Here is a 144,179-nt window from a genome sequence, read left to right as displayed (position 1 = left end):
TTTAAAACAGGACATCATTGGTATTTTGCAATCAGGGGCTCATCTTTTAAATAACTTGTTTAAGTATACTTCTACAGAATTGCATTCATGTAATGATGCTTTTGTGCCTTTTAACAGTTTACTTTTGCTTTTCTTGCTTCTATATGTTCTGCCTTGTGCCGACCTTACCTTACAAAACAACTTTTCAAGCGATTCCCCAATATCGTAATAACAATCATGAGAGTCCTGCTAGAGTTGGAGTGCGCTCCCGTCATCTCGATCATTCGGTGTAAGGTGGTGTTAAACTCAGTCGGAGCTGTCGTTAGTCTTTTCTTTACCATTGTGACGTTCTGACAATATTGATATTATCCTGAGCTTCAAGTCTTGGTAGTAAAATCTTATAGTCTGTGACTAAAAACCCAGACATTATGATAGATTGTCTTTAAATGTGAGATGGTGTCAGAATTTAGTCATTTTAAAGTCTTTTCAGAGTCTTCTATTGTATGATAGGCACTATGTGTCAGCTTTACAGTATATCCAATCCATTCTCACTCCCATCACGTAAAATATGGACGCTTGGGCATGTGCCTTTGGCGTCGTTATTGACGCTAAAAGTCTCCTTTAGAGTCATATCTAAACGGGTTTAATCTAAACGTGCTTGGTCGGGACAATTGGCATCACTTTTGATGCTCTGGGTGGGGACGTACGTTTAAGTGACATGCGGCACTAGAATGGGACAGTAAGGTTATGAAAATATCATGGATGGACTTATAATAAAGGTACGTTTCTGTGACACGCAGGACGAGAACGGGACAAAAACCCAGTCTCCTGGGTGAAAGTCCTGTGTTGTTTGACCCCTCCACCTGTGCAAATTTTCAGTCTTTCATACTTCTCGCTACCGTTTTAATACTACGTCATCTTACAGCACCGTGGTCGAGCTGCTGCTCTGCCCGGTGCATTCCATACACACGCTGAAGGCTGCTTTTTGCAGCGTATCTGACCCTGAGAGCAACTGACGTCCGTATTTTACGAGTTCGGAGTGAGAACAGGTTGGTAAATCTTATATCTCCTTTGTAAAGTACTTTACACTTGTTCTTTGGAAACGTATCATATAGCACTATTGTTACCGTTATCATTTAAATCAGGAGAGACTTCCTTTCAGATATGAAATTATTTATTTGTAAGTTACATAAGCAAAATATGGAATGTACAAAGTCTTTGGATATTAGACTCCATCGTAACGAATATGAATACAAGGGGTAGAGAAACCCATACATATCCCCCTGATGGAGTCTAGACACTGATGGTGACGAAGGAGTACAAGAGACCAATCGAAAGTTCGAAAGGGGCGGTCAGCTGGACGAAGACCCAGGGTATCATGGGTGAGAAGACCGGTGGTTGAAGGGGAGGAGGCGGGTCGCACTCTATTCCTGAAATGACAACTGACAACAGCAGAGGAGAGAACAGATTTAAAGCAGGGATGTCATGCTGTGATTGGCTTGTGAAATACATGGCTGAATCTGATTGGTTTACTGAAAAGTAAATGCCTAGAAACAGCTGAACAATTAGGAGAGGTGTGAAAAACGTTATTGAAGTCTTACAGAAAGAACTTACGCTGAGCTTCATTATTATTCTGAAAAAATGATTGTTAGTTCTGAGTGATGTCTTCCTGTTCCCATCTGCCTCTGCTCCAGTGGACGGTGTCAGTCAAGGAACACCCATGCATTGACTGTCACCCGTATTGTTGAATATTGGATAAAGACTAATTATATGTGTCTGTGGCTGTCATGTTGGGGGAGGTTAGTCGTGCTGACATCACCCCCTGTGATGCGTACTCGGGAGCAGTTGCTTCAGCTCTGTAAAGCAGGCCCAACGTTTCGCGCAACAGGTTCCGAGTCAGACCCCCATGGGTTTTAAATTGCCACAATAACGGATGCACAGCCGAGAGGTAAATGTTGTCTAAGCAGCACTCATGCATTTCAATCCATATTGTTGTCATTTTGGAAACAATGGCGCCATGATTGGCATACCTCTTTAGCTTTGGAGAGGACGGTGTATGATTGGCGCCACAGCTCGTCAGTGGAAGCAGACAATTAAATTGTTTACAAATGCTCCATTAAGGTGTCTGTAATTTGTGGCTAAAATTCTATTTTTGCCTCCGTTTCTAAAAAGCAATCAATTCATTTTAGGAATTAGGAAACAAGAAGCAAGGCCTCTGGTGATTGGGAGTGTCTTTAAGTTGTTTCCGAAGACACTCACAATGTTGTTGACATTGTAAAGCTCCTCGTGCAGAGTCTGACAAATTGACACAACATTTTATCCTCCTCTCCAGTCGGAAATGAAGGAAGCACGCAAGCACATATTCTGAGTGTACTTCCTTAACTATACTAGATAATTAGAAGGTCCAACATGTTTGTCCAAGGCTTTCAGGGTTGCAATCATTCCCACAAAAACCCCATGTTCTCATAAACATTTCAATTTTAGAATATATTTGGGTGATTAAAAGATGATTAAAGTCAACCCAATTATATGAAATACTTAACTATGTCAAACTAGTAAGTTTTATTTGAGAGGTGCGGTTTGTATGCTTAGTTGAGATGCTCGGATTAAAAGCAGTTCAAAGCATGCACGTCTTGATGCCACATGCTTTTATATTAAATACTACATGGTACAAGAGTCTGGAAGAACCAAAATTCAAACCTTTATAATAATTACTCTGCAACAAAAGTGAGTGCACATGCTTCCCTGCAATATAAATAACCTGAGACTTCTTCTAAAAATGCATCTAAAACTCCTGAAATTCTACAGGGAGCGGCAGTGAGAAGGAAACCTCTGTGATCTATATTAGGATTGTTTAACAAAGCCTGCACCGGCCTACTCTGTGATGTCCGAAGCAGTCAGACCCCAGTGTATGTTCAGAGGCGGTTTGATGCTGGGTTTGATGGAGTATGTCAGTCCAATCAGCCCAGCTTCCAGAGTCTGATTGGTTCTGCCAGCCAGAGAGGCAGCCCTGATATTAGCTCTACAGCCAGCTGACAGCCGGCATAGACAGCAGCTCATACGACACACAACAACAGAGCCGGCACATTGAAGGGGCCACACTTTGTCTGGGTGAGTGTAAAAGATAGTAGTAGAAATGTAAAAGAAGAGAAAGTGGTTTTCAAGTGCCAAATGGAGCTAGAGTAACCACAGAGAAACACTTAACTCTGTTCACCCCTCTCTGCTGTATTCTTTTCTATGTTACCAACCCAGATTTACAGTTAATCATCATAGCAAAACACATAGTAAAGCTATTTGTTATATGATTGTCAATAACCAAGTTTATTACGTGCTGGGATCATACACATTGATCAGTAGTGCAGATTTATTGTACTTTTTTTCTGAATGCGCTAAACCAGAACCTGTATGCTTTAACCCTTGTGTTTTGCTGTGACTACTTCCTATTGTTGTTGCTGTATGTGTATACATTTTTAAATCAATCTTATAAAATGTCTTTTCTCATTATCTTACAGTACTAAAACCCAACATGTAGAAATATGACAAAACACTGAAATTACATACGGAATTGTTATTGGACCAAGTGTTACCATTCCGTGTGTGTGTGTGTGTGTGTGTGTATATATATATATATATATATATATATATATATATATATATATATATATATATATATATATATATATATATATATATACGCTTGTGTTTTGGGGTCAACTTCCTATTAGACTTCTCAAATTGCTATAAAACTCCAATAACAGATATCAAAATAGACTGATATGGGATTCGGAAGTAATAGTGCTGCAAAAATTACTGTACTTTAAACTACATTATTTCTAATGGCCAGCAGGGGGCGACTCCACTGGTTGCAAAAAGGACTCCGATTGTATAAAAGTCTAGAAGGAAATGATCCTACTTCTCAGTTGCTTTATTACCTCATTAAACATTTTCATAATGCGTTTATGGTCTTAATCGCTATAGTTTAAAGTCTTCTTCAAGACAGCATGATGTTCATTTTGTAAATGATGGTCCAATTAAAGTAAAATAGATGATAAAACAGGGTATGCTTAAGAGAATCGCTACCTTGTGATTGACAACTCACTACTACGGCGTTCTCCTCGGGTTCTCAGTCAGATCCACCCCGTCCCTCCCCAACTCCACCGTCTCTTCCAAATATGGTCACTTCTGGCGCTAAAGAACCAAGATAGTGACAAAATGCCAAACTCAAACCAGTTGTCCACCATCCAGTGGCTGCCAACCCGGTGGCAATGCCCTCTTCTTTTTACAGTCTGTAAACATCCATTGCACCATATTTTAAAGCCTGAATCCCACACTGTTATCCCAAATTAGTTGACTTTACTAGAAATTTGTGTGGAAACCCGTTGCCTTAAACAGTCAATTTTTTAACACAAGGTGGAACTTAACAGGTCAAGTTGTATTAACACATAGAGGCAAGTTGATGCAGTGGAAAAATCAAGTTTACATTAGTAGTCATTGCTATAAATCATTAGTAAACATAAATTATTTTTTCCTGGAGTCATGTTGTCTGAAATAAGCATGTTAAGTTAAAGCTTTAGTGCGTAACTTTTTGATATTAACGAACGTCCGTTACATTCAAGCCATTGCCAAATTAGTTGACACAAAGCTAATTAAGACTATCAGCTCCACACAACTCTCTGGATTTGTCAGAATGGCTATGATCAGAAGATTGTGTCGTCCGGCGACTTTCGCGCGCAGAAACTCGAGTGAAATTAATTACCTCTTCTGAAGAGTCCATCATGTTTTTTTAATCCTCCGTGTCCTCCTTGGCTACTAGCAACTGTGTGGAGGAGGGGTGGGGCTGGTGCGTGAACATGCATGGCTTGTATCATGTGGATACACAGACAGTTTTGTTTTCATTACTTAGAATTCTTCACGGGGGAGACAGAAACTACGCACTATAGCTTTAAACATGCAAGGAAACAACAAATATAAAACATTGGGCCGTTATCACTACTAAAGAAACAATTTGTTCATATTAATGTAGATCATTTTCCTTTATGACAGTATGATTTTAAGAACACCACATTCAATAAATTTGTTCCAATACAACAGAAAGGAAAATGATACACATTAAACATTGTAATTTCCTATGTATTTTACTGTATGGAAAGCTTCACTCAGGAAACAGATCTGCATATGTGCCAGTGAACATCTACTCACTGCCCAGGCGCCATCAGTCCCCACCCGGGTCTCGGTCATGGTACAACAATAAATGCAGAACACTAAATCAACCATACAAAACTAAAAGCCAGATAACATAAATGCACACCCAAAACATTATTAAAACACACTTTAACTAGGACAGAAACCGTTCAGAACATATATTTACGATTTTCAAATTTTTTTATAGCTTTTAGACATTTTTCACTTTAATTTTCACTTTTTCCCTACACATTTTGTCACGATTTTACCAACATTTTGAAAACGGGTCAAATTCCATCCGAGGACAACATGAGGTTTAAAAACTGTGTTTTTATGGTGCTGTACCCTGCCTTGTCCCACTTTAATAAATAGAAAACTGAACGTTGTCGGTACTGGTTACTAACAGACTCAAATTAGTAGTAGATCGCCCTCAGTGTTCTAATCAGTCAAAATAATAGACAGACTTCAATATATTTCACTGAATCTTTTTTAACAATGACGGAAAATATTCGGTTAACGTAATCTCTGGTCTGAGGTCTCCAGAGGACCGTACACAACATTTGGGACCAATTCTCAGCAGCGCGTTGTATGCATTCACAAGAGTTGGACATGATATATCAGGGATTTTGGCACGGGCGAAGTGGGTGATGGGCTGAAACAATTAGCTAAGTTTGGTTTGTGTAAAGAATCTCTTGCAGGCATGTGGGAGACTTAAAGGCTTCGCAAAAGTTCTGGGGGAAATTTTCTCCAAGGTTTATGAGCCATAGCAGATGAGTAGATGACCCAAGTTAATTATTATTGAATTTGTTTTCCCTGCTCCACTGATACTTACCTCTATCCTGATGCAACAATGACAGTGGGTACTCTCATTAAAGCGAAGGATGTGGCTTGTCGGAGAAAATGGTCTACTTTTTTTTTACGTGAAAATTTCACCAGTAGTCTAAACGTGTAAAGCTTTTAGAATTTGTTGTGGCTAGTGCTCAATTGCTATGCATCCTCATTTCAGAACAATATTGTACACAGTATAAAGTAAAGAAATAAAAAATAAAAAAAAAACAGGAAAATAGCATTGCTGAGTGTTTCCATGGCAAAACATTTATGTTTTTCTTCCTTCAGACTATTTTTAAGTGCCTGTAAATAAGTGAGCTGACAGAGCTGACATGACAGCAGAGCAGGATATGAAGAATGAGTGAAAGTTGAGACAAATTACTCTAATCAAATGCATAATCTTGAAATTAGATGGTCAGGCATGTAATACAATATAAGAAAATTGCTGAAAGGTTAAGGGGCAGGCTTGCCTTCTGTTCAGTATTACAAAGAGACATGACATAAATCGTCAAGATATAAAGATAAGCCCTCTTTCTGTCATTGAATAGAAAACAGATGAAACAGAAGCCTGTCACGCTGGAGTTCACCAACTTAACTGAAGCAATTGTTGTGTGCTCAGATGTGAGTTTTATGAATTAGCATGCCTTAAATATCACTCTAATGATTTTATACTATCAAGCAGTCTAATTAAGAAAAGTCTGAAATCTGCATGCTCACTGCAGGGTTACGTGAATATAGTTATTTGTTATGTTTTTTCAGCTTAACTATCCATTGAATTACTGTTGGCTTTACAGAATGACATAATTTTGACCAAAATAAACCAAACCTGTTCAACATGCTTAGGCATTGTAGGCCCATGTGTGCTGACAATGGACATATGTGAACATTAAAGTGATGGTTCAGAGTAATTTACCCTAGGGTCCTTTGCACCATGACCTCGAGCCAAACACCCCCCCAGAAGCTTTTTTCACCTGGGTCTAACACTGGGCGAGTTAGCATAGAGTAGCGTTAGCCGCTGAGTAGCTGAGCGGGCTAATGGTTAGACTCCATCGCTTGTATTCTTAAATGACCCCCACTAATGCTCTCGAAATGATACCAAAGGTCTACACTAGTATATATAGGTTATGCTCTCATAAAACGATGGATTGGAAAGTTTGTAAGTATACCAGAAGTTTATGAACACTTGCCTGCCCTTTTCTGCTCTCTGTTGCTGTTGCTGCTGCTGCTGCTACCTGCAGTTAGACGAGTGCTTAGGGCCGTCTATAAATTACTACACCGAAAAGAGATACAACAAAAATATGTATTAGTTTAATGATTAAATAAGGTAATGTCTCCAAACTTACCTCAATTTTTACTTGTCTCCTGCTAGTTATATTACAGCACTTACTTAAAAAAATAAGTTAAATTAAAAAATATTTTTGTTGCATCTCTTTTCGGTGTTGTAATTTGTAGATGTCCCTAAGCACTCGTCTCACAGCAGCAACAACAACAGCAGAGAGCAGAAGCCAGCAGGCAAGTGTTGTTTACATAAACTTCTGGTGTACTTACAAACTTTCCAATCCATCGTTTTATGAGTGCATAACCTATATATACACACTAGTGTAGACCTTTGGTATCATTTCGGGCATTATTAGTGGGGTCATTTAAGAGATACAAACGTGGGTCCATTAGCCCCGCGCTAAGCTATTCAGCGGCTAACGCTACTCTACGCTAACTCGCCCAATGTTAGACCCAGGTGAAAAAAACTTCTGGGGGGGGTGTTTGGCTCGAGGTCATGGTGCAAAGGACCTTAGGGTGAATTACTCCGAACCATCACTTTAATGTGAATGCATGGTGATGATCAAAATATGTTTTTGAGATGTCATTCATGAACTAATGATCTGTAAAAGGCTATAGCTTTTGGGTAATTGCTTGGGGAATTCTTAATTTACTTGATGGTACGCGACAATGACGTCGGAGTAACAACACAGTAAGATGCACAATCTCACACATACAAATACTAATATGTATGCACATAATACAGACGTTTGATTGCTTAGGTTATTTGTGATGTAGCACCTGATTCAGAGAAACAAGTCAATAGACCTTTTTTTTCACAACAGGACAAAGGTCAGTTCAATTTAGGTGTGCAAGTAATAGTTGTCGGAGAGGTAAAAGACGCTGATCATGTACTTACAAACGGACCAACCACGAAAATAACATCCCCAGGTTGAGTCCGACCAGTGACTTGCATGCCATCTTCCGCAACCCCCACCACCACCATCACCACCGTAATGAAGATGGCATCATGCACATTATCAAATATACAGTATGAATAGAATGTAGGCATGATGAAAGTTATTAACTAATTACACCTGTGTTTGACAAGTCAAAATGTCCACCGTGATCATGGTCTTTTTATCCACTATGTGCAGAATGTGAAACTTTCTGACTTGGAGCCCCCTAATTTTAATAGACGACACTGTGCTGTTTATTTGATGCTGGCCTCAAACGTGTCCACATCATCAGAAGGATGACTTTGGAAAGAGGACACCATTTTTCTACTTGGGAAGACCAACCACAAAGACAGGCCAACTATCCAAGCAGTGGACTTTGCTGTCATTGAATCCCAATGGGGGGAAAAAAAACAAACATTGCCAAACTCAGCTAGGAATTGAGTTGGCAACATCAGTGGCACCCATGTTTTTATCCTGCCCTCGACAGGAGTTGAAGGATGGCCTGATATCATAGTTTCAATCTGGGCTTACCCTCACTTCCTATTGGTGAGAGGGGCCGCAGGAAGAGCAAAGCCACAAAGCGTAAGCCAATCTTCCAACTTGGGCTAAACACAAAGGGAGAGGCAAATGAATACATTTTTAAATCAATCTTAGGTGAAAATTTAAAAACAGCAGCTGTGTCCAATCATTAACGCTGACTACACCTGGGAAAATACCAAAACTGACATTTCGCTGCTTTAACATGACAATAGGTAATGTCCCTGCTGTGTGAAGGCGAAAAAAAAAAACGAGACACAGGGCCACCCAGAAAGAAAAGGACGACAGACCTGTGTCCTGTTCACTGAGCAGCACTGAATTACTGTCATTCTCAAGAGGTTTAATGTAAGCACAAAAGAGTTAGCCTCGGAAGTGCTCAGACTTCACCCTCACTGTCATCATAGTGAAGCTAACGAGATAACTAACAAAAAAGCCAAACCCAACCAACACACCTAGTCTGGCGAGTTTAGGACACTTGTAACATGCAACATGCTTAAAGCCAAGGCACATAAACCACTGCCGGTGTGGGTCAACCATGATGACCAAGTGGGAGCAGGAAAGGCAGAGGTGTGCACGGTTTTCTCATGAAGCCAGAGAAAGTTATGTTCTGCTAAAGAAAAATGGTTATAGAATGGTTTGGAAACTTCCGTTTTGTGGGTTCAGCTAGTATAATTGAATCAACTCTGACTGGCTAAAGGTGTACACAGAACAGACAATATGATAATGTAAAAAAATTTGATAGCAACATAAATTAACAAGTTTTGGTCAGTTTTGGTCAGTCTAACTGCTGAGCTCCAAACATTGTTTTATCCGCACTCCGTCTTTGCTCTGGGACAATGTGTTGGAGCGTTTGTCATTGGTTATCAGGGGGATGATATATAGTCTAGCCTGCAGAGAAACATGTGTTGTGCTTTAATCTAGAGTGCATAGGCCAGTATTCATGGCCAGCAGCTGGAGAAAATCACTGGAGACAAAGAGTCCACCGTGGAGAAAGGAAACATACTGCCTGCCTGCCTGGCAGATGCTGGTTCTTGTTATCAGCCCTCTCTCCACCTTATTTATGTGGTGACTTACATCCCGACACCCTCGCACACTGTTTCTTTGCCCACACAGACATTTTCATATGAATAAATATAGGTTTTGTTGCTTTCGTTGCTGTTAGATGTGAGGCTGCACAGGCACAGGCACAACATGTTCACAATGAAAATGTTTAGCAGGTCATATTTACCGTGGTCGCCATCTTAGTTTAGCTTGTCAGCATGCTGACATTTGCTAATCAAATATCATGGTATTTGGTCAAGACGTCATCATAAGTAAACGTAAGAATAGGTTGTTTGCCAATGACTTCCAAAACTACATACATTAACGTTGGAGAGTACCAGCGACAGGTGCACATTGTTAATGGTGAATGTTCGTAGTTTTACACACGTGGTTAATATTGTGAATTGAAACAAAACTGTGTGTAGGCACTAAAACTTAGTTTGGGTTAAAATAAGTTTGTAGTTTTTTGCGTATTTTAAGTAACATATGTGAGTTAAGTAGGCTACGTTACGTAGAATGACGTTAGTCATTAACTTCGGTACACAAGTTAATTTACGTACGTAAGTTAGAGTAAGTCAACATTGACTTTTGGTTTCACACGGTCCCTTGTTCGTTTGACCCGTCCATCAACTCGACATCCTCCCAACTACATCACCTAATTACAATGGCCCAAAGAGGTTGCCCCCTAACAATAAACATAAATATGGATGGTAATAAACTGCTTGCACAGACATTGAATGCTTTTTTTTTGGTGAAGATGATCTGGATTTGGTCATGGAACATCACCGAAATGACAAAGACGATGCCTGTCAGGACTCACTGGAAATAGGTTTTGCAAAAAATGTTTCAGAGGTTAGTTGGATTTGTATAGAAAAAACAGCATGCAGGTGTTTAGGAGCATTCCCTGCTTATACAGCTGCAGGGAGACTTGTAGGTACGTGGTACAATTACAATATCTTTAACAGTCCCTACAGTCTCAGAAGCCGGAAAACATCCGCCAAGATTTTCATTTACTCTCTGCCACAAATCCATATATTAGTTTCTCTTTTACGCCCAGGTTTCACACTGCTGCTCTCTTATTGACAAGCCCCTACTGTGATATTTATGTCACATATTTAATATGGACATGGGAATGATTATCAAATCCATAGTTGCCAAGAGAGTCCGATCAGCCTTAAATAATGGATGAGCAAGGATGCGACTCAATTTGTGAGGCCGCACAGAAAGACAGGGCAAGTGCAGCCATCGACCCCTCCGCCCATCCCCATTTCTCCCCTCTCCGGAACGTCATTATTCTGGTCGATCCTTTCTCCCCTCGCTTGACATCATTCAATGTAATCATCCTTCAATAAAAAACCTGCTTGTAATAAAAGGAACAACCCGGGTCAATACACAGAATATGGAGAAGGATGACCGCGTGGTAGGAGACAGCGTATAAATGGGGCCTCTTTATCAAAGCGGATAGGCGCCTGGTGCCTTAACAGGAATTCGACCGTGGCCGGAGTTATCATTACTGTTACCTTTTGTATCATCAGTGTTTGTGCTCAGTGAATATGAGGAAGAATGATGGCTACATTAATGAATCAATGGGCTAATGAAGCAGCCATTGTGTTGGGTTATTGAAATACACTGAGGAAAATTGAAGACTTCTGCGGCCGTTCAGCGCTCAGTGTTCTGCTGTCATATTACTGGATTGCCACAATCATCCATAGCAAAAGGAAGAAAAGATAAACATTTTCTAAAACATAGTGATTGGCATCTGTAATGTGACAGCTGCACACAAAAGTGCATTGTGTGCAAGAAAAGAAGTGCTGGAGAAAAGAAAAGAGCAAAAAAGAAACAAAGGTCACACTATTGTCACATGCTGTTCTTCAGCTGCACGCAAGCCAGTCTGGACTGAGGATGGTTCGAGGGTCAAATTAGCTGACGGGGTAATTTTGTCAGGACGACATGCAGAGCTGCTGATTATCCCTGAGCTGGCATCATTTTTGTTTATCAAAAAATGTTAATTGCCTGTTTTTACGAGTAGGAAAAGATTAAAAGTTAATAGGAGAGACTAAATAAACACAATGCAATTGCATGAGGCTGTAGAAGATGGTAATTAATTTGTGGCCACCCCTGAGCTAATTAGCTAATATAAAGCAGGAAAAAAGAAGTTAATGAGGCTTAATGTAACTGATACACTGAAAAAAGTTCAGACTAATGAATTTATGAATGCGTGAGGGAATCAACTTCATGCTCGCTCCGACTTTCACGTTGCGAGGCACCTCCTGGAGATCACTAAGCTGTTGCAACTTGATCACCTTTGATGTGCCATGAAAGAGTTTAGCGCTATAAAAAATTTCATAGCTCTGTTTGAGTCTGTGTGTGAAAGCAGAATCAGAAGTACCGCCTCCATGCCGAGCGAGAGATGGTGGACCATAGGAGGGCCCGTACCGGCCCAGCGCTTAGTTTGTTTTGTGAATCCTCAAGGTGTAGCTGGTCTGAGGATACATGGGAGGTCTGGGGTGGTTAGTTTGGCTGTGGAAAAAGAGAGTTGGGAAATAATAATCTTCAGATAGCTTCCTGTGGGGCTCATGGTGAAGATGGTCTAGAGCAGGGGTCTTCAGTGTTTTTTAAGCCCCTTAACTGAGAGAGACGGATCACGGACCCCCTATTAAATTTATTGTATAAAATTAAATTGCATATTAAACTGGGCCTACAAATAACGTGTGGGCTCCCTTAAGCCTTTACACGTCCCTTTTTATTGCATAAAATAATAAGCTCTTAAAATAATAATTGTTAGCATGTTTTTATAAATCATGTTAATGTTAAACATTGAATTGAAAGCACAGCTAATCCTTAGGATTAACAGTGTCTGTGGATGGCTATTTTAGTGGCTACCTTACCTATAGGCCAGTAAGCCTATCATCAATGTGTTTTTTTTTCACAGATAGGCTGATATATATTTGGTAATAATATGTTGGATTCATTGTAAGTTGTAAACTTTATAATATGGTGGCCCTCCTGCAGTAACTCTGGAGGACCCCATATGGGTCCCGGAACCCCTGTTGGAGATCTCTGGTCTAGAAGGCTAAGGGCCCTATCTTGCACTCAGCGCAACTGCCTTTGTACACCGACGCATGTATCATTCCTATTTTGCACCCGACGCACAGCGGACTTTTCCCTCCACAGACGCACGTCGGTAAATTAGGGAATGTGTATTTGCGCTCCCGGGGACGGTTCAGCGAAAAGAGGAGGCGTGTTCCGGCGCAAACGTTACTTTGTGCTATTCTGCAGTTTCAGAAAACAATTCCGCCACTGACCAGGAAAAACCTAGTCTAAAGTCAGTGGTACTAGTCTAAAGTCAGTAGCGCGTTATTCAGATGCTATTTTAAGGGCGCATGCTTGGCCATAATGTAGCGTGTGCACAACGCGCATACACTTCTCTCATCTACAGCAGTTCCCATTTTTGAAAACCATACATAATTACAAAGAGGTAAATATTACTGAAAATGCGCTTCATGTGTTTGGATAGATCAGGAGGCATTTTACAGTACAGTCCTCAAAAAGTCGCAGCATTCTTTGTGGCATGTTGTGTTTTACACATTTCCATGAATCATGGATGTGTTGATGACATAAATAAGGAAATATTAGAGGACTTAAGGAGACGTGATGTTGAACTACGGTGGGATTGGACACTCCGGCGGAATCTGGTCCGGGAGTAATGCGCGATGCGCTCCTGGTGGAGCGGGTGGATGGAGATGGAGTGGGGGGAGGAGGAAGGGGCACAACAGGGGCAGGTGGTGCGTTTGGAGGCCCACGCTCCATGGCTGCAGCAATCCTCTCCAGACTTGAGGTGATGCGCCCGAGTGGCCGCAGCAACATCGCCACCCGGCCAAGACGGGCATTTATTAGGCTACTTTGCCGCATCCCGGACAGCTGCCGGCGTATGTCAGCGCAAATCCGCCCGTCATAATAGCAATCCGGCCATGGAACAAGCGCCCTGCTCTTAAAGGGAATGTGAGATGACGCTCTGATTGGTTTATTGCACGTTACGCCCAAACCACACCTAGCTACTTCAGACCAACCCATTTTAGATTTGCGTCGGGCGCAAGAGTCATTTATCCCGCCGGTAAAATAGCAATAGCGGCCGAGATCCGCCCACAAAGCTACTTGCGTTTTGCGTTTCATACTTGCGTTTCAGATCGTTAAAATAGGGCCCTATGTCACAATGTCAGCTACTACATGCCAATCTCAGCATCCAAACTACACCTTTCATATCCTCCAGCGGGTCCTGATTGATTGGGATGTCACCTCTTAGCATGTTCATACCTCTAATATCTGTCTCGCTCTATTCACCGCTGATTAAGAAACAGCTTATTATTTCACTTATTACTGTGCCGACCGCGGATGACATTACTTACACTCAATAGGGTCACAATGGCATTTAGTGTTGACACTATGGACTAAGGTTCATGGGTAATTTGAATGAAATTATAGGGCCGTGATGAATCCTGCTAGTGAGTGGGAGCCAGAGCAGCGAGGTAATCAGGTAATTGCTGCTTTCATAAATGTAATTTATCACAAAGGCAAAGGCCAGCAGCTATGACAAGCTATAGCGTGCTTACCATCTCTTCAGACTGACCTGCAAAGCCGTCACGTGGTGACATATGTCTTTATGAGCTGTGGGGAAGCATAATGGGTGATAAGGCAGAAATACCCCCCATCAAAGCAACGCTGTCATATTACATAAATCAGCACTCTAAATGGACATCTTCCCACACGGTTTGCTTTCTCGTTCATCCTTTACAGCGGGTAATTTGTCAATCACACTTTGATAGAGTGGCACAGATGCTATTAATAACATTCATATATTGGATTTACAAGTGTCAAAGACTATATTGCAGTGTCACAAATGGGAATCGGATGGATGAGCTGGCGTGTCATGTAATCTGTATAAGACATAGTCAGCACAAGCAGGGGGAATATTGTACTTTTTAGTTGCTGTTGCAGAGACAGTAAGTGGCATCAGTGAAAATGTAGCAAAAGTGTCATTTTCAGCGCTGTTGCACTGGGCAGTTGTCGGTTTTCTCCTGAGTTTCCCCTCCCTCTTGTGTGTCTGTGGCTGGCCCCTTTGTTCTGGGCTTCTGGCAGACGGACACACCTGACGATCATTGCCAATCAACACACCTGACACACCTTATCCAATCAGTATTGTGATGTTCCCCTGCCAGATTATTCCTATCAAGTGGTGTAGTACTGCGGCCAACTAACGCTCCGTTCACACGTGGCCGGCTATTTTCATAAATGGACATTTCAACCTCTCCGTTTTCAAAAATAACATTGTGCACAGCTGTCAGTTTTCAGAAAAGTGTTCGTTCGTTCGTTCGTGTGTGTGTGTGTGTGTGTGTGTGTGTGTGTGTGTGTGTGTGTGTGTGTGTGTGTGTGTGTGTGTGTGTGTGTGTGTGTGTGTGTGTGTGTGTGTGTGTGTGTGTGTGTGTGTGTATATATATATGCCGTCAATGCAGTCAAGAGCATGCCAAACCTGTAGGTGGCAGTGTAACAAGAAGCTCAAGCCCACGTTAGCCAATCAGAATCCCGAAAATAGCAACAACAGCAACGAATCACTGCCTAAACCTCCGTTTGTCTCAGTTTACATGCAAATGTGCAAATGAAGATTTCAAAAATCTCCACTCTGGCTGGAGTTTTTAGAAAGACTCTGTTTCAGAGGCGAATTCTCCGTTTGCGTGTAAGCGAAGGGAAATGTCTCCGTTTGTAAAAATAACCGTGTACGTGTAAACCGGGTCTAAAAAACTAACCGTCTTGCAGAATCAAGTTTATAGTCTTTCTTTCAAGTTACAGCCTGTTTGTCTTTTCCGTGTCACAGATCTCCACGCACACCATCTGTAACCTGGATCTCAACACCAGCTCACTAGCTCACCTGCCTGCCGCTCCTTTTTTTTCTGCTTGCCCCTCCTGTTCTACAGTTCTGGACTAAACTTCACCTTTGTAAATAAAACACTCACCTTTAATCATATGTCAGTTGTTATCTGACAAAAAGATGACCTCATTTTGTGAAGCGAGCATGAACAGAGACTATGGACCTTTTTACTTGTCATAGTAGGAAAAGCACAGCTGAAATTGATAACCTTAATGATGGCTCCATTCCATCAAGTGTCCCAGTTCCCATTAATGGTTTTGAATACACCTGTGCTTTTCCTACTATGACATGTCAACATGTCTGCCGTGAAAAAGGTCTACACTGCCTGTTATTGATATCACAGTACTGTGAGTCTAGTGTTGTTATTAGTGGATGTTATTAGTGGATTCCCTGAGCCACTGACACAAATTGTGGTTTTATAGCAACTGGGCACAGTCTTACAGTAACTGGACACAGTAACTTCCTGGAGTCTCAGCAGTAATTACGGTCCGAAGGTCATTTTTTTAACCTTCTGACCGAGCCAAGCTAGTTGTTTACCCATAATCCAATCTTTTTGCTAAGCTAAGGATTTCTGACTGGCTGCTAGCTGTAGACTCACATGTAGCACACAGACATGAGAGTAGCATCAATCTTCTCACATAACTGTCGGCAGGAAAGTGAATACATGTGTTATCGTAAATGTCAAACTAATGCTTAACCAGTTTGGCAAGGGTTATGGTTTTGGTTTTGAGGTTTTCATTACATGATGTACATGTAATAAAAATTTGAAGTCAAAAATGTATATCCTACCATCCAGCATGTTGGTTCAATGTCACACTAACATGTTTCTAGTCTGTCCTATTTTAGTTAATACATCATAGTGATACATCATGTTTATTGTATTTTCTGTTCACAGAGAAGCTCCAAGGTTCTTTGTTTTTGTTGTTGCTAATGTAAAACCAGTACAGTACATCTATTTCAAATGATGAAATTGGGCATTCAGCTGGTATCCTCATATTATTTATTCTATTGGAGAACTGCGATGGCAATCTCAAACAGAGTGCTCTTGGATGAACAAACATCGCCGTCGACTTGGTTCGGCTCAGATCTATATGAAACGCTGATATCCAACCTGTTGAGAGGCATGTCGAAAGCTCACTCCCAGCAATTTGTCCCTTAATTCGAAACTCTACAGACACATTCAAGGCTGATTCCCACATAGCCAGACTGGCAAGCAGGTACGCGTCATCAAGACAAAAAAGGAGGGAAAAAAAACCCAAGCGAATTTAAGCTGTGTGTGTTGGCGCAATGACCCTTGCTTTATCCTCTGTAATAGCCTTTGGTGTACGGTCATGGTAAACACAGGAGGGAGATGACAAAGGCTTTGTTTATGGGTCAAATACTCATTTCATAAAAGCCTCCCGCACAAAACTGAAACATGATAGGTCAAACACAGGTCTAAATGCCTTTTCCAGTTTTCCCATTTTCCCATTTCAACATATCCATCTGGTGTCCGTGCTCTCTCGCCTCTGTAATGAAAAAACTATTGCAGAAGCATTTCTCCGTCAGCCCGGGGTCAAGAGGTCATCGCTGATGTCACTCTCAAAGTAACCAGTGGCAAATAGGTCCTGACATGTGCTCTCCAATGAGAGAATGAGACTGGACAGCTCCTCTGGCTTTCCGACTGATAAGCCATAGAAGAGAGTATGTGAGGCTTGGAGGACACTGCTCGCGCCTTTTTGAGAGACTAATACCAGCTGCTGCATTAAGGCACAAATAACAACAGCGTGATCTGAGGGAGAGGCATGTTTTTTTCTGCTTTTTTTGCCCTCCCACAATGCAGTTTGACAAATTCCGAATGTGGCTGTTGGCAGTGGTGGAATGTAACTAAGTACATTTACTCAAATACTGTACTTGTCTTTTCATGCCATTTTCTACTTCTACTCCATTACATCTCAAAGAGAAATATTTTACGTTTTTACTCCACTACATCAATCTGACAGCTTTAGTTACTTTATAGAGTAAGATTTTTGCACACAAAACACACGTGGTTTATAGAATACAATTTTTTTATTATAAACTAAACTACCCAACAATATACATACAAGTCCAGCTGAAATGATTAGCTAATTGAACACTTAGTTAGATCGTTTTCACTTTCTAAAATGTGAGGATCTTTCCGCATTGAGTACTTTTACTTTTACTTAAGTAACATTTTTAATGCAGGACTTTTACTTGTAACAGATTATTATTACAGTCTGGTATTAGTACTTTTACTTAGGGAAAGGATCTGAATACTCTTTCCGTCACTAGCTGTAAGACCTTTCTCTGTATTTTGTATTTTAACTCAACTTCGGCGTACATTTAAACGCCAAAAGACATCTGTTATCATCACGAAAGATGTCATTTCACCTCTCAGATTTGACTACATATAAGTGACGCTCTTTCTCTTTCCTCCTCCTTCCATCCCCTTCCCGTCTTTGAGCGCAGCAAATTCCTCTTGTTCACTGTCAGATGCGTGTCGTGTAGCGTGTGATTTGCTACGCACATCCCGGCCTAGTACAGATTTCTACGCCTGTTTGTTTTATACAGGCGTGCGGCGCGTCGCCATGCAGCGTGACCGCCCACTCTCTGCCCTGGCTCCCCCGTCTTCAATCTCATCTGTTGTCCTGTCAGTGCAGGATATACTCTGGCGAATGACATACATTACAGAAAGGAAACAATGGCAAGAGTCAAAATATCAAAGCTAATATATACCTGATATTTTAATGAGGGTTTTGGTTTCTTTATTGCATCACTCCTCTCCTTTCCCCATCTCTATCTGGACGCTCCTCTGTCAGATTCTCCACTCCACCAGTCAGAAAAAGGATGACTGAATGAGCAGGAGACTGGCATTTTCTGATAGAGTTTACACCCCACAAATGGAGTCAATCAAGGGCCGTTTGAAGAAAAAAAAAGAAAAATCATTTTCTGACAGATGTGTCAGCAAGATTATCAGGCTTCCATGACAACAAATCCATAGCACTAAAAAGAAGAAGGAAAAAAAAAAACTTGGGGGGTAGGTGGTAGGAAGAGAAGAAAAAGAGCGGGGGAGTTAAGGAGTAACCGAGAGCCCTGACAAAGTGTAAAACAGGAATCCTTGGAGTGGATTCCCAGTCAATCAGAGCACTTACCTTTCAGCTGTCCATAACGCTATTTCATAGCAATTATTACCCCCAGTGAGCAGGTGACAGGCTTGTGTGGCGATGGCAGCGCCACGCAAACTCCCGGTAATCCTGAAATGACGGATTGGGAGGGAAGCCTTGCAGTGATTTGTGACAAAGTAACTGAACATAGACTTCTGTACTTAGAAACGTGAGAGCAGTTTGTCTTCATGCTTATGGTAACACTCTCCACTTTGATTTGATGCGTGGGTTTTAGTCCGCCTCACCAATATACGCTCTCGGCTTACGGAGGTGGGGTGGGGGCATCACCATTCAAGTTCAAAATTGAAAAAATTGTTGTAGGGTGTCCGTTTGGTGTTTACAGTTCTATTAATCGATAAAAGGGATTTTTTTTTTTTTTTATGTGAAATGTCCTTTTTTTTTTAATCATCATAATTGACAGTAGCCATCGTTGATTTTTACTTTGTGGCTTCTTTTCATTCTTTCTTTTCGTTTTGTTGCACTTTTATTTGAACGCAACACCGTTCCCCTGCATTGTTTCTGCAGAGCTGAAGCAGGCATATTCACAGACAGACCATAAAGATGGTCGCTTTGTTTCACTGTTACCCATAACCCCCGTCCCCCCCCCCCTCCCAAACCCCTGTTGCTTGTAATTTTTTTTTTTTTCTTCTTCTGCCAAGCCCTTAAGTCTTAAAGCTTCCCGCCTGTTATATTTCCTCCACATCAATATGTCACCTAGTTCCGCTACAGCAGGATGTCAACTTAATGCAACTCTGGGGTTAAGAAAACACCATCTTTGCCTGCTGACTGATAGCCTGTCACCGCTCACACAAAAAAGTTTAGAAATTTGATCCACCTGTCATCTCGCCTGTGATTATGAATCTCTTCCTCCAGCACCTCCGAGGCCCATTCAGACGCAGTCTAGCTTGGCCCCGCTCAAGCGTTGGTTACATGGATGAGAGAGCAAACTTCCAATCACCCCAAGTGAGTTAGAGAGAAAGAATCCAGCTCATCTTAGCGTAAACAATTGGGCCCAGTGGCGAGCCCACCAAAATAGACACCACTGTGGGGAAGATTTTCTTTTTTAAGAAAATCTTGTAATCTGATTGTACTTATAGGAGTCATACAGCATCAAATTGAAGCGTCTGGATGATTGTTAAAACAATCTCTACATGTCCTTACAATAAAAGACACGTTTAACAAATCTTGACATCTTTCTCGCCTCCTCCTACCTTTGTGCTATTTTTTTCTTCTTCTTCATCCCCAGAAGATGAGAGCAAACACAAAGAGAGAATATCTGTTTCTTTATCTCTAACCTCACGGTGAACTGCAGATGACCTTCTGAGTCAACTGCATTAGCTTTGTGGTGGTCAGACTAAAGAGTGTGTGTGTGTGTGTGTGTGTGCGCGCGCGTGCGCTTGGTGGGTGCGAGAAGAGAGAGGCAAAGAAAAGGGGATTTTTCATGTTCTCCATTACAGTTGTTTAGGTTAGAGGGGTTAACTCAATGAGGCTAAGTAAGTTTGAACTGTGAATCACATCAGCAGACTTGTGCATTCACTTATGCACAATTGCAAATGCACAATCCAGAGGTAATCCCATTACCTCAGCTTGGCCTTTAAATAAATTGTAGGTCTGAGGCATGGTAAACGGCTATAGTTATTAAGAGGTCCTCAATTTGTAATGCTGTTTCTTAAATAAAAAAAATTAAAACTTTATTATAAACAGTTATTGTATATATTGAACGGAACCATTACAGTAGGTTTTCCCTCATTCATTCCACCCACCTACAATCTCAAAGCCATTTGTCTAACCCGCTTTCTTCAAACTGCTAAAGAAAATGCATTGTTTTCAGTTTTCAAACAGCAATTTCCTTGACTGAGCCCTTTTTTTTATTTTTTTTTCCCAGATAGAGCCTGAGACTGATTTATTATAGATGTTCTGTGTTTTGATTGTTTTGCTGAGAAACAGGACGGGAAGATGGGACTTCCAGCTGCTCTGGATGCTTGGGAGTCCTGGGAGTCCTGGCCCGGCTGCCCTCCCGACTGGCCCAGCCAAGTGGGCATGCGCTGTAGTGGGCCGCGGCGGGGGGTTGATGGGGCTGCAGAGGCTGGGCCAGAGAGGCCACAGATGCCTTAAATGACTTGGCATGATGGGATAGCGAAGGGTTAGTTGCACGACTCGCAAGTAAATCAAAACAGTTTTTCAGTGATATGTGAGCAGGTGTTGTAAGAGTCTAAAAAAAAAAAAAAAAGAAAAAATAGAGAGAGTCTGAGAGATTCACACCTGTGAGTCCCTGCCCCTTCACACCTGCATTATATGCTTTAGAAACTGTGCACCTTAACATTTAAACTCTGTAATTTTAATTGATAGGCAAATGGATTTTGTTTTGTATCCAATACTGTCTAAGATGTCAATTTGTGGTATGTCCAATTAAACTGGTGTTGAAAGGACATATTTATTCTTCTCCCCCCGCCCCCCCCCTACACACCTCTGAACCTGGATGATCCCAGTTAGTCTTGGCTGACTGTCTCAAACAAAGACGCCCCAGGAAGATCTTGAATCAAGCACCCATGGTACCAGACCACCAGAAGGCCCCCCATTAGATAGTAATTCACGTGGAAGCTGTGGGAACACAATATCATTATCAAAGCAACAGACTTGCCAGCCTTTTTGTCGTGCCACAGTCTGGCGTGATGCGCATTATTTGGCTTTGAGGGAAACAAATGTGTATTTTTCATGTTGGGAATGGACTTTATCGGCCTTTTTTTCCAAAGGACGTTTTGCGTTTAAGATCCAAGCAGCAGATCATATTCGAGTAATTGTTTTAAGAGTAATTGATCTCCCTGATCCTTTACATCCTGGCTTTTTTTTTTTTTTTTTGATCTGCAACACTGGTCCATCAAGTTTTGTGGTAATCATTTTAAACCACAATCAATCCCACTTGCTCCCATTTACGTAGCCCATGCAGCAGCTTACACATGTGGTATTAATACATGCATTTTTTTTTTTTTTATAAACAGTGGCTTTGTATCAGTCCGCACAAGTGAATTGACTCGACAAAGACCTGCTACATCAGTTTTATTTATTTATAAGCGCATACACTTTAATAGAACATAGTAACACCTGTGAATGATTCACATTCACATACATTCACGAACAAAAAGTAGGAAAATTAAACAGTTCATCAGTGTACACCAGCACAGAATAACACACAGATATACACCATGTTTTTGAGTTTCTGCATGCTCCTTCAATTACTAACACTCTCCTGTGACAGCGCTCAAGCACACCGGCTCACGCTGTGAAATGCAGGAAAAATGTAGGTGATCAGGTGGGAAAGAGAGAGATGGGGAGAGAGAGAGAGTGAGAGAGAGAGAGAGAGAGAGAGAGAGAGAGAGAGAGAAAAAGAAGCCAAACTAGTCCCTTTTAACTTTTTAAAGACTTTTCAGCATTTGTTCTGCACACTTACCTACGCAAACTCCAAGGGGCCACAGTGACTAGGGTCCCATTTCAGGCCCAGCGTGGAGCCGGAGAGCTCCTCAGCTGTAAAATGAGAGCGCCGGAGCGCAGTGTGAAAATGGATTAGCCTCGCTGAGATAAGGGGAGCCCTCAGCGAGCCATGCACGCCTTCAATGGGGAAAAAGAACTGCTGTACAAATTGTTTTTGGTACATTAAGTACCTGTTACTTTATTTCACAGATGGAAAACAATAACACAGGCTCCGGGGTTGGAACCACCGCTGCACTGAGGAATGTGAGAGGTTTGGCCCACCTTGCGCCTTCAGGGTCTGCCCCATTTTTTTTCTTAATATGCAGAGTGATTTTCGTAAGGACTTCTGACTGAAAGAATTCAACAGATTGACAAACATATGATGATAAATGAGAAAGTGCCAGCTTGGCAGCCAGGTTACTGAGGGAAATCATACAGAATATCCATGTTAATAAAAAATAAAATAAAAAAATAAAAAAGGCTGAATGTTCCAACTCAGCAAACAGGGCAGGGATTTTTCATTAATAGGCCCGCTGCTGCACCCGGGCCCCCCAAATTAAATGAGTGTGTCAGATCCTGGATGATTTATACATTTGGACTGATCTAACAGCTCTGTGGAACGGCTATGACACCCTGACAAGCCAACAATGGATATGAAAAATGAGCCAATACCACAGCACTAAATCTGAGACTTTCAAAGCTTAAAACGCACGCATACAATCCAAACCTCTAACATACTCACACGTATAATGAAAATAAAGTGGGGAGAAAAAAAATCCCTGTAAGATTCTCTGCACAATTTTTACTAAATCATTCAGTGTTTACATATGACTATATATGACTGGAGTGATGGAGACAAATTGGACCGAGTGGAGAGTGGCAGTACTTTGCCTTTCTGATGTCTTTTTGTGGCTGCGTGGAGAGCACATCACTTTACAGCTAAATGACATATCAGGCCTATTGCCGGGCTTTGACTCGATAGGAAAATGTCAAATCAAGTTAACGCTAAGGTGCTTTTTCAAAACACCTCAATTCTCCTTCTGCTTCTATCAAATTTAAGCATGCAATCAATTCACTGTGCGTTTCTTTCCCTTTTCTTTCAGCTAGCTTTATTTAAAGAAAATGTTGCATGCCGCTCAGCAGCAGCAGCAGCAGAAAGCAGCCTCAACCTTTCCCCAGTGAACTAACGGTGGCAAAAGCTGTGTTTATAATTACGTTGTGTGGAAGGCTAGTGGCCTTACTCACTTGTTAGATGAAGTGATAAAAACCAACATGATGGACTAAAGCATTTTTGCTTTTCTTACTATTGTCCTTTTACCCTCTCATTCTCTGTCTGATGAAAAACTGCACTTGGTGTTCCTCAGAGCTCAGCAGATTTAGAGGAAACAATTACCAGTCCGTTGATCTCTGCTGCTCCAGTCCCGCCGATAAACACCCTAGCGCCCTGAGGTATGGTCCGAAAATGATACAGTTTTAAGCGGGTTAAATTTCATTGTTTCCTCCACCCCACCCCTCTCATTTTCCCCCTCCCCCCGTTCTCTCCCTCTGAGGTTTTTATTTCACAAAAGTGTGAACACATTTTTTTGTCGATGGGGGCAAAAAAAAAAAGAAAAGGAGAGAAACAATAAAGAATATGAAAGGCCCATCTTCACAGAACATTAGACATCGCAAAACAACCCAAAGCGATGATCGGATATATCAAAACTGACAAGTAAAAGTTGATTGCTGAGCGTCTATTGATTGAGCTATATTTCACTGGGAGAGCTCAGCCTCATAGTTGTCTTCACAGTGCACCAAACCCTGCTGCAGAGCCACACTTAATGGAGATGCCCCGCGTTAATACACAGCCATAATCAGCAGGCTACAGCTGGTAACTTTGATCATTATATACACATATAACAAGAAATGTCAGGTAGATGTTTTACCGCTCAAAATGATCATACAATACATCACACATGCATTTCTTTTAGCATAGGTGAACCTATGCTGGCAGTTCTATGCAGAACTAAACGCTGCAAATGTGTTTATGTATTTCCACATGTGTATCTATTTGTGCAGTATGCAAAAGTATCTGACCAAAACATTTTCTACACCAAAAAAGAAAGAGGCTCCAAAAGAGATTTTTGTGTGTGACAAGTGTCTGAAATAGCAAAGTGTAGGATGTATGTACACCTACCTATGTCTGGCAATAAATCCTTCATGAAGGTTGTAATTTTCAGTTATTTTTGTTGTTCTAAAAGTTGTTTTAGATGTTGATTCGACTGTACGATCATTTTGGAGGCTGCAGTTTGTGCTGCTGTTGAATTGTATTGCATTATACTATCGTCTTGTCCATAACACTTACATCAACGTTGCTAGCTGTAGATCGTTTAGTTTCAGTCTCAAACTGTGTTTTTGCAGCAAACCTGGTAGCTGCATCTGCATGCTGATTTTGGATTTCCCCAAGCAAATAAAAATAAATCGGCCTATGCCAGCACCCGTAAAGCTGACTCATTAACACGCTATATCTTGTTTGCTTAATTTAGACAAAAACAGGAATGTAAAAAGACAAATTGGGCCTGTGCCGTTAGTTTCATATCCACACATACAGACATGACAGTGGTATCAACCTTTTCACATAATAAATTATCTAGAGTTAGGGTTAGGGCTAGGGCTAGGGTTCATGTGTCACGACTGTGTCACAACAGTGTCATGTGTTCATGACAGTGTCTTGTCACTCTTATGTCGATACCTTCGAGTAAAGCGTTACCGATATTTCTAATAGTTTATATCTAGTGATATTCAGATCCAAAGGGAGGACACAGATAATGAAGCACAGATTGAAGCTACTGTGGTGGTGAAGGGTTAAAAGGTAAAGCAAGTGATTTATGGGTGCATGGTAAAAGTAGAGCTAGGTCATGAGAAAGGTGAGAGACTTGGATGGTGAGAGCAGGCAGCGATGCACCTCTCCATGTGTTTTCCAGATTCTTTTCGACCATGTTAGTTATGACGAGCACGCAGTTCTGTGATCATCTGTAATGCGTGTCTTTATCCCCCCCCCTGCAAGTAAAAGGGAGAGGCAGGGGAAAGAAGGGGATGAAAAATAGGAGAGATGCTGACAGGGAGCGAGGCACTTGAGCTGTAGAGAAGGCCGAGTGTACCGAGCACAGCACAGCCCGGGAGTGATTGAATGATCCCATTCTGGGCTCTTTGTTAGACACTAGGCAGCGATGTATGAAGATTGATACACAAGTGCTCGACTCGGTTTGCTGGATCATCAAACGGATTGATATTATACTCCAGCCAAGGATGAAGACAAAGTAAGTGTTATCATACTCAATACTGGGGCTTGTCAGAGGCGGGAAATCATCCGGTGTCACCGGTTATGGGAGCATCTCGCAGACTGTCATGAGAATTTATCTGGCAGATGTGTGGCGCTCTATGGCAGTCTGCAGCTGACGGTGGAGGCTCCGGCTCTACCGTAAAGATCGTAGCTAAAGATTGAATTACAGCGTCGTGCTTTGGACTACATTTATTTCACTACTATCATGTGTTCCCCGCCTCAATGGACGCGGTAACATCCCGGTCTTCTTATCAAGCGGCCATTTATTGTCGTTCAAATAACATTATTCATGGCAATATCATTATTTAGATAACATACGCATTACAGCAAATTATTTGTTTATCTGTTGTACAACATGGGCTTCTTACATTACCCCTGAGGGGCCGTGGGATCGGTCAGTACAAAGGGAACGTAGATATATTTGTTAGGTGGTTCCATTGAGGGTGGTACACGTAGCTTTTTAACAACATTAAATGATTGCTTCGTTAAATGTGAAATAATGTATTCATTGTAGTTGCCGTTTGTACAACACAATGGCCTCTGCCCTGGATTTTATACACGAACATTTGGATTTGGTTTGGAGTCGACTGAATTTCTTTACGCAGAGCATTTTACCTCACGAGCGACATTGCTAGCTTTTCTGAGATTCTGACTGTGTTGGATGTAAAAACATAACTTAAAACATGTTCCTTTTTCTAATAAACCAAAGAGAAAGCAGCTTTGAGCAGAAAAACAAAAGGAAGCGAATGCAGTTTCAATTTGAGATCCTTCAAAGTGTGACATTAGTTTTGTAGCCATAGGTACTCATCATAATGATCATAATCATAATCATATGTCACTCCATCCCTTTTGCTAATCAGATAAATGTGTAGTCTCCACATGTCTCTTGTAAGTAGAGATTCTTTAGATGTAGAAACTTGCCACATTAAGCTGGACATTAGGTCCTGCGTTTAAAAAACGTTAACTGCATTTCATTTTATTTAGCTGACGCTTTTATCCAAAGCAACTTCAATAAGTGCATTCAACCATGAAGGTACAAACTAGGAACAGCAAGAAGCACATAGAAGAAGTGCATTAGCTTCAACTAGGCCAAACTACAAAGTGCCACATGTAAGTGCATCATGTAAGTGCAATTTGTTTGTTTTTATAACATCATCTTCGGGAGCGTGTCTATGTTCCCTCATCCCTGTGTTCCCTCAGCCCTTAACCCCTAACCCTAACAGGGGAGAGGGGAGTGGGGTAAATTTAAGAGTAATAAGGGAACATATGGGCTGAGGGAACATAGGGATGACCCCTCATCTTCTCAGCCAAGGTGCAGTCAGAAGAGATGTGAACTAAAAGTAAAGAAGTATAGCAAAAATCAACATAATGTACTCAGGGGCGTCGGACTGGGGGGAAAAGGGGGACTGAGTACCCAGAAGATGCTAGAGGGGCCCAAAGAAAATGCCTTTCTACAGGGCCCAGACATTTTGTGCTACGCCCCTGAATGTACTTTAAAGAGGCTGTACTCCACACTCAGAAAATAAAAGTGGTCTGGGATTGCCTCCACACACGACTCAGGCACTCAGGCACCGTTTCCCAACTCGTCACTCATGGCCCTTGGCGTCAGATACCGACACGCAAGGCACTCATATCCACTACCATGGCCAGACTGGCTATCATAACAAAGAACAGAGAAGCTTAGACTACAACACCAACCTGTTCTCACTCCCAACTCGTCAAATACGGACGCTTGGCCATGATGTCTCTCTCTCATGGGTGGGCCAAATTCTCTGGGCGGGCAAAGCAGAGAAAGGGGAGGTAACCTTGCTCCTTATGACCTCATAAGGAGAAGATTCCAGATCGGCCCATCTGAGCTTTCATTTTCTCAAAGGCAGAGCAGGATACCCAGGGCTCGGTTTACACCTATCACCATTTCTAGCCACTGGGGGAACATAGGCAGGCTGGGGGAACTCATATTAATGTTAAAAAACCTCATAAAGTGAAATTTTCATGCCATGGGACCTTTTAACCCTTATGTTGTCCTTCGGGTCCCAGTGACCCAAAGGACAAAACAAGGGTTATGTATTTTGTTTACTTTGTTGAGAATTGCTCTCTAAACCCTGTCTCTTGTAAAGTAAGTAAGTAAAGTTTATTTCTAGAGCACATTTAAACACAGTTTAAACTGACCAAAATGCTGTACAAACAAACACTAAGGTGCTGTATTAACCCTTGTGTTGTCCTTTGGGTCACCAAGACCCAAAGGACCACACAAGGGTTAAGAGCGACAACAGTAGCGAGTAGTATGAAAGGAGGTTGGTTGGGGTGGTGGATGGATCAAACAACACAGGACTTTCACCCACTGGGGTTCGTGTCCCGTTCTTGTCCCACGTGTCACTGAAACGTACATTTTTTACATCTTTTCCTAAACCCAACTGACCCGTTCTTGTGCCGCATGTCAATTAAACGTACGTCTTGACCCAGAGCGTCAAAAAGTGAGGCCAAGAGTCCCGACTAAGCGTGTTTAGATATGTCTCTAAAGGAGACTTTTTGCGTCAATAACAAACGGCAAAAGCACATGACCAAGCGTCCGTATTTGACGCGATGAGAGACACACAAGGGAGTGTGTGACTTCTGCTCAGGATGCCATTACTCCACTATATCTTTACATATTACATGTATGCTTCATTAATGTTCTGAATATTTAGTACAGCCCCTTTAAGTATCAAAATTAGAATTACTCATTATGTAGCGAAATAGTACCTGTCAGTGTTATGTTATCATACAATAATGGATTATTATTATTATTACTGCTAAATGAATGTGTAAATAGCATGTTAATGGTGCACCTGGCTGTGATGCAACATTTTTCATACTGTTGGATGGCTTAATCTGTAACAATGTATCATATTTTATAAGATGATGATATGGGTTCTGTGTAAAATGTGAATTTGTAAAGCAACTGCTAACTTTGAATTATTTGATCATTGATTATATCTGCCTATGCTAATACCACCAGAAGCTTCCTGATGCTGTTTTCTTAAGACTTGGAAACACGGGGCAATATAAGTTCTCTCTATGGAGTGGTTTTATGCACACTGTAAAGCTGTCAGTTACAGGTATGTACATACAGTGGCCTCGTCATGTCGCCTGGCTCTGTAAAAGCCATGTATGGGAAACACTGCAGGCCATGGCACTTATGGATATTTCACTTTACATTCATCCTTTTTTTTTTTTTTTTTTACATGTGCTCACTGGAAGCCGAGGGGCTGTCACAAAGACTTACTGCTTTTCATCTTCATATTGAAATACCACAGGAGGTAGTCATCCTGCTGCTTGTATTATATCATTTATTTTGTTATGGTGTAAAGGTATCCCATCCAAGCACAAAGGGGGACACACACACACACATACACACACTCACACACACCAAGTGGGATGCTTGAGCCAAGAGGTGCTTGCTATGATTTGGCCTTGTTAAGCTGTTGACCCTGAAGAGAGAGAACTACCTCTGTTGGGAAGCAGGTGGTGCGCGCGCGTGTGTGTGTTGTGTGTGTGTGTGTGTGTCTGTACCATATACGAATGTCTGGTGGTGATGGGAGCCAGAGAGGGGGGTTCACTAGCTTTGAGTTAAGGGCTCTATCAAGGGACAAACTTCTCCGGCACCACAAAGCCACATGATCCATCTCCCTTTTTAGCTGGTGTCAGGACCATTTTATGTGATGATGATTTGATGCCTGGGCACTGGGCCTACCCCCCCCCCCCCTTCTCAGCTGAGCTATGATAGTCAGAGCTGGGATCGCTGGGATCACTGAGCTGCTGGGCTCCAGCCATCACAAAACAGTAATGTGTCCGTGAGCTGTGGGAGCCTACTGACAAACCCCCCTCCTATTGAATTTGCATATCCTACTTGGCTTCACAACTTCACACCCAACGATTCTTATCTTTAAAAGTGACATAACTACAATTTATTAATCAACAGCTGAAGTGAATACCCTTTAACCCTTAGCTCGTCGGCGGCTGTGGGAGGTCCTTGTTTCAATGATCCTGTTTAAATCCATCTAAAATATAAAATAAAAACATAACAGTAGGCATCCATTCTTTTTACAGCAGAAAGCTAAGGCTTCTGTCTCTCACGCCATTATGTTGTATGCTCATGATGACACGATCACGTGTCGTGAAATTGCGTGCCACCATTCTATTGCAGATGAAGCTATCAAAACGCATACAGCATACAGCATCTCAAAAATAACAAATGTATGTGGCCGGGTTGGCTCGGTTGGTGGAGCAGGCGCACACATATAGAGGTGTATGCCTCGACGCAGAAGGTCCAGGGTTCGAGTCCGACCTGGATGATTTTCCTGCATGTCTTCCCCCCTCTCTCTCCCCTTTCATGTCTGACTGTCCTTTGCATTAAAGGCTGAAATGCCCAAAACAATCTTAAAAAAAAACAACAAAAAAAACGTTCGGAGTGTTAAGAACTATTTGGTTCATGTTTTAGATCAATATGTTTTGTGTTTATTTAGTAACATTTGATCTAATTATTTCATTTATCACACGATTTCAATAATTGTATTCGTTATTATGGTTCATTGACTAACACAACCTTTTAGCTTAGGTTGTACAAATTTTAGGAATATGAAGCATTTGAAGATACGCCAGGAAATGGCATCCCAATTAGCAAAAATACCAATGTGGGCACTGGCCGACCGTTTCTATGCAGAGTTCAAGGGCTAATCGGCCTGTTCTGGGCCTTTAACCCTTGAACTCTGCATAGAAACGGTCGGCCAGTGCCCACATTGGTATTTCAAGGGTTAAAGGCCCAGAACAGGCCGATTAGCCCTCTAATCAGGTGTAAGTTTGGGTGGAGCTATGCTGTGATTTACATGACGTCACTAAACTGTATGGCTGTGTCCAAAATCACTCCCAGTTTACTACCTTGCACACTTTATTAAACCTGCTCCATTTTATTTTTAGTCTCCGTTTTTGGAATGGGAAAAGTCCCCATGATGGAACAAAAAAAGTAGAGTCCATGGAATGTACAGTGACCGACTTTCTGCTAACAGTCCCAAAATGCATCACACTATTCACACTTGAAAATTGCAATTTTGAAATCAGTTATAATGTATAAATCAGTATAATGCGTGAAAATTGCAATTTTGACATCAGTTTTAAGGTATATTTCAGTATAATGCATTTTTTTATTTGGGTGAACTGACCATTTAAGTACTGTACCCCCCCCCTCCACCCCAAAAATCCACATCCCTAGCTGTGCCACCTAAGCTTTAAGTGCTGGTAATAAACAAAATCCTTTAACACATTGCTATTATCATCATAAATGTTGTAAATCGACAGTACTGTCCAATTACATGCAGCTTTTAAACAGTGTCAGTGTGTTGTGTTTGTGATAGGCTGCGTAATAGTGTAATAACTCTGTCCCCTGTAAGACGGCCAGGGAGGCTGTGTTTAAATGAGACGGTTCTGCTACATTAGCTTCATAACACCATAATCCTTTCTCCATAAACCATTACATGCGCCGCAACATTTCTGATTTATGGGGGGTAGAGAATCAATGGGAAAAAATTAATGCTCGCAAAACGTCCCAGGGACAATATTGAGCAGATTTTAATTGTGATTTCGTTCAAGTGGCTGTTAGCCAGATGATGAATGGGAGCTAACCTTCCACTGGAGAGCACTGGAGAGAGTCTTTAATATGACAATTAAGTGTCTGTCCTTCAGATTTTATTGTATCTTCCTCTCTCTATCTTGTGGGCTTCTCTGTCCTCCCTCCTCCTTTTCCTCTTTCTATCTCTCTCTCTCTTCACATCACTTCATCTGTACAGTGCAGCTTTTGCGCAGATTAAATTGGGACTCCAGTTTTCTCCATCTCAGAGCACTTACTTATGTTTTATGACACGCACTAAGTCAATTTTATGTCGTTATTGATTTTTTTTTTCTCCTCGTATTACCCTCTTGCTTAAATCGACACGGACCATTTTGCCTTTTGCTCCCTGATCTTCCCACTCTTGTCTTGTGTTTGCGTGCTTTCTTCAGAGAAAAATCACTGTAGAGACTAATGTCAAATGAAGAGGTATGGCAGGTTAAACTCGGAAGGGCCACGGAAAACTTCACCTGCATTTAAGGATTCAAATCTGTGATTGAAGAGATTGAGTTACCTTATCCTAATTCTAATAAAGTTTTTCCAACAAGTCCTCCAAACCATACGACGAAATAGGTTGTTTCTTCCTACCCTCTGATACAGGGGTCTTCAATGCTTTTTAAGCCAAGGACCCCTTAACTTCTGATCAAGAGACTGATCAAGGACGCCCTACTACATATTATTATTATTATTATTATTATTATTATTATTATTATTATTATTATTATTATAACATTTAATTGCATATTTACCTGGGCCTACAATAACATGTGGGGAGGCCTAAAGCCTTTATACATTTTGCATAGAATACTAAGCTAGTTAAATAGCCTAATAATTGTTGGCATGATTTTATAAATCATGTTTTAATGTTAAACATACATGTGGCACAGTGAATCCTTAGGATGAACTGTATTTCTGGATGGTCTTAGTGACTACCTTACCTATTAGGCCAGTTAGCCTATCATCAGTGGTGATTTATATTTCTTAATAATATTCTGGATTCATCTAAGGACTATATCATTTTTGAAAAAATTAACAATTTGGAGGCCCCCCTGCATTGACTCTGAGGAGCCCCTGGGGGTCCTGGACCCACTTTTGAAGATCCCTGCTCTAATGCGACCCACAGGAGTGTTTCATAAGTTAGCGCTCCTAGCGGTGGCAGGAAATATGACCCTCATATCTAAACCAAAGAATGTAACGGCTGCAGTTTTACATTAACACGTTGTTAATGTTGTAGTTCATTTAGGTTTAGCCACAAAAACTACTTGGTTAAGTTAGAAAAAGATTGTGGTTTGGGTAAAAATCGGACATTACTTAAAGTGATGGTTCGGAGTAATTCACCCTAGGGTCCTTTGCACCATGACCTCGAGCCAAACACCCCCCCCAGAAGCTTTTTTCACCTGGGTCGAACATTGGGAGAGTTAGCTAGAGTAGCGTTATCAGCTGAATAGCTTAGCGCAGGGGCTAATGGACCCACGTTTGTATCTTGTAAGTTACCCCACTAACAATGCCCGAAATGATACCAAATGTCTACAATTAGTACAAATAGGTTATGCTCTCATAAAACGATGGATTGGAAAGTTTGTAAGTACACCAGAAGTTTATGAACACTTGCCTGCTCTCTTCAGCTCTCTGTTTCTGCTGCTGCACCGCATACTTTGTGACCTTACTTTCTGCTTTGCTCCCGACATAATTACTACGGCCGCTACAGGGCACCTCCATTATACAGTACCTCCAGAACAGTCCCCTCTTGATTATGCGACCGCATAATTCAATGCATAATCAGCCAAAGTCCGCAACTTTATGTGGGGGCCGCACTTTTTGAAATATGCCGCACTTTCGCCGCATAAATTGCCGATTTCCGCGCAAAATATGCAGGGTTTGCATGATTTCATAATCCCCACATTTTGTTGCAAAAAAAGTCACAGATATCTTAGCAGAAAGTTGAAAAATGTTGCGTTTACTTCACACAAGAGCAGCCATTTCCCCCTGTTACCATGGGAACGTTATGAAGTGACGTAATTATGCGATGTTAATTCGAACCGCAGGTTTTGCAAGTTCCATCGCATCTTTTAAGAAAACGTACCGCATAATCAAGGATTTTTGCCCGCAACAATCACAAAAAAACTCTGCATTTTTCTGGAAGGACTGAAATATGACTCATAATTGCTGCTTGAACAAACAATTTACAGTATGTGGGCCTTTCGCAGGGGAGGACAGTCTCAGGTTTTCAGATATTTTAGTGAAGGTGAATAACCTACCAGCCCGATGTGTGGCCCCTCAGAGGGAACATAAACCTTTCCCTTCACTCGTAAAGCTCACACAGGGTTGGCGCCATGTACTTTCATAGAAAATAATTGATTTCACGAGTTGTTTTCATTAAGTTGTTCGAGTGAAAGAAAGAAACGTGGTTTGGAGGGATTTTGTTTTAATTTCACCTTCATCATTAAGAGTGACAATGCCTCTGGCACAGTGCAACCAGTCTTGTGTATTTATTCACAAGTGTCTCTGCAAACTGAGCCAGCAAGACTGAAGGCCAAAATTTCCAATGATTGTGTGGAGCATTACAGAATGTAACGCAATAGACATTGACATAATGGAGCAAACACAGTCAGTAAACAATTATAAAACTCAATTCAATAATGACAAAAAAAGTATGAAAAGTAAATCATTTTATTATAACAGTACACCTCTATTTACACATTGCTTGAAGCAGAACGGGGGGTTGGGGGTTAAATGCAATAAGAGCTGGCTTGATCTCAATCAATTTGTCCCTGTCTGTTGGCAGGTACCCAGGCTTTGCTGTGTCCCAGTCCCCAGTGTTGGCTCCATCAGGACTCCCAGCAAAGAGCTAAGAAGCAGCATCAATGTGCCCATTTAGAGTGGGATCTGTGCAGATGCAGTAGGAAGGTCAGGCCATTGTGCGGTCCTCCTCCCTCTCGCCTTTCACTTCACCCTCTAGGACGCCGTCCACATCAAAGTTGTTATTGAGGCCCCCTCAATCGGAAATCCTGGTTTGGCAGGGAAGCGAGGTCTTTAAGAAAAGAATGAGGGCCTTGACCCAACATGGGCGACTAAATCAGCCTGCCGACAGCCCAGAGAAGTATTAATACTCATAGGCCCTGTTTACACCTGGCGTTAACCAGGATCGCATATCTGGACTGAGTCTAGATTGTGTTTACACCTGACGTCAAAATGCATGCATTTTTTTATTTTTTTATTACAAATCACAAACTGCCACAAATGTCACATTCTCTTGTAAGATTCGACACCTGTCTTTTTTTTCTCATCCATGAATTCAATTCAACAGCCTGTTATCAATTTCCCTGAAACCTCTTTGAGGTGTGTTACATGATCAGTATATGATTATTATTTTTTTTTTTACAGCAATCATTTTTATTCACAATATTTTTTTTTGGTTACCCTAGTGGGCCCCCTTGAACAGCTCAAACAAACCTACTTAACATTGTTTATTTATCCTTGATACTTCATGACTTTTCCCAATTTCATGAGAATTGCTTAGAAACTGAATTTTTGAACTGATGGCATTTTTATCTGTTTGCACTATTAAAAGCAGCTGCATGCTGCCACAAGATGCCTGGACAACCCTGTTCAAATAAAAACATGTCATATTTTCTTCTTTTTTTATGTAGTTACGAAGCTTTATGGTCATTTCTGTTTTGTTCATCGAATGTGGGAGCACAGTTTGTGTCAAAGAAAAGGGTTACCACTGTATTACTGTTTTAGATACAGTATTATAAAAAGCTCAGAAGAAGGAAAAAAATAAAAAAAAATGGTGGATTTTGCAATTATCATGATAATTTTGAGACATACAGAAGTGGGGCCTTCGGGACTCTAAACAATGAGGAAGTTAGACCTATGTCAGCTAAACGTAAGGGGTTAAAACTTGAAAAAGCAGAAAAATACCAGAATGGTGTGGCACCCTGCTAGTGAAAAACAAAACACTTAAAGCCGCAGACCTAAGTAAGGGTGATGACATGTTCCTAAATTACAAATATGTCTGAACACATCCATGCAGTATGTGCTTTCGGTGATTACATTTTTAAAGTGTCTTGTGTTTTTTTTTTCAACTAGATTTGAAGCACTTTCTCTTCATCTGATTATAGTCCCATCAGCAAAGACAAGTTCAAGGATGCCACGGTTTTCTAGTTCACCATCTGAAAGGGAAGAGGAAACCACATCATCTCTAACCACAACAGCGAGGTAGAAAGCAGGAGGAAGGAAAGAGTGAGAAGGAGGGACGGGAAGGAGGTGGAGGCAGATTGAGGAGAAGGTGGCAGATAGCGGGACGTGTATGAGTTCTTTCTTCTCTCGGATCATGTGGAAAAAGCTTTTCAAATTATGATGTGGATTGACGTGCAGCAGCTGTCCCCTCTCCTGGGTCCTGTCCGTCACCTCGCCGGTCACCGCTGACAGCGCTATGATGGATTAGGAATTGTCATCCAGGACGCTTGTCACTTGTTTACAAGTTGGCCATCCCTCATCTCTCTCACCACAGGCCTTATAATCTGGCCGACACTCCTCCAACCCCCCCCAACACCCCGCTGCCAGACACGCTATACAAGACAACACCATACATTACAACTGCTTTTTTTTTTCTATTTCTTTCTTGCTTTCCCCTAACCTCTCTCTCTCCCTTCTACATCCCTGGGCTGAACACAGTCAACACATTTAATGCATTAATATATGTGTTGTGTTCGCCAATCTCCCAGGGACGGGGGCGATGTCTTCTCCTGTCAACCTCTACCCCCTGAGAACTGACTGGGTTTTATACAAACATCCCAGTGGGAGAGGGCGGGGTGGGGGGCTCAGATCTAACCTGCATTCTGTTATTTGAAGAATGGAGCTTTGATTGAGCTGATGGTTTACATTCTCTATCACTGGAAGCTCTACTTTAGTGCTGCGATGGTAAACTCAAATCTGTGTGATCCATCAACTCTGGTTTGTAAAAATCAGGTAATAACATATGCACAATCACAATTCAATCTTGATTTCCCCTCTTACAATACGATTCTGGTGTTCTAAGGTCGATTTACCTGTATCTCCTACTACCAAAACACTGCTAAAACTCTTAGTAGTTACTTGATTTATTGATTATTATTGTCGTTTGAACTTATTTATCAAGTGAAAGAAAAGAAAAAAGCTATTTCCACCTTCTCATATGTAAAGTTCAGCTTGGGCTCTGGCAACTTGTGATGGGCACTTTAAATTTATTCATGACATTCTGCAGACCATAATTGTTGAATTCAAAAACAAAAAAAACAAAAAATAAGACAAATTAATTGATTAAAAACAAGTTGTAAGACTTTGGAAATGTATGTATTTCGTGGACGAATTCAGACCCTTCTTTAATCATTTAACGGTTTGTTTTGTACATTGATTTGAACAGGTTTTCACAGCGTGAAGCGAAAACAGACTACAACTATTTTCCAAAAGCTTTTCAGACCCAATGATGTTGAGCCTGCTCCTTAGAAATATGGAGGAAAGAAGCCCCGCAGAGCGGCCTCTGATCTCTCTCTACAGCATCTCCCAGTCTGTGGCCTGCTGTGGAGTGTATGCTCCCTCTGCAGGCATAGTCCAAACTGGAAGACGAGCTAACCAGCCTGCCTGTCTGGCTGGGACTCAGCCCTGCCAGCTGTGATCCTGCAGAGAGGATGAGTGGATGCCATGTACCCTGCACTGCTGAGGCCCTCCCTGTGCTCCCAGTGTGGCCCTTGAGAGAGGCCATAATCTTCTCCTATCTGCCTTAATGGTTCCCTCTGTGGATGCTGAGATGGCAGGCCCTGGAGTGGGGGCTGCACGCTGAAACATACCACGAGCATATTGTCGTTAAATTAAAAATTTCTGAACACTCCCTTGCTCGTGGCATAACCGCCGCCGTGAGAGCAATCATAATTGGCTCTGAAAACATGCATAATTGCCTTCAGCTGGCGTTCTTTTACAGTTGACATTGTTGAGGCGACTGCGGGGCGATTGGCGAATTGGATATGCCGCTTGCTTCACAATAGCAGCCGTAATTGAAATATGGTACGTGTGAGTGGAAGATTACATTAAAGCTCCTAGATAATCACCTGACAGGGGAGTCATTGAATCGACAATCTGCCGTGGAGTTTCGGGGAGCGGGGCCAGAGCGAACAGGCCGAGAGAGGAAGGGGGGTGGGGGCTGCGAGTAAAGGAAGGCATCAGGCAGAATTAGAAGAAAGAAAGAAAAAAAAAAAAACTCTTGGCTGGCTCACTTATTCAGAGCAGTCCTGGATTGCCAGCCTGGCATTCCAGGGCTCTTTCTATCACCACATTTATACCCCGCTCCCTCCCACCCGCCCTATTCTCTCTTAGATGCTCACCCCTCCGCTGCTTTGAGTAGACCACTTCCCCTTTAAGAGCTAACAGATGGCTATCCATTGCTGTTACATTTTATCCTCATTTTCATTCATATTTTCATTGCTTTTTTTTTTATTGTGGCAAAAGGGCACCTTTCCAGTCCACACTGGCACACAAGGCTGCCTACAATCGGCTGAAACAGAGCTCAGATTAATTTAGATTGTGTAATGTTGGTGATTTTTACTTCACCTGTGAGGCATCCTTTTATAAAAAAAATAAAAAAAAGGAAGTATGTGATGGTAACCTCGTATGATTCAACTTGCAGATTAATGTTTTGATTTCTCTGAAACTTCCTCACACCATTCTTTGTGAAATTCCTTTCACTTCCTCACCCTAATAGACAGCAGGAAGGGAAGTGTTATTTCACAACACACACACACACACACACACACACACACACACACACACACACACATAGCACATTACTGGAAAACTGATAGAGAATGCACTAAAGATGCTCCCATTCATCCTCTCCTCCATGCACACTGCAGACTACGAGTGCTGTTGTTGTTCGCAGAGGTAAAAAAAACTTGCAGATGCCTCCTCTCTTTTATCTACTTCTCCTCTCACCATTATCTTATATTTGGGTATAAACACACAGACTGTGCAACCCGATAATATGCAATTAAAAACAAAGATCATTAAAAAGTTATTGGTGTCTGCCTAATTACTATAACTTTACCCCCCTTATAATGTATAATGAGCGTGCATGGGTATTGATTCGAAGCAAATCTCCCTTTCCTCCTGGAAAAAAGCAGGTAGTTACTTTGTGTTAAATCATTAATATAGTAATGATTTTTCCAGAACACTCTCAATTAAGACCAGAGCAGAAAATGACCCAGGGGAGTTGAAGCTCACGCTCTCAAAAGTGTGATGTTCCAAATTTACCCTGGCTTCTCTCACCAGAGAATATGGATAGGGCCGAGCCGTGTCTCTGAATCATTTAAAGTGGAGCCTGTTGATTAGGATGTGTGTGTATATGTGTTTCTGTGTTAAAGGTCTGCACCTTTAATGTAATACAGTATGTACTAATACACTGCACTGCATACGCAAGTAAAAACAAGCAATAGAAAGTCATGCAGTGATGCGGTTTGACCTCCAGTAGGTGATAAAGAAAAGTCGGCCAGGATGAAAAATTCATGAAAAACATTAATTTTAATAAGGAAAATAATTCCACTAATGTAGGTAATAAATTAACCAAAGCGAATAAAAAGAGTGTACCCTACAGACCCATCTGAAGGTTTAACAATCATTAATGTACCCATAGCTACAGAAAAAGCATAGGATTTAAAATGTTCTCACTAAAGCCTGTAGTAGGTAGTGGCCAGTTTTGTAGTACTCGAGATCGTTCTTTTTGAAGGTTTCTGTTCTGTCTGAATTGATTGCATTTTTACTCAGCCTTGTCTCTGCCTCAGTTAAAGAGGAATCAGGGTTTTATTTCAAGACCACACCTGCCTTTTAATTATTTCATCAAGGCATTTCTTATGATACACTTATGGCAATAAAGAGGTGAATGAAGAGAATCTTAATTTGTTTTCTGTGTCTTTTTCTTTACGGGAATGTGGATCTTTCAGATCAATTGGATGAGTGCCTATGGTTAGCATTTTCCATATTTCATTGTGTCATGCAGTGTTAGACTCGCACTGTTCTGGTCTTGGCCTTGACTTGGTCTCGCCTACCTTGGTTTTGATCTTGACTTGACTTCAAAGTCTCGGTCTTGCCTTGGTCCCGATACACTCTGGTCTTGGTGATGACTTGGTCTCGGTTTAGGTGGTTTTGACTACAACACTGGCATTGGGTCTGGGTCTTGGCAGAGTTGGGGTTATGCAGTGACCTCGGTAGCACATTCACAATACAGTGGAAGAGTGACTGTCCATTTTTGTAAACATGTAAAAATTCCTGCTAGTAAGCCTGTTACCAGTACTATTTTGGCCATGTCTGCCATTGCAAGAAATGTCAACTCATTTGTGATGCATCAGAAAGGAGAAAACGGTGCACACTCTGACGTTACAAGACAAAGACTCCGTTCCCTTTTTACACGACAACATACAAACAGCGTTTCTAAATTGTACTTTAGTACAATACTCGAGTAAATGTACTTAGTTATATTCCACCACTGCTGTAAGCTAGTTTAGCATCGATTTGCACCACCCCGGGTTCATACTACCACTTATAAAATGTGCTTTGTCTGAACACAGTCTATAGCCATAGCAGCTCTGTGATGCTGTATACTTATGTTTATAGCTGCGGTTTTTGGTAAATGCTAATGTTAGCATGCTCACAATGGCAATACTAACATACTGTTAATCTGGTAACGTTAACCATGTTAATCATCTTATTTTATTGTGTTATGCTAACATTTGCTAACTAGCACTAAACACAAACTACAGATGAGGCTGATGGGAATGCCATCAATCTAGCAGGTATTTGGTCATAAACCAAAGTATTGGACAAAGTGAAATGTTGAACTGATGAAAGGACTCATCACCAAAGGCTGTCCAATTCATCGGAAGGGAAACACGAATGTGTGCATCAAATTTCATGGCAATCCATGTTGAGACATTTCAATTATGCTAACCTCATTGTCATTCAAAGAAATGTCAGGTGATCAGGAAAGTCATCAGGATAAATTGTCATGGAACCATAATTGTCTGTACAAAATGTGCCACTTCAGTGAGTAGACGTTGAAATATTTCATATTGTCATTCAAGTGAAAAATGTTGACCTTCCATTGGCGGTAGAAGAAAAGACAGTTAGCTGAGCTTATTTCTAGGTCTCAGTGTAAATCGGATGGTATGGTAAGAGTCCACAAATTGAAAAAAATGAAAGACTTGTGTCTGTCATGGTTTGCAGGTTTGCATACATCAACTTGCTTGCCTTTGTAATTCAAATCCTGCTACTCTGTGATCTCTGACCCATCTTAGCCCCTCCCCCACTCGACGCTTCCAAAATGCTCCAACAATTAGACCATTTGTCCGTCTATTATCTCAACACCTGCAAGAAAATCTGTCTCAATTTTCCCCTCTGCTTCTGATCTGGTCTCCCTCCCGTCTTCTTCTGTGGCCCCACTGAGACGATAGTTTGGCCCCAAGCAGCTTCTGTGTCTGTCAGGAGGCTCCTGTGCGCTGCCATCCCACCATGCATCGTGCCCATGCCAAGAGTCTGTGCCAGTTCACACCCCTTTAGCACAGAATTCTTGTCGTGACCAGGCCTTTTCTTTTCTTTGCACTCTTTTGAGGCCCATGTGCCAAACACACACAGGGCTCAAGTAGCGACACACACAAACATCTCTCTCTCCCTCCTTTCACTCAGACCCATAATATTCACTAAGTGAGGACCAGGAGGGGTTGGAACAAAGAGACCTTTGGGGTTGGGCAGTGATTCGTTATAGTCTCCATAACCACAGTTTACAGCAACTTTCTTTTGAGATGCGTGACATTTGACTTCCTGTTCCTTAGATTTGGTCGTCTGGTACAGTGTGTCATCTTTGTTTGATTTTATCACACGTCAAGAGCCATTTTCACTCAGTTTAATGTCATCGCCTAGGTAACCAGAAGGTTTTTGGCAACCACGCAGTAACGGCCAATTTGTCAATGGAATGTGTGACGTGTCAATATAAATCTGCCTAACCCCTCTGGGCCCCATTAGTGAGATCATTTTTCATATGCATATGAGAATGTTTGGTCTATTACTGTACTTTCTCACACTTTTTTTTTAACAGCCACTGAGCGATTAGACAACGGCGGAGGAGACGGTGCAGAAAGCTGGTTTTGTGGGAGAAAGCAGTCGGGTTAGAGATGAATGAAGATGTTTGTCTGTTCTTACAGTAGGCATTTAAAGCCTCTTGGGGTGTGTTAGGATTTAGTGGTGGTAAGAACAAATGTGAGAATTCAACCCGTTCTCACTCTGAACTCTTAAAATAAGGACGTTTGGACAGTGGCTGTCAGCGTCTGAAGCCACGGAAATGGCGACCTTCAGCGTGTCTGTATAACATACCGGGGAGAGCAGGCAGCTAAACGGGGTTTAGCAAGTAATATGTAAGGCCGAAATTCCGCGTAAGGAGGTTGGATGGGGTGGTGGATGGGTCAAACATAGGACTTTCACCCAGGAGACTGGGGTTCATGTCCCGCTTGTCACGTTTCCTAAAGTTGCATTGTTCTTTAACTGTCCCGTTATTCCCACGTGTCACGGAAGCGTAAGCCCACCCATGACCTTAATTTTTATTAAGGTCATGGTCATTTCTTTGGAGTAGTTTGGTCGGGAGTTTCGGGAAACAGTGTGGTTTGGGTTGAAATAGTCCCTGCTCTGCCAGACCCTGCTCCACAGCGCTGCGAAGGAAGGTCTGGCTAGTCCAAATTGAATTCCAGGATGTGAAAAAACGTGGTCTGGTTTATTGGCATTTCTTTAAACCAATCACAATCGTCTTGGGTGGTGCTAAACACCGGGCAGAGCAATGGTGCCACAGCAAAATAGCCTCGGGAAGGAACTTGTTTTGGTGGAACATGTGTACGTTCAAAAGTTGTTTTAGTCGTGCAACAGAAAACTCAGATTGGACAGATAGTCTAGCTAGCTGTCTGGATTTACCCTGCAGAGATCTGAGGAGCAGTTAACCATAGTCCTCAGAATTCTATCAGAGTTTAAAATTACAACACAAAGAAAAGCGGAAGGTAACGGACATCCGGCCAAAATGAGTGAAATCCGACAATCCGGCAATCCCGGAAATGGAACGTCGTGGATATAGACTAGGGTTGAAACTACTACTTCTGGTTAAAATGAGGAATGTTAAACAAACACAGGATTTTCACTCAGGAGACTGGGATTTGTGTCCCATGCAAAACCAAAAGTCAACTGTCGTTAAGGAATTAACTGAATTTTATGGACAACGACGTCCATAACGTCACATCATCATTTGAGTAGTTTTAGGTCACTCATTTTAAGCCAGTCCCTGATGTATTACTAAGCCTAACCCTAAACCCCTAACGATGTACTTTTGTTGCCTTAACTTAACTAGTTCCACTTAACAGCATTTTCTCCATGGTCACATTGATATGGCCACATGATTAAACCGCCACTATGCAGCACTACATAGAAAAGTTGTATGTGTTGTTTTGGGAGTGTTTGAAATAGACCTGTAATGTTGTTTAGGTACGAGGATGTGTTGTTTCCGTCATATGGCAACTTGAGAGCTTTGTCACTCAAGCATTATTATCAACATTGACATCCTTGTGGGGCACTTGCTGAAACAACTGATGCTGTCGTTCTTTTTTTGGGGACAGTCTCCTATTTAAACTCATTGAATTGCTATTGCAGACAAAATGCAAAACAATAAATAATATAAAAACCTGGTTTGAGTTCATTGAAATGTTTAGGATTTCAACTTTAAAGAGTGAAAACAAACTGAGTTGAGGACAGAGCGCAGGCAGTAAAAATCCTAACTATACCAACAACATGGGATAAAGTCAAATGGGGGTCCTTGACCTGTAATGATTTTTAACTTGAGGGTCCGTGACATGAAAATGTTTGAGCTCCGCTGCTGTACATACTTATGATAGCTGAACAACAGTGTGTCACAGCATGGCATTTATGTTCATGTGACATTATCAAAATGCTCATATGACAGCACACCAATTATGAATCCTGACGAGGCGACACCAGAAAACATTTTGCACTTTCACGCTCGCTGACATGACCTTTTACTCTGATCTTGCGTTCCTCGTCACCTCCTGTGCTGTCCCCCCCACCCCTCTCTCTCTCTCTCTCTCTCTCTCTCTCTCTCTCTCTCTTTTCTATTCATAGCTCCATCTTTTCTGCTTCCATCCCAAGGTAAATCCCATTGGATGAATGCTTTGTTGTGGAGGCTTGTGAATGTTTCCGCTGCTGTTATTTATTGGCCATTGACAGGGCCATGAATTCTGGGCCAAAGTGAAACTCATATTGTTATCAAAAGCATAAAATTCCTATCACTTTAGGTGTCAGAGCAGAGACAAGAAAATGAAACAGGTACTCATAAAGGTAGCGGGTATCATAAATCAGTCCGAGGAGGGTGGACGCTTGATTAAATAAGGGGAATTAGGTATTTTTGCAAAAGCGGGAAATAACATTGATCTATGCCCCTGTCAGTGGCGGGGCTTCACACTATTGTGTATTGTTTTTTTGCATGCATCTTTATAGTATATCAATCTCCCTCTGACTGAATGATATGAGTGAGAGTAAACACATCTTCCTTTTGCATGCCCCGGGGCTCTGTAGCTGAAAAAACTAGGGACAGACTTATGCAGGATCTGAGTTTGCCATCTCCGTTTTCCTCAGCTTTGTTTACCAGGACATATGTGAAATGAGCCAATAGGACTACTGTTTTTCCTACAGCGCCGTGGGCATCGAGAGGCAATTTAAGGTCAGTCAGGGGTGAGACACTGCACTAGTTTATACCAGGGTGCAATCAAATTTCATTGTGTTTTACGGAAAATCACTTTTGGGAAATCATTTCTATTTTTCTAGTTTCTAGTGTCGGTTATCTATTTTAAAAGAAGCCTTGTCGTTAGGAAAATTCAGTAAATCTTCACACTTCACAGTTCACACTACTAGAAAATTCTAACACACTAAGCAATCCTTTACTTGTGCAGACTGTTTCATTGCCACTTTGTATGATCTCTACAGAATCTGGACCAAGAGAAAGTTAAATAACACAAGATTTAGTATGTACTTCAGAAACCATGCAAATAATTTAAAGGGGAACTCCACCAATATTACACATCAAAATCTGTTGATTGGTCTTGGGGAGTACTGCATTTGTGAAATAATTTGTATAAAGCCTTTTGTAGGTTTGATAAAGTGATGTCGAGTGACATCATGTTTGAAAAAGAAAAAAATGTGGAGGGATGTGGAGTTAGAAAGAGTTGAGCTTACCAGACCTCTGTAGCCCGCTCCACAATCCTGCTTTAGGCCAGCGGCTCAATGCTACATTAGCAGCCACTAGCATAACACACACCTGAACCTCCGACCAAAGTATTGACAGCCAAGTTGAATTGTGGGTAATTTAGGCGGCCGGTTTTTAGCAAGGAATAGGAATGAGTGGAATAAATGACACAATGTCTCTGGTTCTGCTGCACCAATTTTGATATATATATATATATATATATACAAAAAAGTGATTCTGAAAACGTTATAGGAGTGCAATGCCTAATATGTGGATTATGCTTTTAAACACATATATAAACGGTCAAAAAAAGAGCTTACTCATGACTCCAAAACCTCCCTCCTGCATGGTTTCCTTGGAAAATCACATCAGAAATGGTTGACAGCTGATGAAATTCAGAAGTATGACTTATTGTCGATGACACATCTCTCTCAAAACTAATTCTGCAAAGCAACACATCTGTGTTCCAGGTTGCTCTTCCTAAATGTATAATTTCAGTAACGTCCCCCACTATGATTTGGAGGTGTCTGCATGGCTGATAGGATCGGTGAACTCTGGAGAGTGGGGTGACGACCTTCCACCTCATCCATCACCCGCTGATGGACATGGGAAGCCGGTCCCTGACAGGTTGGGGAGGGGGGGTAGGAGGGGGAGGAGGGTACAAATGGGGTTAAGGATAGGCTGGAGAGGGATCTCGGTTTACCGCAGCATGGTGGCTGAACGAACAGGGTGGGGGGGCAGGATTGAGGTCAGGGATGTGATTGAGGTATTAGATGGACCACAGCTAGCCTGGTTGAATGTTTGTGTGGGACGAAGATGGATTATCTGACTGTTTTTTGCATGTCTTACGTGTGACAAATAAACCAAAGTGCATTACGTCATTTGCCGTCATTACGTTTTGTTTTTTTAACAGTACAGGACATGACAAATTTTGGTACAGTTCTCCAGCTGATATTTGTGAAAGAGCCACCCAGACCTATACAAATGATGAATCTGGTAATCAGGAGCAGTGTCACTCTATTGTCCAAATCTTGCAGAGATGTAATGAGTCTCTGAGGGCCACTTGTTTCTTATACACCCACTGAAACCAGGACCAACGTCATCAATCTTCAGAGTGGCTGAAGTGAAGTTGACTTCTGTCTGAAGGTTGCTCCCCTCTGTTGATTTCTTCTCAGGAGCTCAGTGTGAAGCCCACGTTCCCGTCACACGCCGAGAGAGCGTGCACACGAGAGAGAGAGAGAGAGAGAGAGAGAGAGAGAGAGAGAGAGAGAGAGAGAGAGAGAGAGAGAGAGAGAGAGAGAGAGTGGGCAGGGTGTGGTTGCACGCTGTGCGGGCAATGACCGCCAAACCTCCAACTGACACGGCCAGTATTGAGTGAAACCACGGTGTGAAGCAGGGATGCAGTACACACACACACACACACACACACACACACACACACACACACACACACACACACACACACACACACACACACAACACACATGTCAGCGTGGAATGGGTTCAGTGACTTTTGACCCCGCAGTCCAAACGCCTGTCAACACTATATACTACCATCGTTTTGTGCATGACTGTGTGATCATATGTTTTCCTCCGTCTGACCTAAATGCAGTCATGTCTAGACACTTCTTTCTTTCTGCTGCTGCATTGGTTATATGTTGCACTTTATGTCAAAAGTTTGCTTTTTTCAGGAAGTTAAACAAGACTCCTTCCTCTCTCCTGTCAGACAGCAGCTTCATGCTTGGCATAGTGAAACCAGGAACAGGCTGCCCAGTTCACTCTCACTCATAAACCTGAGGTTTCACTGTTTATCCTTTCTACGTTGGTTTTGATTTCATTTTCAAGTGCAGTATTTTGTTGTTTTTCTATATGTGCTGTTTTGCCGAAGCTGATGTCTTTGCATACCATGACGCAAATAAGGAGGCTATAATGTCTTAATGCCTAGATCTGACTAAATCTTATTCTGTGAATAAGGATAAGCTTTTGTTATAACCTAAAAAACAACAGGGATTGACACAGATACTGTATATTATAATCGTCTGGAAGATTTTCTCTGATTGATCCTGTTGTTTCTTACTTATTCTTCTCTACATCAAAATCTTTACTGCATATGGCTTTATAATGTATGGGGGTGTGTGATCTGTTGCTACCATTTGATGTTATGGTGTGGATCGGGTGGAACAACAAGCTGCCCTTGCTTGTCTTCTGCTGGCCAGGGCCTCAGTGGGATGGGCAGTTTGTGAAATGACAGGACATGCCAACAAATTGCATCACTTCTGCCTCTGTGGCCGAGGACAATGGGCCACCATATGCCGAAGTGGGGAAATGAATGGAGCTCATTTGTGCTGGCACCCTGAGCCCCCGCTCCCCCCGACCCTGCTGGGGCCTCCGTGGCACCGGGGCCGACACAGACAGACGAGCCCACCCTCTGCCACGCAGCCGTGCTGCTGTCCGCCACACCATCCCATAAGCATTGTATGCATTGTTGGAGTTGTTATGTGGTGTATAGAAAAATAATATAAAAAAAAAAGGAGAAATCACTTGAGTTATTTTGGTACCATTTTTTAACACACTTACTGCAGAATTATTGCTATTGTACTTTTTAGAAGTTTGTCTGATTATTTTGGAAGAAAAATTATATTAATATGGAGCATCACTTCCGCTTCATGTAAAATATTTCTTTCATGGATGAATATACAGGACGTTTCTGTTTGTAAAAGTAGCCCGCGTGCCAGTTTGTGTTTATCAGTGTGTGTGTGTGTGTAGGCCTGGGATGATAGCAGATGATTAAGGAGTGGCTGCTCTGTTGACATGAGATACTAATGAGGATGAAATGAGAAGGTCAGGGCTCGTCTCCAGGAGGGGGACACCCCCCCCCCTCCTCTTCCCATCACTCCCCCCACCTCTATCCCCGTACCCCCCTGGTTGCCTCCCTCCTCAGGATGGCTGGACGGCTAATCCTCCTCTTAATCGGCACAGACCAGTATACACACTTATATACACAGACGCACACACACAGAGACAGACACAAACACACAAACACACACACACACACACACACACGTATACACTGAGGCGCCTCTGATCAGTCACTGAGCATCTTCATAATGGAGGTAATTAGCAGCTCAACAAGCCTACCTCAGCATTATGATTAGCGCCTCTTTTTTTGAGCACACTCCAAACCTGACCAGCCTGGCCTCTGCTGTCAATCCATTCTGCTCTACACTGCCAATAAAGCAGACATCAAAACACTTATTATAGAGTAGGATGTATTCAATAGTTGTCTCATAACATTCTTCTTTATGAAAAAGAAAAAGTTTTATTTTAGTCATTTTTTTTATGAAGATTAAAGATCTTAAAGTCCCATTAGGAGGCTGTGTTGGAGGCTGTGCTGCTTTTTGATCCCAAACTGACTTAAGTGGTTTAACCCAAGTGAGCAACTGATGTTGACAGCCCGAAAAAACTTAAAACATCCCCTTTTAAAAGCCCAACACAAAGCCACATGCAATAATGAGTAATGCTCACATGTGTTACTTTTATTCAAAACTCATGAGCATGTTGAAAATATAGGTTTTTTTTTTTTGGGAGGGGGGGGAATAGTGTTTGATTTGTAAGATTCTTTGACATAGGGTGGTTTTCACGGGGGTTTAACCATATTGACATAAGGTCAGGGATTCAATGTTCAACGTCAGCCGGCTGGCTAAAATACCAAAAATGAAAAACAGCAGCTGTCAGTCATCGGCAAAATAATCACTGGCTCATGCAGCGACGGAGGAATGTAATGATAGGAAATCCAGACAAAAGGTAGGAGTGATGAGCGTCCAGCGATGCAGCGAAGCGACCTGTGTGAGTGCAGGGGGACTCTTATTAATGAAGGTGTGAGGGTCTCCATCAGCATAGTGAACTGCTGACCCCGACAAGGGGAAGGAAGTACTCGGCCAGCTGCATGCCATTTTTCATCTCTCTGATAGAAGTCAAAAAGAGAGGCAAGGGGGGGGTGGGGGGGGGGTGGGACAGAAGGGGGACAGAGGAGAGAGAAAGGGGGCGGGTCCGATATTAAAAAGAAGTTGGCCCTGTGAAGTGTGGCGACGTGTTGGATGGAGGCCTCCTAAGCCGTGACCCCATGTGATTTGAAAGAGTGTCTAGCTCACCTCGTTAATCAAAGGCTGATGCGTATCACAGCGACCCCCCCCCCCCCACACAACACACACACACACACACACACACACACACACACCACCCAAAAGCCCACCTCAGACAGGTCCTTGTTGCACTTTGTCATTTTCCACAGGAGGTGCATGGGAAGATAACAATCGTCAGGTTGCCACATAGTTCAAGACAGGAAATAGTGGGGAAGGCTGGTGTGTGTGTGTGTGTGTGTGTGTGTGTGTGTGTGTGTGTGTGTGTGTGTGTGTGTGTGTGTGTGTGTGTGTGTGTGTGTGTATGTTCACGTTGATGAAAGGGGAAAACTGGGGTCAAGATTGTGGTCCATGTTTAGTTTAGTTTATTTAGCAGGACAATGTGCAGTTACATTAAAAAGATGGCTGCACCAGATTTAGCATTATGCTACTTTCCATCTGTAGTCCTCCACGATAAAGATGATGTTTCCAAATACTTTTATTTGACACATTTGCTTAATGATGCATTATATGAACACTCATGAAAGAGCAACCTGATTTCACACATTAACGTCTGTAACGCGGGTCACCACCGCACATGTGTGTCATTTGAGTCAGAGTCGGTTGGGCCTGAAGAATAAAAAGTTTGAAAATGAAGAAACAAATCTGGGGTGAAGTTAGAAAGAAAAAGAGAAACTCTGTAATTATATCTCTTGTGTCACTCTGCCATGTTTTTAATTTGTAATACACAAAAAAATCCCGTGTAAATTACCTACCACACTTTGCTGAAACAGACGTTCTAATAATAGAACTCACGTGCAAATTGGAATTCAAGGAGTAATGTGTTTTTTGGCACGCGATTTCCCGTCCTCCCGGGCATCTGATTATCCTCTTCCTCCTGCAACGAGACAGTGGTGGAATTTATGGAGGAAGGTTTCGAAAGCATTTTCAGTGCAATCAACAAGATTTGCTTCGTTTAATCAAGGATGTGACAAATTGTTGAATCTTCTGCAAAAAAAGGTTGGGTTGTAATGATTTTTATTTTTTTTTTTACATGTATTCCACACGGGGAAAAAAAAAGGATTCTCAAGTTTGTATGCTCCTCTTTACTGCAAATGGTACAAAATAGCTTCGTAAACATGCGGTGTATTAAGTCTTGCTCCAGTCCAGTGTGATTGCTCCAGCTTGCACTGTTTGATCAGGGGAGAGAGAGAGAGAGAGAGAGAGAGAGAGAGAGAGAGAGAGAGAGGAAAAATGAGCCTGCCAGTGGTTAATTGAGCATACAGATTCCTAATGTGTCAGGCGGTGGCCTCGCAGATGAGGGATGGCACTTTTTTACGATGCATCTTCCTTTGTTTCCTCTTTAAGGCTAATGAAGTCGGCCTTCCAGTCGCCACCTGGGCCAGACACTCAGACACCAGAGACACTCTCACATCCCATTCACAAAGTCCAACAGCGAGTCATCATCCTCCACCCTCCCCCCCCCCCCACCACACACACACACACACACAGACACCCTCAGCCTGCCCAAAGACAAATACACACACATCCAATGACACGCACTCAAACGCAGGCATGCTCGTACACATAACTGTACATGAGTATGCACACGCGTACACACAATATAGCGGGGCTATTAGCTGGACGTTGTGATAAACTCACACTCTGGGACTGATGTTTACAGCATATTCATTATCAAAGCCGCAGACCTGTTTATTTTTACGGTCTCAAAACAGCAAGCATCCATTATCCAAAGATGTTTGTTATTTTTTTTTTTTTTTGTCTTTCTCACTTGTCTTTTTTTTTTTTTTCCTCCTACATGCCTTTAGGTCACCCACTAATGAGCTTAACACTGAGGAAAACGTGGAAGCGATTAGACGAGACTCCGCTGTTTGAACAACGGGGTGATCATATTGTACCTTATGATTACACACATTTATATCAACAGAAACAAGGGAGGAGGCAGCCTACGAGGATCACAGAGATATCTAGTTGGGTGACTTCACATGGGCTTTCCTGTGTGCGTGCGACCAGTGAATGATGTCCACTGTTGTTGGCATGCCTCGTACTCCCTTCCTTATCCTTGTTCTGCTTTAGCAAGGTGAGCCTTTAAAACCTCCTTCGGCGCCTCTCGTCTCTTCCGCTGTGGCAACTCGGGCCAAGTAGTTCTGGTCACCCAAACATGTTCAAGGTGCTCCGTGACCATATGTTTGCTCATTGGGGAGCGGAGCGGGGAAGGGCTGGACTCTCTGACCTTCACCCAGGTTGAGCAATGAATACTCCAGGCTCCGCTCGCTTGGGTTCATGCCAGGCGAACACAGTAGTCGGGCGACGCAGACACGCCAGCGGAGCCCAGCAAGCATCCGACGGCCGCAGACACACAGGAGGTGGCGAATTGTGAAGTTTATAGGAGAAAACCTAGATAGATTTCTGCTTGAGTTTGTCCAAACTAGTGTTTAATGCATGGTAGAATTCTCTAAACCTGTACTCAATTTTAGTCACAGTGTTTAAACCATAACAGAAGTTATCTCGGGACACTTCACAGGTAGAGTAGGTCTAGACCACACTTTATGATTTACAGAGACCCAACAGTTCTCCCCAAGAGCAAGCATTTAGTGGCCAGGGAAACCTTATTTTTAACAGGCAGAAACATCGGACAGAACCTGACTCGCCATCTAACACTGCAGATTGGGACGACGACACACATATATACAATAGGATTCATAGTAATTACATCCGTTGGCATTATGAGCAGTGGCAGTAACAATACAAATATATTTAGTCATCAGATAGTCATTTACTTGATGTTAGAAAAGGTTGGAATGACAAGGTTTTCTTACACACAGCAGCACAACAGCAACATGCTCATAATACATGGGTTGGAGCGCTGTAAGTGGCTCAATTAGAGCAGACATTTTAGACTGATTCTATGCATAACAGCAACAACAGAAAGGTAGATGTTTTGGTGCCATATATATGTACTCACATTTTCTACACACCACTAATATTTATTGTACAGCTGAACTCTTTCTCACTAGTTGAAATGATATGCCGTGCATGGCACATGCTGTGCTGTACATTTCCTTTACTGTAAATCAAAATCCAACTTCCATTTTCAGTTGCTTCATTTTATGATATCGATTCCTTATTTTGTGATATTCACCTATGGCAATTTCCATATGCCTCAAACAATAGCAACAGTTCCCTGTTTTAGTTCTCTTGGGTTGTAGGCAAAAGTGTTGCGGTTTAACAAGCACTCTGCCAGGATAAAAATAATTAGCATTGACTTTTAGTTTCCGTTTTAGCACTTTCACGGGCAGATTCAGGGCCAAAAGTAAGAACATATAAATGTTTAAAATTGCAATAATCTATATTTTCTCATTCAAAGTTGTTTAATATTTTAGATAGCAACTAGGAACTGAGGAAAAATGCCACATTTTATAGATAATGCATCCAATTTATTTCTCTTTACATTTACCTGAAGAAAAATCCAAACATAATTCAGTATTACATTTTTTTTTTATATTTTTATATACATTGTACATTAAATGTACATAGTTTTTATATACTTATTTTTTATTTTCGTTTCCTCAGAAGCTTCAAAACCACTTTAGTTACATTCCATTGTTCCCCATTGGACTTCTCTTACATTATTTCAATTAATTGTTTAGTTTGAACCTATTTTAACACACACACTGCCTGTTGAATTATACCATCTGCATGGGTGCAAAATAAGCAACAGATTAAACCTGCGCTGATAACTCAAAATGTCTGCTTAGTCGAGTCAACACGGGATCTTTATGGGGAGGGAAAGGGCTGAAGGAAAATGCCATTACTCTCTCGATAATTTAAACATGTGTTGGCATTTATCTTGGTGGTCCATGTCCGAACACTAATGACAGACTCTTGTTATTAGTGGACTGAATCAATGCCAAAGGCATGCCCACCCAAAAACTTTAATCCGTTAATGTTCCCCGCTCTCTAATTTGGTATTACGGAAAAATACACTAGATGCATAGGTGCAGTAGTTCTTCAAAGTAGTATAAATACAGAATAACACAACACATATCTGACATGGTTAGTTTTTTTTTTAGATCTCTCTCTCTGTACCAGTCTTCTAACATCAAACTTCATTTTCGTGGGAAGATTAAATATTTCTGCTCGAGAACACCCTTTAAACTATGAAATGACTGGTGTCACACACAGACACCCCATGTACACACACACACACACACACACACACACAGACACACACACACAGACACACACACACACACCACGCTTCCCCGATTTTGGATGGATAGATGGTTGGGAAGAGGAGGAAGGGAGGTGGGTGGGGGGGGGGCTGAAATATATAATCTCCTGAAAAGAATGAGGCCCTCTGGGATTTTCTCAAAGTGGCCCCTCTTTGCACTGGGGCTGGGGGAGAGTGGGTGAGTGTTGGTGGTGTGGGTGAGGGGGAAGGGGTGGGGGACAAAAACATGGCCACTCCACACTGTAACCTGAGCCAGAAGGGGGCCAATCTGTCAAATAATTAGCTGTTGCCCAGCACAAAGGTTTTATTTGCAGGAATTTCATCGAGGCAGGATTGAATAATATGTCTGTGTATTGTGCGGGGTCATGGGAACATCATCTCTTACTGGTGGGCCATAAAAGACGGCTAAATGATAATGAGAAAAGGCTCTGGTAATTCAATTCCTCAAGCGTTGGTTTCCATCCCCCCCCCCCCCCCCCCTCCTCCTCTCGCTCAGTCTTTCTGTCCTTTCTCTCTGCTCAGCTAATTGCGGAACTTTGTGTTGATGTTGAAGTGGCTTTATTCAGAGTGCAGGGAAAACACACGCTGGTGTACGATTTGAACTGCGCAAAAAGAAAATGTTTACACATAATCACATCTTTTGTCCTAGTTTTTGTTATTTGGTATAAAATGCATAAATGAACAGCAAAAACACTTGCCTTTCCAAGGTCTGATGTTTTACTGTGCAATGTGGCAAAATAATTAAATAAATAAAGCAGGTATAAATGGGTACATAGGCAGGCACATAAATAAAAATAAATTATTTTTTAACAGATCATTTTGAAGTTTTATTTAAATACCTTAATATAAATGAATAGATAATCAGTGGTTTTTGCTTCTTTCTCCCAAACCCATATGGCTCAGTTGTCTTTTTGTACATTGACCCCTGACCTCTGAGAGCAGCCAACCAGGAAGTGGATAGTGTTAAAAGGGATTGATTGGCTTGTGGTCTATAGATGATTGTTTATATCATTCCATACTGCAGGTTTGACCTGCGATGACCCCTCTTCGGACCAATCCGCTGAGAGCCATGACCTGCGTCCATTTGCAACAGCGCTAATTAGCTTTGACGGGCCTGGGTTTGCGTCGGGGGGGGAAAATGAAGCCCTGCAGTGCCCTGATTGAAGAAAGACGCGGCGAGGCCACTCCACTTCGTGCCTTTTCCACATCCTCCCGCCTGAATGTCAAACACATTAAACTTAATGTACCAGCAAATCTTACTCAATTATTTGTATGTTGTTGAGGTGCATGCACGTGTGTGTGTTTATGTGCGTGTCTGGTGGCCCGCTAAATAGTGTTCATATGTCAGTGTATGTTCAGCTGTCTGAGCACACTCAAGCATGCTGGTGTTTACATGTTAGAGGGAGAGAGAAGTGGGAGAGACAGAGTTTGCCGTTGCACTGGTATGTCTGTCCATGTGGGATGAGGTTAAGCATCCTGCAAGCCATTGCACTGGGATGAGGAAAACTTGCTTTTAAGTAAAATAATTGGATTATTGCATCCTGTGATCGCGCTAATTATAATGAAAGCAAGCTTACAATTTTCCAATTATTATTCTATGCTGATTCTGTTCCTCTCTAATAAAGAGGAGCACTGATGCAAAACAAAATGCCAGGACTCCATTTCCTGCCTGTGCCTTACAGCTATTCGGAGATGAGGGACGTACACACACATCCAAATATATCGCCCCCAACACGCCACATAAAACATCTGACTACAGAACGTACACAGCTCCCAAAATTACACGTAATTGTATGCAAATTGTTGCCATGTACAGTACTCTTCCTTTGAATCAAATGCACATAGGCATTGAAAAAAATAAGAAAAGCATTGATCTGCTTTTAAAATACAGAGATCCAACTAAATCAAACTTAAGATTCATATGTTTGAAAATGTACAAACCGCAATGTGTAAACTAAAAAGGACAGTACAGTATAGTTGTATATTCTCCACTGTGTCCTTGGTTACCACCGACATGAGTCACTCACTCTGAATCTGACAAATCATTGTATTAAATCTCCTCCCCTCACAGTATCTCCCATTCTCTCCCCGCTCCTCCTCCTCCTCCTCCTCCTCCTCCTCCTCCTCCTCCACCACATGTCCGAGAACACACACACACACACGCACACACACACACTCTCAGTATAAGTCACTCAAACGTCTCTCTGCCATGCCTGTCAGTCTCCCACCAAATTCCCTGGATCCCACTACATCTGACAGTATTTCATCTTGGATTTGAGGATAAGTGAGAGGATTTCAGTTCAAGCTCGGAGCTTAGCATGAAAACGCTGCTCAGTGTGAAAAGCTAAGGGTTTACACGATGTGGGATCCCCCCCCCCAACTCTCTCTCTCTCTCTCTCTCTCTCTCTCTCTCTCTCTCTCTCTCTCTCTCTTTGCGGGGTTTTGTTGATTTAGCTGTGAGTGGCTGCCTGACACAACATTGGCTAACTCCTCAAGGAGCTAACCCCATTGCATAGTTATTCTATCACTGGACTCCGAGGGGAACACAAAAAGGATGTGTTTTAATTAAGCAAAACCCAGGGGCTTCAGTATTACTATAACCACATGAAGGTGGAAACAGTGAGATGAGGATGGAGAGAAATTGTAATGTTTGAAGTAACACCTAGTTTATGTGAGGTGATTGGAAAATAATGCATATTCTTGTATTGGCTACTATGATTTGACACATAGAATTTTGATGATCACAGGGATAGGGGATATTTTGTGCATATATTATATTTAGTGCTGTCAGTTTAACGCGTTATTAACGGCGTTAACGCAAACCCATTTTAACGGCGTACGTTTTTTTATCGCAAGATTAACGTTCTTTTTGGCCCAGCAGACTTTGTAGTTTTTTTCACATGCTGTTGCAACAACTAGTAACGTTAGAAAAACTACAACACCACACCGGATCTAGCTAGACCGGAAACAAAACAACATGCACGCTGCGCACACTTGTTTGCACTTGCTTGCGAGCCGGCCAAAGAGTAGTACATACCTGCAAACTAGTCGCTTTTCGACGAAAATCGCCGTTTTGAATGGGGTCCGAGACCCGGTGCTAATACGGCACCGGTGCCTTAACAACCGTTATCTACCGGACTGAATAGCAACGCAGATTTCGGTGCCTTATTTAGGTGCCACTTAAATGCCTGCGCTTCTCTCTGATGCTCCGAAAACGGACGTTAGAGGGAACTGAAACATTTCCGCACAGGAGGCCAGTCAACACTACACTTAGCAGCAGGTAACGTTAGCCTACCGTTAGCTAGCAGCTGGATTAAACGCGGTTAAAATGTTGACAGCTAAACGGTGTAAAGTGTGTCTGTATTTCACTGGAGAGGACTCCAACACCGGACTGTAGCTGCCATTGTCTGAAAAACACAGTCATGATGTCATGTTGCTCGCCTCGCCAGCCTCGTGGTGCATTCACTGTAATTGTAAAATACCCTTTTCCCATCCAGTGGTTGTTTTCACCGTTTTGTGCTCCTTTTTTTTAGATCAACTTTTTATTGTTTTATATTTTTGAACATACAGAACAGACAAATACAATTGAACAAGTTGCTCCTTTTTTAAATATATATTTCGGTTCAGGCACCGTTTTAAAAGTATCGTATCATGTTGATAAGAGCATTAAAATTAGAAAAAATGACACTATGACATTAATGCGATTAATCGCGATTAAATATTTTAATTGTTTGACAGCACTAGTTATATTGTAATTATGTCTGGATTCTATTGAAAAAAAAAACAAGGGATAGTTATATTTTGAAGTAGGGTTGTATGGGGTACTTATCCATATTCAATAAATGGCGGTTAGTGCGGCACCAGTTTGGAGAAGCAGGATGGAGTACCGACACAGAAGCTAAGCAATGTACCCCTGTGAATGCAGCAGCCAAACGTACCTAAAAAAAAAATAAAACACTACCTAATTAAAAATCGATTTAAGTGTACGCTATATTTAGAATATTTTCACTGCTTTATTTTGCGGTCAGACAGCCCTTTCCGATGACAAACCGAAGCCGTCATGTACATCTATGCTCTCCTCAAAGCCACCAGACTCCTTTGATAAAAACAGTAATTACCTCACAGAACATGGGAGTTGCTGGTCTACCGCTGCCTCCATCGGTTAGTTTCTTTGTGTTATTGTGTGACTTTGGTGAATTAAAACTAAAACCCTTTAAAATACTAACGTCAACTATCCTTGTTGGAGTCATAGTAAAGTCTCTATAGAGCATTTGGACTTCTACTGTATGTTACATTACAGCAATGCTGAAAAACACCAACTGGCCAAAATCTTATGTAAAAGGTAAATCAATTAAGCCAAAATGTATCAATGCAAATGTAATTTGAAACAACTCCAAAGGGACTTCATCTGAGCCAATGCAAAATCAGTGCTGCACAGAGGTCAGCGTGTATGCAATGTTTGCAGTGTTAGAATTTAGAATGCGTGCTGTCAATCTGACAATGGTGATTTCCATTGGATCAGAGTACTGCCATGGAACCAGCACTGGAATTTTTTTTTTTTTTTTTTAAAGTGCCAGCTATTTTAGTCCCTGACAAATAATTGTATCTTTAAGTTACATTTGCTACAATCTACAGTGCAAAGCTGTTAGGAAATAATTTACCATTAAACAAACTACAAAGGACAACAATAAACTATATATGTTTAACCTCTTCTTCTCCCCGTTTACATCTTCAGTAGGAATGGGGCTGAGTGCCACCGGACATGACTTTGTATGTTTTGGTCTTATTCAGTGTGATATGTTGGGACTATGACCGTAAACAGAAAAAGATAAATGTGTTAACGCCTCCATAACTTTCCACGATTATTTAAAGCTGAAAGGACGTCTCCCTCTTTGTGATTTGTGCCTGAAAGCAGAATTTTTTCATGTCTGCTTGCTCAAATCAAGGAATATTCTAAATTTAAATATACCGGTATATTCAAATTGTAAAAGAACATGGCTATCTGCCTTGCATGTTCTTCGTACTCTAAACCAGGGGTCTTCAATGTTTGTAAGCCAAGGACCCCTTAACTGAGAGACATGGAGCAGGGACCCCCTACTACGTATATAGTGTAAAATTAAGTTGCATATTAAGCTGGGCCTACAATAACGTGTAGGGCGGCCTAAAGCCTTTATACATTTTTAGTGCAAAACATACTGAGCTATAAATACAATAATTGTTGCATGATTTCATAAATCATGTGTTAATGTTAAACATACATGTGGCACAGTGAATCCTTAGGATTAACTGCATCTGTGGATGACTATCTTACCTATAGACCAGTAAGCCTATCATTCATTTTGTTTTTTTTCCCCACAAATAGGCTGATTTAAATTTACTAATAATATGTTGGATTTATGTTAAGAGATTTGAATTTTTGGAAAAACTTTCAAAAAATTAACAATAATTTGGTGCCCCCTGCAGTAACTCTGAGGACCCCCTAGGCGTCCCGGACTTCTTGTTGAAGATTTCTGCTCGAAACGATGTTATGTCAGATTGAGCTCAGCCGGTCGTTGAACGGTGAATTCACAGCGAGGGAGTAGCCGTGTAGATGATGTTTCAACCATGCGGCTGGCACAAAGCCAGAAGAAAACAAACATCCGAGGGGAAAAAGAAGTGTAATTTACACAAAGACACTGACGAAAATGTATAACTGGAGAGACCACAAGATTCGGGAACTTCTTTAGGTAAAGGCCAATGCCGAAATCGTGAAATCGTCAGACAAATTCAAGGAATAACAAGAGACTTGTTTGTTTATTACCAAATTAAGAACAGGCTCTTTGACCTCGAGGTAATCTGCGTCACGTCCTGCCTCCTGCACGCTCTGAGGGAGAGATGCCCACAGCCTATAAATTAAGTTTTACGAGATAGGACATTATTTTATTTGTTTATTTTGTGTGTAGGCATCAAGATCTTTTAAAATACAAGATTAAGTTGAAATAAATAAACCTTTGCCCTCTTATGGACATAATGTGCAAAATCTAAATACTCAAATAGTTCCAATCTATGCATTTTTTGATTAAAAAGCAGCTTTTGGCCTTTCAATTTTGGGCCTTGTCAGCAAAAACAATCCAGCAGATTTCCTGTGAAAACCAACCAGGCAACACACACAGGGTGAGACACAAGGCAATGGCTGACATAAAGCACCAGTCTTCTTGGTTATAATCTCGTTTAGTCCTACATATAATTACAGTAATTATACTAATACCTTCAGAGTGCTGTGATATGATTTACTTTGTGTGGGTGGACTGATAGTGAATTGACCCGAGTGTCTTCTTGTGGATGTAGCGCATTCTGCTGCTGCATACATGTCTAACAGACTCTAATAACAGGTGAAGGGTTAGAGTGGACCCTCCACCCCAACACACACAAATATCTAGCAGCATAAGTTAACCCTGGAAATAAAGAAATAAAGGCATTACATGGAGAACCTGAGAAGAATCTTGAATGCCAGTTGCCGGTAGGAAAGATGGATTGCCTGAATTGTCCACCAATCACCAAACAACACATTGGCTGCAGCATTGATTGATGAAGTATTTAAGTCGTCAATCTCACATCACCTGCTTTCCCAGCCACTCCCTCCACGCCCCAACATGACTGCAGAAAAGCTATGCTGTGTCTGCAGATCGGATGAACCCTGACCGATGGAGAGCTTTGCAGTACTTTCAGCTTTTGAGATCAACATTTGGTTGGTTATGAGATTGACTGTGGTCATATAAATAAGACAAAAATAACATACAATTGTTCAATGCTTGTGAGCAGATTGCACTGTACATTTGGTCACCACAGAGAGGTAAGGTGGCGGCCTTTCTTGGGACACGGCGCTTGGTTCAAACAGAGGTCTGGCATTAAGTCCCTGCTTGTGTTTCGGAGACAGAGCCTTCAGTGTTGCAGCCCCATCCCTCTGAAACACCCTCCCTGCAGATATCCGAAACTCTACATCCCTGGACATATTTAAAAAAACTCCTGAAACACCACCTGTTTACCACAGCCTACAACCTCCTTTAGCAAACTGTGGCGTTATTCCGCCACCGCCGCCCTCGGCACGCACTACTTTGCAATAGGCCCGAGTGTATATAACTCAGCCCAATATTATTGATTACAAATCATGATTAACAATAATTCTATTGCTAAAAATGGAACATTAGCCCTCACCTCTGACCTTATTTGCAGACCTCTTTGTACTCCATGATGTATTCAATATCATAATCATGCTTGAGTACTCTTGGTTTGAAAAAGAGGGGTTGGAAAATCAATGGGACTGCAGCCATAAGCAGAGAGAAAACATCACACCTGCAGATATTGTGTTGACAGTGCATCGGAGAGCAAACACAGAGCCGCTGTCGTCTTGGAGTTATGCTGAAGAGGCCATTGATCCGCCCGTTAACCTATTCTCCTGCATCAGTCCATGCAGCAAACCCTCAGAGGAAAAGCGACCTCCCCCCACCCTGGCCATTGTTTCCCTCCACTAATATGATACCCCCCGAAGGTTCTCCACAGACCTCATTTCTAATCAATGCGTGTGGTTGGTGGGATCATCCTGTCTGTGCAAATTAATGACTTCACTTTTTTCTGTGGTTTCATTCCATCGATTTGTTTTATTAGCCCATTGATCTCCATGCACCCCCTCCCCTCAACCTACCCTCTACCTCACCCAGCCCCAACCCTCTGCTTCCTCTTTGCTTATCAATATCAGAGTTGATGGCATCAATTCTGCCCCCACAAAAAGTGCGTCCTTCATCGAAGAATCACTTCGGGGATAGTCTACGCATATCCACGATGTTCCACTTCCGGGATTGCTCCGGGGCTGCCAGAAATTCCGCCGGATGTCACCTTTTTCGGCCAGATGTCCGTTATCTTCCGCTTTCTTTGTGTTGACTCCGGTGGATTTCTGAGGACTATGGTTAACTGCTCCTCAGATCTCTGGAGGGTAAATCCAGACAGCTAGCTAGACTATCTGTCCAATCGGAGTTTTCTGTTGCACGACTAAAACAACCTTTGAACACACACGTTCCACCAAAACAAGTTCCTTCCCGAGGCTATTTTGCAGCATCACCATGGCTCGGTCCGGCGCTTAGCACCGCCCAAGACGGTTGCAATTGGTTTAAAGAAATGGCAAAAAACCAGAGCACGTTTTTCTGCCATCCCAGAATGCTGTGTGGCTTAACCAGACCCTCCTACGCAGCGCTGTGGAGGAAGTTCTGGCAATAACAAAACAAAAACATACGTAGGAGTAGGGAGGGGTGCATCCTGATAGGACGAGACTAACTCTTGTTATCAAATACACAGAGATTTGGGCGATTTTGTGAGCAGAAAAATTATTTTAACAAGCTTTTTTTTCAAGTGAACTCAACGGTTGAACCAAACATACAGACGCTTACAAAACAAAGGCTTATACTTTTATTGTTCTCTGTAGGTCCAAAATATGAATATCCAGTTAGAAGTAATCTGGTTTTATTAGTTTAATACAACTGTCATGGTCTAAATCACAGAGACGCTCATCTGGTCAGGGCTCGGTGGTCTTATTAACAGCCATATCTAACTCTCTCCCCTATAATTCCCTTTGAGATCCGAACAAAAGGATAGGAAGTGCTTTACTCCGACAAGTCAGACTTCACTTCACAGGAGGAATTACAGCTTTTCATTTTCTGTCACTGGAGCGTTTTAGTGAGGTGCCCCACTAGCATAACGATGTTCTTTCTCTCTTGTTTTATGACTTGAACCATGCACAAAGAGTTGATTCACAGTAATTACATGTGAAAACACAAATGCCGACGCGTATATGTGAACTCGCTGAGAGACAGCCGCAAAAGTACACACACCAGATATTCTAATGCTGAAAGAAATATATGGTCAGGGCCAGACACACTTACAGACTAAAACCCTGCAGTGAAACTAAAAACACACAGGGAATCCCTAGAGGAAACCAAATTCAAATGTGTGGTTGTTTAGGTTAGCCTCATGTCCATCAATGCTTCTGTCTGAATCCATTATGTTAAACACAGTTTGTATTCTCTGGACGGCCGCAGTTAAACATTGTTCTCTCATAGCCACTTCTGTATTATTTCTGTCCTTCCTGAGCCATCAAATAGTGGCACATGTTGCTTAAGAAAACACGCTAAAGTAATACTGGAGCCTGTAAAATTACTGGCCCCACCCAGTGTTCGAACTATACCATGGCCTTCGGAGGGGGTGGTTGTGCGCTTGTGACTTACTGAATGACTTCCAAAGATACATAACCGCTACAAGTGTATGCACTATATAGGATTCACCCTATTCTAATTTATCAACAGGAATAGATAGGTCAAACAGCCAGCCACAAATAGTCTATAAACAAAGTATCAGGTTGTCTTTGAGATTTCATATGAACAACGATTAAAAGTTACTCAGTCTACCGAAGAATACCATAACTCCTCCGTTCAATGAAGCGATGCACCCCAAGCTTCCATCCTTAACAAACAGCCATATATATCGGGTCTTCCAGTCTCTCCACTGCTTGCTGTTCCAATTTAACGGGAAAGATCAGCAAGAGGGGTTAGGATTGTGACCGGCCTCTGACGAGCTGTTGCCACCACCATCTTCCGCCAGAGAGGACATTATTTCTTCAGCTTCTTCTTGCGTTGCCCCCCCCCACGGCGGTAGGTGTGCCAACAGGGCTTGCAGCAGGTGAATCGGTTGTGCTTTAACGTCATCGCTACGCTGTTTCTTAGTAAAAACCTAAATTAATTAAACTGCCTTGTTTTCTTTTTGTAATGGCTATATGATGCTTACTGCAGAATGGATTTCAAGGACTCTTTGAGTTAACTTACTAATGTACTAAACATGAGTTGAATTTGCACCGCAGCGCCACCACGCCTTGATGCTCATGACACGAATAGCATGTTTACTTCTCTTTATTGAAGTGAATTAGGTTTAAATCGCACATCACAGATTCCTCCATCCTCTACCATGGTTATCTTGCTATCCAAGAGAAATCGCTCCTTAGCCTTTGAACACAAAAGGATAAAACATAGTTAGATCAAAATGAATCTGAGGAATCAACACTTCAGTTTTTTTACCTACAATTTGACAGAAATCATGAAAAATAAATCCCCAGAGATGTCCAAGTGGCAACAATTTTGATTTAGAAATTTAAATGACATGCAGCTTGAAGAGGCAATACTAGAGGTGAGGGACTGGAGTCACACAGACTCGAGTCACAATTTAGGACTTTAAACTTCCTTGACTTACACTGATAAACAACTCGACTTTGACTTGGTATTCAGTCTTGAGACTTGACTTAGACTTGAGACAGATGTAATACGAAGTAATATTTTTACTTTTTTCAAGATATTGAGAAGTTACGTTTTTGTTTTTGTAACATGATTGTGCAATTTTTTGTGAAATGTCCGCCAACACAGATTAGAAAGCAAACGTTAATTTTTAACCTACTTCAGATTGTATGATTTGACTTGTGACTTTCTTGACTTATAGCAGGGTGTTATGATATTAATATTGGTCTTTCAGGTAGTGGGCAGGATCAGACTGACGTGACATGAGGGGGGGAGTGGTTGTGTGCTGATTCAACCTGGATAGTAACAGGTGTGTGGGATTATTGCTATTTTGGAGAGCTCAGTGGAAAAAGCACAAAGGAACACGGTGGAGCACATGTCGCTAAACGAAGAACACTACAGAAGACAGAGGACCGAAATACTTTGTTTTCCCTACAAACTTTTGTATATCGGAACTGAGACAACAAAGGAGGAGCGGGGCTGGCCCGGCATGGACAACGACGGAACAGAGCCGCTTAAGCACCGGAGTGGTCCCAGAGGCAGTCGTCGTCTCCTGAACGCTAAACTATGCAGTGTCTAAAGTGAGTCAGTGACACCACGCAAACCCCTCCAGAAGTAGGAAAGCATTGCACTCACCCAGGTTGGTTAGTCACACACTCCCGTTGAATGCAACACGTAGGGAAAAGGAGGCAGACGGATTTGTTTTTGTTACCAGCTAGGCTAACCTGTAACAGCGGTGGTCGTTGTGGTTTTAACGAGGCTGGTTAGTGTAGCATGTTCGTAACGCAGGGACTCGACTTGCAGCCCGGTCTCATGGCAGTTCGTGATATGTTCACGTTATTGAATCCATTAAGTCGTGGACAGGACACGTAAATGTTATTTTTTTCGTGTGGCGATTACGAATTTTAAAGCAATGTATTTCAATGGGAAGCATATTTCGTGATCACAGAATGATGACAGTAGTGAGTAGTATTGATAAGGCGAAAGTCCGCGCAGGGAAGTTGGTCGGGGTGGTGGACGGGTCAAAAAACACAGGACTTTCACCCCGGAGACTGGGGATCGCGTCCCGCAGTTCCTTTCCTCGTTATTCTCTTCCTAACCACAACCGTCCCTCTGTTGTCGGCGTGTCCCGCGTGACGGTTCCTTTCCCCCGTCCTTCTCTTCCTAACCACAACCGTCCCGTTGTTGTGACGTTTCATTTCCCCGTTGTTGTGTGCCCCCGCGCCCAGGGATCGCGTCCCATGAGTGGCGGCCCGTCCCGTTTTTGTGGCCGGCGTGTGGCGCCTCATTTCCCCGTTGTTGCGTCCCCCAGAGCAGGTTCGAAAATCGTGACCTGTACACGTTCAAAATGCGTGCGTACGAAATAAAAAACGCCAATAAATCGGGACCGAAATAAATGGTCACAAATTAAAATCAAAATATCAAATTCCTTTGAATGTGGATGCAATCTTGTTTGAAAATTAACATCCAAGTCCTGACAATGTCCATGTTCAAAAAAAAAAAAGGCCCAACCACCCCTTTTTTCCCCCCCTCTGATGTTTATCCAGCTTGTGGGAATTCCTGTTCCTCAGGATGGATCTGGAGTCGTCATGACTGGTGATGTTCCCGTCCCACCCTGCCGGGCTCTTCCATGGAAATCACACCCCACGCAGAAAGACGATTACTCACTTTCCCTCGACTTAGACCTAACACTGCTGACCTGACAGTGTGTTTATATTTATAAATACCAGTAAGGTGAATCGTCATAAAATCCTGCACAAGGAAACAGTACATAGATGGAATTTATATTTTAGCCACTTGGTTATCTGACAGAGCGGATTACAACGCTTGCCCACACACAATTTAAAGATTTCATTTTAAAAAGGGGCACCCCATTGATTTTACACCTACAGTTCAGTTTACTCTTCATGAGTAGTAGCCTGTAGAAATATTTGAATAATGTATTATGTAGCCCTGGAAGGGGCTTTCCAAAGTTTGAAAAAATAACCAATGATGTCTTTATCTCAGCGTGGGCTCAAGAATTTAAATTTTCAACAGCAAGATTTTGTTACAAACTGGAGATGTAGGGTTTGAAAGAAGTGGGCATTTAGTAGGGAGGGGGTGTCTAAAGAAAGACACAGTTGAGTTGCATTGTGGGAAATGTAGGATCAACTGTTTGTGTAGCTTGACCCATGCTACAAACTAAAATTTGTTTTTCTCAGCCTCCAGAGAAGCTCCACGCATGATAAAAACTCCAGGATACAACTTGTTCTCTCTCCATCTATATAAAGCAAAAAAAAACAAAAAAAAACACATTATATATATATATATATATATATATATATATATATATATATATATATATATATATATATAAAAGCAAAGCAAAAATATTTACATAGATCTAAATGGTAAGATATTTACAATACTTCCTACAAGCATTTCCACAAACAGACCTCTAACCTCCATCATCTTGATACTATTATGTATGATTTAAATCTGGGATTCATGTCATAAAGATTTATCTCTGGGATTAAATGTGGTAGAACATTCAGCACATAAACAGGCAGGTATCTTAAGTTTAGGTGGGTTTAGCTACATCCCTACATCTCTGTCCTGTCTTTACATCAATCCTTTCAGTGCTTCTGGCAGCAGTTTCCTGCTCTTTCATCTGGCTCCCTTGTGGTAGGACTATTAGCCCAGCCTGTATACCTGCAAATGTTTGGGAGGCAGCTGGCTTTGGACGCTCAGTGCCTGCACTGGCCCAGGGGCTGCTGGGACCTGGGAACGCTGGCACCAAATACCGATGGGTAATTAGACCTTCATTCAAGAGCAAATGTGGCAAGCATTAGACACACGGCTCTTTCCGGTTCAATTCATATCTCCATCCTGCCTTCCTTGCCCTTCTAACAATCACATCTTCACTTTTTCCACTTTTTCTCTTGTTTATGTTTTTCCAGTCTTGGACAATTTCATCTCAGGCCAACAGCTTGACCCAACATTGTTTTGTTGTTTGTTTGTTTTAGATGTGGAAATTTGCGGTCTAACAGAGACACAAAAAGCTGCCAATCAGTAAGAAGAAAATTACTCCAATTTCGGTCATTTTGATAATCAAAGCCCGCTCGTTTGAATATAAAATGAAATTCGGGAAATCAGGATCATTCAAAGCAGCAATCCGAAGCCACTCGCCTTTTTAGGTTTAATTTGTCACCCCAAAAATACTTAACACTGGCAAAGCAATGCAATATTATAGATATGACCATATAATCATCTCTGCTCTTTTTGTGTTTAAAATGTAAATAATAGTTTAGCCATAAAAGTAGAATCTTCTCTTTTACTGTAGACAAGCTTATGTGCAGTATAGTAGCCTACTCTCTTTAAAACATTCATTCAAAAATAATGCTGTTTTTTCATAATTTTTAGTTCTCACCAGAGTCTCAGGTACCCGAGTGTCTAGACATGATGTAAACTGAATATTTTTGCACGGTTCTGTTGATGTCACGTTATGTGCCACTTTGTCTTTCTCAGCTGTGAGAAACATGACAGCGGCTGCTTCTCATGTAAGAGGAAAACTATGAGAGGCCCCTTCTAGTTTTGTGGTGAAAGGTGACATAACCCATAATTCCACTGAAACCACAATGTGCTTTTATCAGATGTTCTTCTGATACTGTGAGGGTGGTTCACATGACACTAAGCAGTCACTATGACCAATGACTGAATTGCTGTAAATGCACAAAAGTGTGGAAGGCCAAAGTGTTCAGTATTAAACAAATAAATGAGACACTATGAAATAAATAATAATATGAATTAAAGTGTAATATTGAACTACTACTTTGTGAAATAATTAAAAAGAACATTAAAACTCTGCTTTGTTTTTCTCTCTCTAGCTCCTGTTGGCTAGAGAAACTTCTAACTATGTTGGCAACCAACTAGCTAAACTGGTTTGTGAGCTCAAATTACTAAACAAACATTAGTAGTAAAGAGTTATTATATCTGCAGCACTTTAATGGTTTCTTTTGATATTATTCAACAGTGTTGTGATTTTAAAGAGGTTACTTAAAGAAAGGCATTTTGTCTATTCTCTCTGGTTTTTCTTGCCAACAACAGCTAGCCAGTTTAGCTGGCAGTCGGTGAGTCTGCTTGGCAACAGATGGCATGTGATTGGCTAAAAGCTGAGAGGGCGGAGATTGCTCCAAAAGTCATGAAAAAGTAATATTGTGACAAAATGTCACAAAAAATGAAAGTGGCATTGGAAAAAGTGGCATTTAAACAGTCTCCCGATAAAGGGAATTTCAAAATGAAATTTCTGAAATGAAATCCTGTATGAAAATGGGCTGAGCTTTAATAATATCTGAAATGATATCACAATCTGTTCTATTATTATTATTATTATTATTATTATTATTATTATTATTATTATTACTACTACTACTACTACTACTACTACTATTACTATTATTATTATTATTATTATTATTAATTTTATTTCATTTATCCATGTGATTATTTAATGTGTTTTTATTTATTTAATTAATGTTGCACATGTTGGGGTTCCATAGAGAAGGGCATAAACATGGATATAAAATAGCTAAATTCTACGGATCATAATGCGAAATATGCAATTGCCTCCTTAAATCCTTGTAGATATGTGAGGCTTGAACAGGCTGGCGCTCTGCTCTTTGCTGTGCAGTGAATTGAATCGGAAGCTGCTTTTAGCGGTCAGGGAAAAACACTGGGTCCAAATTAGCATAAACAGGAACACAAAAGAAAAAAGGGGAAAGGAACGAAACAGAAAATAGCATTGTCAACAGGACCCCCCGGTGAGGAATTTCAATTTCATATATCTAATTATCCCTGTCAGATGGAAAGAAGTGACAAAAAGCTGTCTTTGTTCTCTCTCTTTATCTCCCGCATCTCTCTCAATTAATTTCAGCATACGAATATGACTAATTGTCTCTCTACCGCTCTGCAGCCACATAAATAATAATTTCGGTCCATGTTTGGTGGGGGGGGTGGGATGTTCACGCATCAATTTATGATATTTGAACACAATGGATTATGCATAATTCAGGTGATCGCGTTAGCAGGCCGATGCAACCTCTCTGTAGGCATCACCCTCTGCCCCGCAGTCTTGTAGCCTGCATAATACCTCTATATTTTCCCTCTTTTGTGAACGAGAGCGTTATGTCTCGCATTTCTGTCACTGGGATTTTTTCTTTGTTTAGAATGATGATATTAGCATCATAATCAAACAGAAAGAAAGAGGCAGCAGTGATGAGTGATTTATGCATGGTTTGTGTGGAGAGACCAAAAAAAAAAAACAGTCACCATCTACTGCGCATTTTAATCACATATGCGCATGTTAAAGTTTATTGTTTTATTAATTCATGTGCTAACTAACTTGAAAAATCAAGTTTCCCGAGTACACAGTGCTAAGCAATAAAACTTTCTCGATAGATTAGTTTACTTTCAGAGTTAGAATCCACAATACAGGGCATTTACATTTGACAACAGAGACGTCCCATTGGCTTGAGGTTTTAAGTACTGTTGTCAAATTGCCCACCTCATGCCAAGGCCGATGAGGTGGTGGCGCATTTTGAGGAAGCTGGACAGGAAGGTTGTGGACTGCAAAAACTGGTGTGTTTAATATAAAAAAAATTATTAAATAAAACCATACTCAAACAGCAGGCACAAACTGAAGCCAGGCAGATACAAAAAAAAATTAAAAAGGAGGCAAAATAACATCAAACAAATAAAATGGCAAGCGCTCAGCAAGCTGCCCAATCTTTCATCCCTCTCCCCTTCTCCGCTCTTTAAAAGGCACTGCACACCCACACAGTTGTTTTGAGTTTATGGTTGATTAGACCTCTTCCCGGACTGTGTGGGTATGGTTATCTTTCTGAGTCTCCTGTTAGCGTTGTTGCACCTGTTAGGGCAGGAAAAATGACAGCTTTATCATCCTTATTGGTAGATTCAGATTTGTGACCTAATATATTGGTGTCAATGGTCTGGCCCACTTAACCTGAGCATGGGTCTAATCATATAACTGAAATCACCTGTGTGGGTGTTCAGAGGCTTTAACTCAGCCTCACCTAATTGGCAGCTACCACCTGTACCGGTAAGCATAGGGTGAGCCAAACTGAAAGAAAAAAAATAACACTTGGATCTGGAAAACACCATGACCTGTAAATAAATTAGATATTGCTGACATTTTTATATAGTACAACAGTACAATTATCCAAATGTGCCTAAACAATTGGAATTGCAGAATTGTGTTTTGACAGTTGCAGGATACTATAGACCTCCTTCTGCACCAAAGGATACTTTTTCCTCATTATCTGATTGTTTGTCATCTATAAAATATACCAAAATGGCTTTAATGGGTGACTTAAATTGGGATTGGCTAACTCCTGCATCTGATTTAATTAAAAGTTTTTGTGACTCAGCGAATTTGACCCAAATTATAGACTCGCCTACTAGGCCAAACCCTAAACATCCTGAAAAGTCTACGCTCCTTGATTTGTTTTTAACCAATGTGCCACAGAAATAAAAAGCTACTGCTGTTTTTGCAAATGATATGATAATTGATCTTAATCCTTGTGACTGGACCAGGGTAAATTTGATCCTGGAGCCTGAGATAGCGTTGCAATATTTTAACCCTTGTGTTATCTTCCCCATCGACCATGCAACTTTTAGTTTTTCTGGGTCAAAATGTAAAAAGAATTCAAACGTTTTGGTTGTCTTTTTTGACACTTGTCACTTTTTTCGAAGTTTCTGTCTATATTTTTCTGCGCTTTGACATTTTTTAAACTTTTCCCATGTTTTTTGTCACTTTTTCCTGACATTTCTTTTTTTTACTTTTTTCGATGTTTTTGTCAAGTTTTTCAACATTCTATTATCAATTTTTCTTTACATGCTATATAATTGAATAAAACACCCAAAGTCTATGAAAGTATCGAACTGATCATGTATTTAACTTGTGAAGAGCGTTGTAGGGAACCATCCACGTTATTTTGTTTTAAAATTTGGTTGAAAGAAACCTGCATTTCTGATATAGAAACTTTTTGAAAATGGGTCAAATTTGACCCAAGGACAAGGAGGGTTAAATCACTATTTTTGGACATTATGAACAAGCATGCTCTTCTTAGGAAATATAAGATTAAAAGGCGTGATAATTCGTGGTTTTCAGAGCAATTGTCTGATCTAATTCATGAGCATGATCTTGCTTGGTCAACGGTAAAGAAATCCAAAAATACCTCAGACTGGAAACATTTTAGGCACCTCAGAAACAAATGTGTCTCTCAAATACGCAAAGCGAAATAGAATTTTATGTAAATGAAATATGTGAAAGTTCAGCTAACCCCTCTAAATTTTGGAAAGGGATACTGTGCTGCCAAATGCATTAAAGTTGAATGATAAAAATTATTACATACAAGAAAAGTATGTGATTCCCTAAACCAGCACTTTAAATCTTCTGGGTTGTTGTTTGAGCATGCAACACAACACAACAACAGATGAGACAAGAGGATTACTCTTTGTCTAGCCCTTGTGTTGACTTCGGGTCACATTGACCCGTTTTCAATTTTTGTGTTATATCAGAAAATATGGGACGTAGAAATCAGCGCTGAAAATGTGTAGAAGAAAAATGTAACAATTTAAAACATTAGAAAAAGCAAAAATGAACTGTAAAAAAAGGTGTCAAAAATGTCAGAAAAAAGTGTTTTTTTCAAGGTTGATAGGAAGACAACACAAGGGCTAGGGAAAATGTACAGTTCGATTTTGATCTTGTTCCTATTGCAACGTAAGAGGTATATGATGCTCTTATAAGGTTAAATGCCAAGAAATCCTCTGGTCCTGATGGGTTGGAGCCATACTTTTTAAATATTGCTGTGGAACATATTGCAGAACCTTTGACACACGTTTTCAACCTGACTATTGAAACGGAATTAATACCTAGTGTATTGAAGTCAGCATATGTCACTCCTTTAATAAAGGGTGGTGACCGATCAAATCCAAACAATTATAGGCCAATATCTAAGGCCTTGTTTTAGCCAAGGACTTATAAGTGACCAGTTGAAAGACTATTTACCAACAAATAACATTTTAAATGATTTGCAGTCTGGTTTTCGTAAAAAACACAGCACTGACACTGCCACTATGAAAGTATTAAATGATTTCATAAGTGCTATTGATTCTAAAGAATATTGTGCTGCACTGTTCTTAGATCTTTCAAAGGCGTTTGACACAGTTGACCACTCTGTCCTGTCGCAGAGATTAATGGATATTGGAATGTCTTCAAAACCTGTCAAATGGTTTGGCAACTACTTGAGTGGCCAAACACAAAGTGTTCAGGTTGATGGTGTGTCCTCAAACTCAGGGGTCCATTTTGGGTCCCATTTTATTTATTATTTATTTAAATGACGTGTCAGAATGTAACAAAAGCAAAGTGTCATTTTTATGCGGATGACACAGTTTTGTATTGTTCTGCTTCATCCTTAATACGTGTATCAGAAGACATGCAATCTGCTTTTAACATTATTCAGAAGAATCTCCATAAATTGAGACTTGTACTAAACTCTGACAAAACTAAAATGATGTGCTTCTCTAAATCAAGGAACACAGACGATGCTTGTCACTAGATGACAAAGTAATTGAACAAGTGTCAGTCTACAAATATCTTGGTTTCTTCTTAGAAGAAAGTTTGTCCTTCAAGCAGTATATAAAGTGTTTCTATTATAGAAACAAAGGCGGTTTCTCTTTTAGTGCAAGAAAAACACTTATACAAGCAACATTGTGGTCAATGCTGGATTATGGTGATATTTTATACATGCATGTAAATCAATCTTCTCTGAAAATGCTGGACTCAGTATACCATGCAGCACTAAGATTTGCAACTAATTCTAGTTTCCATACTCATCACTATAGCTTGTATGAGAGTGTTGTTTGGCCTTCTTTGCACAATTGCAGGTTGGAGCATTGGTATATTTTTCTTTTTAGGGCCATATTGTGTAAACTGCCTCCTTACTTATGTTCTCTCCTGACTCCCAAAGTCACCACCAGGAAATGTAATCTTCGATCATATGGGCAAATCATGTATTACATTCCCCAAACACGAACTGTCTTCCGTGAAAGTGCCTTTAAAGTTTTTGCACCCTCATCCTGGTATAAATTGCAGAATCATCTTAAATTAGACTACCTACCAACAATGACACAGTTTAAAATTAGGATAAAGGACTATTTGAGTACTAAATGCACATGTACTGTTACTGAGCGCTGCTGGTGATTAGGTGGAGATGATGTTAAATTGCCAACTTTTTCTGTTTTTTGTTGTTTGTTTTTCACTGTATATTTTAATATGGAACTATTCTACTGCTGTTTTGGCCAGGACTTCCTTGAAAAAGAGATTCTGAATCTCAATGGGATTATTTCCTGGTAAAATAAAGGTTAATAAAAATGTTTAAAAAAATATTTTATATTATGTGGAGCACCCCACATTATATAAAAATGTCAATTGCTGCAAAACTATTTTACCCATGGTGGTACACCTTAGGAGTGCCCAGCCCCTCCCTGCTGAAAGGACATAATCAGGCAAACCTGCAGGCACTCTTCTTAATTGCGCTGGTGAGCAGCTGATCACATCACAGGCAGAACCATAGCAACATACTATGTCCCCATGAACCAAACAGGCATGTCATTTTACACAAGTTAAATGATAAATTATCAAATCAAATAAAACATACTGAAATTAAGAATTAAGTAGACACAAAACATTGTTAATTTTTGGAACGGGGCCTAATGAAAAAGGGAGAAAAGCAGCCTTTTCACAAGTAAGTTAGCGGTCCAATAGAACGCCATAAAATAGAGCTGTTATCTGCGGCAGCAATCAACTCTGCTAAAGGCCATATTCAAAATTAATATTTACCTGACCGACAGTGAGCTAAAACAGGAATAGGGATTAACCTTCTACATCCAAACTATTTCCACTAGATCACAGGCAATTCACTTTTTTATGCATTTTATATTCCTCACAGCAAAGTTCAAACTACATGCAAAGTTTATGGTATGTTCTAATGTTAATGAACATAAATGGCATTTTTTGCCACCAAATATAGACCTACACTCAAGCGGTTGGGTTGGGAACCGATATTGTTGCAGTTAGCGTTGCTTAAAATATGAACGTGTTTTGACTTTAGCTGAAGTTATATCTCAAAAACAGTCGATTTCCAGGGATTCAAGGAAAGTGTGCTTCTGCTCCCGGGACAAAAAATGTCTCATTTTCTGGAAAAATATAAAAATAAAACTACTCAGTATAATTTATCACTTCACTTAAGGGGCGCACAGAAAAAGTAATACAAGTTAAATAATGAGTAATTAATGAGATTTTGTGCCGCTCAGTGGCTGATCTTAAGTTGTCAGTACGCAGTTTTGCATATACAAACCTCAATTCCAATGAAGTTGGGACATTGTGTAAAACGTAAATAAAAACAAATACACTACAACGAGAAATATATTTAATGTTCAACCTGATAAAGTTTTTTTGCAAATATTCACTCATTTTCAATTTGATGCCTGCAACACGTTCCATAAAAGCTGGGACAGGGGCATGTTTACCACTGTGTTACATCACCTTTCCTTTTAATAACACTATTAAAGAATAGGTGGAATTCTTTCCCATTCTTGCTTAATATACGTCTTCAGTTGCTCAACAGTCCAGGGTCTCCGTTGTCGTATTTTGCGCTTCATAATGCGCCACACATTTTCATTTGGAGAGGTCTGGACTGTTGGTGAGCCATTCTAATACCCACACTCTTTCACTACAAAGCCACGCTGTTGTAACACGTGCATTGTGTTGGCATTGTCTTGCTGACATGAGCAGGTAAGTCCCTGAAAAAGACGTTGCTTGGATGGCAGCATATGTTGCTCCAAAACCTGTATGTACTGTTCAGTATTAATGGTGCCTTCACAGATGTGCAAGTTACCCATGCCATGGGCACCAACACACCCCCATACCTTCACAGATGCTGGCTTTGAACTTCTGGATGGTCCTTTTCCTCTTTGTCCTGGAGGACATGACGTCCATGATTTCACAACAAAAACAAAACAACAAATTTGAAATGTGGACTCGTCAGACCACAGCACACTTTTCCACTTTGTTTCAGTCCACCTCAGATGAGCTCGGGCCCAGAGAAGCGGGCGGCGTTTCCGGTTGTTGTTGATATATGGCTTTCGCTTTTCATGGTAGTATAAACTTGCACTTGTAGATGTAGCGACAAATTGTGTTAACTGACAATGGTTTTCCGAAGTGTTCCTCAGCCCCCTTGGTGATATCCTTTACATAACGATCTTGGTTTTTAATGGAGTGAGGGATCAAAGGTCACAGGCATTCAATGTTGGTTTTCGGCATTGTCGTTTACGTGCAGAGATTTATCCAGATTCTCTGAATCTTTTGATGATATTATGGACTTTAAATGCTGAAATCCCTAAATTCCTTGTGTACGTTGAAAAATGTTGTTCTTAAACTGTTGGACTATTTGCGCACGCAGTTGTTCACAAAGTGGTGAACCTCGCCCCATCCTTGCTTGTGAAGGACTGAACCTTTGGGGGATGCTTCTTTTATACCCAATCATGACCAATTAACCTGTTCACCTGTGGAAATTCCTCAACTTTCCCAGTTTCCTTTTGTTGCCCCTGTCCCAGCTTTTTTGGAACGTGTTGCAGGCATCAAATTCAAAATTAGTGAATATTTGCAAAAAAAATAATAAAGTTTATCAGTTTGAACATTAAATATCTTGTCTTTCTAGTGTATTCAATTTAATATAGGTTGAAAAAGCTTTGCAAATCATTGTATTCTGTTTTTATTTACGTATTTATGAACTTATGAACACCGTCTGTTCTCTTGTAACTTGTATTTATCTTCTAGTCCTCAATTCAGAGATAGGACGTTCTGACAATTCATGAATTATCAGGTTGCTCCTGATTCGATCCTCACTTGTTTCATAGTAGCACAAGTTTGTGTACTGTATTGTGAAGTGTTTCCGCTCATTTTACTATTTCAATCTAAATTACGTGGCAAAGAAACACTCAGACTTATAATCAAAACTTATTTCCCCTTTATATAAATTGGTTTATCATGAAAGTATTGCAGTCTGGTTTACATTTAACTGACATCACAAGGGTGACTCTGACAGTGATTGTATAATTAATTGGTGGCCTATTCACTCCAAGGTACCTTGTCTTTTCCTGTGTCTGAAAAAAATAAATAAAACATTAAGTGAGGAGGAAGGCCAAACATAGGCACTCTTGCTGAAAAGATGTTTTATCACTTATTGACACTTGCCAAGTGCTAAAGTGATGACTTCAAATCCTTAAAAAACAATCAGGAAAACCTAATCCTAATGAGCCAAACATCCAAATCTCATCTAAACAAAGCTGAAGTCGAGCCGTAGTACTCCAACCGTAAAACATACTCACACACTCACAGAGAAGGGGGGGGGGGGATTGGTATTTTTACATTTCATTAGACACATTCCTTCTCTGTGGACTCTTCACCAGTTGCCATATCATTTTAGCTGACCACAATTCATACCAACCTCTCTCTCACTCTGTCTCGTTTTATCGTTTTGGCTATGATGACATTACACACACTGTATTTGGATGTTGAATATATGTAATAAAGGAAGCACTCACTATCAACAACGGAACAGGCATACCAAGTCTCACTGTTTATGCTCATAAGTTGTTTTAATTTATAGAGGCACTTATTGGAGTTTTACTAATGTTTCTCTCACTGCACTGTAATTTGCATATTTTCCACGTAGTTATTGCGGTGTGCACCACATTGACCTCTGATGTATGAGAGCGCAAAGCGCTGCATAGGGAACTGTCTGTCTGTCTGTCTGTCTGTCTGTCTGTCTGTCTATCCATCCTACTTTTTTACGTTTGCTAAAATATGTTTTGGAGGATTAGCTAGATAACATAAAGAGGCTAAAGGCCAACGCAATAGGCTAATTGTTTAAATTTGTACTAACCTAACCTAAAAAGTATTAACTACTAGCCTAAAAAACTTCTCACAATACAGTATGTTTGAATTCAAAACTTACAGAAAAAGAACCACAATTCAATGCACCACACTTGCATGCAATTAACCACATTTCTCAGTAAGTAGCTTGATTGCTAAGTGACTATGACTGTGCTCAGACATTCTGGTTCCTGGCTACTGTTGTTGAGCATGTTGTTCAACCCCAAACTCAACAATAATATAATATTGGACAATCTTGTAAAATCCTGGATAGTATTCAGTGATGTTTATTTAATTTAATTTTTCATACATCCAATATTGCTGTATTTCTAAATTCTTGTTTGTACAATATCTGTGCGTGGGAATCTGCAGTGGCTATAGTGGAAGATTGTGGCTATAGTCAATAAAAAGGGTGCCGTTAATTGTGCGTCTGTGACCGGACAGAAATTACTCACCCTTCACAAGCTTACTTTCCACATCTCTGCATGAAGGCCATACAACTTCATGCATGAGCACGGAACATGGCCATTGGATGTAAATCATAAGGTGTGGAATCATCCAATATGAGTGTAATTTGTTGGGATACTGGGCTGTGTTTTCAGTCTAAATGCTCTTAGTGCGCTGACACAGCAAGCATCCCATCTTACTGGTTACTCTGCAGTATAAACTTTCATATATTTGTATGTCCTCTGTGTTGTGTGAACTATCTACTGTATGTCCTCGTAGGAACCATATCATGGGTTCTCGCACTACTACAGGTAGGGTTGTGGCAGGGTAAGGATTATAAAATTGCACGTGATAGTGACCTCAAAATCAGCCAAAACGACCTAAACCAATGTGTGTAAAATGCTCACATTTCCTTTGTTTTATACAGATGAAACAGCTTGGAGTCAAATTGCCCCAAAACAACACCAATGCATACCAAGTGCCTAAAGTATTTATTCTTCTGTACAGCACTTTGGTCATCTTTGGTTGTTTTAAAGCGCTCTATAAATAAAGTTTGATTGATTGATTGATTGATTGATTGAAAATATATCGTAATTTTAATTTTATGATTACCTAATTGTCCCTATTAAATTAGCAAGTCATTCATTAAAAAGCAAAAAAATGATGACTGGCACTTATTTAGAGACCTAGAAAGTCCTGAATTTGTCCTCCCTGTCCCTCCCTTTCACAGACTTTGATATGATACGTCAAAGACAAATGTAATCTGGGAAAAAATTTCTTTCCTTAAAAGCATAATTGAGAATATAGTTTTGTTGTATGGGAACATACTTTTTAGGAGACTGTGCTGGTGAATCTGTATGAACTGGCATTTTACAGGCTTGACATGAAACTTTAGGATATGTCCGATTAAAAAGTTGCAACTAACAATTAAGTTTTGCTTCACTTTAAATTGGCATTGTCTCATTGTCTTCTTGAAGGAGAAAAGGTGTCAATGAAGAAATAGAAAATTAACTTAATGGATGAAATGACTGATTGGCAGAAGAACCCCTTAGCTTGCCTACAGTTAGCCCTCTCTCTTCGTGACTGTGTATACCGGCGGTTCAACATTCTGAATTGCTAAATGGTCACCGCTCCATTCTGAATTGCTAAATGGTCACCCCCTCCTAATGACGTTTAAGTCAACTTATAAGATTCCAGCGTATCTCTACCTGTGAGGAAACTGTGTGGAACTTATCCCCCAGCATGCAAAAAAAAGCAAGGAAGAGGCCACCTGTTGTAGTCAGACCAGAAGATGGTTTTCAGTTGGCCGTGGGGAAACTGGTTCCATCGTATCAACAAACTGCAACCTGTCACTCAAATCCAGCTATATCATTTTGTCACAAAACTTTCCATACACACATTCATTTGCATTTTTCCATCAACCGTCAAGTGTTTGCAAAAACGCTAATAACAAAAGGAGAAACAAAGTTATTTGAATGCGGTGTATAAATAGTTCCAGGACAAGGGCTGTTAAGTTTGAAATTAACATGTAAACAGTTGGAAAGTCTGCGCTGCAACTCCCCCCCCGTCCTCCGTCCCCTTCTCCTTAACCCCCACCTCTGGTTCCCTTTTAGCGCCTTGATAATTATACATAAAGCCCCACACAAAGACCGCCTTGTTCCTTTTAAATGGGCTACTTTTTATTGGAGACATATATTTCCAGGATTATATCAGCATTCAGTTGCAAATTTTGAGTTTTAATACTCCAATTGGGCCAGTCTATGAATAAGAGTATCATTTGAATGCAGGGAACACCTGGTGCTGAGGGCTGGGCTGTGAGGGGGCTTGGAGCTGACCCGGTGTCAGTGCCAAGGCTTTACTTGTTCCCAGCCTTCCCATTCACACTCTCACTACCGCAGCCTTCTCTTCTCTGATACTGTAGACTGCCATGCACATGTAACGTTATGCTCCTGTCTTACAATTGCCAAGGAAGTAACATGATAAAGACAGTTTATAACTTTCAAGTCACACTAGTGCAATATTTTTATGCTATGATATGTGATCGTTTAAGGGTCTGGCATTGTATTTAAACAGCTTAAAGCCTTTGAACTGATATCATAACGACATGTACATCTTGATATACGAAAGAAATTCCAGGCAGCAGCTAAGAAGGACTTTTATTTTTACAGTATTCACACAGATGTTCAGGACTGGTGCATGAGTATCTATTCAACATTACAGTTCCACTGAGAAAGCACTTGTAAACACATTAATGAAGGGAAACTCTCTCATGGTTCTCTAAAATTGTTTTTGGTGCACTTGTTTCCACTGCACTTGGTTTACACTGTCAGGCTAAAATGAAGAGAAGAGCTCAGGATTCACTACTGTAACCATGAAAAACAACAAAACTACAGAGGATTTTTTTTCACATTGCTTTCTTGGCGGCATGACAACTGAGAGGGGATCGTGGGGGAGGTGGAGGGAACGAGCCGGACTATTTGGAGGAGGAGGAGAGGAAGGGGTTCAGGGTCTATTCGTATGCACCCCACATCCATTCAACACACAATCAGGCCTGTATTGCATTTTGCAAATTTATACCCAGGATGTTGGTTTAGAGTGTTTCCCTGAAGAAAAAAAAAAAAAAAAAAGAGAGGATTTTCTTTTTTTCAAGTAAGTGTCTGCTTTCATGAGCAAGAGTGATTGAGGCACACAAACAAACCTTTGTTTCTTAGCTCACAGATGCAAGGCCCGAGCTCTGATTTACACCCACCCTGAGACACATTTCCACTTTTTTTTAATACTTTGAGACACTGTAAGAAATACGGTACTACTTTGAAAAAAAAATAAATATATATATATATATATATATATATATATATATATAGAGTTCTATATATTTACTGCATTGGGATTTAATTGAAAGGCAAATGTTAAGTGGAAAGTATCACCATGAGTGAAATGCATTCTACACTACAAATCCACCAGCCATTTAAACCAGCCTCTCTTTTTTCCTCAAAATATTTGCACAGCCGTGTTTGCAGTAGCTGGAGAGCTGCACTCATGACAAGAAAATCTATAGGCAGACACAAAGAGTCAAAGTCAAAGGCAAGAAACACTGAAGCTAAGGGACGCCGACTTGCCTTTGCCGTGGTTGAGATGGTAGACATTGGCGTGAACATTTATGATTTAGCTTTGACCCTTAAACGCATTCCATGGGTCTTTTATATCCAGAACCATATTCATCCCTATCTAATTACTTCGTACAATTTTTTAAGTCCTTTTTGGGTGTCAAAATGAAATATTCACCAGGCCTTTAGAGATCTGAAGTATGTAGACAGAGTGTCTGTTTTCATGGTACTCAGGTGGCAGGTTATGTTATGGTTTACTTCTCATTCTGTGTCACTAATCCTAGAAATGGATACAGACAAAAGTTTCTTTATGTTAGTTTACTTCCACAGTAACATGATGCCGCCGCAGTGCCATCGTGTCAGGTTCACACCACGATATTGGAGGGGTTTTATGACCGCCACTCTGAAAATGGTAATGGGTCTAAAGCATCTGATGATGAGGATTATCATTTTGTTCCGAGTGATCAATCGGATCATTTAGAATCAGAATAAGAGCATGGTTATGTTAATGATTAGCACAGTTTAGCCTGAGTGCTCCCTATGTCTAGTGTCAGGTCGTCGCCTCTCTCTGTGTAGTCTCTTCCTTGTGGTTTTGCTTTTCTAGTGTCTAGTGTTCCCAGTGTGCTGGATGTTGTGTTTGATCTTTCTGTTACCTGTTGCCAGAAGACCTGCCTGCCTCAGGACACTTTTTTTCGTAAGCCTTAATTTTTCCTTAATAAATCTTCAAGATCTTCCTGCTCCCTCCTTGTCTCACCAGTCTGCATTTTTGAGTCCAAACCTGTGATTTCCAAGTCGTTTCCAAGAAGTTTTGAAAATGGCATTTTTTTTGTCAATAAAAAGTAAGCAAGCTCAATCTGTTTTACCTAACGAACTGGTCTATCTAAAGACCCACATTACAGTATATAGCAAAGTTTGGCAAAACATTGATGCACTCAGACTGTCACTGTATGCCCTCTTATCATCGCTCATCAATATTTTTTTGTAAATAGTGCACCGTAGTTGCTGTTTATATTCCACTGATGCAACTTTTTGCATAAACTCCGTGTGAGGCTGCTTTCCTGCGCTGGATTTGCATCTGACAACGTCTCACATTTTGAAGTCCAAATGATAGGTTTGTAATATGTGCACTACATCGGGTCAATGCCGTTATATTGGCTGAGCTGAGAACACAGTCAAGTTGGCAGGCCGCTGACAACTTGTTTACGCCAGTCCCAATTAATAATTAGTTTAATGATTTGAGCGCTTGACATGTGCCCCGGACAAATGCGGGCAGGAAAATGCACACACAGTGCTGTTTGCATAAATCTGCCATTTCAGCCTGGGTTGAGGGGGAACAGAGGGATAGAGGTGGGGGAATTATAGGACTCAGATGTGTGTGATTGGCGGTTCCCTTGGCTCCCAGGGTTAGAGAGTTCAGAGAAAAGCCGATTACTGCTCTCCCTCAGGTCAGGCCTTCATAAATAAACAAGGGGAGAGCCTGAGGCACGGTGTTTTAGTATGATTAGCATATCATACAGCCTATCGACAAGGCACTTATCATATTACAGCGTGGCCGTCCTCTGAGCACACAGAGGTTACGTGTACAGGGCTGCTGAGCATACATCTTTGTTCATTAGAAGGGTCCTCGGGGGGAGAGAATAAATCATATCAGCACGTGGTTATGGCGGCGTAGCCGTTTGATTCGGTAATACACTGGATGTTAACCAGGGCCTTTAATAATCCGGAGGGGAGCTGACAGTTAGCTTCACACTGAGCAGGAGGAAGGGAGATGAGTGGAAGTGATGGGGAGGTTTTACAGTGGTGGAGGAGTATACTAAGTGTTATGGAAAAAAAACTCCGGAGCAGCACAACTCATTTCACACGCGTGAAGAAGTTTCGGGAGACTGATGAATTACACAGAAGCATTTTAATGAACGCGCAATTGAGGAGAGAATTTAGGCAGGCAGTACAGTTTAACCACGATGTGCTCAACCCGGTCTCACGGCAGTTCGTGTAAATGTCCACGTTATTCTTAATCTATTGATACGTGTTCACGGAGACGTTTTTCTCGTTTTTTTCGTGTAAATGTCACATTATTTTTTACGTGTAAATGTCACATTATTTTCTCGGGGAAAGGACGCCGGGAGGCGGCCGAAAAGGTCGCTCCATAAGTCGGGAGGCGCCCGCGAGGCGGCCCGCTGGGGACGCCCCACAATAACGGGATGGCGGAGGTTGGGTTTAGGAAAAAACTTTTAGGAAAGGGCGCCTTAGTCACTGTTCCATTATTAATGTGACTACTATCGCCACTGTTCATCACACCCCCAACCGGCTCGTCAGACACCGCCTACCAAGAGCCTGGGTCTGTCCGAGGTTTCTTCCCAAGAGGGAGTTTTTCCTCGCCACTGTCGCACTGCTTGCTCTTGAGGGAATTACTGCAACTGTTGGAATTGTTGGGGCTTTGTAAATTATAGAGTGTGGTCAAGACCTACTCTATCTGTAAAGTGTCTCGAGATAACTTATGTTATGATTTGATACTATAAATAAAATTGAATTGAATTGAATTAAACGCGGGGAAGAGGGCCTAAACGCCGGGGAAAAGGCGCTTAAAGGGGCTATAGCGCTCGAGGAAAGGGCTTTATGAACGCAGCGATCGGCCACAGTAACACGCGGGACAAAACGCCACACGCAGGGACGCCATCCCCGGGAAACAAAACGCCACACGCAGGGAGGCCATGCCCGGGAAACAAAACGCCACACGCAGGGACGCCATCCCCGGGAAACAAAACGCCACACGCAGGGACGCCATCCCGGGAAACAAAGCGCCGCAAACGGGACGCGATCCCCGCTCGCCCGGGTGAAAGTCCTGTGTTGTTTGACCCATCCACCACCCCGACCAACCTCCCTACGCGGATTTTCGGCTTTTTATATTACTCCCTACAATTTCGTGCTGTGGCCTCAAAACATGCTTCCCACTGAAATACATTACTTCACATTTCCGTGTTGTCCACCACGTAAAAAACGACAAAAACCTCTCCGTGAACACGTATCAATAGATTCAAATAACGTCACATTTACACGAACTTCCATGAGACCGGGCTGATGTGCTATAGTGTCGTGTCGTCACCAACTCCAAGTCTTCCTGAATTAGTATTTAAACTCATACTGGAGGCGTTAAGGTTAGCTGAACCTTCAATGAAAACAAAGATATTGCGGGCGCCGTAAACACAGATGGCTTAACTAAAGCCTAGTTTTCACCAACCTCCAAAAGGACACAGTCCTGAAAGAAAACATTCCCTTATCGTGCAGCTGCCTAGACTCCCTGAATCTGTAGAGACACAAACATATTTATACATGAAGAGGTTTGGTTATTAGAGACTGGCTGAATGTGTTCGTGCCCTGAACTGTGACCTGTGAGTGACCTGATGTCGTCTAAGCTTTCCCTTTGTCTCAGCATACCAACAACATGGTGTTTCTGGAAATTCCACCACACTAAGGCCGGTTACACACTGGAAGCGTCGCGCGTGCGTGTCAGCCGCGTGGCGTGTCCGTTTATATTTCGGCTCCCATGTTAACAGGTTAGAGCTTACACACTGCCTGCGTGAGACGCGTGCCTGCTAGAAATAGGACCGACGCCTATTTTTCACGCGAGACGCAAGCGTGTTGGAAGCGTTTCCAGGCAAAATAGAATAGGAAAATATGTTTATATGTCATTTAGACACGAATGCATATTAATAAATGACATGTTGATGTTTGAAAGCCTCTAGGTTTTGATATAAATGCAGATATATGAATGTAATAATATTGCACTTGTCAATCCAGCACGAAATATTCTGTAGCCTATTTTGCCGTCAATACTGCCGACGTTGTCTTTGCTGTAATCAAATCAGTATATATTTATGTTTAACATGGTATTTCATTTTATCAGTGGGAAACATACATGTGTCCAGACAGGGCTAGCAGCAGCAGCGCCGCGTCAGACACGTTTCTGGTGTGTAAAGACATAGAAAAATCCACGCAGCTGACACGCAACAGAAACGCCACGCTCACGCCACGCCGGCAGTGTGTAACCGGCCTGAGAGGCAGAACTGTGGTACTTGAGATAAATCTATGGACCCCTTTTCTGACACCTTACACTTAGACGTCTTGGTCTCCTGCGTATTTGGACTCAAACTTGCCTTGGTCTCAGACCCTTTTGAATCCTGACACAGCCAGCTAAATGTCTACCTGGTCCAGTCCTCAACATTACCAGTGATCCTATAATGACCTCAAAGCTTTATGATTTGGGGCGGCAGTACGTCAGTTCGTGGGGACTTGGCTTGGGAACCGGAGGCTTGGACCAAGTTTTGGAGTGCTGACAGGTAGCTGGAGAAAGATGCCAGTTCATCCCCTGAGCTACTACTGATGTGCCTTTGAGCAAGGTATTGGACACCCAACTGCTGAGGGCAGGCCCCTAGCTCTGACATCTCTCCATACATGAATGCATGTGTACAAATCCTGATTGTGAATGTTGTATTTCGGTCCAGTGTGAAATTAATCTCTCCCCTAGAGTGATCAATAATGTATGCTTTCTTCTTCTTCTTCTTCTTCTTAATGGTTAGGTTTGGGTTAAAATGATAAAAATAATCATGGACAGTAGTAAGATAAATTGAAATTGAAAATCATCAGTCAAAGCAAGATGAAATAGTGGTCAAAGTGGGGTCTCAGTTGGGGTCAGGCACTTGTATCTTGTCATGCAACAAAATAAGATAAAAATATTAGGAGAACAGCCAATTCAATTTTAAAATCAGGGGGCAGTTCCCAGAGGCTCTGGCTGGGTTAAGGTTAGGTTAGGGTCAGGGTTAGACACATGGGGTTAGGGTTAAAGGTTAGGGGTTAGACTCATGCTAGATGCTGAAATACAGAGCAAATATAAGTACACTCTCAACTGCCCACTTTGAATGAACTTTGATTTCGGCCTTGACTTTCAGTTTCACCCTTGGACTTGCTGATCGTGGTCCTGGCTACCTGCAACGATGATCCAATGAACAGCGAAATGGAATAAAATAAGAGGAAAGGATGATAGTTTGGTACGGCGAACAGACAAAATAATGTTTCTTTGGATGATGAAATTAGCCCAGAAGGCATTATGACTGTGTCTTAAAACTGCATCCATGATGGAGTGGAAGTCACCCCGACTCTCAGACACGCTACTCAGATTTCAATTTGGGCAAGCCTTTTCTCCTCAGCTACACAAGCTCAACTCACAGACCAGGGGCCACAATTAGCAGCTAGCCACTCTCACCAGGGAGAAAGAGCAAATGACATCCGCACCTAAGCCCTCCTAAGCCAGGGGAGCCGGGGCACGGAGCAGCCTCAGTGCTCTCCACCCTCCATTCAAGCATGGCCTCTTTAGGTGGTCCACACACTGGAGAGGGATGGTATATTTTAACTGTTATCAGCACTGCTTAGCCTCCGTCCAGGAGGCGGGAGTGCCGGGGATGACCCGCTGGGTGGATATACAGTAGGCTATAAGAGGGCACAATGTAAAAAACTGGAATATTGGAAGGGTGTTTTTCATGTCTTGGCTTCACGGTGGTGGCACAAAGCTGGGATCAGTCTGGGTGCCATGTCACCTGGATAATCACATCCACCACTGGCATGGATCTTATGCCAAAGAGAGACGGACAGCAGACATCAGGAGCATTTAGTTTCAAACTTCATGAATAGTAAATAAATAGTCATAGCCTGAAGTGTTTGTTTTTTTGTTTTTGTAAAAACTAATACAATTCAATAAAAGTATTAGTTTGATCCTCCAGGGCTGTTGGGGAATTCCAATCTGTGTACCTGTCTGTCTGTAAACAGCACAGCACAATAATAGCATATTTTCACAAATCATCCCACTTCCTCCATGTGCATGTGTGTGTGTGTGTGTGTATTCACGTTCCTTACTGATGCCATCCCCTCGCGCCCACCCACCAAATCCCCCTGCCCCCCCACCCCCACCCATGCAAATTAGAACTTCACACACGTTGCGGCAAGCTGCCGGGTGCTCTGTGATTTCACACGACCAATTAAGGCCCTCTTGGCAGTTGTGTGAACAGTTTCATTAGAGGAGATAATATTGCAAAGTGAAATGATAAGCAATCATTATGATTAATGCCCAGACATTACATTGCTCGTTAATGAGGTGTAAATGATCTCATTATTTTTTGAAAGAGTACAGATTAGATTAAAGTGGAGTGGACAGCGCTCCTCGGTGTTCAGACAAGTTAGTGTTAATTAGGCCCAATCTCCAGGAGCAAATGAGCCGCAACCCTTTGGTAAACAATTAGGCTTCCATAGCCCCAGGCTGGATGGACAAGGATAGGCAACTGAATGGATAGATCGCTGGAGAGATGGATGTTAAGGGAGCGTTAAAACTCTGATTCCAATTCATTGTTCTACAGCCACGCAGAATTAAGTAAATCATCTTTCTTGTGCTGAACAGTAGAGTTAGGCAAATATTTGAGCTTGATATTGGGCTTTTATTAATCAGCCAGTTAGTATTGATATGCTATGATGCAGTTTCCTTCTTGACTACAGCTACATAACCTATATTTAATATTTAATATTGAGAATATGACATTAAAATGTTCCTTCTACTTCTCTTTTAAGAAATGTTACTATGCAACAGAAAATGTATTACTGAACAGAAGTGGAGCATTCTTAAAGAGATGCTTAGCATACAATTGTAAGTGAACAATAAACAGTGAGGCTGATATTATGACATAATATTAAAAACAGTAGGAATACTTCACCTTTTCATGTGACTCCCCCATGCATAGGTAGACAAATTGATTCCAGCGCAGGAATGGGGGACTCTGCCGCTAACAATTAAAACTAATAGAGAGAGAGGTAATACATTGAATGGCTATTGCTGAACAAATGCCGACTGTACATTTAGTTAAAAACAGGGTTTGATTTTCTTGAAAATCTTAAGGCTTGTAGCTTTAGAGGAATTTATTCGGTCTGGCTTTGGATGGGAGAGTTTAAGTGTTGGTAAGAAACATAAATACAATATATCAGCAGCCTAGTTATAGAAATATTCATATTGGTAAAAGCCCTTTATTCGAAACTGTTCATACAACTATCAACACAATCCATTCAAAGGAAGTGGAAAATGGACCGGTATGAGACTCATGTCTGACTGCTACACAGATTTAAAAGAAGGGATTCCGTGGCCCCAGCCCAGATTCTTAGATATGGAGGCCTTGCAGCTGCTCTCAACGTAACAGAGCGCACACTCTTCAGGTGCTGTGAATGACTTTAAGGAAATAACAGTGAAAAGGAGGGATGCTTTTGAAGTGTTTCTATCAGTATTTCGTGAAAAGAGTTAATGCTATTAAATGTCAAATGCATTTGTTGTGTGTCATTATTGATTCAAACATATACCTTTTTATTTGAATTATTCAGCAATGAAATTCGTTCATTCAACAAGACCCAAATTATTCTTGTGGGATTTACTTTCAAGTTTGAGTATTACAATAATGTTGGTGAACATGAGGGAAAATGTATTGAAGTTGTTGTAAAGTTGTGGTAAGTGTGACGTTTTAAGAGAATAAAGAAGGAAAGAAAAAACATATGTTTTTAACATTGTTAATTAAAATGATTATCCAGGAACAGGAGCACTTTCACAAAGACAGATCTTGATGTCTCAAAGGTTACAACAGTGTCTCTGTATCTCATCTAAAGGCTGACTGGAGCAGCCACAGTGGGAAATGTCTGCCTCTGACAACATTGATTTTGCCATCCTGTCCTTTTGTCTGAAAGATATGCTTAGATTATGACAAGAAAAGCGATGCTGTAATCCCTCTGCCATAGGAGTTATGTTTTAGAGACATCAGGCCCTTATCGGTGATTGATAACGCTTAACTCAAAAACATATAGAAGCATTAGGTACATCAATATTTTGCCAGCGACTGAAGGTGACCCCTGGTTCCTGTGTTTGCAGTGTGTGCGCGGAGGGCTTTGATGGTAAATTTGTAAGGGTGGTTATGTGGGGAGGCTATTATGGATTTGCTATCTTGGCCTGAAGTGTTTGCGGCTGATTATGTGATTAAATCAATAATAATTTCTGTTTGGACTCCTTTGCTCCTCTGCTTCATCTTCTTTTTCCTGTGTAGTTGAGCGGAACGGTGGGTGGGGACTAGTGTACACAAATACAAATGCAGGCACAATCGCACGCACACACACACACACACACACACACACACACACACACACACACACACACACACACACACACACACACACACAGCCACCTACAAACAACTACACACAGCGGAACAACTGTGCAGCAGATGGCATTAAGGGCACATTCCAGGGCCCAAAAAGTTGACATGATGGAATTCATCAATCAGAATAGGACATATCAAATGGCAAAATGCTAAAAATCGAAATGTTTCAACAGCTTGTGAACATTTTTGATTAATAAAGGTATATGAAAGATTTTTTTTAGCACAAGACAAGTACAGTTAAAACACCCAGGACAAATTATTTTCAACCAAATTACACACCTAACTGATTTGGGACCCTCCTCGGTGATGCAACGCTCCAAATAACACTAAATAAGATGCCCGACGCCTCAGCTGTATCTGTTTGAACGTTCCTTCCTCTACACCTCTGGTCCTGGTTTGGTGCCGACTTGTGCCAGCCACTCCTTAGCAACCGCCGTCGCTCCCCTCTCTGGTTCTGCCAGGTTTGTTGTTATGTCTAGACTGCAGGAAATGCAACATTACATTTGTTTACAACCAACAGGAACTAGAACCAGAAGCTGTTACGTGATTAAAGAGTGCTACCCTGAGAGAGAGAGTGTGTGTGTGTGTGGCTCAACCCCCTGGGTTTGGCAACGATCGACCCGATATAGGCATACCAAAATGGAGAACGAGAGCAGAACTGCTGTCCGTACCACTTAGATGAACAGATTGCGTTCAACGCAGCATTCTGGCTAAGATGCCAGGGACTGAAAGTAAGTTAGGAGGAGCCAACTTTGTGTGCTTGTGTCTGTTTTGTACAGTGTGTACTGTATTTCTGTTGGTGTGTGTTTGTGCATGTGACTAAGTATGTATAATATGCATTCAGTGCGTCTGTGGCAGCGTGTGTGCGTGCGTGCGTGCATGTGTGTGTGTGTTTGAGTGTGTTTGTGTGTGGCTGAGTTAACTCACAATCCCTCTGCACCCTCTTAAATCTATACCCAATAAAAATCAGCGCCGTCTCGAAAAACAAAACCCGAGGAAACATCTGTAAAACATCGATTTTGCAGATTGCAAACCAACTGCATGGCTAATGAGAAAAGAAATCATTTTTGATTAATTAACCTAAAAATTGGAGAATCTAAGCTGCCACCAGGGAGATGACAAGTGCTGCAGGCCTGATCACACAGGAGGAGGACATATTGTAGAGCTGCTTCCAGGGGAGAGGTATGGCTAACCCTTTATAATAACCATCACTAATACATGCTACATTAGAAGTTATTTTATTGTCAACAAACATTGAAATGATAATTAATAATGTTCACTCATTTATTAGTAATGCTACAATTTATGTCATTTCAAAGTGTCTTATACATAATATCTATATATAGTGTCTATAATCTTATACATTCAATTAAGCGTTTGTTAATGATTACCAAAGGATTTGTAACCTTTGTTACCACACTGTACATATCTGTCTATATGGTTCATTCAGAATATCCATATTTATTCTGTTTTTTAAATTATATATTTTGCACTAATACATACATACATAATACACTGCATATATCTATATTATTCTTACTACTAGTATAATGTCACTGCTACTACATTGCACATATCAGTACATGTTGTTCATACACTGTTCATATTACATAGCCATATTTATTCTGCTCTTATAACACTGCAATATACTTCTTGTCTATGCACCACCTGTCTATACTTTGTATATCACATTGCTTTTTTTCTGCTTTTTTGCACTTCTGTTTGGACGCAAACTGCATTTTGTTGTCTTTGTACTTGTACTCTGCATAATGAGAATAAAGTTGAATCTAATCTAAATCATTTTAATAAACATTATTTTGATGATATTGTAAAGTTGCAACTGATGATTACAATACCTTTTTAATGGTTTATAAATTATTTGGAAAGCATTGATAAAACACTATTGTCAGTGCACAAATAATCAAAGATTTTATAGATCACCAAAACAGATTTATTGGGGGCCAAATGAATGTTACTTGATGCTTTATAAACCACTTATTAATCACTAACTATTTGTTATAAACATTAGTTGCAACTTTATAATATAATATATATAATTTATCGGTGGTTTACAAAACAAATATAAACCATTGACAAAATACTATCCGCATTTTTAAAATAATTGTTTTATATTAGATTAAACTAAATGATAAACTACCATAAATTATAGCATCACTAATACATTATTAAACATTATAAAATCATCATTTCGTTGTTTGTTAACAGTAAAATAACTATTAACGCAAGTTTAATAACTACCAATTTAACATTTATTATTGATGGTTATTATTTGCTAAATTACTAAATTACTCTGTTCCTCCTGAATATTTTCAACGCTGTGAGCACAATAACTTCAAATTCCATTCAGCTTCATTGTATCGGAGAAAATGAAATCAACATGATCTCCATGGCTACAGTAGGTCCAACTAACAGTCACGCTTAACTCTTTTGACTGGTGACCCTTTAAAATGACAAACTTTCTACTTGCAAGCCATCTTAAATAATAATAATGTATACTTTATTAATCCCACAAGGGGAAATTACAATGTTTTCACTCTGTTGTTATTACACACAGGTCTGAAATGCATACACATGCTCAGTACCAGTATACATGCACTAATGGAGAGATGTCAGAGTGAGGGAGCTGCCGAGGGGGGTTTGGTGTGGTGCCTTGCCCAAGAGCACAGGAGTGCACTGGAGGTGAACTGGCACCTCTCCAGCTATCAGTCCACCACCATACTTTGGTCCGAATTTGAACTTGATTTGGACTTGAACCAGTAACCCTCCAGTTCCCAACCCAACTCCCTACTGACTGAGCTACTAGTTGCATGTGTGTGGCTTATGAGCAAGTTGAGGAAAAAGTACAAGAAATAATTTGTGTCAATTTCAGAAGCCCCGAGAGGCAATAATATTATCTGCTTTCCTATACTGGTAATTGTTTCACGTCGCCTTGCATTTATTGGGTGACCTCTTGGGAACCACTGCGCTACAGGTGCGTGAGAAAATAAGTTATTTTTTTAAGTTTACATAAACTGACCTTTAAAATATGGTTATTTCTTTTTGTAAATATCAGATTAATGTTAATTAGTGTGAAAACAACTAGACGTAAGGACAGCTTCTTTCCTCACTCATTATCACTGTCATGAATATTTAAATCACACAGGTGAGGGCTAAAAGTAACTCTTAAAAATACTTATATTTATATTACAGTGTTATATAAACACTGTAAACACTAATATTATTTCATTGTCACATGCAAGTCTTAGCCAACTCTATATATTGTACATATTCTCTCTTTATACATGCACATCAACCCACTTCTGTAATTTATTATCCATACAGTATCCATAACATTTTCACTTAAAAAATGTTCTTATGCCTCACTAAATATCTCATGTCACCAAAACGGTAGTATATTATTATAGGACATTGTGACTATGTTTCTACATTTAGCCCAGGGAGGGAACAGCTATAACACGTCTGACCTCTCAAGCATGTATCCCAAGACTGCAAACGGCCAGCTGGGAATTATGGGAATTATCAATAGGTTTGAAGTTTGTTTTTAACCAATCAGATGACGTAGCTGCAGCCATTCATTGTACACAGATGCAAAGGCATGCAGTTTGAACAACAACACACACTTGTGCTCAAGAGCTCTATTCTGCTCACACACACACACACACACACCAGAATTGGGTGGGGGGGCAGCCAAGTTCTCTGCACTCACAACACAGCTGGTTCTCCAAGGTCAATAAGAAACTTGGAGGGTTTATTTGTTCATGTGTTTTATTTGCTTTCTAATACAGCCGAGGCTCTGATTTGACAGATCACTTGAAAAGAATCATATCGCTTTAACGTCTAAAGAGCGTGGGAAATTTCCACTCACCAAAGACGTTTTTCTCTCCCCTTCCTCTATTTTATTCTATTAGTTTTTCATAATTCATTACCATCCAGACTATTTCCCCTGGTGTCTTAATTCCCCCCCCCCTCAAGAAAAGCACAATGGATGTACCCTAGCAGCTCACTAGGGTGATGCAGTAACAACCTCCTACCCTCTGATGGCTACACAGTTGGCCATTGTAAAGCTGTTTCGCCATGGATTTATAGCCATAGTCCTGGGTTTCCCAGAATGCAATGTCACTCTGTCCCGCCATCATCAATCTGCTGTCTCTGACCAAAGACGAAGAGGGTCGGGGGGGGGAAATCACAGCTGAAAAGTAGCATAGAGTGATACTTCTTTATGCATGATCTCATTTTTATCAGCTGCCTGTCTGTCATAGGTAAAATGTGTTAACACAAAGAGCTTAATTTACTCAAGACAGTCTGGCTGTAGCCACATCCGACATCGTCTTCTACTTCCAGATTGGACAATTAACAAGGAGCTGGTTGAGTGCCAAATACGGCCATTGTAGCAAATTAATACACCTTTTGATGCCAAAGCTTTTCCAAAACATTTAATCTTCATTAAGCTATCAAATCTGTACCCCCGGAAGCCTCTTTCAAACATTAATATTCACTCATAGCATACACTTTCAATGTAAAGCGATGTAGGCCGAATTCTGCCAATGTCTAATAATCCATGACATTATTGAATTAAATCAAATTATGTTTCCCTGCTTTAGATCAACTCTGCTAACTTGGTATTTTTTCCTAACACACATTCAACAACAACAGGCCGCTGACTGAGACTACACACTCCTATCTCCCGTCGCGTATAAACTGTCACCTTTCCGCGTCACTTCCCATGATCTCAACACGCAGATATTGAACATCATAAATCAGCTTCATAAAGGACGTCTGAGAGATTCTGTCTTTTTGAAGAAAAAAGAAAGAAAGAGAGAAAGAAACCTAAATCCTCATGATTAATGTGCTCTCGAACCCTCTCATAGCCATGGTAACCGGGGCAGTTTGCCATGCCATTTAGAAGATCCAGGCGCTGACATAAGAGTAGCATTTTTTTCCAAGTCTCTCACTGATGCATCTCCTTTGTTAAAAACAGTTGGAGTCTTGAAGAGTTTTCAGTCTCCGCTCTTGTTTCAAGCAGGACACAAAACAAGATTTTGCTGAAGTTGTAACATGATCATTTCATAAACAGCAAACATCTTTACATTGATTCAACTTTTCATACCTACTCTGCTAGACGCAGAACACACTCATCTCTCGCTCCTTGGATACTTTTTAATAATGTTTTCAGAGAGCAATCACAATGAAGGTCTTGTGTCATACTGCAGCCACAAAAGATGAATCCTAAGTTCTTGTAAGAGAAGGACATCGGTATTGGATTTGAAACCGCTAATTCTTCTTAATGATCACATACAGAAACATAAAGACTTAGATTAAGATGTCCTCACAAGGCATTCCTGAGCTGAGGTTTTAGGGGGAAAGACCAAGAAGCTTTTCACTGCAGGGAAATGCTATCGTAAGACGTAGGCAGGTCAAATGTTGACATGCAGAGGGGCAAAATGTCCCAATTTTTTTACCATATTTTTCCATGGGGCTCAATAATGTTTCATTTTTTCTTACAACACTTTTAATCAGCTCTTTTTAATTATGTAGCAGGGAACAACTTGGAGAAATATAGCAAAGACGCACAGTGCCTATATATATATATATAAAAAAAAAATCTATGGATAGTGTTAACTGGTAATAAACTTTCTTGAAAAATACCAATGAATCAATGAAATTCTTTGTGGTGAATTCAAAAACGTAAGAGCAGTATAATTATTTTCTTTTATACACTCAATAAAATTGAATATTTATGCCTAACAAATGCATGCTTTCAGGTAAATAGGAGGACATATACACCCAATAAAGTAGGGCGTACGTATTTTAGACGTACATAAAATAGAATGGAGAATGGAATTACAGAGTGTAGAGGCAGAAGTAAATGACAAGTATGGACGTAAATAGGGGGAAAGGAACTCAGTTGCTGTGGCAGAGCTGCAATCATAAGTCTGCTGTTGATGCCTCGGTTCTGTCAGCTACCTGATGTGTGCCTCCTTTAATTTACTATGTCAATAACAGTACTGTGGAAACCCAACCAGCATGATAGATGGAGACATTTTACATGGACATCCTTCCAAAGTGTCAATTCTTTAAAGTAGAAAAGGGGAACAAAATAAAGTTAATAAAAAGTACCATTTCTAAATCGCCTTACAACTGTTTGTTTTTTTTCATTATTTTGGGAGCTGGTGTTCACTCTGAGCCCTTTTTCTATTTATGAGGCATCAACATTCTCCTCAAGTAATTAGTCACCAGACTCAAGGGTGAATGTAAATGTTTGTTTTGTGCTGTACCTGCATAATTCTGTGGTTTGGGCAAAACACAATCAAATCGAAGATCAATCTTAAAACTTGAGCTTTAAAGTGCTAAAACTACAAGTTTCTTTGCTACTGATAATTTAGGCAGGAACGGGACAAAGGAAAAGCCAGTCATTCATAAGTAAAATCTTGCAGATGCCAACATATCCAGTCACAATTAAATAGACTGAAATTTGCCATGACAGAAAGAAGTTTGAAAAGTTTCATTTACCTCCAATACAGGCAAGGACTTGGCTGTTTTCTTAGACAAAGGGTCTTGACAGGAGGCCACAAAGTTCAATGAAAGGAAGAGTGGAGAGGTGAGCATTGATTTAAAAGACAGTATTTCAAACTGCACCCCAGAGTACAGGGCAGGGCCCTCACACTGATGACACTAATTCTTCAGGGAAATTCATGTTAGTTGGTGTCTAGACATTTTATTAGGCTATTTGGCCAAAGCACCAAGGAACGGCTATCTCCCCATTTCAAAGACTCAGCTGACTACTTAGAGGCATGAAAGTTCTGGCACATTGAAATCTTTCAATCACACCAGCCTTCTTTCTGGATTAGGTCAATTTGTCTTAATTGATAATCAGAGGTATCCATTGATTTATATACTGATAAAATGAAGGCAATGTCCCTAAAAAATGTTTTTACATGCATGATACCAGCACCAGATCTGTTTTTTCGTCTGCTGCTATTTTTCACGTCTCATGTGGAGCGGAAGCTTGCATAACAAATAAGTCATCACATGCTTCATGTACGTCATTATTTATTCTGTTTCCATTGTACTTTGTCCCATTTGGTTCTTACCAATACATCAACTTTTCCACCCATCATCTACTGCACTGGCTCCCAACTTTTTGTGTGTGCAAACTTTCATAATACAAAGCAATGTCTACTTGTGACCCTTTGTCACAGGGTGCATGTCTATGACTTGTGACCAGTTCAATCAAAGTGGGAAAGTTCACAGGCTTCAATGGTCACAGACAAACAGTATTTCAAAAGAAAATGAAAAGATGAAAGAAAAAAAAAAAAGAAAAAATGGCATTTTACTTTTTCCAACAATAATGTAATCACTGCGACATTTTACGAACCAGTGACCTATGGCAACACAAGTCTTTTACAAACTGTTTTCTGAGGCTTTCACTAGGAAATGTATGTTTGTATGTTATATTTAAAAGATTTTCAAAAGGTGTATTACTATATTGGAGATTAGTGCAACTCCTGGACCAACGAACAGCAGTAAAGAGGTCATTAAAGGTCCCATATTGTGAAAAGTGAAATTTCCTTTTTTTGATTATGAAGCAGGTCGTGGTGCTATATGAATACTGTAAAAGTATCGAAACGCTCTAGCCACAGAGAAACGCACACAGGCTGTATTCAGTATTCAGAAACAATGCCTTAAAACGAGCCGTCAGGACTTCTGTATGGTTGTGATGTCACACACACACACATATATATGTGTGTGTGTGTGTGTGTGTGTGTGTGTGTGTGTGTGTGTGTGTGTGTGTGTGTGTGTATATATATATGTAGAAAGTGCCACTACAATAATTCTCTGGCTGCAATGACGGTACAGAGACTCTGAGAGTGCAGACGCGGAAGACCCAGAAACACTGACCAATCAGAGCAGACTGGACTGGACTGTTTAGTTAGGGGGGGTTTAAAGAGACAGCCGCTTAAACATGGCATTACACACAGAGGGTAACGACAGGTCTATTCAGACACACAGTATGAGAAACAAATTAGTTTTTTGAACTTTAAAGCATCTAAACATGTTCTAGTAGAAACCCAAAATACAAGTATGAACCTGAAAATGAGACTGATATGGGACATTTAAGTCCAGAATAAGAACTATACGCATTTATGTATTTTATCAAATTTGCTGTTGTTGCTTCAGAAAACTGTGTTATTAACAGAAAACAAAACACTTCTTAGGGAGTTATCAATATTGTATATCAGTGTTATGTTACAGCTAAGGGCTTGAAAAAAGACAATCATTCAAGAAAAAAGTCAAAATGTTTGCTTTAAACAGAGAAACTGCCCTACTAAATGCATTTGCTATCATTTAATTTGTATATATACAAAGACATAGACTTCCAGACAGAAACACCCACACACACAAACACACAAACACACATGCACAGACACACACACACACTCTCAAGTTGATTAGCAGGGCTCCTGTGAGTGTGTGTCACGTTTTAGTGGAAAATTACAGCTCTTTCAACAATTCCTCAGTCGGAATCCCATTCTAAAGTGGATTTTATCTGCAAATCACAATTATTTTGTTCATGCTCTGTTTTAATGGGCACACCCGCTGGGCTGAAGAAGACACTTCTCTATTCATAAATGTATTACTGCCGGGAAATCATTAACTTATTGTTAGCGGCGTGACTGATGGCTTATTGACATGACAACATTCAACCAACACTTTTGTCTTTGAGCCGTACATCCATATCACTGAAAACAATGTCATCTATTTCCATTTCCACCACTCCCTTGTGTGTTTGAGCTTAGTAGAAGGCTTTTCAGTAACTGGCGGGGGGGGGGGGAAGAAGAAAAAAAAAGTACCCAGCAAGAGATAAGTGAAGGCTGGGTTTCTGGAAAGACTGGAGAGGTTTTCTTAATGACGAGGAATAAGAAAAACAAAAGCACCAAATGCCTCAGTAAATGGGGCGGGAGGGTGTGAGGTGACGTTAGACAGAAATCTCCGTTGGCTGCAAATGACAGACTACTTCTGTTTGCGTCAACTTAGAAGAGCATAGCGATAAAAGCCTAAAGAGTGGCAAAACAGAGCAGAGACGATGAATTGCTATGTGTGTATTATCTGAGAAGTGAAGCGCCGTCTGATATTTATGGCTGGAGATGCAGGAGAGTCATAGAGTCAGACAGTTTGCACAGATGGTGGCCATCCTTGGTCAACATTCAAATAAAAAAAACGAAGTGAGCGTCTCCCTCTGTGTCCAGCTATTTCTCTCTCAGTGAATGCAGACACAGATAAAAGGAGGGGGTGTAAAAGTGTTTAAGTAGGCACGAGTTGTAAAGGAGAAAAAAGCAGAATCGCTATTCACTGCTTGTGCAATCCTTTCTGCCTTGTTGAACTTTATTAAATTCTGTCGTTCTCTCCTTCCCGTCTGGCTCCCTTTGTCAGCTTCTTCTCATGCGTAACTCTTTTTTTTTTTACAGAGGTGTTGTGGAGGTCATTCAGGCTGAAAGAATGTGTCGGTGATAATAATACCACAGTGTACCAATAAGAATCCCACTGAGATGAATCACTGTCAAAAATATAGAGTGGGGAGTTTAAAAGTCAATGGCTTATTTTTGACAAAATGTCTGAGTTAGTGAGGGTTTCTATAGCCTAAAAATGTGCCAAGGGCTGCTGTTCACACTGCAGGACATCATGCTGGAATCTGAATTTCCACTCATATCGGATATTAGAAGCACTTGTTCGTACTGCACCTGACGCCAATATGGATTAACAAAAGTGGCCACAATCCTATTGAAAACAAATGTTCCTCTTCTACTCATTTTCATCCTATTTCAGCTATATGGAGTCACTTTTTGATCGAATTGGGACTTTATCAAAATAAAAACAAAGTCTCTCCGGTCTCTCTTTCTTCATTCTTCAATGTACTGTAGCGAGCGACTGAGAGCGAGCTGTACCTAGCATCCCGTTGGCGGTGTAACAGTTTATAGGGATCCCGTCTAAATACACTACGCAGTGTGTACAGAATGGACAACTAATAAATATGTCCCGCAGATCTAAAGAGCTCACACTCGACTCTGCACTTCCTTGGGTGCTCAGCCATACACTCGCCACGTGTGAAGCCGATCGGGATGAACCGTTGTCGACAAAAAACGAATGACAGACACACACACACAGACAGAGACTCCTTCCATTTTAGTTGGATGACTAACACTAAAAAATATCAAATTGGTGTCCAACACCGTGATGTCATTATACTAATTTCAAAGTGGACTAAAAATACTTAAAGATGTGTAGAAAAAAAGATGTTTTCCCTGAATGCCACAGGTAAGAGTTGAAGAAATGTGATATGAATAAATGCACATCAAGACACTTCCACAACAAAATGTCAAAAAGGTCACATCCTGGCACTGTACAGAGGACAGGGAATCTTAACGATCCTGTCTCCTTTAAAGGTGCTGCACTCAAAATATTTGAAAAGAAAGTGGACTTGGATTGCCTCCACAAGGCTCCACATGCTCTGAATATCGAGTACAGTCCCTAATAAATTTTATTTATATACTTATTCGCAAGAACAATTAAGTTTTGGGAGAAATTTAATTCCCCCTGAATTAGGTTTTGTATCAATATAAGTAGGAAACATGGGTTCAAGGACACTGAGGCACTCAGGAGGGTAACGTTTAAAAAGCCTTTATTAAATTTCTTGCAATGCGTTTCGGCCGTTGAGGCCTTCATCAAGGCAAGTATTAAATGCATTTGAACCGTATCTTATAGCCTATTGGCCAGTAGTCACATGGACAGTAGGAGAAGAGTCACATGATTGTTGTGGACAGGTAGTCACATGACACACCATATTCAGCAGTAAATCAATCAGCAATGGACCTTTTTCACAGCAGACATTTTGACTTGTCATAGTAGGAAAAGCACAGCTGAAAGTGATAACCTTAACGATGGCTCCATTCCATCAAGTGTCCCAGTAAGCTATTTCAGTGAGTCAGCATGCACAATACCAGGGCCTCTCCTAAGTGGAATGCAGCCATTGTTAATGGTTTTGAATACACCTGGGCTTTTCCTACTATGACATGTCAACATGTCTGCCGTGAAAAAGGTATATAGTCAAACAATATAAAGACAAAAATAGCAATAAACAAGAAAAAAAAAAGAGCAAAAAGTACATACCAAACATTTAAACCTCTTTCAACACTTCCTACACAGGCGAGCAGCACTCCATGCAGACTGCATTGTCAATAAGTAGGAAACATTTTTAGTGAACGTGTTGAGTCACAAAAGTCCAAAACTAGTTTGTATTAATGTTTTAGCAGCAAGCTACTGCAAGCGTGAACAACATTTTTTTTTAGACTTATGTTTAAAGGTCCTATGACATGCTGCTCTTTGAATGATTTTATATAGGCCTTAGTGGTCCCCTAATACTGTATCTGAAGTCTCTTTTATATAGACCTTAGTGGTCCCCTAATACTGTATCTGAAGTCTCTTTTATATAGACCAGAATTACAGCCACTAGAGCCAGTCCCACAATGAGCTTTCCTTAGTATGTGCCATTTCTGTGTCTGTAGTTATTGAGGAGGAGAAAGGGAGGGGTGTGGGGCAGGGGGCAAGGTGGAGAGTGGGGGTGTGTCCTTGACCAACTGCCACTTTGCTCGTTTGAAAGCCATGATGTTTCTCTCTCATGGGTGGGCCAAATTCTCTGGGCGGGCAAAGCAGAGAAAGGGGAGGTAACCTTGCTCCTTATGACCTCATAAGGAGAAGATTCCAGATCGGCCCATCTGAGCTTTCATTTTCTCAAAGACAGAGCAGGACACCCAGGGCTCGGTTTACACCTATCGCCATTTCTAGCCACTGGGGGACCATAGACAGGCTGGGGGAACGCATATTAATGTTAAAAAACCTCAAAGTGAAATTTTCATGCCATGGGACCTTTAATCACTGAGGGCACTTAGTTTAAGTTATGAAAAAACCCTGGGTTATTAGATATTTAAAAAAAAAAGTGACTTGAAGTTTGAAACATGTATCTTCTTCATCTTACCAAAGTGCCTAAACCTACACATGTAGGACTTAGGAAGTGAATCCCGCTCCCCAGTGTCACAGCATCTACCCTCACCACCTCTTTGTACATAGGCCTACTGTATGTATATTGCTTGATGCATAAAAACATAGCACTTTCTCCACAGGAAGTAGCTTTTTGAACGTATGGTTCATGAGGAACAGGCTGGAAGAAAAACGTCGGCATTCACTTAAAACTTATCTGAGAAAAAAGAAATTACTAGAATGTAAATTTATAAAGGTAACAACTAACAAGGTTGAATCTCAAACATTTTCACATGATAGCTCCAAAAAAGACACATATTAGAACAAAGATCACCAAGGTTTCGTGTAAAGGCCCAGACACGCTGATCAGACGGCCGACCCTCGGCAGAAAAGGCAGTCGGACTGATCAGTCTTCCCGAGTTGGTCAAAAAAGTGCCTCGGAACACACCAAAGCGACGAGACGTATCTGTATTGTCGCCCAAAAATGAAAACCGGCAGCTGATTGATCGACTGGCTATCGTTCTGATTATTATTCACTGAATCATATCGTGCAGTTGCTGAATCTGTCTTCATTTCAGATCGACAAAGGTCAGTTTAAAAGATTTTCGTCAGATTTTGAGAGACTCTAGTCACGCTAGTTTCCGGGTTAGCACTCTACCAATCAGATGGGTCATTTGAGTCCGACTGCCGGCAGTGCCCGCCCCGCCGATTATACATGTCAAATCGGCCAAAATGAAGGACGATGGCACGGAACACACCGAACAGACTCGAGTCACTGACCTCGCCATGACTGTCCGACGGCCGATTATCGGCTCGGTGTGTCTGGACCTTAAGAATGTATGTTAAGAGACAGTGCAATCATATGTAGTGAATTAACCAAATTGCCCAAAAGTATTACTATCATTTACTTTTAATTCAATTTTATAGTATTATTCTGACTAAACTTTGACAGTCTGTGATTATCTATAAACAACCTCTGATCTTAACTATTAAGTGAAAATAATTAACTAAAATAAATAACTTTCTGGTTTTCTTTAACTCAAAAATTAGACATAATTTCATATAGGCTAAATGAGGTTTACTGACCATACTGTAAATTCCAAAATGAGTGTAAAAAATGGTGGTAATAAGTTGGTGGTAGCGTTCACCAGTGGTAGTGGGAAAAAAGCGTCAAATGTCGGAAAATGCTACAAAACTGTTGAAAAGCGACAAAAACGTTGAAAAGAAATACGTGACAAAATCGTCAAAAGTGTCAATGTTCAATTTTGACATGGGAGGACAACACAAGGGTTAAATGACAATGTCATCCAGGATCTCTGTGTGAATCTGTCTCTTTTCTTTCTTCGTTTTCCGTTTTCCGTTTGGTCTGGAAGTATGTCTTTAGTCTGGCCATTCATTACGGCAGATAGGAAAGCCAGGCTAATGGATATGAAAGTCCAATCAAAGTGGCCAGGAAAGGGAGATTAGGGATGAGTCACCATATTCCTTCTTCTTGACAACCATGTCATGCCTCGAAGCCTCTCCAGAGACATCGCTGATTGATGCCTATCTTTCATCAGTCCAGCTTTAATCTGACATTCCACGTGCTTTATAATCATATCAGCAGAAAATCTATATCACATCAGCCTCTGTTTCCCTGTTCCCCACCTGTGGAGCAGAATATACTTTGAAAGAAAGAAAAAAAGCTGACAGTAGTGAGAGGCACGTCTTTATCTATTGATCACATTCTGAAGAAAGAGAAAAAAAATATATATAAATATATATATATATATATAAAAAGACTGAGAGGAGATGAAGACGGAGGGTAAGGAAAAACAAACAGTGATTGTGAAGTGACATTGTGGGAAGAAGTGGCGGGCTCTCTCCTGGTGCCGGCCAAACAAACAAACAGTGGAGCGAGACAAAGTGCAATCACTGACCTTTGTTCAAAGAAGCCATCTAATCTGTTTCCACTTTACTTAATTAGAAAAAAGCAGAGGGATTTTTAATGTGCACAGTGTTAATGGGAAACAGCTCACAGGTGCTAATTAAAAAGGAAGAAAAAACAAAACTGATCTCTTTGGTAACTTTGAGTCCATTAATTTATATATTCATCCATCACAAACTTAGCAAACTTATCTCTGATTATATGTGCGCTATTTTTAAAGCCAAATAATAACCCAAATGTTATAAAATCTCATGTTTGCCAATATTCGGCTACTCAGTAGGAATAAATGTTATGTAAACACAGTTATTGTGAGCCATGCATTACAGGGTCTGGCCTTTGTCAAACCTGGGAGCTCGGTAATATAAGCTCTTTCTCTCCATGGCTGATGGCGTTTCCCCACTGAAGGCTACAGCTTTGTGAAGACAGACAGTGATTAACCACTGCTTTACAGCTTTTCACAGAGGTACCATGTGTGCCCTTGAGGTGGCTAATACATTCATTTCCTCTTTCACTTTGACTGTTAAAAGAAGCCGGCACTGAGCTGCCAAAACAGCGTTTCATGTCATATAATCCAGCAAGCATTTGATGGACAGCAGGAGGTGGCCGACTTTAATATCGACTAAAAATCATGAAAATGGCACAAAGTTATATAATGCAATGCAAAAAATATCAGGTTAATGTTAGAACATGTTCCTTCTAAAACCGCTTTCTAAACTGTTATCAACTGAAAGTTTTAAAGAAAATGTTTTAATGTGTATGTTCACACACAGAGAGAGACACACACACACACACACACACACACACAATCATTTAAAGTACATCTATAATCTTCTGTTTTAGAGTTAAAAGCTGTAGTCTGTGCTCCACTTTACATTTATCTGACAGATGTAGAACTAGTTACTTTGCAGATAAAGAATTTTAATAGACTACTATATTACTAATAATGTTAGAAAACATAATGCCTTTAAATAGATTCAACTAACCAACAGTCTATAAAATAGTTAGAAAAGCATGTACCTGACCGGCAACAACATTGAAATTCTGCTTACATATTAATGTGTCAGAAATAATAATAATACAATATAATAATGTGCATGGATACTTCTGTGTGTACTTAAAGGCCCTGAACACTTAACTTTCTCAATTAGCTTCATACTATAAGTGATTGGAACAATTATTGATTTTGGTTATTTTACATCACAAATTTTTGTATTGTTGTCACTGGCCTTTGCACTAGTCAGAATTTTGCCGTTCTCTGTTAGAAAAATGTATTATTGTGTACTTCTGTGTACCAATCAGAATTGAACAACTCTTGAATCAGAATCTGACAAAAGTGTTTGATAGTTTGGTCGGCTGTCAATCAAATGTGATCAAACCATGGCCACACAGTCCCTCCCGATAAAGCAGAGAACGTGCTTTTCAGGGTCTTACTGTAATAAATAACACTTGAATATTTTAAAGATAAAACTAGACTTTGATAGTTTCTTATGTATGAATATGGAAGTAAAAATTACACTGCAATATTGTTGCTTATAATATGTGCAGCATCTGAATACGTCTTCTACCACTGTATATTTAAACACGTTTTAAACATCGATGCAAGTTGTCGGAATTTTTTTATTTAATATATCGTAAATATAACTATTTCTTAAAATATGTCAATTTAAAACAACAAACAAACTAAATTATTATGTGGTTCTACTTTCCTTAAAAAAAAGCTCTGATATAATAATGTTCTTTTTGCATAAATGTGTTACAATAGATTTGTTTCCTTAATATTCACAACATTGTTAGCTTCCAACGGGACATAGGACCCGGTAGCTGATGAGCTCAACACCATGCTATGCAACCTTAACCACATTAAAGCCCCCTCTTGCATGGACAGTGTGTGGTCTGCCTCTCGAGGAACAGCAGGGGACGCAGGAAACAAATTAGCTTTCTTGACCTTGGCCCAAGTTTCCCTTCCAGCCCTCACCCCCCCCACCTCCTCGTCCTCCTCCTCCTCCTCCTCCTCCCTGGCCTTCATCTGGCCACTTCAAGGGTCAGCTGGATGACAACACGCCTCTGTTGTCCTCCACAGTGGGGATATATTCAGATGAGAAGAGCTCATACAGGCCTGACATGCATTGTGGGAAACAAGGTTTAGGAGTTCAGTTTATATATGAGGTCAACTGGATGTGGTCAAAATGATTACCGGTCGTACAATGACGTGCTTATGATGCAGAGCATACAAAATAAAAATGGGTATAAAAAGAGATATGTCATGTTTTTTGGGCAGTGGTGGAAAAAGTATTCAGATCCTTTACTTAAAGGTGCGGTAAGCAATGCTGGGCAAAGATTGTTGATATCTGAACTCAACTGCCAAACAAATACAGCCCCTTCAGAAGCTCCGCCCGTTTGGGTGAAATAGGGTTTCGTGGCTCGTGCACTCCTTTCTGTTTGTTTTCCATTTACACAGCCAGGGCTGTGTATTAACACCGGATTTTTTTTTTTTTTTCAATGCACACAGAAAATAGAGAGCTAAGTGGCAGTGAGAAGATATTCGCTGAATTTGACAAAAAGTGTATTGGATTAACATCCCTTACTATGTCTTTGAGGAAAAGTACTAATGCCACACTGTAAAAATACTCCGTTACCAGTAAAGCAGGATTTATGCTTCTGCGGAGGCTACACACGGTAGCCTACTGTGGAGGTGGGCGTGGTCTGCAATCAGCCGCAGTGGAGACAGGTGTGGGGATAGCTCATGAGATTAGTGCCAGGTGAGTTCATTGTCTCAGCTGATTCTTGTTGGACTGATTACTCTCTCCCTTTATTTGCAGTAGCATACTGGATCTTCCGATGACTGACCCACACCACAGAGAAAGGACGCAGGACTGTGAGATATTGTTTTTGTTTGTTCTTTGTTAAAAAGGTTGAGGGCAAAGGGCTGTGCGCCTGACCGTAGCCGGGCAGACAGAGGTGCACGGTTTGTGGTTGTGAAGTCTTGTTAAAAGTGTGTGAGCAGTAAGAATGAATTCTGTTGCTTTTGAATTGTCCGTTTCGGCAGTGGATTTGTGCTGAGGGTAACCCACGATGGCAGCGAGACCTGCTACGCTTACGGAAAAGGCCTGAAGTTTCTACTTGTGCGCGCGTTGGTGTGTGCGCGTCGATCTCTTTAAGAGAACGGCAGGGCCGGCGTGTGCGTGTCCGTGGGGAGTGTGTGGTGGAGTGAGTGAGTGAGTGCAGGGTGCGAACTACGGGGGAGCTAGGGGGAGCTCGGCTCCCCTTAATAAGACATGGGCTCCCCTGAAAACGGGATTCGTGAAATTTTGTGGGGTCTCTAAAAATATTGACAATGTGTCATTTTGACGTGCAATTTCAGTTCTGTGTAACGTGATAATCGTGGATTATTATGTGTAAAACTGCAAAAATATCATTCATTCATGCATGATGGCGATTCAAACCTAATTCACTTCAATAAAGAGAAGTATACATGCTATTCTTGTTATGAGCATCAAGGCGTGGCGGCGCTGCGGTGCAAATTCAACTCATGTTTAGTTACATGTTAACTCAAAGATTCATAGAAAATATATAAACGTTGGAGGCCATTAATCGGCGCGCAAAGTCCTTGAAATCCATTCTGCAGTAAAGCCCCTTTTGCATATAGCCATGGCAAAAAGAAAACAAGGCAGTTTAATTCATTTTGGTTTTACTAAGAAACTGTGTAGCGATGACGTTAATAGCACGACTAATTCACCTGTTGCAAGCCCTGTTGGCACATCTTGGAGCTTGGGGTGCGTCGCTATGGTCCAATTGAACGGAGGAATTATGGTATTCTTCGGTAGCCTGAGTAACTTTAACAGTTGTTCATGTGAAATCTCAAAGATAGCCTGATACTTTGTTTATAGACTATTTGTGGCTGGCTGTTTGACCTATCTATTCCTGTCGATAAAGTAGAATAGGGTAAATCCTGTAGTGCATACGCTTGTAGCTGTTATGTATCTTTGTAAGTCACTGTAGGCCTAAATCGCAGCACACGCACCCGCGGAAAAAAAGTGGGCTCCCCGAAGGCCACGGTATAGTTCGAACACTGAGTGAGAGAGTGACGTCCATTAGCTGCGGAGCGAGTACCGACTCTAGAGGCACAGTGGGAGAAACAAAGTGTCTCCCTTGTGCTTTCTGACCACGGTGGGAAATCTGTAGCAGGAAAAGTTAAAGGTCCTATGACATGCTGCTTTTTGGATGCTTTTATACAGGCCTTAGTGGTCCCCTAATACTGTATCTGAAGTCTCTTTCCCGAAATTCAGCCTTGGTGCAGAATTACAGCCACTAGAGCCAGTCCCACAATGAGCTTTCCTTAAGACGTGCCATTTCTGTGTCTGTAGCTTTAAATGCTATTGAGGAGAGAGGTGGGGCAAGGTGGGGGTGTGGCCTTGACCAACTGCCATGCTTCGCTCATTTGCATGCCATGATGTCTCTCTCTTTCTCATGGGCGGGCCAAATTCTCTGGCCGGGCAAAGCCGAGAAAGGGGAGGTAACCTTTCCCCTTATGATGTCATATAGGGAAGATTCCAGATCGGCCCATCTGAGCTTTCTTTTTCTCAAAGGAGGAGCAGGATACCCAGGGCTCGGTTTACACCGATCGCCATTTCTAGCAACTGGGGGATCATAGGCAGGCTGGGGGAACTCATTAGTGTTAAAAAGCCTCATAAAGTGACATTTTCATGCCATGGGACCTTTTAAGTAAAAGTATGTATCATCACGAAAATGTACTTTAAGTATAAAATTAAATTGCGATTAATTGCATTAATGTCATAGTTAATTCGCAATTAATCGCACATTTTTATCTATTCTAAATGTCCCTTGATTTCTTTTTGTCCCATTATTTATTTTTTTTTCTCATTTTAATGCTCTTATCGACATGGAAAAATGGATCGGCTTGCTTTGTGCAAATGTTTTTTTTTAATTGAAAACAACATTGGCATATACTGTAGAGTTCAATTTCACACTAACATTCTCACTTGGACCCATTTAGCTATGGCTGCAGTAAGTTTGTTCTTCGTTGTGGTAGCCATGTGCTTCTGCCTGAAGTCATCCACAGTCGCCTGGCTTTGACGGGGGGGCGGAGAATTCACATCAGCTGTGTGCTTGGCCATCAATTGGTATTTCAGACTGGACGTGCTGCGATGATAGCTCAGATCACAACGACAAAACACACCGATCACTTTGGTCTCGCCATCCACTCAAAACGTAACGTTAGCCTACTACTCTTTGGCCGGCTCGCAAGCCCAAACAAGTGGGTGCGGCGTGCATGTAGTTTTGTCTCCGGTCTAGCTAGATCCGGTGTGGTGCTGAAGTTTTTCTAACATTACATAAAAAAGTTTGCTAGGCCAAAAAGAACGTTAATCTTGCGATTAAAAAAAAAATGGACGCTGTTAAAATGGGTTTGCTTTAACGCCGTTAATAACGCATTTAACTGACAGCACTAAATAAAACATCTTATTTTATAACTTACATGGTTTGTGTGGAAAAATCTTAATTCGTATGGTAACAAAAGATGTCAGATGAATGTAGTGGAGTAGAAGTAGAAAGTGGCATGAAAAGACAAGTAAAGTACAAGTACCTCAAATTTTTACTTAAGTACAGTACTTGAGTAAACATGTATTGGTTACATTCCACCACTGCTGTTGGGTCTCTACAGTCTGAGCCAAATGAAACAAGCAAGGCTTGATATAAGGCGCTAAATGAAGACCGCTAAACTTCAGCATGGGATGAAACGGGGAAATCCCTTGAAGGAACGTTTCCTGACAACATGAAGCAGACACACTCTTTTCCACCCTCAGTCTGCAAGGTCAAGATTGCTGTCACACCGCCACCGTGCATGAGAAGTAGATTTTTCTAACATGTTAACACGTTTAAAATCTCCAAAAATGAGAGACCTTTGGCTATAAGAGTGAAAAGAATCCTTTCAACGATAAATGTTGGATTGTAACACCAACAGGCAAATCTAATTCTCCCAGTTCACGCGAAAGCACGTCTATGTGCATCAGTGTTCAGCCTGAGAGCGAAAATAACCTGGGGTGTCCGGGGGTAGGGAAGTAGCAGACACTATATTAATGCTCATGCTCTTCATTGATCTATGAGGACTCCTTAATCTTGTCGGCAGCATCCTCCTACATATATTTCATAATGTCATACATTGTGCATCGATAACACCGGTAAGGGCCTATGCTTTTGCATGCTGGCTCACAGCATTTATTGATCCCAGAGTGAAATAAACATGTCTTTAACACATGGGCCTGTCACTCCTCGCAGATATAACAAAATTGTCAAGCCAAGGTCCCCGGTATTACACACTCTGACGATGACGGGAATCGATAGTCAACATGACAAGATATCACCTGCAAACTTAATAACTGTCCGGATGGAAAATGGGGCGGTTAAAAAAGGCACTTGTGTGTAGTTAAAGAAAAGCAAACACATGCTTGAGACGCATGTTTATTGCTCACCTTCCTTAAACTCTCTGCGCTGGGGATTATATTTATTTGCTGTATGATTCAACTGGTGTTCCGGGAATGGATGACAAAAAAATACATACAGTAAAATGACTCAGGGGCATGGCTTTGGCAGTGTATCAAATTGACCATATCCTTATGACTAAACGGTAGCTTAAGCCAGAGCAATTTCCTCTGTATTTTCTGCAGGCAGGCATGTAAAAATGATTATAGGTGTGAGCTTTGAGTAACGTTTAGGCAGTATGGGTTTTCAACAGCCAAAGCTAGTGTATACTGGCTTTTATTTAATTTTATTTAAACTGATGCTGCCAACAGCTTTTTGCTTTTACAATGTTTGAGCTAATATTCACTTTTTTATGACAAAATATGGGATAAGCCCTGGATTGAATATTGTTAGACTTGCCTCTTCTATCCCATTTGAACTTCTCTTGTTGATAAAACATGCTAATTTTTCATTGTTTACTTTAATTAGTATTCTATGGATTTTGACACATTACATATATTTATTCATTACCAATGTGTTTTTAAGGCTTGGCTCTCCTTTTTCGATTAGTTGTTGCAGCCTGTGACTGTAGTGTAAAGATATTGCTGTTTTTACTGTATATTGAGTTTGATGCCTGATGAACGTCCATGACCAAAATAGCGTATCTGTAATAGACTCAGATATTTTTCTTTGACGTGATTTAATTATCCTATATCAACCGGTCTATCAGGTGTGAACTTTAAAACCCCTAGCATGCCAAAGCATGAAAAATATGAAAAACATTCCCCCTTAAGTAAAAGAAAAGGCCTCTTTTAAACCTTCACTGAAACTCTCGACTGGAACTAGGAACAGGAAATTAAACTGTTGAATGAAAATTGTGCAAAAATATCAAATTTAAGGCAGGCTTATATGTGAATGAAATGACTGATATCAGATTATCAGCCCAGTAGGTTTTAAACCTAAGAGTGTAAACTGATCAACTGGCAGTTAAACCGTGTGTGTGTGTGTGTGTGTGTGTGTGTGTGTGTGTGTGTGTGTGTGTGTGTGTGTGTGTGTGTGTGTGTGTGTGTGTGTGTGTGTGTGTGTGTGTGTGTGTGTGTGTGTGTGTGTGTGTGTGTGTGTGTGTGTGGTTTGTGTTTTTTTTTTTGTGTGTGTGTGTGTGTGTGTGTGTGTGTGTGTGTGTGTGTGTGTGTGTGTGTGATCACATGGCAGGCAGTCTCAGTCCAGACAGTAGGAAGTGAAAGTGCATGGTATTCCGCTGTACAGTGCAATCACTCTTCTCGTTTTACTCGCAAAGCAGCAGGAGATATTTGAAGACCAAGGACAGAGGACAAGCCCCGGTTTTAATGATGTAACAAGACGACAAGGAATTAGAAACTGTGAGCATGCACTTTTAGTTTAAGATCCGGCATGTGGAATGACAAGAAGCAAGAGGAGTTTCCTAGAATAACCACCAGTTACAATAAGAGAAGATAGGATATAAATACATGAGCAAATATTCATTATATGAAGAAAAAAAATCTTTTTATTTAACGGTTTAAGCACTTTTTTTTTAGCAATTGGGCATAATTTTAGTGATAAGATGCAGACATGAAAATATGTTTTTCTAAAACAAAATAATGAATGTTTATAATTTTAATTTGAAAGAACACGACCTAAATATAGCCAATGCCAACAAATAAAGTTAAGTTGTTCCTAATTGTTGAAAATGTTTGTTATAAAAATACTAAGAGCATGACACTGTGCTCACTGTTAGAAACCTTATTTTGTTTCTTCTGCAGTTTAATGAGCTGAACCTTGGAAATGTTTTGGAGAGAAAAAAAGGGGACAAACTACCAGTGATTTTTTTATTTATTTATTTATTTTTTTGTCATGGTGTTTGACATCAAGGGAGGGAGAGAAGTGCAAACATGAGGTTTGACGAAGACAGTGGCAGATGTGAAAGTGTGCAAAATAAAACGAAAGGGGGATAGCTATTTGTGTGCAATGAAGAAAGACCTAAAAAACCGCCTCGCACTGAGATAGTGGCTCTAAATGAAATACCTGGAGATTGCATGTTGCTTCGCATTTGCAGGGGTATTCAGTTTTAATTAGGGTTTTGGAGACATCTTTTATCAGACTGTCACTAATCTCTCTCTGTCTCTCTCTCTCCCCCCCCCCCAACCCCCTCTCTCAAACACACACAAACACATGCTCATCCTCTTATCCCAACATTCGGAAATGCAAATACACAGCCACAAGAAATAAAAAAATAAATAAAATAAAGAAATAAAAAGATTTATGGAATAGTACGACAATTCGTCTGATGCGCACATTATCAAAAAGCAATGAATTGGGGGACATAACAGTCGCCCCATTTCATGTTGAAGAAAAAAACCATTACCTCTACTTTTTAATTGCATTTTCTTTGGGGCAAAGGTGATAATTAATTTTGCTCAGGGAGACTCACATGAACCAGTAACAAGAATATACAAAAAATGGTAAATAGTATTCTTGCCTTCAGTCCCAGAATCTAAATTTCAACATGCTAACTATATAAAAGCATATTGTGGGACAGGATGAAAGGAAATAATACATCTCACTCGGCTGCATTGTTCAGGGACAAATAGGGGACCTTTTATTTATTTTTTTTATTTCTGTAGACGTCATGAAAATTGAACACCATAAAAAAGGGAGAGGAAATGCCAAAGTTCTAGTGAATTTATTTGTAAATTAAAAGTTGGAAGAGTAGTTTTACCTCAATCTTCAGAAACACAAACAAAATATACTTTCGAAAACCACAAGGAATTTTCTCATATTTAGTATGATGATTAAATTGACAACTTTATTCAACAGTGGGATTAATGCCTTAATCCATCGATATGGTTAAAAGTATTTACATGCAATGTTATAAAATACAAATAAGTACAAACAGCTCTTAACCCACACTAAAGTGCATACTTTTTCAAAAAAGAAGTGTCAACGTTGCCGTAAAACAAGCTTCTAGCTATAAAATGCCACCACCCCCCTGGCCATTGTTTCTATCTGTGTGTGGTGTGGTGGTTAGCCTGTCTCCCTCTCTTCATTCCTAGCCCTCTTCCATTGTTAGTCACCTTGTTTATTGGCTGGAGCAGCCATGGCGTACTGGACATCATCTGAAACTACAAACGACAGGATGCAATAAGCTGGAGAATAGCAGCAATCTGAGGAAAGTTCTCCATTCACCAGAGCTCCCTAACTCTGTCTTCTTATCCTGGGCAGAAAATAAAAAAATCAATACAGGCTCACAGGGCTTGATAAAAGTGCTGGACAGGGAGAGAAGCAACGCTGGATATAGTAAATTAAAGTGATCAAAATTTTCCAGTCGACTCAGCCCACAGCCTACGTAAACTAACAACCCTGTCTCCACAACTGTCCATCATCCTCCTCCACCCACCATCTTTATTCTCTCCTTTAACTTTATTTCAACCTTTCCATTTCATTGTTTTTCCATGCCATGAATGTTTCTTGTTTTTATTTTTCAATTGTATAAAATTGACATAAACTAAAATGGTTCATTATTTTTTCTAGTTTTCATAGTTGAAATTCATGGGGCAAATGAGAAAATCTGGGTGTTTGTTTGCTTTTTTTGTAGATAACTGCAACAAGAATTTTTCTTCTTGGAGGTGCAATGGGTAGCAAGGCAAGACTAGCTGCTATTCATCATTTATGCTACTACTACACAAGAGTTGTCTGCTTTGCTCACTGACCTGGACACAGGTTTAAGAGCTATAGTGTACGTAACATTTAAAGAATCCTTGCCAAAAACTGTGATACTTAAGTTTAATTGGATTTGTGGCAACTTATGGGAAGCACAAGCTGCACACACATTGACTCGTTATAAAGGTTATATGCCGACAGTGTTAGCAAACACTTGCCTATTTACAAATCCAGTAGACATCGCAACATCAGCATACTTTAGGGATTGTGTTATAATACATTCTTCTCTCACCCTTTAGCTCCGTTTTGGTCTCCACCAACACCTGAGGGAAATACATGTCTCTTTAGCTGCTAAATGCTCCACTACGTTCACCAGCTAGTTGCCAATTTTGTCCATCTGAGGTTCGGTGCTGCAGGTAGGATACGGTGGGTTTGTCCTTGCCTTTTTTGCTGAAAACAACAGCCTGCTACTGCTGGGAACAATGTTGAGAGAAGTGAGACTCAAACACTAATTGTTGTGGTCCAGAAAACCGAAATCAATAGGCTGAAAGAAGCTAAACTAAAACAAGCTAAAGATCTGTAGAAAGGTCTAGGAGAGACTATCACGACTGGCTGGGCATGCCTACTCAGTATGCCTTGCGGAAAGCCCCAACCATACTAAACCTCTGCTTGACGCTAATGTTAGCCTAGCTGCGATGCTAACCAGCACTATGAACTGGTACTGGAACTGGAACTTGAACGACAGGTCCAGGAGGAGAGCCGCTCAGCCACGGCAGCTCACAATTTTGTTCCCTTAGGTCTGAAGATACCGTAGGGCCAAGCAGCAGAGTAACTGCTGCTTTGGTGTATAATTTCAGATATCGGCAGTTTTAAGAAAATAATTGGGGATTGTCTAATATATATTAAGTAATTTGTGAATGTTTTACATGCTGCCCAGACAACACTTCCTCATACCTAAAGAACAGAATAGTTTGATACACAAAGACTGCCAACACGACACATACAACCATTCTATTTACTGCCACACTGTAGTGGTTTAATCATGCGATCGTAATCATGTGACAATTCTATTTAACATTAACGGGCGCATTTTTACTCAACGTAAGTGATGTTGTGAAATGGAAGTACGAAAGTTTAGGCAACAAAATACTTTGGGATTGGCTTAAAGTGAGTCACGTAAAACTACTAACAGGAGGACGCAACATGACAGAGGTCATTGCGTCACAGACTAAGGTCCATTAAACTGGATGACTGTTGACTTTTGGTTTCACATAGGCGTTAAACCCTCTTTGAGTAAAAGTCCTGTGGTTTTCTGACCCACCCACCACCCTAACCTATTCCCTCATCCTGATACTGGCGATCTTATACTTCACCTGACTTCCCAGTTTACCCTGGCAAAAATTACTACAGAGAGGTCGCCGCCTAACAAGGAACGCCATGTCGGTCATTTAGAGCTGCTTGCATAATCAACCCATATGGTCATTTTCTGGGTGAGGACTGGCTGGCCCATAAAACAAGTTGAAAGATTATCCGAGCTAATGCACTGCAATACATGCCTTCACCTGCACTGTCGGACCACAAAAACACTAATTCAATTACAGTAATGCCGGTAGCAGCTGACTCCCTCTGCTAACACACACTCCATGCCAGCCCTGCACCGGGCCCCCCTTGGCACCTTGTCCACATAACAGTAAGAAGGGATTAATAGGGACTGGCCAATCCAGTCCAGTCTCATGGTGTGTGAGCTTTACCACACAGCTAAGATAATATGCCAGCAACAATGATAACTGCAGTTGGATGGCTGTGTGCTGTAGTGAGTGGGGACATGTTCCATCCGTTGTCTTTTCACCTTATTTCACCTCTTATTTTTATATTGAGATTATGATGTTAGTTGAGGGATTTCAGAGGATTTCCACTGCAATTTACTTCTTTAACATAATTACATCTGCACTATATTGTTGGTGGCTGGGGCATCAACTGACTTACCACTAAAACTGTTTTTTTATTTATTTTTTTTATGTGATAACTAATTAGATATATGTCACTGGGGCTAACGCCGTGCAAATACCAACCCCAACTGACAACCAAGCTGCCTCAACTGACCTACCTCCAGTGTGTGTTTTCGTGTCTTCCTGTTCTGTGTGTGTGTGTGTGTGTGTGTGTGTGTGTGTGTCAGAGATTGGCTCAGAAGAAACACCAACCACTCAGGCCAGCACTGGATGTGGCCTTATATCCTGTTGACCCGGTTTTGACAGCCTTGGGACACTTAAATCCAGCCGTAACCCTGAGTAACACACACATGTCCTTTTAGCTCACATCACAGCTTAACTGTTTTAGTGACCAGGAACCCTCTGTGGCCTTCAGCCAAAAGCCTGCACAGTCCACTCATTCTCCTCTTCAAATTGTGCGTATGGTGCAACATAATACTAATGTAGAAAAGCAAAAGTACAGGTTGAGGTTTCCTGAGATGCAAAAATAACGGGAAAGTGACTCAATTTAGGGGGCTCTACTTCAGGTTGTGTATACTTACTTACACTATGGTTACTTACAAGTTAACATACCTTGTGGTCAAACTTTTGACTGGACAACCCTGTCTCCTAAAAGTTACGTTCCCATACCATAAAACCGCATTCTCAATCATGTTTGAAGAAGACGTATTTTGTCCCAGATATGGTTAGTCTTTGTACTGTGTCACAAGTATGTTTCTAATCAAAGGCCGCGAAAGTCTGCATAAGGAGGAGGTCGAGGGGGGGGATGGATGAGTCAAACAAACACAGGACGTTCGTGTGTGTGTTGACTTGTTTATGTAACTACTTAACTTGCATAAGTAACTTAAATAACGTAACAAATTTGAACCCAAACCATGATCTTATTTTAAATCTAATCTAATTATCCATCTGTTTTATTAATCTTGTTAGCTTGTCTGTTTCTATATTTATCTATTTTAATCTCTTTATAAAGGAAAAGGATTCCAATTACAAATGCCACAAGAGTCAATCCAATTGGAAAAACAGTTGGCAGTCCTGTGTTGCACGTAAAACCCTAAGAAAAGATTACAGAGGGGGCCATCGCGTGCATATTCGAGATGCGATGACTTAAATGCATCACTCTGAAACTATTTGCCTAAGTGTTTCTGTCAGAGTTGCAAAGCAGCCAATTAATTGCAGGTCTTTACTGTATGCTGCGGAGTAGTTCAGAGAATCAGCCATAAAGCCCCTGAAGCCGAGCAACAGTGTAGAAACCTGTAACCATGCAGGAGTGTAAAGATTAGGATTATTACGTTCACGATGAAGAAAAACAGCCTGCACCGCATATTGTTACACTGTAAAGCAAACTTAACACATTTTTATTTGTTTATTTGATTGACTTATTCCAAAATCAATACGAGCTTTGTTTGCTGTAATATTTCTTGCTTGTAATCCAACACATGACGTAAGTCTGTGATCGTCCGTACGCAAGGTTTGCAGCAGGTGCTTCTGAAGCTAAGCTCATCCCCACAAAGCATGATCGATGAGCACGTTGCCATGTAAACACACACATCTATACCTCCCCGTGCAACACACCCCCCACCCCCACACACACACACACACACACACACACACACACACACACACACACAGACACACACACAGACCAAGCTTGATTTTGAAGGGCCCTTAATCACAACTAAGCAATTGACTGATCAATGACAGATATGAGGAACAACTGTAGAATGTGAAACAGGACTGCATTAGCTTTTAGCCGTTTTTCTTTACTTCGGCCCTTTTATCACAGATTATATTTCTCTCAGTGTTAACAGGCTCCAAGCCCCCACTGAGGTATTAATTAAAATCTAAATACTAAATATTGATTGATACGTTATCAGGGCATAGCAGTTGGTCTGCAGGCTATTGATCCAGCCTGTGATTTATTATCATATTTAAAGAAAAATCATTTTGCGTGATTATACGAGGTAATGGATTTTTAGCGAGGGGTGTAATTCTTTTTTCTTTTTCTTTTGTATCGCGGTTGTTATGTAGAAGGTGGAGCAGATTTCTCAATTGCATTCGGAGATCACCGATATCCTTGGTACTGCACCCCCTCGAGCCCCCTTCGGGGCTAAAGCTTGTGTAAGAGAACGATCCCGGCTCTTGTCATTGGGAATAATGGGTATTGGGATTACCTCTTTAATCACAACAAAGATTAACAGATGGCATGAGAACAGTTATTAGCAAACATCTTGCACTCATCAAATCAATAAGATGATTTGTAATCAGGCTGTCGGTGCAAGTGAAAAGGGAGCCGGGGCCGTTCCCAGTGAAAGATCCTGGCAATCAGAGGCTACTGTGTAGCAATTACCTCTCCACAAAATAGGTGCTCTTCCTCTGCTGGCTGGCAATCCTCCAAAACACACGCCAGACCGATAGCAACATAGGGCATTAACACGGCAAAACACAAAACACTGCATGGGTAACCTTGTATTTGATCAGGTGTTAGGTTGCTCCGTGATTTCATTTCACTTTGTGCCTTTTAATTTGGCGGATCTTTCCGTGTACTTGAGGGGAAAAAATCCAAATGTTTACACATGCTGTCTCTCACTACAAAAGACCGTATAGCTCATTAGCGGGTTACCATAAATAAGTCAGTGTAGGGACAAAGAAGGAAGAGCGCAGAAACTATACAGAGAAGGGTTAACTGTGCAAATATTTCACCGCGGAGACAGAGACAGAAAGAGAGTCTGAAGGACTGTAGACACACCGGTGCATCCAGGACTGTAAATGGAGGAATGTAAAATCGGTGTGAAAGCCAAAGCTAACTAACAGCAATAAAGACCTTGTTTCTCCATCTTTTGAAAGTTTTGTTAATCATATAACCAAATTTCTTCTAATAATAAGTTGTTTAACACACAAGCACACTAAATGATCTTTTTGAGTGTTTTCTGTGTTTTTGAGTGGATGCAGGTATCTATTACAATCTGAAAATGGTCCTGTTATCCATGATTCTTTCATGTTTCTTTTTCAAATCTGTGCATTTTATTTTCTCAGCATTTAATATTGTATGATTATAATCCATATGCTACTCAAATTTTACAGCACTTTTTTTTTTTTTTTCTCATTCAGTTTTGATTATTGAGCCAAACACAGTAATTCCAGGCCTACAAAACATGATCATGCACAACCTGGTCACACACGTTATCATTGATTTCATAACAAATGTCCGTTGTTTTTTTTTCATTTAGGGGCAAAGCAATACAGTTTTTACTTACACCATCTGAGTTGCAGGAACCCGACTGAAGATACCAGTTTTAATCTAATTGCTGCTCTTAAAGCTCGCAGGCCTTTTGCAATCGGCCTCACCTTGTTGGTTTTGTGCATCTTTGTAGTGGGAACAGTGGGCTTAAACTGATGCTCTAGCAGATAGTGTTGACTGAAAGGAAGCAGTCCTTTTTAAATGCTGAAACACACATTTTAGACCTTAGCGAGATGTTGCATTGGTAAAACAGGCTTTAAATATCTGAGGAACCTTGTGAACACTGAACATTATTGTTTTGGTGGGGTCTTTTTAATTTCCTGTCTTCTCTCTCATTTTAGATGGCATCAAGTACACTCACATGCTCAAACATGCACACATATGCCCCCCAGCCCACACACACACACCCACACCCTCTCACACTTCTAACGGCAGTGCAAAGGACATGCAACGGTAGCTGCCTAAAGTACATTTATAAGCATGCTAACTTTCACTAGCTTTGAATCATGATGCAACATACATCATCATGATGCAACATACAATATCTATCCATACCCCCTCTCTTTGACACACACACACACACACACACAACACACACACACACACACACACACACACACACACACACACACACACACACACACACACACATACACACACACACATACATAAACATTCACAAACACCTTTACACTGTCAGTGAGACTGTGTATATCTGCACTTAACAGGATTAAGCAAGGCCAATAGTGCCAAAACAATGACAGTATGAAGTAACTGATGCTGTTTAAAAATTCAAAGGCCTCTATTGAACAGACAGTGTGGCACACATGTCACTGGGCCACAGATCCCTGCAGCCTACTGGTCTGGCTGCTGGCTGCTCCCATGCACATGCATGTAGCACACACCCTTCAGAGACACATTTGCAAGACCACCATGCAAATGCAGGGGAGGTTCTCTGACTCGCAGCTACACTGACATAAGCGATCATCATGCGTCCACCAACAGTACAGTTTTAAATCTAAAATTACTCGAAAGCACATTTCACCTGTGCTTACTTCCTAAACACAAACGCACAGAAATACATACATCCACAACTTGCAATCACATAACATCCGAAAGAGGCGAGTCTCCTCCCACACACACACGCACACAGAGCTTATATATTTCCAAGGTGAAACCTGACAAGGAATTCCAATGAGATGAAGTGCCATCAGTGCGATTTTAGCCCGGTTCTGCTCATTGTTTCTTGGAAATGGCATTACAGCCACAGATGAGCGAGGCCTTGGCGCAGTAAAAACCTCTTCCCTTCCTGCAAGGGCCAAATTGATATGTGAGATATTTGATACAGGGCCTCCAATTCAAACATGAACATGTAACAATGTTATTACCCGTATCTAGGCGGGTTAGGCCAAGATATTTGGGCTGCAAGTATAGGAGGTTTTATTAAGTATCTGATATCCGTGTACTTCACTAAAATCTGTTCATTTTTTTATTTATTACATTCAGATTTTCTCTGCCATAGATTAAGGGTCATTCTTTATTTAGGAGCCGCTAACGTTATAACAATTTCAGAATTTTTGGGATTCATTTAGCAGTTTTAGAGTCCCAGGAAAAACCGTATTCTGGACTATAAGAGATGATTATTGGAGTCTAAATGTTGATCCACGATACAGTGAATCGTCGCGGTCGGTCAGAAACCTTGTATCTCCATATTTTGTCATTTACATTTTTTTTCATAAATAATTGCAATTGGTCACCCTTTACGTCCGTATGTGGGTTTCACAACTATTTAAGCAGTGACGAGGCAATTTTGTCTGACTTTGTCTAAGGTAAATAGCTAAATAAAATGTTTTCAAATTGCCCTTTTTTTCATTTCCTAAAAAATGTTTTAGACATACAAAGTTTTCACTAAATATGGCTATTTCCACACTAACTCCAAATCATATTTGCTTTAATCACATGATGGCAGAGCTCTGCATATTTGCCTCTATATTAGGCAGTGTTTCAGTCCGGCAGATCATCACAGGGTTTTGTTTGTGGACTCTTCTCATGAAGCACCAGCCTTGTCAACGTGTCAGCCAACATTTGGTGCGCTGCCTCTCACTCTGAATTTGACACACAGTCCTTTGGTGGCAGCAATGGGCATTTTGTCATCTCCTCTCGAGTGCCAACTCGATGTCCAATTACTTACTAATTTAATTACAGTAGCAGAAGAAATGAGTTGATTCAATTCATTTCAATTAAGCCTGATTGGACCAGTCAGATCACATTTTACTCATCTCAGGTACGAGCTGCCTGTCACATTTGATCTCAGCTTGCCTCATTTGATGCAAGATAAGCAGCTCACGATATGATAACTGAAAATGTATGGTCTAGTTCACCGACGTCTGATGTAAAAACAGTTCACAGATCACACCGATTCAAATTCCTCCCAATCTCAGACTCACTCAGATAAATGTGAGAGTAAAACACTCCACTTTCAGAGCAGGATCACAGCCAGTTGCCACTTAGTAGAGCCCCGGCTACAATAGTCATTACTTATGCATGATGTCCACAATTATGTATCAAATTGTGTGTGTGTGTGTGTGTGTGTGTGTGTGTGTGCGCGCACGTGTGTGTGTGTTAAACATATCCAACTAATGGATGTGTAGCGCAGAGCAAAGCTCGAAAACATGTCAGGATAGAAAAACACACTCTTATATCATATCATTCTGACATCCATCGGCTGTAGTTTCACTCAGTGTTTAATAATACACCCACACACACCCACACCCACACACACACACAACACACACACACACACACACACACACACACACACACACACACACACACACACACACACACACACACACAGACTTAGAGTGGCTCCCTCCTGAATAGTTTTACCAACACTTGAATAATAAGATGCTTTACACTAAGAAGTAACCGATGCCACTTTAATCTGCATAAGATGCTTTTCTTATATTAGGATAAACCCCCAAAGTCACTTTAAGAATATCATAGGAGTATTATAGTAATAAACTACTACAGTATAATAAAGAAAAAATGAATCTGAATTGACCAACACTTTACTGAAGACCCTAACAAGCACGTGCCACCATAATCATAAAAGAATGCTGTGTAATACAGGACAAAGCCTCAAATTCAATAAAACAATATTTTATAATTATAGGAATATTACAATGATGGATTAGCGTAGAATAAAATATATGTGATGATTTTACACTCACTAGCAAGTCTCGATACAATATCTGTAGGAATATATTATATTGCAAATACATGCTTGAGGCATAAAATGCATAATAAAGTCACTATAAATCAATTAATTTGGCCCATTAATCTAAAGGATTTCCACAATGAAACCATCGAAAGTATCAACTTCACTAAATGTAATATTGATTGCCACAGACACAATACAGTATGTGAGTATTATAAAGAAGAGAGACAGCAATGCCAATATATTTAATAATAGAGTCACTATAAGGCCATTAATGAGTTACAACAGGAACATTTTAGGAATGTATTGTGACTTTTCTTCAGAGATACAGTTATTACGATCATCCAATAGCAGAAAGGGGTTAGCAGTCACCTCTGATTGGTGCAGACGAAACATCAGCACTATGCCATAGGCTGCCATAGGCTCCTACATAAGCCTGCGGTGTGTGTACAATTCGTGTTGGCACCAGTTGCGGCGGCGCAAAGGCGTCTGATTGGACACTGACGCAGACGCACGGTACGCAGTTTTTCAGACTGCGTTACTTTAGCGGTCTAATCGCATGCTTTACAATCCAAGCAACATATCTAAAATATTCTTAGATCCGCATATTATATTTAAAGATACGTGATGGATAACTTTAAACCTGAGACACTATCTTAGATAACAAAAACGCACAGCGACAAAAAAATATAATAATATTAAATTCAAACCGCGAGCGTCATTTACCTCTTGGTGTCTTCCTCACGGTCCGGCCTGCCTTCACGGTATCCGCAGCGAAAGACAGATAAGCTCCCGGCAGACTGCAGAGAGAAAAAGAGAGAGAGCGAGAGAAAAGGAGAGGAGTTCTCACAGAAGTCAGCCGGTGCAGTTTGTAATGCAGAGAGGCCCAGTATAGAAGCCAAGTAGCCACTTTCTTACCTTGCGACACAGATCCAGAGGGGGTGAAATGGGTAAAAATGGTTGTTTGGGTGATTACACGTTTTTCCTCTCCCTCCCTCCCTCTCTCCTTCCTTCTTCCTCCATCCCTCGCCCCCACCCCACTGCTCTTCCACCAGCAGCGCTCTCCCCTCTCTCGTTGAATAGAGAGAGTGGCCCCCGTTGGAATAGCCTCTATCTGGCTCCAGCTATGCAGAAAAACAGCCTGTTCTTTAAGGTTAAAGGATACCTCTGGGGCGCATCCGGTGTCAGCTGCATCATAAAACAAACTGCATTATTTATTTATTTTTTTACTTTTCCACTTCACAGTTAATTAAAGAGCTATTCTTTTTGGTATGGTATGCTACTGTATGTGGCTTTTCCAAATCAGTCGTTTAATCAATCAATTTAATCCACTGTCATATCAGTTCTAAACAAGTATGGGATCGGTGTGGAGGCCAAATTGCAGGTTGTGTAGTTTAAAATCAGACAAAACCGTTCTGTCAATCAAAAAAAAGAAAGAAAATCACTGCAAATTGATTACTTTCCCAGAGGTCCAAGCTGTTCCCAGTGGATCCTCTTTTTTTTTTTTTTTTTTTTTTTTTTTTTTTTTTTTTTTTTTTTTTTTTTTTCTCTCTCTCTCTGTGTATACCGGATTAAATGGCACCTCGTCTTAAATGGCACCTAGCCTCGTTTCCCCTCTCCTTTCATCATCAGCAAAATAAAGATTAGGCCTACAGAGGAGATTGTAAAGACTCGCCTTTAGAGGCGCGGGGGATCTTCGTTCCTCCGCCTTTGTGATGATATTGATGATGATGATGGCCAAGTGGACAGTTTGATTTTTGTGTGGCGAGCTAGTTATAAAGAATCAATATTATATCAAGCGGGTAACTTTGGTGATAAAGGACTTCAGCCACTCTGGCTATTCATCATAAGTCTGTAGCAAGCAGATAGGTCAAAAGAAATTATATTGCTCTAAAGAGTGTGTCTCCTTATCTCTCAGTGCCAGGGGAGTGGAGGACACGCCGATCGATACAGTAGCTGCCGTATACTCCGTGCAATTATCAATAGCTGATTTTGTCTTCCTGGGGCTGCATCTATTAATACCAGATAATAACAGCCTTTTGGACATAACTTCTAAGGGGATGATGGAAGGAGAAAGAGAGGAAGGAGAAGAAGGAGAGGGTGGGGGGGGGGGAAGAAAGTTTGTTCACAGGACGACCTTGTTGTCAACAGATTCGTCTCTCATATGAGCTGCACACAGGGGAATGGACAAGTCAAACAGACAAGAGAGAGAGGGAGGGGGAGGGGGAGGCACTAACTGAGCCGCCCCCAACTGAAAAAAAGCTCAGGATCCGTCGTTACATTAAAATGGTTTCTAATTTATTTCGAAATGCATGCGTTGGAACAACGAAACAAACATGAAAACCATGGGCTCATATGGCCAGCATCATCGTCAATAACTTACAATAATACAACCGATAATTGTGTGACGTAAAGAGACCTGTTTCATGACAAATTATGACGTTTGTTATACGAACAAATAACTGAATTCCATGCATTTTTCTTTTCATACGTTGTTCACAAATCATGTTTATCAATAGCACTGATTCACGTGTTTTCCTCCTTCCTCCCTAATCCTTTCAATCCTTTTCCCCATTAATGTGACCCCATGCTTCCGGAGATCTTAATGCAAATATAAATTTGCAAAGTAAAGGGTTGCTGTGTGTATTCAGCACCACAATGAGCTGACATCAGTGTTCACAACATCCTGTCTCCCTTTCAAGGGTTTTTATTTTAAGCATGAAGAAGAGAGAGGAAAAAGTGATCCTACAAAGCATAACAAATGTGAATATATTATAGGCCATTCAGTCTTACAGGACGCTATGAAATAATCTTTATACATATATATATATATATATATATATATATATATATATATATATATATATATATATATATATATATATATATATATATAGTGTGTGATTACTGCCAAATTACTTCTACAAATAATTACTGGCAAATAAATGACATTCCCAGTGATTGCCACCGTGCGTAAAATGTCCATAAAATAGAAATAAAGTCAACATAAAAGTAGGTAGTTGCGATGAAAAGCCTACCGTTGAGCCACAAAATCGCCGCTCTCATAAAAAATAAAAAATAAAAATACTCTGTGAGATGAATGAGGGGCTATCAGTTACAGACGGCGGCTGGTGAGAGCAGTGGGATATTATATGATGGGAGGTCAAATCTGGGTGTTCACACTGGAGTGTGAGGACGATCCATTGAACAGTAACGTGGTGGTACATCCTAGTGGTGGCTGAAAGCAATGGGCTGAACCTCTGCTTCGGGGTTAACTCTCACACACAGCGCAGTCCCCTACACACACGGAGCCATGCCCAGCACCGAGACACCGAGAGTGCGAGTGCTCCGGCAGAAGAGAACTTCAAAGTTGGCTTCGATATGAGCCCGCGAGCCGACAGAAGGGAAGACACTGAATGATGCTTTAATATTTGGAAAACAAGCGGTGTTTGGCCACCAGATATCCAGAAAAGCCACTTTTGGAGAGCGCACCGAGGCGAAGGCGCAGCCGGGAGCTAATGCACAGCGAGAGGAAGAGGAGGACGAGGGCAACTTCATCGCGATCAGAAACATTGAAGCGACTTCTCTCTTTTTTTTGCGGGACAAATGACTTTCTGGTCACATTGACAGTGTTGCCGGTGGCTGAGAGGAGGACTGCTGTTAGGCTAATCGTGGCACCGATTTCTCGGAAGACGCGCGTCAAAGTTTGGAGAGCGGAGCTGCGCCATTAGAAAGAAGAATTAGAAAATAGAACCCTGATAACAATTTATGGCTACTGTCAAGAACTTTACACGTCCCGTCCTCTTTTCCGGTTTTCGATGTCTGTCTAGAAACCGCAGCTACTTTACCGGAAGCACCATCATCAAGAGAAAACTTTAAAGCCTTGAAACATCTCAGAGACTGTAAACATCGCTTCGTTTCAGTCCAATTCAGAAGGAGGTGCGTGTGCAGCCTCGGCACACACAAACACACACACACAAAAGTTACTGAGAGAGAGAGAGTAAGTGCGAGAACTGAGCCAAAGCTCTCGAGATAGACTTTATGAGAAGACGCTTTCTGAAGTTGGGAGGTAAAAGTGGGATCGTAAAGGTCAGAGTGATGAAGATGAGAGATACTTGGAGAAGAAACGCGGCGGCGAATCCTCGGCACTTGTGAGTCAGTGCGCCTCGTGAAAGGAAGGGGGGGAAAAGGAGACTGACGTTCCCTGTTGAAGACCCCCCCCCCCACCACCACCACCACCCTCCCCGTAAAGCCGGGCATAACAAGAGCTTTGGTGTGTGTTGTGTTGTTGGGGGAGAGGCTGGATAGTAAAGAGAAAAGAGACGGATAAAGTCTGAGAGTGAAGCGGCTAATTGCTTAGTCCGTCCCTCATTACCATATCCAATGCGCGTCCGCTGGACTCTAGCCAATCCTCCCCACCTTCACACGTTGCCGTTAATCGCGAGGCATTATTCACTATCGTAATTATTATACCGACATGCGCAATCCAACGCACAGCAACAGCAGCAGCGGCAGCAGCAGCAGCAGCAGCAGCAGCACCGGCTAATTTCAGATTTCTTTTTTTTTTTTCTCTCTCCCCTATACCAGACTATTCGCGAACTTTTTTTGTGTGTTGATTCATTCGCTCTCCGCTGATGTATCTGCAAAACGCAGAGGCATCACGGAGCGCAGAAACAGCAGCAGCAGCACCGCCAGCACCGACGCCAGCAGCATGTCCCGACGCAAGCAAGCCAAGCCGCAGCACCTCAAGTCGGACGAGGAGCCCGCAATAGCCGGGGTGATTTCCGAGCACGGTGAGTGGATTTGATCCGCTGCGGTCTCTTCTTCCAAACTGACAACTTCCACCCCCCCCTCCTCCCCCCCTCTTCCCTCTCACCGCTCTGCTTTACACTCCTGTTGTTTCTCCACTTCACTCTCTCTTTTAGCAGCTTTTTAAACTCCTTTTTTTTTAAGTTCTACCTGACTTGAAAACTCGTTTGGGTTTATTTTTTTATTTTTTTTTTGGATTGGCGAAACGATTTCCTAAATATAGATGGACTAATTTGTAATAAACCCATCACGGTTTAAGTCAGAAGTCTCTCCTAAATCGACAGGGAAGTGTGCGATTCTCGATTATGAAGTTGTGTTCGTTCTAATGCCCAAACATCAGTTTAACCTGCACCTCGCCCAGGCTGCTTCACGACCATCGGCTGCTGACTTTTAACACGAATGGAACTAATGCATAGACATTTATTTGCAACACTTCACAGCATTTACATGATGTGCTGGAGGCCTTTTTTTTTTTTCTTCAGAGACCTGTTTCAAAATAGAGTTTGGTTTAATACTCAGCTAGATGTCAAAATATCGGGGCTGTTTTCTTTAAAATATGTCTTTGGAATCTTAAACAGTTGACTTTGGATGTGCGTGCGCGCACAAATACACACGCACAAACGCCCACACACACACACACACACACACACACACAAACAAATCCACAATATGAGAAGTTGAAAAAAAAATGTTTACATTCTCTCTTACAGCTGTACAATTCTTAACTCCGCGGATATAGAAGTAAATCATGCAATAAGGTATATTTTTCATTATAAAAAAATTAAACCTGTTAAATTATTATTATTATTATTATTATTATTATTATTATTATTTATTTTATTTTTTGTATTCGTGCCTTTGGTCCCTCAGCGCCTGTCTAGCTCTACGAGGTGCAAAATGCGGATTCAGTTGCAGGTCGAAGCCTTGTTTTGTTATGGAAATGTTTTTGTTTACCCCCCCTCACATAAATTTCGCACACTTGATTTGTTCCCTTTCGCTCACAATGTCGACAAGACCGCTTGACAGGGCTCGTCCTCGCCATGTGGGGGGGAAAAAAAGCCTCATTCATCTTGTGTGCTGTACTCAGCCTTTTGCGCAATAAAACGACCATTATGGAGCTAAAGTCACATCTTCAGCAAGGCGCAATGCTGCCGGATTATAGCAACAGCACGAGGAATAGAATTCTAACTTCATGGTGCAAAAAGAATATTGTTTTTCAATTTAAAATGGTTTAAAATGACAGTATTTTTAATTTCTCTATTTTATAAAAGCAATACATGTAGAAGAAAAATCGGATTTATCTATGAGGAATAAGATCAATTAATTTCCCCATTTTATATAACTTGAATCAAAACCAATAATAATGCAGTCCTTTTTTTATTATTATTATTAAGATGATAATTCTTTCTGGGTGTTTACTGTGAAGTATATTATTTTTGGTATCCATAAAGCTGGGTGCTCCCAACAAATCCCTGCTATTATTTATACCTCACTATCTAGGCTCATGTTGGCCAACACACACACACACACACAGTCTCACACACACACACACACACACACACACACACACACACACACACACACACACACACACACACACACACACACACACACACACACACACACACACACACACACACACACACACACACTTTGCAGGGCTTCCTTACAATAGAAATGCGTGATGTAATCTCTGGGGAGCAGTTCTCTTTGCATGGGGAAATGTTGGTGCGAGGGCCGGGGAATCACACTGATGACTCTTGGCTCTTTTGTTCCAAATTACTCGTGGATTTCGGTCATCGCAGGGCGCTTTGTGTCCGTTTTTTAATGTTGAGATAACCTTTCATAGATTTTGGTACGAAACGTCCATCAGGTTGCCTTCCTGTAGGATCATGGAATGAAAAGGGAGCTTTTTTTCCTCCCTTTTCCTGTCGTGAAATTGGGATGATTTACATGCAGGTAGAATTTAACGTAAAAAAAAATCATTATTGCAATTTGTGACACAGAAAACCATCTAAAGACGGATCCGGAGTAAGAAACACATCCATACACTCCGTTCTCATTTTTAACACGCACCTTCCTACATGGATGTGTGGCTTTAAAATCAAAATGGACACGGTGTTGTGGGTAATCTATAGCATATACGCCATTGTGCTTAAGACTGGAAGCGGTCCGTGGAATGTTCTTGTCCTTGTTGGAGCACTATACTGGCTCGCTTGTTTTCAGGACAGACATTGCAGTGAAACAATGCCAAGCCTTTGGCAGAGCACAGTGAAGCCCATACACACTTAAATAAACCTAATAATACCATGTCTCATCCAAAGCTCCCTTATAGACAAGCTACAAATGTCAGTCTGCCGGTGTATCATTGCAGCGTGATCGGATTCTCCGCTGCCTCTCGCCGTGGTGCAGCTCCTGACGACACTATTGATCGCCGGCCTTGACAAATCATTGCATATCATGTCGAAGGAATTCCAAAGTTCCAAACGTCACCCGCTGCTCGATCTCGACTTAAAATCCATAGATGTTGGGCCGGTGGTAAAGAGAAAAGGCGAAGCATTCGAGTGGTGTTCAAATTGGGCTCAAGGACACACACTCTCTCCCTCTCCGCGGCACATTTCATGAAAAATGGCCATCGCGCGAGAAAATAACCGCAAGATCAGGGAGCTCGGGTGTGAACTTCTTCCTTGTGTGTTATTCTCTTTTTCCAAATCTTCAATTTGGTCTGACCTTTTTGTGTGAGTTTCTCTTACTCTGGTGTCCGCTGTAGCTCAGCGAGGACCTCTTTTAATGTGCTGCATCCCTGAAAAGATAAAAAAAAAAAACTAAAATCAAGTGCCAACAAGCCCTTGTCTGGCATAACATCTCCCCCTCGGGCCTTCCGGACACTTGCCCCCTGGGGGCGTGTGTGTGTGTGTGTGTGTGTGTGTGTGTGTTAGGGTGGTGAGAGTAGGCGGGGGTCTGCTTAGGAGTGCTTTTATAAAGCTTGCTGACTTAACCTTTGTCTAGCCCCGGCCAGCCAGGTCCTGCCGCTAGATGTCAAGCTCCTTGTACAATTAGAGCATGTGTGCCGTTGGCCTTGGCAGCACAGCTTCCTCGTGTCCTAGGAAGTGTGAACAGCGGCGGGCTTTTCATCTGGCCACCGCCTCCTCTGCATCCAGAGTCTTTGAAGGTGTGCACGTGGAATGTGTGGGAGGGCGGTGGCGTACATATCGCACACGAGAGCACACTTGTGCTTACTGCTACTTTAGAGGAATTGCCAAAGGTGAATTTCCCCACCTATGGACAAAGACGTACAGAATCGATTTCAACCAAGAAAGGTACATTTTCACAAATATTATTAGTTGTAGAAAATGATATTTTCTGCATCTTAACAGACTCCTCAGGAAAGACACGTTGGTCTTGCATTCACTGAACAGGTGGACGGCCACAAATGTGGTTTCAGTTTTCACTTTTTACGCTTTCTTCAAAGAAATATTCACATTTACTATCAAATTCTTTTTTTTTTTATTCTCAAACATAGTCACACTGTTTAAGTAGAAGGTTTTCCTTTTTTTCAACAACAAACGGCTTGAGGCAGGAATGTACGTAGTTATGAGGTGCAAAAAAAAAAATATATATAATACAGTGAGGAAATCCCCGCTGACAGTGACAACATGGTTCCCCTGCAGTGGGGCTTTGTTTGGCTTTTGTTTTAAATCCCCTCTCACCATTGGGTGCAGGCCTCTGGACCACCCACATAGTTGTGCCAAAGATGTCTTCAAGAACGCACTCAGATATGGCTGCGTCCTAATTACTTCTCAGCACTGAAAACACACACAGGCAAGCAATACCCTGATTGAGAGGAAGAACTTGACAGGACTCCTTAACATTAGACTTAACAGCAGATTTGGGGCGGATTTAAGAGCAAGCTAACAATCCATCAAGTGAAGAGGTACATTTGGTCATTAGTGTTTTTACTTAGGATGAGTTTTTTTTTTTTTTTTCTGTTTGTTTCGGTTCATTTTCATCACTGATTTGTTCAGAAAGTGAAGTCATGGACGGACACTTTGATAGCTGAGATGGTGCAGTTATTTTTTTTCTCTTTAAAATCCAAATCCAAGCATCTGAATTTAGCTGGAGCAAAGATCACCATGTAGCAAATATGTCTTAGGCCTGCTGAGGATGAGCGTCCATTAGATCCTATAAAGCCTCCTCCTCCTTTTGTAAATCCACATGTGTATTCACAGAGAGCCATCTTGACGGGTGACACAGTCATCGGGACAGAGTGCCGTCATTGAATACTGTATTGCAAACGCTTACACAAACAAATCGTTAATGTTTTGGCTGCTCCACATCTGCAGGCGATGACAAAGGCCTCTCTGTTAGTGCAGATATGACTGTACCACTCTGCAGTAGGGCTGACCAGGCCGATGACACACACACACACACACACACACACACACACACACACACACACACACACACACACACACAGAGAGCTGTGCTGAGGACGCTCGAGCCTCTGCAAGTCTGAGGATGCATGGGATCATTCCAGGAGATCCAGGATTTTGTGCAGGAAAATATATATTTTTTTTTTTGAAGGATCTGCTAATTTAAAAAAAGGCATGTATGCATTGAAATTAGTGGAACTAATGCAATGCTTAAACAGTGTGACAAACAGAGTCAGTATTTTTTTTTAAAGGGAATTAACACTTCACAAAAGTGCACAATCAATGTAAAATCAGCATGATTGATGGTCTGAATGATCCTGTGCTGAGAGATAAATTACCAGATTAAAATGCAGCAACGGGCACACAATACATCAGTCAAACCAGCTGTCTATCAAATCAACTTAAATAATAATGAAAAAAAACCATTACTTAAATAATTCATGTCTTAGTAGAGTAGAGTGGTGGATGTGTGGTCAAAGAATTCCAGCATCGGTGAACCCAGCGATTGGGCAGGTGATTATGCCCTCCCCTCCCAACATGGGCAAGACCTACAGTGATGTATCTCTCTTTAAGGTTCCTAAGCTATCCCCAGATGCTCGAAAAGAATGCATTTTAAAGGGCCAGAAGGAGGGGCGGTTCTAGTAAGGCTGTAAGTGCAGGAGATCACTCTTCTTACTGTCAGTAATAATGTAAATGAAATTAAAAAAATCTTACAGTTTGACGAAGAAGTTTTAGGATGAAAATGGTTAAAATGTAGGATACAATACACTTTAAATGACTTGTTTTTTTAAAATAAGATACCAATGACTTTATCTTAACATAGAGTAAGTGTGTGTGTGTGTGTGTGTGTGTGTGTGTGTGTGTGTGTGTGTGTGTGTGTGTGTGTGTGTGTGTGTGTGTGTGTGTGTGCGCGCTCATTAAGTGAATCTGGAAATTGTTAAGAATGGGAGAATTTGTAATTGCTCGATGCTTCGCTCAATGCTCGGCTCTGTGGCTTTCACAGAATCAGGGGAAAGCATGAATACCTCATCTGATATAATATGTCTGATTAGCGGTTTCAGTTAGCATGCCAAAGATTGCTGAAGAAGATAGCGAAGATAGAGATTCAATGTCTACAATCGCCCTATTGACTGGGTTCAGCTTAATATTTGCATCTGAGTAAATGAAGACTCTTAAAGGAATGAAAAACGGATTGGATTTTTGTGTCATCCTTTCCTTTCTCATGCTATAGGAAAATCAATACCCCCCACAACACACACACACACACACACACACACACGCTTTTTTTACTGTCTTGCAAACGTGTAAGAAAACACAAAATGTCGCCTTTACACAGCTGCGCAACACAATGGCACCCCACTGTTTCAGGAGTGAATGGTGATAGTGAATGCAAATGGTAATATTTTGAGCTCATTGGCATGTACAGTGTTTTAATATTTCCAATTGTAATGTTGAGTAATTGTAGCTATGTTAAACCACAGCAAAATCCCACAACTGAATCACTGAATGGTATCTTAAATCTTTTTAAAGTGGCAGTGTGCACATTTTTGATTGAGCTATGAAGGGCATAATATTTGTCACAATATTCCTTTGATTGTGCTTACAATGAGTGTTGCAAACTGACAAAACTGGAAATGCCAAGAGGGAAGAACATTTAAAAAAAAAACCCAAACAAACAGGAATTTCAAATTGAAAAAATAATTCAAAGTCTATTTATTTTCAAATTAGAAAAATATAGCCCTTCACAGGGTACATTTGACAATGTAGGCCTGTGCAAGCATGCATATACGCACTGCAGTTATATATTTTCCAGTGACAGCAAAATGCATTTGTGTGTGTGAAAATATAATAATATGTGTATATATACATATATAAAATTGAGATATAATATATATATGAGAGATATATATATGAGATATGATATATATATATGAGATAGATATATATATATATAGAGATATATCAGTATTTTTTTTGTGTGTGTGTGTGTGTGTATATATATATATTTATATATATATATATTTTATATATTTTTTTTTTTTTTTTTATATTTTTTTTTTTTTTTATTTTTTTTTTTTTGTGAAATTTTGGAAGACAGAGACAGAAGAAGGCCCCGACACTGAATGTGAATGAATAAGGATTGACCACCCTAACACACACCACACAAAGGACGCCAACCACTGCCGAGTAACCACACACACATGGAAGCCCCATGTGACACTAATGTTGGATAAGGAAGGAACGCATGTGATTGGAAAATCAAGGAAGGAATATACACACAACCCAAAAAAAAACGTGGAGGATTTTTTTTTTTTTTTTTTTTTTTTTTTTTTTTTAAGTACCAAGGACCCATAATTTTTTTGCCCCAGTGAGGATAAGAACAACCTTGTCCAACCAAAAAACTACAGACACCAGACCTTGATAGAACACAGTAGGCAGAATTATAAATTATTTGTTTCTTTTTCGCTCTGTCCCACAGGGGGAAGGAAGGGGGGGGGCACTAACCACGGAATGAGTGAGACTGAACTGAATCTCATGATTACGACAGACATTGGTTTTACATTGAGGTAAGGTCACTCGACATGTAGCCACATAGCCAGGACTTGCTTTGCTGTTATTTTGTGGAAGCAAATTTGTGTGTGTGTGTGTGTGAGGAGACAGTCACATACGAAATGGAGACGCAATGCAGTTGGAATTAAACCACAGAACGACCCGACCGAGACCTACTTTTACAAAACACTGTTTTTTTTGACTTATAAAAAAACATAAAGCCTAAAATTGTCATTTTTATGGTGTAAATGTAAAACATGGAAATTGTAGAAAGACACTGACATAGACGAGGAAACTTGAGAATAAATTGTACAGAGATGTTAAAATATTCAGGGTGTGTGCAGTGATTGAGCACACTTCCCACTCCTTATGAAAGGGCAATGATGGCGGCAATAACAATAATACACAATATAGAATATAACATTTTGAAACAAAAAAAAAAATGGAGAAGGAAAGCCCAAAATTTTACATGGGTGTTTGGAAATGCAGGCTGGAAGGACGATGGAGGAAAGAAGGAGTGGAAAAATCTACAACTGTGTGATTAAACATGTGTAACTAATCAGAGACTTTGCTGCCATGGTACTAGCATGTAATTTGTTGAGTCTTATTTCAGAGAGCATGGGAGAAGGAGGGAGGGAGAGAGAGAGAGAGAGAGAGAGACAGAGAGAGTGAGAGAATGTAACACTGGGTTAATGTTTTGTATTTCAAAACATTTCAAAAGCCATATTAAATTGTTTCATTGTTTGAATTATATTGAATTTGAAATGTAATGGTATGATCCAGCAGATTTTAAAGCTGGATTACAATACATGCAGCTTTTTTTTCCTCCCACCTTTTGACATCACAACAAGAGAGTATTCCAGTACAGAGCATTGGTTGGAATTAGGTAACATATGACTGCAATGGAAATGAATAGGATAGTGGAATTTAATAAGTGTCAAACTGGCCCGGCTTATAGATGAGGGGAATTTGGGAACAGGGGCCAGCAGTGGTAATTTTTTTAGGCCCCTCATAATTGACTGGATGGTACAAAGAAAATAAAAAGAAAATTATTAGCTGGCTCTATGGAGAGGGTGTGAATGCACGGTCTTGAGAATTGGTGAACTAGGGCAATTTGTTCAGAGTCAAAAAATAAAAAGAATATTGATTTTGGTTATGTTAAGAGAGAAAAAAAAAATCAAAGGTTAAATCTTTGCAGCACGGCACTGCAAAATATGTGTGGATTCTTCTATTGATTATTTATTCATTAATTCTTCTTTTTTTTGCTCCCTCTTTTCCTATCCCCCTCCACTCCCCTGACCCCCTCCTTTCCCCTCCCTTCAGCCCGAGGTGAGGTGCTGGATGATGCCGACAGCGGGAATGAGAGCCGCAGCGGCAGTGAGGAGACGCATGTATGTGAGAAGTGTTGCGCTGAGTTCTTCAAGTGGTCAGACTTCTGTGAACATTCAAAGAGTTGCACCAAAAACCCCCTGGTGCTCATCGTGAATGACAATGAGGACACACCTAACCCCTCCCAAGAGTACCCTACCGAGCTCTCCCCTGTACCCAGCTGCTCTAGCGAGCAGGCTGACAGCGAGGACCCCAGGGAGAGCAACCACAGTCCTGATGGTGAGGTGGATGACATCCCAGAGACAGCAACCTTAAATGGGGTCAATCTCCTAGAAAAGGAGGACGAGCAGATGGAGCTAGAGCTTTCACCAGAAAAAAATATGGATCCTGAAGACACAGATGTGACATCCCCTGAGCCAGACGGCTCCCTACCTCAGCTCAATGATGTCGTCCCCTCAACTCTTACGAGCTACGCCATGCCAAGCACCAATGTTACCTTGGAGACCCTGCATGGCACCCGTGTTGCAGTTGCCCAGTTTTCACAAAGTGTAAGGGCAGCAGTGGGCAGTGGGGTTTCCACCATGGCTATTCCCATGATCCTGGACCAGCTGATGGCCCTCCAGCAGCAACAGATCCACCAGCTGCAGCTGATAGAACAAATACGTAGTCAGGTGGCTCTGATGAACAGACAGTCTGCCTCACAGCCTGCTCTAAACCACCATCACAGCAATGCTGCTGTAAACCAGGGGCCTGTATCTTCCTGTGCTCCTCCTGTCGCAAGTCAGCTTCAACTACACAACTTTATCTCTCCCCCTGTCCATCAGCTGCCTGTTAGGTTGCCGGCCACTCTCAGTGGTCAAGGTCCTTCACCCCTGACCTCAGCGATAGAAGGACCTCTCTCTCAAACACCACAAACTAGCAGTCAGCAGTCTAACTCTACGATACCTATCACATGCTCAAGTAACTCGGTGTTTCCCTCGCCCAGTGGTATTGGATTGTCATCTCTACTTCCCTCCTGCTCATCCTCAGTCACAAACAACATAAGCACTAGTAGTAGTGCAACAGGAGGTGGTGGCATCAGCAGCAGCTCAGCTCTTCCCAGGAACTCCAGCACCCCTCCCTCACTCAGCCACAGCAGCCTCCTGAGCTCTGCCTCCAGTCTACCGCTGATACCTCACAGCTCATCCAGCAGCGTTATCTTCCCTAACCCGTTGGCCAGCATAGCAGCCACAGCCAATGCGCTCGACCCCCTCTCTGCTCTGATGAAGCACCGTAAGGGGAAGCCCCCAAATGTGTCTGTGTTTGACACCAAGTCTAGCTCTGAGGACCCCTTCTTCAAGCATAAGTGTCGTTTCTGTGCCAAGGTGTTTGGCAGTGACAGCGCCCTACAGATCCACCTGCGTTCACACACTGGAGAGAGGCCCTTCAAATGCAACATATGTGGCAACCGTTTCTCCACCAAAGGAAATCTGAAGGTCCACTTCCAGAGGCACAAAGAAAAATACCCACATATTCAGATGAACCCCTACCCTGTGCCAGAGTACCTGGACAATGTGCCCACAAGCTCAGGCATCCCATATGGAATGTCTTTGCCCCCAGAAAAACCTGTAACCACATGGCTGGACAGCAAACCTGTCCTCCCCACGGTTCCAACCTCAGTCGGGCTCCAGCTGCCTCCCACGCTGCCGAGTATGATGGGAGGTTTTGGCGAATCTCCAAGCCTTACACCGCTCAACAGGTCCCCTCAGAGGCCATCTCCACCCTTAAGCGAGTGTGCATCTTTGTCCCCCAATATCATTATTGACTCTGGCTTGACCACTACATCACCCTCCCCAAAACCCATTCTAGGGGTTGATGCACCACCTCTCTTGAAACCTGAAGGTGTTCTCCTTCCCCCAAGCTGTTCTACTAGGCCAGGAGAGAACACCACCACCACAACTACACTAACTCAAGTTGTCCTTTCATCTGCCGTCACTTCCACCACATTGTCCAGCAGCGGCCAGGTCACTGAACCCCTCACTAGCCCAGACTCCATTTCTAACCCTGTCTCCCATCCTGTCCTTCCCATGCTCTCAGAGCAGTTTAAGGCCAAGTTTCCTTTTGGAGGCCTCCTAGACTCTATGCAAACCTCAGAGACATCTAAGTTGCAGCAGCTTGTTGAAAACATTGACAAGAAGATGACTGACCCAAACCAGTGTGTCATCTGTCATCGCGTTCTGAGCTGCCAGAGTGCTCTCAAGATGCACTACCGTATCCACACTGGCGAGAGGCCTTTCAAATGCAAGGTATGTGGGCGGGCATTTACCACCAAGGGAAACCTGAAAACACACTTTGGTGTCCATAGATCCAAACCACCACTTCGGGTCCAGCACTCCTGCCCTATATGTCAGAAGAAGTTCACCAATGCCGTTGTGCTGCAGCAACACATTCGTATGCACATGGGAGGGCAGATCCCCAACACCCTCGTCCCTGAAAGCCTGCAGGAGATGGACACTGACCTCTCCTTTGACGAGAAGAGCTTAGATGCGATGAGTAATGAGTATGATGATGACCTTCTGGATGAAATGGAGCAAGCTATGGAAGATGAAGCTGACTTAAAAGAGGGAGAAGTAGACCCATGTAAACCTTATTCACCTGGGAGCTCCCCACCGACTTCCATCATCTCCAGCATCGCTGCGATGGAGAACCAGATGAAGATGATCGACTCCACTGCCAACATGAACCGTTCATTTGGTCTCAAGCCTACGCAGAACGGCATCAGCTTTGGAGGAGAGAGTGATTGCTTTGCCACTGATTCCCTGTCTGCAGTGGGGGATGCTGAACGTCAAAGCTTGGGGAGCCCTGCTTTGTCTGAGTCCTCTGGCTCTATGCAGCACTTGTCCCCAGCTCACAGCCATTCTGAGAGCCAGCAATCCAAGTCCCCGGCTACATTCAACAATAATAACAGCAGCAGTGCCATGCTAGTAGACGAGATCCAGGAAAACAATACATCTGGCTTGGCAACTGTGAAGTCGGAAAAATCCGAGACCCCATCGCCGCTTTCTGCAACTGAAGGCACCGGGGCCCTTGACCTGACTGCCACTCAACCTGGCAGGCAGTATATCAAGGAGGAGAGCCACTTCAGCATGCTGTTTCTAAATAGAGACCGAGGTGTGTATGTGCACAATCAACATCATTCTTTGTAATAATATAAAGTAATTTAAATATCTATACAGATTTAATGTGCAATTTTTACTGAAAATTATCTCATAATGACATTATCTGCTCAACACAATGTGATAGGTATGAGGGAAAATATGATATGATATACTGATAGCAAGAGAAGGAACAAAGTGTTGAAAATATTCACACATTTTATAAACCAATAAATAAAAGTATTATTGGCCTAATTAATGTAGTAGTGTTTCAGCAGGGAAGTGTAATTTGAATGTTTTCAAAATTCAAGAAGCTACCTTGCAGCCATATGGGTCTCCTAATTTGCTTAGTTACCCTATGAAGTTTTAATGATTCAGCATTCTAATGTTCATTTGAACTCTTCTTTTTCAGGGCTGAGCACTCCTAATTTGGCCAGCACTGCATCAAACATGATCAAAATGGAAATGAATGGACACGGCAAGTCATTGTCTTTGAGCGACAACTCTCACCTGCCGATGGGCATCCAGGTTCCTGCTGCAGCGCCCCAGAGCACCATGAGCCCCAGCATCAACCCCATGTTGGCTCCCCCGCCTCCACGACGCACTCCTAAGCAGCACAACTGCCACTCGTGTGGGAAGAATTTTTCCTCTGCTAGTGCTCTGCAAATCCACGAGCGCACACACACTGGGGAAAAACCTTTCGCCTGCTCTATTTGTGGAAGGGCTTTCACCACAAAGGGCAATCTGAAGGTATGAGCCAGTTTAATACAGCATCAATTAGAATTTTACATAAATGGGGGCATTGTGGTTGCAGAGAAGCATGCCATGTAACACTCTGGGATCCATTCTGGCTAAAGGCCTTTGGAGTACTGTATGTCAAACCCCTCGTCTCTCCTGGTTCCGATCTCACGGTTGAAATGCCTAACTGGCTTCGTGATATATGTGAATTTTATATAAATTTACAATAATTTCCAAATGCGCTCCTATTTTACAATTGTATGTACCACAAAATATGAAAAAAGAAAAGAAAAATGTATGCTTGATATTTTTTACATCAAATTTTGGCCTTCTTCCTTCCTTTTCCATCCATAAAATGTTTGTTTGTATCTTGTACTTGCCCTCAATGTTGGATTTGCGACTCGCGATGACACACTAATTTTTTTTATTATTATTATTATTATTATTATTATATACTCATTATTTTCTTGCTAATTTTAGGTTCACATGGGAACACACATGTGGAACAACGCTCCAGCCCGAAGGGGTCGGCGACTGTCTGTGGAGAATCCCATGGCCCTGCTGGGCGGAGACGCCATGAAGTTCAGCGAGATGTTCCAGAAGGATCTGGCCGCTCGGGCCATGAACGTCGACCCGGGCTTCTGGAACCAGTACGCGGCCGCCATCACCAACGGGCTTGCCATGAAGAACAATGAGATCTCTGTGATCCAAAACGGAGGCATCACCCAGCTGCCCGTCAGCCTCGGCGGTGCAGGAATCACTTCGTTGAGAGCCATGCCGGGAGGAATGGAGCGTGTTCACACAGGCGGCAGCCCTCCCATGACGGGTATGGAGAAGGCCGGTCTGGATGTTGGGGCCAGCCGCCCCTTCTCCAGATTTATGGAGGAGAACAAAGAGATTGGGATCAATTAAAAATACTTTTCTGTATTATTCCAAGGTAGGCGTTTGGCAAAGACTAACAAAAAGGAAAGAAACTGCTGATCCAGTCTGAACTCATGCGTACTATATTATGTACAGATTAAATATTTTTTGTTTGGTTTTGGAAATATAGTATTTAGTATTGATTAGAGGTCTTTGCCTTTCACCCATTCCCTCCTCACTTGATATTTCGCCTATACGAAGAATACTTTGTCTCTTGTTTGAGAATATGTCGTCTTGCAAGATTTGCATGGTACTTATTGGTTTTTATCAGTATGTTTGACTGCTTTTATGAATTCCTTTGAAAACCAGGATCCTGCCTCATTCATGATGGGCAAGCATCTTATCTGGACAGGACTAAAACAGAAAAGTTTATGGACAGTCCGGCCTTTGTCTGGCAACCTTGTTCATGATTGCTCTTTTAAATATAAAAGGGCAGTGAATAAGACTGAAGAAAAGACTGAAGTATAGTGTTTCTGTGCTCGCCTGATTTTTTTTTTTCTTTTTCTCATGAACTAGAAAACTTGAAAAAAATAATGTTTGAACTATTTTAATCTTTACATTTAGTCTCCCAGCATTGTCTTATAATATTGTCCTGTGTCTTTAGTATTTATGATATTGACAAAAAAGCGGGTATACAAAAATATATTTAATGGCCCAACCATTTTATTGATCCATTTCTTTTCTAAACTGCAGGCTTCACTGATGAATATCTCTTTCAATAAAGACAGTATGTCATTTGAGTTTAACAACAGAGAAAACGGTAGGTTTTATTTGGATATCTGTTGAGACTATGTGTATCTCGTTACATGGTAAAGAGGCTAGAGATATCCGAAGCTGCTACGACCACAACCCTGCTTTTAACCTTTGTAAAAAGACAAAAGAAGTGATCCTTTTGAAGAAGTATCTATGTATATAAATACAGACAAATCTAAAACAGGTATGCATATTTTGTATCACATAAAAATAGACATCATGAGTTGAGAGTATTTGTCATGTTTGTGAATGCACTTTTTAAAAACAAGACGTTTTGTCTGTGAGTTACCGTTAACCTTTTGACATGAGCTATCTATCACGTGCTGTTTTCATTGTTTTCAGCGTACCACTCCTACAATTTGCAGAGTCGGTTCTCTGTTATTGCATCTGTGCTACTCTTCAGAGTGCAAACTCATCACTCAATCAAAACCTTCTTAAATAAAAAAAAAGAGAACAGGTGTGTGTCTGACTGGTTTCCTTATCTGCATCATGTCTTCCCTTTCTCCGTCACCCTTTTATTTACATTAATTAAAACTGAAATACCAGACACGTGATCAAATCAATGACAATGTGTCGTAATTATCTTTCTTGTTATTTAAATGTCTTTAAATCCTTTTTTTACATTAATGCATAATACCTTTTCAATATTGTGGAGCTGAAAAGATAACGGCAGAAGAAAAGGTCCAGACAGGATGTATTTTATTGTAGTGTGGGCCTAATTGACAACCAGAGCATCTTAACTGACTTTGGTAAAAAATGAATAAAGTAAAATTAAATAGTATTATTATGTACATTATTTTGAAATCAGTCCTATTTACATAAATGTAACAACAACTTTTGTAGTTGACATTTCACTAGTAATACAATGGATTAATCATTAGACATTTGCAGTTGACTTTAAAAATCAACTTCTTTTGCTTCCTAGATGCTCCAAAATAATGGCCTATTTATTTTCAGAAAATAATATGCCTTCTCTTGTGCAACACATTGCTTTTTAAAAAAAAAAATCATTTCATTTTCTACCGTTGTTAAATCTTATTTTTATTGTTGTTTTTTTTATTTGCAAAAAAAGATTTTTGTATTTACCTTGTATTATTTCTCTCTGTGTTGGTGTGTGTGTGTGTGTGTGTGTGTGTGTGTGTGTGTGTGTGTTTGTGTGTGTGTGTGTGTGTGTGTGTGTGTGTGTGTGTGTGTGTGTCCTCCTGTACAGGTCATTCTATACATCAGTAAAAAAAACACTATTTGCAGCTGATCCTCATTCTTCTCTTACATCCTTCTAACCATGTAATTAAACATATCAGAACCATACCAATATATTCATTAGTCACACAAAAAGAACTGCAAGATTTCAAACAATAAGTGATGAATGTTCTAAATACTGTATTATGAAAACAAATTTCCTGAAATACACAGATGAGCTTAATCCAGATAAAAGCTGGCATCCTTAATAAAGTGTTTAATAAATCTATAGCAATCATAAAAAACTAAAACTACTTATATTTTGTTTATTTGATGTGAAGAGAATCATAATGTCGATCATGACTTTCATAATCACGATACTACAAATACAAATTACTGACTTTATAACAGGTTTTTTTATAACAACTAATTTGTTTTTAATTAGTGTTCAACTGAGCTCATGTAATGTCCCTGATGAACCAACACCATAATAACCCGGCCTGGCTGTTGTGTAATAGAATAGTAGATTAAGAACTCACATGTTAGTGTGTGAGACAATCTGTGTTTGTCCAGCAGTGTGCCAAGGCATTTCCCTTCATAACTAAGATGCCTTCCTGTGCTGCAGTGGCAGCGTTGACGTGTGAGACAGTGCTGTGTCTGGCCAGTGGCGTATGCTGTGTGGGTTTCAGTGAAATCATCGTGTGTGTGTGTGTGTGTGTGTGTGTGTGTGTGTGTGATGGTGGCCTCCTCCCTTCTTCAGCCCTCCCGGTGCAGAGCGCTTGACACATGGTCCACATGTGTGCGGAAACACACACGTTCTCACACTCCCACACAAATACCCATGTTCTCACTTTCTTGAACGTAAAATAAAAGACAACGCAGAATTGCACCAAATATTCGTAGAGATGGGGAAAATAAATACCCCTGCTGGGAACAGGCTGCAGCCACAACAGGTGCAAGATGAAAGTTAACGCTAACTTTAATCACTGGGAACAAAAGAGTTTTCCAGTGCTTATCTGTTGCAACTGGACTGGCAGATGTGAGTCCCTTGACTATAGCCAATTCCTCACTATATAAAGGAAGATTGCCATGACTTAAACTCATTTTCATGTCAGGCTGTAGAACAGGGCAATAAATCATTCCTGAAGGCAAAAATAAAAATAGTTAAAGCCACTCCAAGTGGACAAATCTAAAAGTCTGATTTCAATGTTCCTCAGTTGAGCTGCAAAGAGAAATGGATTAGTTGCCAGCTGTTAAATTAATCGCCAACTATTTTGATAATCGATGAACCGGTTTGAGTCATTTTTTATGGAAAAAAAAGCTCTGATTCCAGCTTCAATTTGAATATTTTTTTCACTCCTCCGTGACAGTAAACTGAATATATTTGACTTAGGGGGAAAAAAACAGACATAAGACATCATCTTAGGCTTTGGAACACACTGATCAACATTTTTCACCATTTTTGGACATTTTATAGACCAAACAACTCGAACAATCGATTAATCGAGAAAATAATCGTCATATCAGTCGACAATGAAAATAATCTTAAATTGCAGCCCTATTCCTCAGTGTTCACCCATCCCGTCGACCTAAATTAACGCCTGCATGGTTTCTACCAGGTGTTTCTAAGGCAGCTGATTTGTTTTCCGGCTACAGCTATTAGACATGATAATTACCTGAGCCACTCTGGAAACCTTAAAGCAGCGAAAATGTAATCATATGCAGTATATTAGGACAAAGATGCATTATCAGGGCAACGAAGTACAGCATGACTCCTATTGCAAAGCCAGTAGGCCAACTAGCGCATTATCCACTGCAGCTGAAGCTGTGATTGGTCCATCAAAGTCCAGCTTACATCAGCTTTCACCACTGAGCCATACGTCTTCACGCACATATTACTTTTCATGTTGATAAAGTGAAGTCTGCCGTCGGGAGCTCTTCGGGCTGATTCGGTAATGCGTGCTGCCGTTTGTAAGCCCATTGTTTGGCATTGTGCTGTCAGCTGATAGCGCAGGCTTAGTCAGTGGAATTGTCAAGTAATGAAGAAATTTCATACTGACTGTTTTTCTCTATGAAGGCACTTATTTTGCTCATATTTGAGTGGGGACACAATACATTCCACTCATTCTTCGACTCATGCGCTCGCATTTAGCACATTATTTTGCAGACGGCCAGTATACATGCATGTAAAGACTGTTGTTTGACACCATAATGGCGATTCTACTCTCAAATGTATAATAGAATTCAATAGGCTGTTCCTGCAGCTTCATAGACACACTCTGTGAAGGAGTTGCTGTTTTACCTCAAGTGATTTCAGTCATGATGCCCTTCCAGCTCAACACTGGGGTTAAATGAGGTTATTATTATGACGCTGCGGTTGATTGTTATTTTCCATCACAAAGCTTCAACATGTTATCCAGATTTGCTGTCGTTATGTTAATTTTTTTCCTTCCACTAAGCGATACATTACAATGGAATGTCTCAGACGTGAAGTGCAATTTCATTTTACTGTTCAAAACTGAATGTTTATGAGCAACCAGGGGAAGGCAGACAAGGAATTATTCGAGGTGTGTCCATTTAAGAGGATTTTAATGAGTATAATTTTAGAGTGGGTTACAAGGCTAATTATCTAAAAGTAAACATAATGTGTCTCTTGGATATATATATATATTTTTTTTTTCTTTTCTTGAAATGTGGCAGCGTTCCTCTTTGTTCATCACACCGAGCAAATTGCTTTGCCTTTTTTTTGTTTTATCTGCACTTCACTCGTGTTTGTGTGCGCTACCTGTTTGAAGTGAATATGTGTGACATTTGGGCATGGCACAGTGTGAACAGACAGGCCATCATTGGGACGGGGGCTGTCGGCTGTTTGTTTAATGCCCTGCCTACTGTGAAAGTCTCCCTGAAACAGGCGCAGTAAATATCCCCATTGATCCAGAGGCAGGGGGCCCTACGATGATGCAGTGGCGAAGAGCCACAGGAGTAAATCTAACCGACAGTAATCCAATCCCATTCTCAAGGCTCTGTGATCTGAGATAGGTGCTTTAAATCCAAAAGTATGCCTTTTTGCACAATTCCTCTGCCTTTGTTGGTGCTGCTCCTCTTCTTTGTTTATTTACAGCTCTTGAGTCAATCCATAGGTTCCTGGGGTGCTTCGCTTGCTATCCTTATATTTGTTTAAAATCAAAGTCCCATAATGAGCCTCATGCTTATTCCACAGTCAAATTCACTCCCACACTTGTGTTTGCCTGTCTGAAGCATGTGCATCCACCTGAAGTACAAACTCCAAAGTTAAGAGAGTGTGAAAGGTATGTGTGTGTGTGTGTGTCTGTGTGTGCGTGTGATAACACTCCTCAGGTAATCGTGTTGTCTGCGGATGGTAGAGGCATACACTGGAAACTCTGAAACCCCATTAGGCTGGAATTTCCCTTTGATGGCCAAAAGCTGCCTACCTAGCGCTTGACTGGTTGCTTGGCTGCACCGGCAAGTGTTAGTTTTCATGCAGGCTCTCAAGATGACAAAGTTACGCACTCCAGATCCCCTGGAATAGGATTGTGTGCTTTACACATTCAAATTCTTTCCTGTATGGATTGTTGGGAGTTGCTGAAGCGTGGTGCACTATTAGCCCGGTGAACATTTTAAAACTTTAACAGTTTGGTACAGAG

The 144,179-nt window shown here is 41.1% G+C and overlaps 1 protein-coding gene and 1 long non-coding RNA gene across 2 annotated transcripts; one reads left to right on the top strand and one right to left on the bottom strand.

Moving 5' to 3' along the window:
• Positions 1–48,262: 48,262 nt before the first annotated feature.
• Positions 48,263–121,821, bottom strand: LOC120562313. Its single transcript, XR_005639740.1, has 4 exons — positions 121,587–121,821; positions 121,395–121,468; positions 49,550–49,631; positions 48,263–48,579 (listed from the first exon to the last, which is right to left on the bottom strand). It is a non-coding gene; the product is annotated as an uncharacterized LOC120562313 (long non-coding RNA).
• Positions 121,822–125,249: 3,428 nt separating this feature from the next.
• Positions 125,250–139,793, top strand: sall3a (spalt-like transcription factor 3a). The gene is made up of 4 exons (XM_039805977.1): positions 125,250–125,461; positions 133,784–136,939; positions 137,336–137,673; positions 138,142–139,793. Exons 1-4 carry the CDS (start codon positions 125,380–125,382, stop codon positions 138,571–138,573), a joined length of 4,008 nt encoding a protein of 1,335 aa, XP_039661911.1. The 5' UTR covers positions 125,250–125,379; the 3' UTR covers positions 138,574–139,793.
• The last annotated feature ends 4,386 nt before the right edge of the window (positions 139,794–144,179 follow it).

This window comes from Perca fluviatilis, chromosome 7 (assembly GCF_010015445.1).
Source record: "Perca fluviatilis chromosome 7, GENO_Pfluv_1.0, whole genome shotgun sequence".
Classification (NCBI taxonomy): Eukaryota; Metazoa; Chordata; class Actinopteri; order Perciformes; family Percidae; genus Perca; species Perca fluviatilis.
Note: the sequence above shows the minus strand (reverse complement) of the source record. Positions and strands in the feature narration are given on the sequence as shown.

Bases quoted from the DNA above. Each gene is read 5' to 3' on its own strand.
- sall3a (XM_039805977.1), top strand. From the start codon at position 125,380: ATGTCCCGACGCAAGCAAGCCAAGCCGCAGCACCTCAAGTCGGACGAG. The intron at 125,462-133,783 runs GTGAGTGGATTT...CCCTCCCTTCAG, and splicing joins CGGGGTGATTTCCGAGCACG to CCCGAGGTGAGGTGCTGGAT. The intron at 136,940-137,335 runs GTGTGTATGTGC...CTTCTTTTTCAG, and splicing joins GTTTCTAAATAGAGACCGAG to GGCTGAGCACTCCTAATTTG.